The 127,675-nt window shown below is 44.6% G+C and overlaps 8 protein-coding genes and 1 non-coding gene across 13 annotated transcripts; 8 read left to right on the forward strand and 1 right to left on the reverse strand.

Moving 5' to 3' along the window:
• Nucleotides 1-9,805: 9,805 nt before the first annotated feature.
• On the forward strand, nucleotides 9,806-44,136 carry LOC133023658 (microtubule-associated serine/threonine-protein kinase 1-like). Its single transcript, XM_061090732.1, has 28 exons — nucleotides 9,806-9,907; nucleotides 10,014-10,205; nucleotides 16,594-16,625; nucleotides 25,801-25,895; nucleotides 26,909-26,984; nucleotides 28,004-28,076; nucleotides 29,168-29,328; nucleotides 29,910-29,985; nucleotides 30,732-30,941; nucleotides 31,840-31,941; nucleotides 33,619-33,751; nucleotides 33,835-33,899; nucleotides 34,325-34,401; nucleotides 34,501-34,709; nucleotides 36,327-36,465; nucleotides 36,579-36,711; nucleotides 37,957-38,122; nucleotides 38,227-38,328; nucleotides 38,573-38,695; nucleotides 39,261-39,370; nucleotides 39,472-39,632; nucleotides 39,719-39,984; nucleotides 40,044-40,262; nucleotides 40,348-40,577; nucleotides 41,149-41,271; nucleotides 41,356-41,489; nucleotides 41,581-41,768; nucleotides 42,515-44,136. The coding sequence occupies exons 1-28, from the start codon at nucleotides 9,806-9,808 to the stop codon at nucleotides 44,134-44,136; spliced, it is 5,319 nt and encodes a 1,772-aa protein (XP_060946715.1).
• A 2,607-nt stretch (nucleotides 44,137-46,743) lies between these two features.
• Nucleotides 46,744-52,401, forward strand: LOC133022882 (cysteine protease atg4da-like). The gene is made up of 11 exons (XM_061089789.1): nucleotides 46,744-46,896; nucleotides 48,504-48,756; nucleotides 49,157-49,240; nucleotides 49,344-49,517; nucleotides 49,744-50,035; nucleotides 50,126-50,190; nucleotides 50,298-50,425; nucleotides 50,685-50,763; nucleotides 50,865-50,941; nucleotides 51,445-51,564; nucleotides 51,729-52,401. The coding sequence occupies exons 2-11, from the start codon at nucleotides 48,564-48,566 to the stop codon at nucleotides 51,897-51,899; spliced, it is 1,383 nt and encodes a 460-aa protein (XP_060945772.1). The 5' UTR covers nucleotides 46,744-46,896; nucleotides 48,504-48,563; the 3' UTR covers nucleotides 51,900-52,401.
• Nucleotides 52,402-53,330: 929 nt separating this feature from the next.
• On the forward strand, nucleotides 53,331-65,695 carry smarca4a (SWI/SNF related, matrix associated, actin dependent regulator of chromatin, subfamily a, member 4a). The gene is made up of 34 exons (XM_061089907.1): nucleotides 53,331-53,425; nucleotides 55,425-55,682; nucleotides 55,860-55,992; nucleotides 56,542-57,009; nucleotides 57,180-57,278; nucleotides 57,373-57,628; nucleotides 57,923-58,049; nucleotides 58,170-58,343; nucleotides 58,504-58,677; nucleotides 58,765-58,935; nucleotides 59,020-59,070; nucleotides 59,153-59,283; nucleotides 59,387-59,450; nucleotides 59,530-59,654; nucleotides 59,777-59,924; nucleotides 60,040-60,203; nucleotides 60,344-60,410; nucleotides 60,523-60,633; nucleotides 60,745-60,987; nucleotides 61,081-61,194; nucleotides 61,344-61,451; nucleotides 61,595-61,681; nucleotides 61,773-61,819; nucleotides 61,921-62,087; nucleotides 62,174-62,337; nucleotides 62,470-62,736; nucleotides 63,127-63,204; nucleotides 63,297-63,515; nucleotides 63,604-63,863; nucleotides 63,960-64,065; nucleotides 64,163-64,264; nucleotides 64,375-64,507; nucleotides 64,598-64,737; nucleotides 65,004-65,695. The coding sequence occupies exons 2-34, from the start codon at nucleotides 55,467-55,469 to the stop codon at nucleotides 65,034-65,036; spliced, it is 4,947 nt and encodes a 1,648-aa protein (XP_060945890.1). The 5' UTR covers nucleotides 53,331-53,425; nucleotides 55,425-55,466; the 3' UTR covers nucleotides 65,037-65,695.
• Nucleotides 65,696-66,395: 700 nt separating this feature from the next.
• LOC133023659 (clusterin-associated protein 1 homolog) lies at nucleotides 66,396-70,542 on the forward strand. The gene is made up of 11 exons (XM_061090733.1): nucleotides 66,396-66,439; nucleotides 66,520-66,631; nucleotides 66,881-67,142; nucleotides 67,283-67,378; nucleotides 67,698-67,781; nucleotides 67,863-67,996; nucleotides 68,085-68,226; nucleotides 68,581-68,632; nucleotides 68,734-68,849; nucleotides 68,990-69,032; nucleotides 70,460-70,542. Exons 1-11 carry the CDS (start codon nucleotides 66,418-66,420, stop codon nucleotides 70,540-70,542), a joined length of 1,146 nt encoding a protein of 381 aa, XP_060946716.1. The 5' UTR covers nucleotides 66,396-66,417.
• Nucleotides 70,543-73,675: 3,133 nt separating this feature from the next.
• Nucleotides 73,676-83,609, forward strand: ldlra (low density lipoprotein receptor a). The gene is made up of 18 exons (XM_061090409.1): nucleotides 73,676-73,939; nucleotides 76,640-76,765; nucleotides 76,859-76,981; nucleotides 77,104-77,484; nucleotides 77,572-77,694; nucleotides 77,793-77,915; nucleotides 78,038-78,157; nucleotides 78,265-78,390; nucleotides 78,502-78,673; nucleotides 78,754-78,981; nucleotides 79,073-79,191; nucleotides 79,300-79,439; nucleotides 79,578-79,719; nucleotides 80,353-80,496; nucleotides 80,583-80,900; nucleotides 81,023-81,103; nucleotides 81,195-81,358; nucleotides 82,085-83,609. The coding sequence occupies exons 1-18, from the start codon at nucleotides 73,864-73,866 to the stop codon at nucleotides 82,139-82,141; spliced, it is 2,763 nt and encodes a 920-aa protein (XP_060946392.1). The 5' UTR covers nucleotides 73,676-73,863; the 3' UTR covers nucleotides 82,142-83,609.
• Nucleotides 83,610-86,076: 2,467 nt separating this feature from the next.
• kri1 (KRI1 homolog) lies at nucleotides 86,077-93,092 on the forward strand. Of its 3 annotated transcripts, none has more exons than XM_061090031.1 (19): nucleotides 86,077-86,348; nucleotides 86,942-87,213; nucleotides 88,251-88,327; nucleotides 88,428-88,530; nucleotides 88,610-88,709; nucleotides 88,961-89,015; nucleotides 89,098-89,147; nucleotides 89,225-89,327; nucleotides 89,413-89,490; nucleotides 89,589-89,695; nucleotides 89,778-90,006; nucleotides 90,118-90,288; nucleotides 90,746-90,818; nucleotides 91,014-91,123; nucleotides 91,208-91,370; nucleotides 91,445-91,575; nucleotides 92,003-92,067; nucleotides 92,146-92,241; nucleotides 92,320-93,092. In XM_061090031.1, exons 2-19 carry the CDS (start codon nucleotides 87,129-87,131, stop codon nucleotides 92,804-92,806), a joined length of 2,283 nt encoding a protein of 760 aa, XP_060946014.1. In that variant the 5' UTR covers nucleotides 86,077-86,348; nucleotides 86,942-87,128; the 3' UTR covers nucleotides 92,807-93,092. The 3 variants fall into 3 exon arrangements, with proteins under 3 accessions (XP_060946014.1, XP_060946015.1, XP_060946013.1); XM_061090032.1 differs by having other exon boundaries at nucleotides 87,051-87,213; XM_061090030.1 differs by lacking the exon at nucleotides 86,077-86,348 and having other exon boundaries at nucleotides 86,828-87,213.
• Nucleotides 91,774-91,872, forward strand: LOC133023862 (Z30 small nucleolar RNA). Its single transcript, XR_009683085.1, has one exon. It is a non-coding gene; the product is annotated as a Z30 small nucleolar RNA (small nucleolar RNA).
• Nucleotides 93,093-93,930: 838 nt separating the features above from the next.
• Nucleotides 93,931-97,031, forward strand: spc24 (SPC24 component of NDC80 kinetochore complex). 3 transcript variants are annotated; one of them, XM_061090315.1, is made up of 6 exons: nucleotides 93,931-93,976; nucleotides 94,939-95,139; nucleotides 95,526-95,670; nucleotides 95,796-95,900; nucleotides 96,635-96,711; nucleotides 96,811-97,031. In XM_061090315.1, the coding sequence occupies exons 2-6, from the start codon at nucleotides 94,974-94,976 to the stop codon at nucleotides 96,915-96,917; spliced, it is 600 nt and encodes a 199-aa protein (XP_060946298.1). In that variant the 5' UTR covers nucleotides 93,931-93,976; nucleotides 94,939-94,973; the 3' UTR covers nucleotides 96,918-97,031. The 3 variants fall into 3 exon arrangements, with proteins under 3 accessions (XP_060946298.1, XP_060946299.1, XP_060946300.1); XM_061090316.1 differs by lacking the exon at nucleotides 93,931-93,976 and adding an exon at nucleotides 94,031-94,061; XM_061090317.1 differs by lacking the exon at nucleotides 93,931-93,976 and adding an exon at nucleotides 94,316-94,329.
• Nucleotides 97,032-99,888: 2,857 nt separating this feature from the next.
• s1pr5a (sphingosine-1-phosphate receptor 5a) lies at nucleotides 99,889-103,249 on the reverse strand. The gene is made up of 2 exons (XM_061090228.1): nucleotides 103,150-103,249; nucleotides 99,889-102,469 (listed from the first exon to the last, which is right to left on the reverse strand). The coding sequence occupies exon 2, from the start codon at nucleotides 102,180-102,182 to the stop codon at nucleotides 100,977-100,979; it is 1,206 nt and encodes a 401-aa protein (XP_060946211.1). The 5' UTR covers nucleotides 102,183-102,469; nucleotides 103,150-103,249; the 3' UTR covers nucleotides 99,889-100,976.
• Between the last annotated feature and the right edge of the window lie 24,426 nt (nucleotides 103,250-127,675).

The raw sequence follows: 127,675 nt of genomic DNA on the forward strand, positions 1-127,675 counted from the left end.
AAAATTTTGCACAAAACATATAATTGTTATAATTCACAACATATTATAAATAAAATGCAACTTAACCAAGGCTACACGTGTGTTTTGATATTAGAGGACAATACCTGCTTTGGCAATATTTCATTTAATCCAAACTCTGACCTAAAAAGAATCAAGTTATTTTAGAGCTTGAGAAATACTTTAGTGTCTTAGTTTGTTGTTTATGGTCCAGTGATTTTTAAATCAGAATTAAATCATCTCAGTCATTTCCACTGATGACAAAGAAAAGCAGCTCATCTGTCTTCAAACAGATAAGAAATCTCACAGTTGAACAAATGTTTCCTGTGGAATCTGTCATCACCGAGTTTACGAACATTAATAATGAATCTTAATAAATGTCACACACGCGTCCTCACACAAACCACCTGTGTTGTGAGGATGTCACTCAGGACAATCAGATGTTTCCTGTCGACATGTAATCATCAGTGTTTGTATTTACCTGTCGCTGCAAAAGAAGATGCTCCGTCCTGATCTGTCTCCTCTTTGGTGAGTGACTGTTTTCCTCTCGGCGTGTTGCTGTGAATCCTCTGTGCTCCAGTCTCCTCCTCTCTCTCTCTCTCTCCCTCTCTCTCTCTCCCTCTCTCTCTCCTTCACTCCCTCTCTCTCTCTCTCTCTCTGTGTGTGCTGGCTGTGATCTCTGCTGCCCGGGGGCCGCTGCTCACTACTTTGTCATCGGTTTATCTGAAGGACATTTCACTCCCCACCACCGGGCAACTCAGCCCTCCCTCTACCCCATGCTGGGAAGACCTCTCTCTCTCTCTCTCTCCCTCCCTCCCTCTCTCCTCCCCCCCACACAGAGAGAGAGAGGCCGGTCTCCCTCCTTGTTAATCTCCCAATGAGATGTTTACCAAATCCTCCTTGGTGACAGCCTTCCCCTTCCTCTCGTCCTGAGCACTAATAACACACCGCCGACAGAAACACGGAGAAAACACATTGCGTACATTTCAACATCTCAACTCCAAGATCTCATGAGAGATGTGTTGCCCCTGATTGGAGAGGCTGGTTCACCGGGGGTGCTGAGTCACACCTGTCCTCCCCCGGCTCTCTCTCTCTCTCTCTCCATCTCTCTCTCTCACTGAGGTCAGGGCTTTTTGCAGACGACAGGGTCAGAGAAGGATATAGCTGAGATATAATTCTGCTGAGGAAACACATCTCTGTGGAACAAACTCCCCCCCCCCCCCAGGCTGCTGTACTCTGCACAACCCAAGTTTTATAGACACAGTGTTAATTTGTCACCTGTGTGCAGAGACAACACGCGGGTCATACGTGCTCTGTTGCAATTGATGCTTTCAAAAGGTGTAAAACCCTAAAAGCATGTGATCCGTTCCTTCCCTGCGACGGCAGCCGTGAAAGTCTGCCCGAGGTTAAATGGACACGTGAGAGTGAGTCAGTGTGTTTTTCCACCATATGCGTATTATTGCACACACAAGCTTTTAATCTCACCTCCTCTCGGACCCGGTGCGCCAACCTAATCCCCGGCTGGGTGCGTCTCTCTCTCTCTCTCTCTCTCTCTCTCTCTCTCAAGGCGCTTGGCATCAGAGGAACAGATGGAGAGCGTCTTGTGGCCTAGATACGTTTGCCTAAAACCAGGACTGTGAAATTGGTGATGTGCCGTAGACCTGATTGGTTGTGGCGATGGAATTCGTGCAGGGACAGAAGAGGACCAGACATATTGGCCATGCATCACAGAAACACGCAGACTAAGTGCGGTTGCAAATGGCCCCTCGGTGCAGATCGGGAGGAAATGAGGGCCGAGGGTTTCATAACCGCAGAGGGTCGTCACCACAGAGCACTTTATTTCTGGGGGTGAAAGCGGAGGAGCGAGAGGCAGACGAAGAGCTTTCCTCCTGGTAATTAGAGGAGGAATAACGATATCCTTTGTGCCAGAGCTATTCAGGGAGCAGAGAGCGGGAGGACAAAGCCGGCCGGCCCTGCTCTCTGTGTACCCTTGTTGTCGTTCTCATTTAACAGGGTTGGGTCACTGCCTGCATTCTGGGCCCTACAGCCGGACATTCGCCTGGAAAACACTGTCACCCATCCCAGTGTCCACTCACTAAATGACAAACATTTGTTTCCGCCATTTAGAGCTCCTTTGATTTGTACCACTGACCTATTTCACCGGGATGGCAGAGTCGCTGTTGCATGAAGTTTGGAAATAATAATATTAATAATTAATAATATTTAGAATAAGCATGAAATGATTAAAAGAATAAATAGTTGAAGTGTTAAAAAAGCTGATAAAACACTAGAAGGGAACTCAGCAGAGCAGATTTCATCAGATCCAGCAAAGAGATACTGATGTTGAAAAACACACTTTGTTGTGAAATATGCTCTGGATCTGCACTAAAATTAAATGGGTTCTTCTGTGACTCATATCACATCTTTCTACCAAGTTTCGTGGAAAGCCGATCTGTTGTTTTTGTGTAATCTTGTTCACAAACAAACAAACAAACAAACTACCAACAAACCAACCGGGGGTGAAAACATAACCTTCTTGGTGTAGGTGATTCAAATATATCACTAAGCAGATGTATGTATATGGTTGAGATAGAAATGAAATCAAAGCCACAATGACAATATTTACGTTTCTTCTGGATAAAAACCTGAATTGACAAACTAAATATCCACTTTAGTTTAATTAACAGCATAAAATAAGATATCAGGACACGGTTTATGTTTATGGCACAAAAACATTTTTGGGGATATTTTATTTTGTTGTGTATTTAATGATCTCTTTGCTGTTAGTAAAATTAATCTGGATTTGGTCTCTGTCAGCTGCAGTTTATCTCACCTCACAACATTTAGCCGTGAGAAGGAAGCAGGAGCTGCTCTCAGGGAAAAGGTCAAATCCAGTGACCTTTGAGTCGACACAAATGTCACTGGTCAAATTTTCGCTGTTACTAATTATGGTTTTTTGCTCGGAAGAAAGTTCCAAATGTCAGCAGGAGTCTGAGGTTGGTAGTTGGATAAGAATTTACAGAACTTCTTTATTACTCTCGCATTTCAATCTTTATTTATTTTATTTCTACTGTTTTGTCCAAATGCTTCTTCGAGGTCGGTGAACAACAAGCAAATCCAAATCCCTTGAAGTTATTTATTCATAAAATACAATCATCTCACAGACACTCAAACAATCATATTTAAAACACACATCATCTCCAACAGATCAACACTTTGAAATAATATCTGTTTCATCTCCTTTCAGTCTGAAGCAGGATGAAGAGTTTGGGTTTCATAACGTCTCTTATTCTCTGAACCTGTGGTTTGTTGTTGTCCCAGTTCTCCATCCTGTGGCCACATGGCAGCACTGCAAGTCTTTTTCATTATTATTCCTTCATGGTCAGAACTCCAGTTCAGTGCAGGAACCAGATTATGTCACTTTTATTCTGTAGGATTTACTTTCGCCACAAACCTCCACCCTCGCCTCTGCGAGCATCTGCCAGCTCCATGTCTGCAGCTCCTTCACCTCCTCCTCCTCCTGGAGGTGCTGATGTCAGAGTTCCTCTACAGATGGACTGTGACTGTGTGGAGGCTCAGAAAAGCTGCTCGTCCTTTTCCTCCAAACAGGTTGTTTATCTGCTCGGCCCTGTTCGCTCACGTCAAATCCCCGGAGTCGGCCGGGAGCCAGAGGACGTCAACAACACCTGAGAGGCAGGAGGCAGAAGGAGGAGGCCTCAGGTCTGCAGGCGTCCAGGTACCAGTCAAATATAGAAGGCGTGGGCTGACCTCAGCTGCATTTCAGAGCCAAGGTCAGCAGCACCAACAACAAACTACTGACACATGAACAAACCTATCAAACTCTTATTATTAAGGCCTTATATTTACCACTTCCTGTCTCTAAACACCCAGTTTGAATGCTTGAATTCTCTCTATAGAGATTATTTTAAGTTGAGATATGAAAAACGAGTTGCTCTTATCACTGAATGAGTCATTTTTCTCTTGAACTATGTCCAGCTCCTCCTAAATACCCAGACTGCACTGCGGTTTGGGTCCCAGCTGATAGGACCCAGAGCTCAACTGGTGAACAGGGATTTAATAAGAAAGAAGTGAGGCAACCACTTCAAGGAAACCAGGTACATTTATACAATAGTCTAAAACACACATGTAAACAGACAATCTGACAAAAACAAAGGGAGACAAACACATGCAGAGATAATTGAAACAGGAAGTAAAGCAAGGGACACACACAAAGAAAGAAGTTTCAAAATAAAACAGGACAGGGAGGCTGCAAACAGCTAAACACAACAGATATCCAAGCATAAGAAAAACAAGGGAAAGGTCCATTATATAAAAAGTAACAGGAAATCATCAAGTCCCAAGCTGCAAAACGTCACAACACTGACGAACAGCTGACTTCAATAACGTCACAAAGCACTGAACTACAGCAGGTTCATAATATTTGCATCGCGTTTCTATATTTGCATGTCTTGTGATATTTTTGCATGTGTCATCAAAGTGATGAAGATGTGTTTGCATGAGTTTGTCTCAATGTGAAGTGCGTTGAGCTTGAATAATAAATAATTATATAATTCTCATGTGATTCTCCTAAGCTTCTCTGACATTAGATCCTGTCTCTTTTCTTCTGGGATGGAGGCCGTTGTCTGTCTCACCTCATTTCCTGTAAGAAGGTGGAATAAAACCCCAGCGGCCTGCATTAGAGAGGACGAGCCTGTGACTCATGATCACTCTGACATTTTGACTGTAATCAGGGGACGTGGAGACACAAACAAGAGACAGATCTGGACGTCTGAGCCGTGAGGCTGCAGCTCCGGGCAGATTCATCTCAGGCCTCTGGACAGATTCATGTTTGCATCTCAAGCAGCTGCAGATGGATGAAGGAGGAAAGTCCAGACGAGCAGCTGTGTCTGTCCCATAACTCTGCTCCTGAGCTCACACACGTCTGACAGCAGATCGATATTAGACGACGGTGGACGAAAGAAGACAAAAGACCCATATTGAACAAACTGAGCTATTTTTTCCTGCACACGTCAAAGAAGGTTCATCAATCTGAGCTCAGAGCTGCAGATCTGAGGTTCTTCTCACCTCAGAGGTTATGATTTCATTGGTGCTTGTTTGTTTTCTTAGCAGGATTCTGCAAAATCTACTGGACACAAACCAAGAAGCTTAGTGGAGGAATGTGAGTTGTGAACGTTGACCTTTACATTTTCCTTGATTTCACAGAGAATTAGGCGTGAACCCTGATAAAATAAATAAATATAATTCAAATTTATATTGAGATGGGATGGCATCGATGAGTTTGTGCAAATCTGTGCATCTCCAAAGAAACTCAGGACCTGGCGGCGTGAGAGTAAGGGTGGAGGTGGAAGTGTGTGTGTGTGTGTGTGTGTGTGTGTGGTGGTGTCATTGTGTAGCTGTTGTGTAGTCGAGGGTCTTTTGCCAATGCTGCTTTGAATCTGGACCGAAATTAACATTTCAACCACTAAAACTCAGCAGATGATTAAAAACTGTCGTTCTGTTCTTTACTCTGATGAAACATTTATTCTTCTCTCTGTCTCCTTGTTGCTTCAGTACAAGAATGAATAATTAATCAAAGTCATTATGTCCCCAGTTTATCTTCCTCTTCCTCTGCAGATCAGCTGATTGGGTACCGAGGGACACAGCAGAAGCCCCCCCACTGGAAACATTTGCATCAATTAAACTTCTGCATCTAATTCAAACGTTTCAATATGAACATGTAACACTGAGCATTGTAGAAATGTGGAGGAGTAGAAAGTCCAGACTTCTGCTGATGCAGTGGAAAGTGTAGCTGAGAATAAATATACTTACATAAAGTAATACATGAAAAATTTACCTGTGATGATGTAAACATGTGTTTTTTTCAAATGTGTCAAAGGTCAAATTCACAGCATCATTTAGCTCAAACAAGTAAAATTTAAATTCTATTAATAATAATCCAGTTAATGATGTTTGCTCTGATTATTCACATTATATGACTTTATCTTTGAATGTGTTGACCCAGTGTGTGTCCTAGTGTGTGACCAAGCGTGTGTCCCTGTGTGAATGTCCCAGTGTGTGTCCCAGTGTGTGTCCCTGTGTTTGTCCCAGTGTGTGTCCCAGCTTGTGTCCCAGTGTGAGGAGGGTGAAGGACGTCCTGCAGGGCAGCGGCCGCTCGGCTGCCAGCGGGACAGAGCCTGTTTTTAGACCCGGGCATGGGCGGCCATCGTGATTACCTCTAATGCTTCCGTCTGGCCGTCTGATCGGTGACGTCAGGCCGGGGGCGAGTGTAAGTGAACACCGGGACACGAGGACAGGGGACAGGAATAGAACGAGAGAGAGAGAGAGAGACAGAGGAAAACAGGAAGGAGAAAAGGTTTAGGTTGAAAATAACAGTAGCATTTTATTATATGTAGCTCCCGGAAGGTCTGTGTTTAGATTTTAATTTAACATCATATATTCATTCATAGTGTGATTTAGATTTTGTGCTTGTATTGACATTTAACATTTAGAATCAACATTTGACATTTAGATTTGATATTTAGATTTAACATTTAGAGACAAAGTTTATAAATATTGCTTTAAATCTGAAATCTAAATACTGTGTGAGAAATATGTTGCTGTAATATTCCTAACACACATTGAATCTACTTCAGAGAAAGTAAAAGCAAAACAGAAAAACAATCTTTCCTCTCGTCTCTTCTCTTCTTTAAACTGGTGAAAGGAAACAGAATCTCCAGACCTCAGACCTCAGACCACATCGTCTCTTGGCACGAGTCGTGTGTGAGTTTAACTCCGACCTCATCGTGACCTTGTGCTCGTCCCACAGATTAAGACGCACCTCTCTCTAATTGATCTGATGCAGAGAACAACTTGTGCTTTGGAACAAAGTGTGAGAACAAACCGCTGCTCAGACGTCCTCTTGACTTAGGAAGTGATCCGTTCAGCACAAATTAAATCAACCAGGGAACAACATTGACCTAAATAGTTTTAAAATGCAGATTGTTCCCCCTCATTTCAACAGAAGGATTAATTTCCTCTGTTTGTTGATTGAGCAGTTGTAATATTCGATGATTGAATAAATATGAATTCTGATCTTTGCAGACAGTCAAAGAGAAACAAGTAAAAACAGTAGAGACTTCTGTGCTGGTCAGGTTCTGTGCTGCACTGCCACGTCTCACCACCAGGAGGCAGAGTGGTGATGTGTTCAGGGAAATCACAACAAACAGCAGATGAATCAAGACCGAAGAAATCAATCATGATCTCACCTGGTCCACCATCAGCCCTGATTCCTGGTTTCAGCATAAACATAAATTCAATCACTACCCTCTTTAGACACTTCTCTTCAATGTAGAAGCACAGTGTTGATTTTGTTGTACAAATGGTTGATATTGAGCTGAATAACAGAGTTTTTATTTTGAAAACATTTAAACTTATCTATAAACCAAAAACATGGGTAGTAATGAAGCAAATTCATTGCAAACAAACCAGGTAGGATGAACCCAAAGTTTTCTAACTTCCCTCTGCACCACAGACTGTTTATTAAAAAGCTCTGCACACACGACTAAAGAACACAACATCACAAAACTACCACACAATGTGATAATAGTTATACTATATAAACTTATAATACACTTAACACACACACTGTAATTAATGCACAGATGTTTTTCATTGACGCAGCAGCTGGATGAGAGAGGAGGCCGTGATCCGGAAAGCATCACTGCTCCCATCTGCTCTCTTACTGTGTGTGTGTGTGTGAGTGTGTGTTTGTGTGTGTGTGCGTGTGTGTGTGTGTGCATGTGTGTGTTGTGTGTGAGTGTTTTGCTTCCCCAGGTTCATTGGACTGGAAATGTTCTGTCATCACCCACGAACTGAATCCAAATCGTCGTGGTTGTCACATGAAAACCTGACGTCTCGACTTTACCAGAATCAACAGCGGGTTGTTTTCATTCAACTGATTAGTCTCAGAGGGATTTTTTACGTTCCAATAAAATTACACTGAACCCTTTGAGAGTTTCCCCGACAGCAGGGAGGAGTGTGTGTTGTGAGTTGTGTAACGGGACATGGAAATGGAATCAGTGTGTGTCTGAGCACTAATCCGGATATTTACGGGCATTTTGTTTTTGGGGGGGAATGAGCAGAGGCAGAAACAAATTTAAAAGCTGACCTGTGTCGTTGTCTAATGTCATGATCACGCTGAAAATCTGTAACGTTTCTATAATTCACACAAACATCTGGAGTGATGACGACGGTTTGTCCTTGAGATTCGTTTGAAGAGAAAAGCTTCAACTCCGGTTCCAAACCAAACTGAGCAGCTGTTCCTCTCCAAACTCAGAGGGATTACAAATTACATAAGAGGCTATGAGAGAGCCAGCGGGGGTGTACCACAGAGACCACAGAGACCACAGAGACCACAGAGACCACCGTGACGCCATCAGGAGGCTCAATGGAGGGAGTCGCCCCCCCCACTCTAACCTGCACTGGAAATCTATCAATAGAGTCTCCTGGCTGCAGCAAGCGTTCTATCTATGTATCTATGTATCTATGTATCTATCTATGTATCTATATGTATCTATATGTATCTATGTATCTATGTATCTATGTATCTATCTATCTATGTATCTATGTATCTATGTTTCTATGTATCTATCTATCTATGTATCTATGTATCTATGTATCTATGTATCTATGTATCTATCTATGTATCTATGTATCTATGTATCTATCTATCCTAATTCTCTACACAGGCATTATGTTATGATGGCCGCCCGCCTGTCAATCAACACAGTAACACCACTTGTAACACAGTGTCACACAATATGTGTTTTACTTTCTATCCATCAATCCCCAAAATTAAATTAAATCAAAGCTTAAAACATAATGGCGTTTTCTGATTTGACCCAACTTTAGTTGTTATAATTTTTTATTGGAATTTAGGTTATATTTTAATGTATTTTACTTGCATAATAATTATAATTATTATAATTATAATACTACTAATAATATTATTATTATTATCATTATTATTATTATTATTGTTATTATTATTATTATTATTATTATTATTTTAGTAGTAGTATTAGTAGTAGTGGTAGTATCATTTATCCAAATAATTGTAATGTGTAAAACAGTGTATTCTCCATGTACAAATTAATCTCAAATACTAAATAATTAAAGTTCCTTCCTTTATGAATAATAAACGTGTATTAATTATACAGTTAATGTTTCTCATTGTGACATTTGAACGCAGTGATGGAGTCTCCAGGTGATGTCACAGAATGGCCGCGGGTCATGTGGTCATGTGGTGAATCTCCAGGATGAGGAGGAAGAGGAGGAAGAGGAGGAGGAGGAGGAGGAGGAGGAGGAGGAGGAGGAGGAGGAGGAGGAGGAAGAGGAGGAGGAGGAGGAGGAGCGAACCCAGGAAGAAGGAGGAGACAAGTCTCGCGTTGCTGCAGCGACTGTCGCTCAGATTCACGGGAGACGCGGAGGTTTCAGGAACGGAGGTTGCGTGAAGAAGGAGAAGCGAGAAGAGACTGTGAGACATCTGAGGAGGAGACATCTGAGGAGGAGACATCTGAAGAGGAGGCTCCGGGTGGTGAGGACCGGACCGGACAGGCTCCTCCATCGGACCGAGGAGGTGCTGAAGGCACGAGCGCGTCTCCTCCGGCTGCTGTGAACGTGAGGAGAGGACCGTGTTATCTCCTGGAGGCTGTAGAAGGAGGAGGAGGCGGAGAGAGGAGGAGAGAGGAGGAGGAGAGAGGAGGAGAGAGGAGAAGAGAGGAGAAAGGAGCTGGGGTTTGATTCCTTCATGTCTGCCGTGGTCCTCCGGGCCTGGACACCAATTCCAACGCGCACGCACCTCTGGCACACAGTCAAGGATGCTCCGAGCCGCAGAGACAGCAGCGTGACCGTGGACACCCGGACACAGGACCCGGGGCCGTAGTTGAAATCGAACCACCGATGCTCTTCACACACAACGCTTCAATGGCACCGCTTGGACCGCGCGTATTCCCGAGCTCTCCATCGACGTGACACCGCAGCAGCTCCACCGGACCTCCACCCAGACCAGTCTATGGTCTCCACCCAGACCAGAGCCGGGGCCAGAGTTTGATCCAGTGCGGGGAACCCCCCTCCCCCCCACCCGGAGACCCGCAGATCCACGTCACGTCATGGATGACTCGGGGATAATCCGGCGCCGGAGGCTGCAGGTGAGGCTGAGGAGCTGGAGGAGCTTCTGCAGGAGGAGCTTCTCCTGATGGCTTCTCCATCTAGAAGCGTCTTTCTCTTTCTGCTCAGGTGTTTTCACGCTGATGCTTCACAGGTTCACTGATGACATGTTACTGGGAGTTCTCACTTTTCAGTTTCCAGTAGTAATCTCTCTCTCTCTCTGGCACCGAGTGGAACCTACTATCACACATATACAGTCTTTAATATATTATATGTCATGTTTCATGCTGACTCTAAGGTTGATTTTACATTATGAGCCACTTCACTGCCCATTAAAACCATCAGAACCAGTCTATAGGGAGAATCTAACTATATATTTGCTTAGAGGATTGTGACTTCATATTTTTTCCATTCACCAGTTAATCTTCCAGTCTCTATTCCCAAATAACCACCTGATCTAAATAGTGATGGAGTCATATCAGATGTTCAGAAATTGAGTCTATTATAAAAGTAATTATGAATTGATCTCTTTCTTCAGCTCGTGTATCAGAATATCTGTGACCACCCCCCCCACCCCCCCATCGAAAAGCTTTCCTATAGGTGTGTGTGTGCTGATGAGTGCACTGAAACAAAAGGATCCTACTGGAACACGTCTGTGTATTGTGATGGATTTGTGTTGTTCACATATCATCACTATGAAGCCTTTTTATTTTATTTTTATGCAGACTCCTGAATAGTCACTCAGACATTTACAGATTTTTGGAGGCTGATAATCAAAATTAGGCTAAAAAAATTCCTGATAACAATTTATTGTCCGTTTAAAAAAAATTGGCAATGATTCCAAAAAGGTCATCAGCAAATCCCTCTGACAAACACATTTTATTGCAGCATTTTTTACGGAATATTTTAAAGTTTAACACAAAAATCTTTGTATGAATAACTAAAGAAAATACAAATATATAAAGAGCTCAAATTAAGAGAAATGATTTTTAATGTAAACACAAATACTTTATTCTGTAAAATAAATAAAACCTCTCCCATCAGCAAACATGAATCAATACGTCAGTGTGAGGCTCACATCAGCTGATATCAGCTGAACGCTGCCCGGGCCGGGCTCTGATCTACTGAGATGACGTGTTCCAGAGACTGTTCATCCATTATGAAGCAGCCTGCTTAACCACGGGTCCCCCCCCCCCCCCACCCCCTCTATCTTTGTGTGGTTCAGTCAAGTGAACTGATCAGAGAGGAGCAGCCTGCAGGCCGGGTGGAGCGCCGCCTCCCGTGGGCCCGTGTGCACGTCACTGGGTGTAGGATTTGTTTTTTTACCACAGAAGAAGAAGAGGAGCGCTCTGAGGAACACTGACGCCCCCCCCGTTAGGAAGAGGGAGGTGTGGCTGGAGGGTGAGGGGGGGTGGAGGATGGATGAGAGTGGAGGTGTGTGGATGGTTCCATGTCTCATCCTCCACGGCTCGGTGATGTAGGACCGGAGCTGAGAGAGCATCCATCACAGAGTCCCACTCACAAAAGCATTTTATAGATACACTCAGTCCAGGTGAACGATTTAGTATTGTGTGTGTGTGTTTGTATGTCAGAGAGAGAGAGAGTGGTTAAAAAGGTGTTAAGTTTAATTACATGGAGTTTCCCCCATGTGTGTGTTTCCTCAAATTGTGTGTTGATGGGCTGAGCTCGTCTGTCCCGTGGGACTCATTCCAACCGTCACTCTCTCTGTCACACACACACACACACACACAGACACACAATCATTCTCCCAGCGCCATATGGTGACACAGCTGCCCCCCCCCCGCAGTTGGGGTCAGGGGGTCACACCCATGATGCATTGCTTCAACATGACTAACGTGAAATGAGCATCTTTGTGGGTCCGTGCCCGCGGTGACACTGCTGCTCTCTGCTAACAGGACAGTTTGTCCTGTGAGCAGAGAGCAGCAGCAAATATTTTTAATATCACTTTTTATCAGCACTCCACATTTAAAACTATATGATTTAAAGTTAAGATAATTAAATAATTGTGTTTACAGGCAGCGTCTTGTTTATGAGTATTCAGGATATCGGTGTCTGTGTAAACGCAGTCATTGTTTCCAGAGAACTGAAGTTCAGGACATCAGGAGTAAAACATGTTGTGGCTGAACGATAAATGCAAAGCACCAGACCCTCATCTCATGGTCATGAGTCATCCCCCCCCATCAGCCCCCTGCCTCTCCTCTGCTGCAGATGATGACTGGTCCACTCTCTGTCTCTTGGCAGCGCGGCGCTCTCTGATTGATCCCTGTTGTTCGTCTGCAGCTCGGCCCGGCACCACTTCTCTCTCTCTTCTCCGTTTCTCTCTCTTCTCCGCGGCGCGTCCACAGAATGATTGGACGGCTCGGCCTCATCCAGCCGGGGCAGATTCCGTTTCATTACCGCAGCAGCGTTTGATTCCTTTAGTGTAGGCAGATGAGAGCAGAGGGGTCGTCTCCCGGCTGGAACACGTGAACCCACTGGCCTCTCCAGTCTCTGTTATGGTTTAACTCCGGCAGCAAACCTTTACCGTGCAGCAATCCAGATACCAGACATGTCGTGGTATCAACATAGAGACAGAAGGTCCATTTTTTAAACAGTTAAACATCTTGACACAAGAAATAAGCATCGTCCCAATAATCATATCCTGGCTGTAATCATTGAATCATTAGTATTCTTCTTTGGTATGAAACAATCCACCTACTAGTTCCATAAATGTCTGTCTGTCGAATGGATATTTCACAACTCGTTCCTCTTAACTAATAATAATAATACATTTTATTCTTATGGACATAATATGTACAAATAATACAAATAAAAACAGACCGAACATGAATACAAACAATATTCAACAACAGACTAATAAAAGAAACAAATAAATACTAAAAAACATAGACAATGGTAATTTGGAAACCAGATGTTTTGACCTCAACCCCCCCGATATTCAACCCAGTGTTGCATTCTGGGACCAACGAGGATCACACACATTAACCTAGAAGCACCAACCTCAGCTCACCCCACCCCCCCATCCCCCCCACCAGCCGCAGCCAAACCCTGGATTAAAAAGCACAGCCGTCAGGAAGGGGAGCAGATATCCTGAGATTCAGTGATCTGTGTTGTTTTCTGATCTCTGATCGTCGGGCCTGTTTGTGACGGAGCCTCCCATCTGCTCTCCGTCACCCTCCACCAGCGCCAGACATCATCAGCCGAGCTCCGAGAGCGTTTAGCCGTGAACCCGGTGACGCGTCGGCAGACACAGTTTTGTTTCTTCTTCTCTCTGAACAATGCGACGTGTTGACGTTGGAAACGCAGCCGAGCGACCCCGGCCTTCTGACAGACTAATTATACCACAGGAGAATTAAAGTCGGCCGCAGATTGTGTCACAGGACAATTTCCTTAATGATATCTGCTTGTTTTCTGCTGTGTGGAGACGATGGGAGTGTGAGTCACAGACTGGTTTGCTCTGGTTCTGGTCCAATGACCACAGACGAGCTGGGAAATGAGTTGTCTCTTACGCACCTTCTTCCAAATGAAAGTGGAATTGAGGATTAGCAGAGAAATGCCGGCAGATGTTATGCGACAGTGTCAGACTAGGAAAATGTAGTAATGGAATTTCTGGTGGTTAATAAAGGCCATGACATTTGAGGATTTAGGAAATGAGCCATCGTATGAAAGAGATTAATCGACAGTCTGTTGATCCACTTTTTGTATTTCAGGCTATTTCATCTTATTATTATTTTTCAGGGAAACACGTCATGAGAGGAAGGAAGCTCGGTTTCATTGTCTCTGTTTATTCTTCCAGCTACAAAGAACCGTCAGCTTCTCCATTAATCAAGTTTGAATGAATTTGACATGACACCCGACTCATTTTGAAAATGTTCACAGACGTGATGTGCTTCCAGATTCTATATTTTGAATTCAAATGGGCCATTACAGGAGAGTACTCCCCCCCCACGTTCAAATGAACATTTAATTGTGAATAGAAAGCGACGGCCCTGCAGCCACACAGAGACGACTGCACTTTGTTTAATGTGCAAACGGGTTCTTTTTATTGTCCGGACATGTCTGAACTACAAAGGGCCTGAGACAGAGGGACATCAGACAGATCTGGGTTCAGACATGAAGAGCTAGAGTCTGCTCTAGTATTTTGCATACTTGTTATTCTGCCATTTTATGCTCTTTGTTTATTGCCCAGCACTTAGCAGCGCTGCACTAATGCAAGGATCATATTTTTTAATGAGTAAATAGTCTTTTATTTATGTGTTTACATGCTAACGCTTGCTGATTAGCTCCAAACACAAACTACAGCTGAACCCGGTGAGAGTGTCTCTAGTGCTGGACACATAAAGATGTTGATGGTGATGTTTAAACAGATAATTGGACCACTTACGTTAAGACAATTCATCCTGAGGTGGACGTGAAGGGTTGTAAAGACAAAGACCTAAAAATTCGGTACAAACTTCATGGTAATTTACCAGTTGTAGAGATACTGGGTGCAATGGAAAATGTAATATTAATGAATAGAATCTGAATCTATTGGAGGATCTCCAGCTGTTTCCTCAATCTGATATTTGAGCTCTCACATGCTGCCTCTCGAGAGAATATCAGGAGATTATCCGGAGTTCAGTTCAGTGGATATAGAGTCTCTATCCCAAGTCTGCATGTGTTTGGACTCTGGGAGGAAGCTGGAGTTTCTACAGAAAACCAAAGAGAACACGGGGGGAACATGCAAACTCCACACAGAAGCTGGAAAACTGAATCTGGAACCTTCTTGCCACTTGATTTCTGCATGGGGAAGATGGGGTATGAATATGAAGAGAGTTTTATTTAACACACAGTTCTGTGGTTGTGTTTGGAGTGAACAGCGTCTCTGGATCTTCGCTGTCAGATCTTGTCGGGGGTGTATTTGTACAGTTAAACCTCCTCATCACGGAGGGAGGCCTCCTCTTGTAAGTCATCTCCTCCTCTGCTCTGACGGCTCAGGGTCAATTAGCCTGATCAATGAAGGACAAAGTGAAGGGGGATCAATGGGTTGAATATTCAGTCGTCCTTGTTAAGAGGGATTTGTTTCTGTTAACACGTAAACCCTCAGGACGTGGAGTCAAGTCGCTCGGCAGCTTGTAAATGGCAAGATTATTATTTCTCCTCGTGTGCTGAGTGTTTCCCGCTCCGCTCGGTGTCGTGGCTCCTCGCCGCTCGGCTGAGGTCATCGTTATCCAACACGTAGACTTGACCTTGTGGACGGGCAGCTTGAAAACACTCCGCCGCCGCGTTGGAGGTTTGTTCTCGTGTTCTCATCGAGTATGATGCGTAGTTTGTTCTTTAGAGGAGATCAGTAGTGGCTGTTTCACACAAACACACACACAGACACTCACAGAAACACACACAAACGATGCTGAAGGCCAGAAGACTGCGAGCTCAAGGATAAGGCCTCCTCCCTCTCTCCTCCCACCCTCTGCTCCACCCTTGTTTACACCCCCCCACTCTCTATCTCGGCGTGCAGGTTTTGTAAACAGCCCGACTGTGCTGGCATGAGATCTGGCTCCGTTCACACTGTTTTCATTCTGCTGCTGCTTCAGCCCAGCGTCCCAGAGAGAGAGAGAGATTAGTTTTGGCTCGAATCAAGCCAACACGTCGACCGGCTTGAAAACAAACATTGATGCAAATATGTACTGTGGGTGCAGGCGAAGATAACCAGGATTTATTCAGGTCAGATTAATCATCACTGGTGCAGCGTCCGTTCCCAACCTGCCTATTTGGAATGGGCGGTTCCCTCTGTCTGTGGTGATGCTGGGTGGAGCTTTTCTTTTGTGAAACTGTAAAAACTGACCTGCAGAAATTGAGCCGCAGCAAATAAAGATCTGCTGCTGAACCACAAAACCCTGAAACTGAACCAGCGCTGCTCAGCGTTCGATGAAGCTCGACACAGTTCACAGAGCTTCTGAAATTATCAAAACCACCATATATCTTCCTTAGGCCTTTAAAAACACACACCAATAAGATGAAGGGTTCTCTGGGCCACCTACAGACAGAGAGAGAGACAGAGAGACAGACAGACAGACAGAGAGAGAGAGAGAGAAAGAGAGAGAGGGACAGACAGACAGAGAGACAGACAGAATCCTGTAATTACAGCAGCTTTCCTGAATCACCACCTTCTCCAGATCCCCAGAGGCCTCTCAAAGCCCCAGTAGGTGAGCTGTATAACTGAGTAACACTCACTTAGCACCACCCGGCTCAGCTGCTGTTGTCGTGGGCTACGTGTCAATCTGTCTGTTTTCAAATGAGGAATTTTCAGGATAATTTCTCCTTCCCTGGGAAATCTTTATCACGTTTTTGTGTCATAGCTATAATGTGAACGATTGTATTTTTCTGTACCTGATCTCTTTTCTTTTGTTTTCTTTGTCTTTCTTCCAGAAGGATTTGCCACTGCCTCGCAAGAACAGCAGGTGGGTGTTACCTTTATTCATCCCTCCCTCTTTCCGTCTCCCTCCCTCCCTTCCTCCCTCCCTCCCTCTTCTCCCTCCCTCCTCTGGGGAGAGTATTGGTTCCTACATGAAGAAAAACAATGACTGAAGCTTCTGTGCTTCTAGTCATTCGTCAACAACATCATACTGGCAGGATTTCTGGGATGAACGTGGTTTGGACGTTGTGTTTGAAGCTCAGAGGCTGATTGAGTGTGTTCGAGTGTGTGTGTGTGTGTGTGTGTGTGTGTGTGTGTGTGTGTGTGTGTGTGTGTGTGTGTGTGTGTGTGTATGTGTGTGTTCTTGTGTGTGATGCGCGTGTGAAGGAGGAGGAGCTGGGAGCTCTGGATGCTGTCCATGGTGCTGAAAGCCATTCTGTCCTTTCCTGTGTCTCATTTCCTTTTTCTTATCTCCTCCTCTCTTCCTCTTGCTCAGTTATTAATCCTGTTTCTGTTACAGTCTCGATTCCACCCCTCGACCTTTCAGCTCCCCTCCGCTGATCCCAATCACAATTTATACATTAGGATTCTGAATAAAAACACATGATTCATTCACAAAATATGATAATTTTTATAGATTCAGCTATTCAACAGTATGTCCAACACAGTGGAACATTAAACATTTACCTCAGAGCCACAGGAGGTGGTGGAGACCAAACAAGGAACAAAAACTACAGGGTGATTTATTAAAACCATCAGAGGGTCAAAACATGAATAATATTGCTCTGTAATAATGATGTAAAAAAAATGATATGCAGATAAATATGTTCACAGTGGTCGATATTGATAATTGTTCAGTGTTATACCTCCTCACTGGACTTGTACATTACACAACCAAAATATTTTGTATTTTGTAACGATAAGAAACATACAACGAAGATTATTGATATTGTTTTATTGCCGAGCTCTGATCTGAGGACTCGCTATATCACTACGTAGTGTTTGGATAAATGAGGATGAGGAGTCTATTAAAAAAGAGGGCGTCGTAATGGAGGCTCCTCAAGTGCTTAATCTCTTTGCACAGTAGTAAGTGTAAATATTTGTGTGTGTGTGTGTGTGTGTGTGTGTGTGTGTGTGTGTGTGTGTGTGTGTGTGTGTGTGTGTGTGTGTGTGTGTGTGTGAGTGTCGTCACAGCCCACTCCCCCCCCCATCGCACTGCCCCGTCCATCTTCTCCGCTGCCTCCTCATCCTGAGTCATCGTGTGTAATCAAACGTGAAATGAAACAGCGAAGCATCTCTGTTTGTGTTTCCATCTCGCTGCTGTTCCTCTCTCTCGCCGCCGCGTCCTAACTTCACCATCAGGCCCCGACTGCTCGCTCTCTCTCTCTCCTCAGCATCACATCCCGTCTCCCTCCTGCAGGACCTGATCGGCCCAGCATCCATTATGGATGAGCCCGGTGGAGCCGGCTTCACGTTCAATCTGCCTTTCACCAGCAAACAATCAGATTGTGTGTGTTTTCATTTTCTTCCCGTCTTTGATTCCATTCAGAATTCGTCTCATTGTTATATATCAGCTCCCAGAAGAGGTGTTGTGTCTTTCTGCTGAGATGAGGTCTCCTCCCTTGACTCTCTCTCTCTCTGCAGTGAAGGTTCTGGTTCTTTCCGTGGACGCACAATGTTAAAAAAACAAAACCACCCCACCTTCGTCCTTCCCTCCCTCCTTCTCTCTCTCTCTCTCTCTCTCTCTCTCTCTCTCTCTCTCTCTCTCTCTCTCTCTCTCTCTCTCTCTCTCTCTCTCTCTCTCTCTCTCTCTCTCTCTCTCTCTCTCTCTCTCTCTTGTTCTCGACCACACTCGCCCAGACGCACATCTCAAGGTTGTGCAGACAGAGCCACCGAACACGTTGCATTGCGATGTCATCCTCTCAGCGACCTGCTGCTTTCTGACTCCCTCACCGCTCTGCTGCTGCTGCTGCTGCTGCTTGTTGCTCAGAGCGACGCCTCCATACTCAAACTAGCAGAATGTTCCGACGCACCAAAAGGTAAGAGAGAGCAGGGCGAGATCATTCGGCCTCCGAGTGACGTGACTTCTGTTTTCCGTTCTCCTCCCTCTTGGTCTAAGATGCTCGGTGCATTTCCCTGTTCAGCTACAGGCTCAGTAAACATTACAGAGGCTCGTGAGATTTCTGCTCACTTCTGTGTGCACGATGAGACTCTTAGGTGGTTTTTAGTTGATTGCAGAATATTGTCATAGTTCATGGTTTCCAGGTTGGATTAACTTGAATGAACAAATATAAATAGGTACAAAACTCATAACACATTATCACACATCTACTCTGTAAACAGGGAAACGATTCAGTCCAGAGCTCAGGCCCTGATGGTTCCCTTCCGCTAGCTCTTCATCTCATGTTATCATTAAATCAAATTCTATCTTCGTCGTCTAATCTGACAAATTTTTTTGCAAGACTAATTACATTCCCATCAGCCTCAGCTGTAGTCTGTGTTTGATGCTGATTGGCCAACATTAACATGCTAATATGTTCACATAATGAAAGGAAATGCAAAACATCACACCTGCTGAACATCAGAATATGTTAGCGAGTCGACATTAGCATTTAGCTCAAAGCAGTTTCCTTAAGTACAGTCTGAGAATTATTCACATAGTTTCCCATTAATTATCGAAACTGTGGCAACCTGCCATATTTTAATACTCAAATTTTCTAATTATAATCTGTATAAAGTAATTTTATGTAAATAACACGTGACTAATAGGCTCATTAACCACATGTTTGAAATGGAAGTTTAGTATAAAAACCTTGAGATTGAGATTAATATCTCATTTAATAACTGTGGCTGTGGTTATGTTTTTGTTGACGTTAAAGTAATGTTAAGTTATTGTAACGGTGACTCATCATGTTGACATTTAGCCGGGCTGCAGTTTTTACTGATTCACCGTCCGATCAAACCCTGATTACATGAGTCAAAAATGAGTCACACAACATGAGATGGAATTTTTCTGATTCACCGACACGGAGAGATGTTTTTCTGAAGTTGGATTTTTTCGGCCGGTTTTATTTGAAGTTTTTATCTCGCTGAAGTTTCCTTGTGCAACTTAAGCTGCTGCTTTGAGGCATGAGCTGAACCGAGTGTGAGAATACAAATTGTCTAAATGGACTTTCTATGGAGTTTCAAGAAGAATACTAATATCTCAGGATAAAATCCCTACCCTTCTAGTCCCACAGTACCACAGTTTTGAAATGATCAGTATTTTCCTTTGTGGATTTAACCGATGCTTTCAGTCACTCTCATGTCAGGAGTCTGTAAATTTGATCTGGCATTAAAGCGCCAGGGGCTTCCTCTTCGGCGGCGGCAGTAGTGACTTCACGCTGAGTCTCGCAGAATGACTTCAGTGTCCCCTGCTGATCATGGATTAAACCAGAGACTCACCTGAGCCCAAGCACGCAGGAGAACAGATGGAAATACTGCTGAGGTTTCACCTTTTTGAATGCTCACTACCCTCCTGCAGTGCTGCTCACACCCAAGAGGAATAGTTAAAAAGAAATCTGGGGCAAACAACAGCTCACCTGGTTGGGCGGGCGGCCCACGTACGGGAGCTTGAGTCCCTGCCTTCCCCTCCGCTCTCTCTCTCTCTCCCTTCCTCACATAAATCTGTCCTATCGAATAACGGCTCAATGCTCAGAGAATAACTTTAAGAAATGTATTCAGTGCACGGAGAGTTCCCTACAGTGGCTGGAAAAAAGTTTATTTCTCAGCTGCGACGACAACGAGATCACGAAGTAAAGTCACCGCCCGGAACGAGCGAAAGGGAAAAAAGTGATTAAGGGGACGGAAGAGGAGGAAGAAGCGGGGGAGGTTGCGCAAGAGGTGAAGAGAGGAGAGGCTAAGATGGAGCGCCGGGCCCTGGGGTGATCTCTGTGTCGGCTCCTCCATTAGGGACCAGCTCGCCAAGGTTACGTGAGCACGACACGCAAACTGCTCCGAGTGCCTCTCTCTCTAATTCCTTCTCTTATCTTTTTCGTTTTGTCCTCCTTCGTTCTCCTTTCATTCATCCGTCTGTATTCCTCCGCACGTCAGGGTCGATGAAGAAAAGATAGGAACTGGCCTTGGACCCATTGTTTAAAAATGTGTTTTGATGATGAATCCGTAGCGTGCGTCAGATGTCGCATCAAAAGCAAAGTGGAAACACGTTTAGGGAATTTTGTTAATTGGTTGGAAGTTAACTGGAAGCTCCGAGTCAGCTGCTCTGTGCTGCAGGGCACACACACACACAACTCACACACACACACACACACACACACACACACACACACACACACACACACACACACACACACACACCTTCTCAGTAACTAAATAAGCCATTACACTTCACTAACCCAGTTACGTGCACACCACGGAAGGTCAGAAAGAGGATGAGGCACCTGAATCAAAGTCTTAGCTTCTAAAAGCCGCAGCTTTCCTCAGGAGGGGCCCAGGGTTCGATACTCATACTCACACACACACACACACACACACACACACACACACACACACACACACACACACTCACACACACAGGTGCCACATCCACCATTAGCTGCTGATTTCAGTAAAGGTCTCTGTCCTGTGAGAGTAATGAGACTCTTATTCTCTTTGATCCTGCTTCTCTTACAGGAAAGTGCACGTGTGAGGACACAGACTTCCCGACGGCATTAGATCCCCCCCGCTTGACAGATATTGCTGCAGTCAGCTGTTGTGTAGTTCCCTCAGACCGAGACTTTACATTTCAGACTATTACCGAAAGAATCGGGCCGAGGGGCTTTGAAGGGATGTTTGAGACCCGAGAGAAAAGAGGACATGGTGACTTTTCTCCTCATCTATGTTTCCAGCCACTTTTTGACGTTAACCGCAGTGTTCAGTGCAATCGGGTGGAGATCTGATGGAGCTAAGTGAGGACAGTGTCCCGCCTCCGGCCCTCGACACGACCGTTTAGCTTCTGCCCCCCCCTCTTACCGCTGCTGTGACCCAGGAGACACAATGGTTAGGTTTAGAGACTTATGGGAATAGGAATCAATAACCTGTTTGTTTACTGTTACCGCGCTGTTCACGGTGTAAAAGCTGAAATGACTGTTTCACTAATCACTTCATCATTAAATTCAGTGGAAGGAAGAACCCGTTGGTGCAGATCCCGGAAGTTTTTTGTGATTTTTAAAGGTCGTTTTCTGACATTTCTATTTATTTCTCAGAGGATAATTCATGTGACTTGATTTTAAAAAGAATCTTGCATATCTAGGGAACTGATATTTAGGAGTTTGTGCAATCGGGTGCAGCTTCAATGGGACTTTTTGGAAGTCTCATTTCAGTGGTGATTAAAAAGAGTCGTAACAGCAGATATTAATCTCCTCTTCTTTCCTCTGTGTAGGTTTTGTTTTCTTAAAAACTGCTTCACGTCCCTATTACCCACTTTTGTAAAATCTAGTTTCCTTTTATCCGATACCAGGTGTTTGTCTGACATTGTTCCACTCCATAAATTGTGTCCTTCCTCTTCTCTCAGATTCTCTATCTCACTCGCTTGCCCCCCCCCACCCCCATCAGTGACAGGAGTGTTTCCTGTAATAAGAGGTTCTTCTCTCTGGTCCCTGGTCGCTGTTATCACACGCCTCCCTGCTGCACGCTGCGTAGCAACGAGGCGTCATGTGACCACGACGCCTTCCACTCCCTCGCATTGTGGTGGAGGCTGACTTCAAATTTATTTTGGGCTTTGTCTCTGGAATCGTGTCCCAGTCTTTATAAAACTTCACGACAGTAAAACAAAAGAGCTGCTCTCCAAGAAAACAAAAATATCGACTATTTGATATTTCTTCTCTTCCTCCTCCTTCACCTCTTCCCTGATTTCTCCCAGTCGTCTTTTTTCCACTAACAAACTAGTGATTTATTCAGCTCTCCCTTTTCTCCGGTCACCTCTCCCCAGGCTGCAGAGGTAAACAAACTTCTCGCCAGCTTCTTTCTTCTTCTCTCTCTCTGCCTCCTCCCTTTCTTCGCTTTGAAGCGCTCTTGCTCGTAGCCGTGCTTTCTCTTTCTTCTCTCTCTCCGCTGCACCAATCTCTCCTCCTCTCCGCCTCCCATCCACTTCCATTTGACTTTGTGTATCACTGCTACATTTGTGCAGGTCTCATATGAACGGGTGCTTTGGTTCGATCAATATTAATGGTCCCCCTGCTGTGAGGTAGAGAGGGAGGAACATGCAGAGGATGAAGGCTCCTGTTTGTCTGGCTTTGTTAGAGCCATGATTTCCCCCATCGGTGTCATCTGCTCCCAGCGAACAATACTTCCCCATGTACTCCTAATGTGTGTGCACGTGTGTGTGTGTGTGCGTTTGTGTGTGTGTGTGTGTGTGTGTGCGTGAGGAAGAAACTGGGTCATGTTTGCCTTGCTCATGTGTGGGTGATGAGCACCACTGGGAGGCTTTCAACCTGCATCTCTAATTCTAGTTTTTCTCCCCTAGTATATTTCCATTCAGTTTTGCAGTCACCCTACGAGGATTCACTTACAGCTCACACACCTCTCTCTCTCTCTCTCTCTCTCTCTCTCTCTCTCTCTCTCTCTCTCTCTCTCTCTCTCTCTCTCTCTCTCTCTCTCACCTTCTTTCTCTCTCCCCACGTGCGTCTCACAATCATATCTCACCTTCCCGCCCGAAACGCAAATATTTGATTTGCTGTCTTTGCTTCCATTTTTCGTCACTAGGAGATACACAAGTTTCACACCATCTCCTAACCTATTCTCCATCTCTCCTCTCAACCCACAACAGCCAGTACAGCCCATTGCACCCCCCCTTACCCCCCCCACCCACTCCTATATTGATCTTTTCTGACCATCTCATAAGAAACAGGCCTCGGGCTTCCCCCCTGAAATCTGCCCTGTGGATGTGGAAAGTAAAAACATGTCAGCTTGTGTCTACATGGTAACATACAGCTCTGAATACTGAAAGCAGTGTGTGTGTGTGTGTGTGTGTGTGTGTGTGTGTGTGTGTGTGTGTGTGTGTGTGTGTGTGTGTGTGTGTGTGTGTGTGTGTGTGTGTGTGTGTGTGTGTGTGTGTGTGCGTGCGCGAGTGTGCGTGTGCGAGCAGTCAACCGCCATTGATTTCCTGCAGCACTGACAATCCATTAAAAGTCCTTCTGCTTGGTTTTTATTAGTTTTACACTGTCCTTCCCTTTACTAAGAAGAAGCACATACACACACACACACACACTATCATTGTACTTCTACTGCAGACACTCGTTGTTGAACCTCTTACCCTCCTTTTTGTCCATACCAAGAAATTAGGGGGGACCAGAATATTCTCACTCCTTGCATAAGTACAAGTACACACAGGTACACGCATACTGAGTGATATCAGAGTTGTGTGTGTGTGTTGCACTGAGATTTTTGCCGCCTCAGAGAAACAGGTTCACAGCTATAGAACAATGTCAGGATGTAATTGATCCAATTTAGAAAGTGTAAAATGGCACGATAGCAGTTAGTGGACCTGCATGTGAAATGCACCCCCCATTGGCATCTGTGATCATTATCCATAAGACCTGTTATAGATCGGATTGATCAGAGCGTCCTGCGACCTGTTAACATAATGAAAAGAGGCCGAGGAGAAGAGGCAACGTTTTCAGACCCTGTTGTAATATTTTAGATTTGATCCACTGAGTTTCCAGCTTTCATTGGGCTCACCAGTATGAGCGGACTGGGTTCAAACATCCTCGTGTCATTGGCTGGGATCTAGTGTCTCCTGCTGGGAAGGGAGCTCCGTGTTTATCAGCTCATCTCAGCAGCGGAAAAGAAACAGAGACGAATGCATAATTCTGTTAAAAACGTAACTTGACTTGACTGCATCTGTTTGGAGCCACAAGAGCCTTAATACGACTTTCCATACATGCAGCATTCTCCCCAACAACCGTCGTCTCTCAACAAACTGGTTTTATCCTTTGATTCATTCATGGACGCCTTATTTATATCCACAAGAGTAATATAATTGGGAAGAAAATACAGGATTTCACAGATCTCTGGTCGAGGGTCTCTGTCCGTGAGTAGAGCTGCAGAGTGTTCTGTTTTCAAACGGTCAAGACGTTGTGTGAAGATGTGGGTCAGAGAAGAACCCACAAAGTTGTTTTCACTTTCCTTAACATTGTGAGATACATTTTTTACCGTTTTCCCAAACTAATGCCTGGATTTTGATGGAACAACCCGGCACCTTAAGGGAGCTGTTATAAATGAGGACTGTGAGGTGTGAGCTCTCCTGAGTGACGTTCTATTCAGGTTCGTGTAATTGTGAAATCCCTGTGAGATCATTCATTACTTCAATCAGCGGAGACATCATTCATATCCAAATGTGTTATTTAATAAGCGCTGGAGGTGTTATCGTATTCACGTGTCGATCCGATCTCAGTCTTCTCACGTGTCTACAGCGCCAGTGAGTGTGTGTGTGTGTGTGTGTGTGTGTGTGTGTGTGTGTGTGTGTGTGTGTGTGTGTGTGTGTGTGTGTGTGTGTGTGGTGTGTGTGTGTGTGTGTGTGTGTGTGTGTGTGTGTGTGTGTGTGTGTGTGTGTGTGTGTGGTGGAGGTGGTAGTGTCTCTTCATCTGACCGTGGACACGATGGTGTCTCTGTTTGCGTTTGTTCTCTCCTCTCTGTTTTTTATTTGCATTTATTCATGCCCCTCACGTCGCCTCGGAAAACAAGAGCACCCTGTGCCGTGCATGTTTAAAAAGCCTTTGAAAATACACAACAACCGGCTGCAGAGCGAGAGTTCAAACAGAATAAGTGTGAATATAAAAAGGTTGTTTAGCTGGCGGCCTGACGGTGAGGATGTGGTACAGTAACACATCTGGACTGACTCACTGTTAAGTACCTCACACACAATTAAGCTGGTTTTCCTGCGTTATGTTTATTTTCTGCAAACACAGTCGATTCCCTTACGGCTCTAATCTTTCTCTTTCTTCTCTGCTTGTTGCCGCTAATCTCTCCAACTTCTCCGCTCTTTCATCTTGTTCCGCCCTCTCTCCCCTCGCCTCTTATCTCGGCCGAGGGGAAGCAGACAGGGATGAATGACGGAGGAAATTGAATCCTCTTTATCGCGGTGGTGCTCCCACAGCGAGCCACTCATTTGCTCGCTTCGCCTGCACATATAGATTTGCACCCTCACATAATAATCTCTCTCTTCTCTCTCTCTCTCTCTGCAGTTGTCGTGCGAGCAACAGGAAAAGCCTGATCCTGACCACTACCTCTCCCACGCTGCCTCGCCCTCACTCCCCGCTGCCGCTCCCTGGACACCTCGGTACGTACGGTCACGCATCACGTTAGCTTGAGCCTTTTCAGAAAGGTTAATAAGTTCTTGGGTTGTCCGTCCGTCTGTATGTAGCATTGTGAACACGATCACTCAAGAACATCTTCAGGAAATATCTTCAAATTGAGTACAAATCTTCACTTGGACTCAAAGATGAACTGATTAGATTTTAGTGCTTGAAGATCATCTCATGTTCTTGTGAAGGTGATATATCAGGAAATTTTATTACATGTGACACAATCACTTGTGGATGACCTGAAGTCAAAGGCTGCTGTGACCTCAAAAAACGATATCTTTGCCTTTTGACCCTAATATCTTAGGAACGCCTTGAGAGGATCCTTTCAAACATGACACACGTATTGAATTCAACTCACGGATTAATTGATTAGAGTGTGGTGGTCAAAGGTCAGAGGTCAAGGTCAAAGTGGCCTCTTGTCACTTTATCAGAATCAGAATCAGAATTCTTTTAATTGCCAAGTATATTTGCATATACAGGAAATTGCCTTGGTGTGGTTGGTGCACTGTACATAAATAACAATAAGACATTAAACAACAATATAAAACAATATAAAACAAAACAAAACAATATATTGAAAACTATTTAATCCAGAATGTGGAACTGTTCCACGTTTGACCTGGTTTAGTTTTAAGTTACCACGACTTGACTAAGGTGCTCGTTGCTCGTATTCATTCATCATTGAAATGTCCATCAATCAAAAAACCGACATTAACGTCCACAGAACAGGACACATACAAATCTCCGGCTACAGAACATTCATCAGTCTAAAAATCAATGTCAGGCCTTTATGGTCTGGAAAAACAATCAATATCACACAATTTCACCCCCTCAGACCTGATAACTGTGAAAAAGTCACATGGTTGTATTGAACTCAGAATCAGATGAGGGGGTTTTAGTTAATTAACAAAGCTTGATCTTGTGTGTGTCACATGGTCCTGTCAGTGTTTGTGTGTCTCTCACTGTGTTTCTCTGGTGGTCCTCACAGGAAGCAGCCCCCTGGACAGCCCCCGGAACTTCTCCCCCAGCAACCCGGCTCACTTCTCCTTCGCCTCCTCCAGAAGGTCGCTGCCTTTAAATCACCACATGTGTGTGTTTACTCCTGCTTGTGTTTATGACCCGGTTCCTGGCTGATCTGATCTCAAGTTATGTTTATATCAGAGAGCGGCGACATCCACACTTCTACCTTTTCATTTAAAAACACATAAAACTCTTTGGGAGTTTGGAAACGCTGCTGGTCCAGTTTCAGTTTGAAACCTCAGGGGCTGCGAGATATTTGGAAACAGTAGATGCTCCCGACCTCTTGCTGATTGGCTCTTTTTAGTCACAACTTCGCGTTCTCTGATTCGCTGACCTTCAGGAAGAAAGCTGCCGACATTAGCCTTGGCTTCCAGTGTAGAACACAACATGGAGAATCAATTACAAGCGTTTCTGATCCTGTTGTTCAGTTAAATTCTGCATTTTACTTTTCAAAAATGCTGCCTTGGTCTTTCTGCAACTAGCAAAACAACAAAAATGGTTCCTGTTGACACCCACAAGTGCCACACAGTGTACCTACTGTAAGTGGTCACATGATGTACGTTGTGAGGAGAGCATTGAGAGCAGAGGAGATGTGTTAGTGTGTGTGTTTGTGTGTGTGTGTGTGTGTGTGTGTTGCTGTTCACACGTCCTGGCGAGCGAGGAGCCTCTTGTAGCACTCGCAGGTTCTCGCAGCGTAACAGGCTGACTCACGTGGAGCCTGACGGAGCCGAGCTGTCATGTTCACGCCGCCTGTGTTTATTCAGGCTGCTCTAGTGAGGAGGCAGATTCAGGAGCTTCTCAGATATTGGTCAGGCCTTCGTATGGAGGCATCACAGCTAAAGACCCCTGCTCCTCCTCAGTCAGACACAGGGTAACTGAGGGATCCTGCTGCTCCTTTAAATCCTCCGTCCTCATTTATAAAACAACTGGTTTTAAAGTTAAAGTTTTTCTTCTGACCGCAATCTAGCTAATGCTGCATTGTAATTATGATATTGTGTTCATGGCAGAGTCTGAGAGTCGCATTTGGCTTTTAACTGAAGTAACGTTTGTGTTTCCTCTGCAGAGCGGACGGACGCCGATGGTCTTTGGCATCCCTGCCGTCTTCTGGATATGGCACCAACACTCCCAGCTCAACGGTAAATCACATCGCTGCCGTCTTGTTTCTTACATCAGCACTTTTACCAAAAGTGAAAATATCAAATGAAAGAAATATCTGCAGTTGAGTGAAGTTATTCTCAAGGTGCCGACCCTCCGTTTCACCCCAGCATCATTCGTTAGCAGCCTTCCCATCAGATTTGAGTTTTCCACTACACTCTACACTTTAACTGCAGCAGGTTGTCACTTCCTATTGTTTCCTGGATGGAGGAGTAGATGGAGGGAGGGAGGGAGGGAGGGATGGAGGGAGGGAGAGAGGGAGGAGGGGAAAGTGACGAGTGCCAGGACAGTGGGATGAGAGGGTCATTAGAGAGGAGAAGCTGGAATTAGATGAGACACATTCTGCTCCAATGTAATCTAACACATCCTTAATTTAGCACGATCCTATGATTAGAAGCAAAGAGATATTTTATTGAAACGAACGAAGATTATTCTGAACAGAAAAGTTCCTGCTCACAAATTCACTGCACAACTTAAAGTCAAACAAAATGCTGAACGACACCTTTTGGGTAATAAATGTTGTGGGTATCAAAAATCTCTTTAAAACATCATCTACTCAGCATCTGGGTTGAATTGTGACGCAATAAAAAAAGTGCTCGTCTCAGCTGAACTCCTTCAGTTCTCTGTGGAGACACTGAGGTGCAGGAGGAAGAAGGAGAACGATGGTGGAGGTTCGTCTGAGTCTCAGATTCACGGATCTGAGGCTGATCCGAACCAGTTCATTAACGTCTCGGCTCCTCCAGGACCAGCAGCTGTAACGCTGGTGATACTGTAGTAATTGAGCTTCCAGAGCATGAAGAGCTAAACTTATTATCAGCTTGATGAAGATTAATTAGGATAATGTGCTGGAGTTTTGCTTCATTAACTTTCTGGCACTTTCTCTTTTTTCTCCTTCCAACTCCTCCACCCACTCTCGAATATTCCTCCCTTCCTCGTCTGCCAACTGGTTCCTTCCTCTCCCCCGTCGTCCTAATCCTCTCCACACCCTCGTCTGCTTCCTGTTCCTCCTCCGCCCTCCCTCCATCCCCTTCATCCCCCTCTTCCTCCCCCTCTTCCTCCTCTGTCGCTGCAGTCCTCCAGCTCGTCGCAGGAGCGGCTGCACCAGCTGCCCTCCCAGCCCACCATGGACGAGCTGCACTTCTTATCCAAACACTTTGGCAGCACGGAGAGCATCACGGACGACGACGGGGGCCGCTGCTCCCCCCACATGCGGCTGCGCTCCCGCAGTCTCAGGTCAGCAGCTGCAGCAGAACCCATGAGATTAAACACTGTTCTCTTTTCTAAAGGACACTTTGGGAGCAGATTTACGGGGGTGACCCCTGGTTGATGTGGTTTTAACTGTTATACAACCTCTTGTTTTATTTTCCTGTTGTAAGCTACAGAGAATGAGCTTTTTTAAACAGAAAGAAAGCAAAATGTACAAAATAAACCCAGCAGCTTATTTTAGCCATAATACATATAAGATAAATTGTTAAACCTTTGTAGACAACAGTTTAAGAAAGTTAAGATAACAAAATGCATACAATCAACACTTAATATGTATTAAAAAAAAATAGAATAAGATATCATCTTTATATATAACTATACTTCTATAGAGATTCAGTAATGTTGGTTACATAGACTGTAGGTAAAGATTATAGAAGCCAAAACATATGAGGCTGGCTGAAGTAGAGGCCCCACCACCTCCATGTTAATGTTTGGGACATGGACCAAACTAAAAAGTCAGAGAACACGTGAAATACATTTTACTAAACATATTTTGGTTTGTTCTTATCACACAACAGTTTTCCATCATGTTCTGTTTTTCCCTGCAGCCCCGGACGCTCGTCCTCCTGCTACGACAACGAGATAGTCATGATGAACCATGTGTACAAAGAGCGCTTTCCAAAGGTAACACACACACACACAGACACACACACACAGTTTTTATGGAATATGATGTTTACCATACAACAAATCCTTAAGCCTCCAAAGCATAAACCTGATCATTCAATCCTTCATATCTGCGACTAATCCAATTACTTCAGAGCTAAAATATTAGAAAACAACAAAAAGGGGATTTAAATGTTAAGATTGAATGTGTTCGGATTGAATGTGTATGAATGTTTAATATCATTCATCCAAACCCAGTTAGACAGGAGCCATGGAAGCTGTTAAACCACCACAAACAAGATTATGTGACGGGCCCGACATGTTTCACCCTGTCAGGAGGAACATTACATTTCTCCAATGCTTTTAAAAGCTGCCACGGCTGAACGGCCAAATAAAAACGACTTTCCCTCCTTTGCTTCATTCTTCTCCCTGTCGCTGTCTCGTGGGCAGAGGGAGGTTTTAAAGGAAACAGGCTGAAAGCTTCCTCAGCGAGAGAAATCCAGCCTTAGGAAACTGTTATCATTCAGAGTTCACTTGAGGTAGATGTCCTCACACAAGTCAAATAGAAATTGAAAGACACTGTGTTGAAGTCGCTGTGAATAAGCTGCGTCACACTGTCTCAGCCACGGATGAAATTACTTCCTGAACTTTTCTGTCACGTACCTCCGGCTCCTCTTAAGAAATTCAATCCTTTCTTCAAGACGTGATCTTTGTCATTTCCTCTTCTAACATATCCTCTCTCACCTCCCTCTGTCCTCCACCAGGCCACAGCTCAGATGGAGGGGAGGCTGGCCGAGTTCATCCACGCTTTCTCTCCCGAGAGCGTCCTGCCGCTGGCTGACGGGGTCCTCAGCTTCATCCACCATCAGATAGCCGAGCTGTCCAGAGACTGCCTGACCAAAGCCCGCGAGGGCCTCATCACCTCCGTTTACTTCTTTGAGCTGCAGCAGAATCTGGAGAAGCTCTTGAATGACGTGAGTGTAGAAGGTGTAACGTCAGCTTGAGTTCAAGTACGGTCGATATCAGACTTCAACACTGTACCTTCTTATCTCAATTTCTTGGTATGTTAAAGGAAAACTGAATACTGTATTATGATATTATACGATATGATGTACCTTCATCGATACAGGTAGTTTAAAATTGACACAGCAGCACAAGGGGAAAAATAAAGAAAGAAATAAGATTAGAAACAGATTCAAGAGTAAATTTGATAACATTTTAAAACTGTATACAATATAAATGTAAGTACTATGTATAATAAAGTCAGAAACACTTCATACAATAAAAATAGAAATACTATACTGTATCTACACAGATAAAAGTTGTGTAGTTGTGCAGCCGAGTATGTGCAGCAGTGTTTCTTGCGTTGTGGATTTTTTCGGCGCTGTGGCATCGTGCCGTCTGATTGGCTGACGGAGCCCTCGAGCGCTGTGAGGCTGAATGTGCTCCAGCGTCTCCTCGGCTCAGCGGAGAGGCGATGAGTGCGATGATGGCTTTTAGTTCCCCCATCATCCTCTTCTCCGTCACTGTCCACTTCCCCCCCCCCACCCTCCACAGTCTGTGTGTGCTGTAGCTGAGGAGGTTTCTCTCTCAAGTCTTAAATCCCGATGCCTCTATTGAGAGATGAGATTGGAGCTAATTGAGCTCATGATTTAGAGGAATTCATAACAGGCATCGGGGATTTTCATCAGCAGCTGAATGTTGACGGCTCGATTAAGTCGCAATTATCAGTGTTATCGAGTCTTTCATGATCAGAAACTCTCGTATCTTTACAGCTTTGTACACATTGAACACAGTGAAATGTTATCGTATATTCATGTACTTTATTAGACTCTCTCTCTCTCACCCTCTCTCTCTCTCTCTCCCTCTCAGGCCTTTGAGCGTTCAGAGAGCACCGAGGTCGCCTTCGTCACAGAGCTGGTGAAGAAGCTCCTCATCATCATCTCACGACCGGCCCGACTTCTGGAGTGTCTGGTAAGAAGTTAAAAAACTTTGTGCTCATCCTACCTGGTTTATCTGCCATGAAGAATTTATAGTCAATATTTTGATATTAATGAAACAGAATTTGCTTTATCACTGTTCACGAGTGATGTTTATAAATAAGATTGAATGATTCTATACATTACATGTCGTCTATTTCAGAAACGTCACAATCATTACACCAAAGTTTGCAACTTTTCAAAATAAAAGATCTGTAATTCTGCCTGGAATAAAGCATCACAGCACCGAAACAAACGTTGTGCTTTTAAGTTGTAGACAAATTGCTGAAGAGGAAGTGATTCTGTGAACTGGAATTGGAGAATTGGAGATAAACCGTCCACTTACACACAAACACACATCTCCCAGTTGATGTTCCTCTTGCACCTCAAAACAAATCTATTGTTCTTGATACAAACTTGAGCATGGTAACTCAATAATCCCAACAAGCAAACACTGATCTATACGAGTTGATCCAGGTTTGTCTGGGTGGTGAATATATTTGCATTTAGATTAAAATTTGCCCTGTAGCACTTACACCAGGCGGCGGCCCCCTAATGCTCGGCTGCCATCCGGCCTGACTCACTCACACTGGAGCCGTGGTGTCACTTAAAGCTGGAGGATGCCAGCGTGTGTGTTTGTGTTTGTGTGTAACCCAGTGTGGCTGTGTCTCATAACCCGGTTTCAATCCTGTGTCCTCCGAGATGATTCATGCCACCCTGACGTGGGCTTTAATTATAAATGACAGCTGAGACGGTGACGTGGAGAATCAATTCAGCGAATCAATCCCACCCTCGTTTCCTGCATATCGCTGCGTTTGGATTATGTTCGGGATCCATTGCATGATTTTGGCGTCGTTAGTGATTCAGCTTGTCTCAGCAGTGTGAAGATGCATTAGAGACACGATGACTGACGTGTTGAAACAGACGTTATAACAGCAGAGGGATCTGAATGAGATGCTTCAGGTCTGATTGGATTAAGTTAAGTGGGTGTCGTTAAGCATCTTATGAGAAGCTGAAGAAGCTTGTTCACTTGCACCTCCTCCTCCTTCACCCGTGTTGAATCCGGAGGAAGAGGATGAGGATAGAGTTTAACTGTTGGCGCTGAAGAGCCCAAAGCCTGAGTTTCTTGTACTTTACAATTCCTTCTGGGCCCCACAGTGTTCACTTCCTGTCCTCACCCCCTGAGTACTTCCTGCTTCCATCAATATGCCTGACTCCTATTTATCCAGGGCTCCATCTTATAAGCAGGTTTTTAAAACACGTCTCAGGAGGGAACATGAGTACGAGGTGTAAACACATAAATAATTAAGTAAACAAGTAAATTCATGTAAAAAGTGTGTTTTATTTAGCTGTTCATTGAATAGTTCAGGGCGCAGGAAGACTAAGTGATAGAGGTGATTATTGTGGAAACTAGTGTAAACTATGAAGTGGACACAGACCATGAAGTGAAGCTTTAAACAGAGGAACACAAACTGCAGTGACTCTGTCATCATGAGACGAATCCTGGATCCGCTCCAGAGGCAGTGAATCATGACTCGGCTCCTTGAGGCCGACACGGAGCCTTTTAAATCAACCAGCTCCTCAATCTAAGTCAATGTTAATGGAGGAACTCAACAAACGAATTGCTGCTTGACGACATTATCGGTTCAAGTCTTGATGCTCTGGTTTCCAGGAGTTTAACCCGGAGGAGTTCTACCACCTGCTGGAGGCGGCGGAGGACCACGCCAAGGAGGGTCACCTGATGAAAACAGACATTCCTCGATACATCATCTGCCAGCTGGGACTGACCAGAGACCCCATTGAAGGTGAGGAGGACACACAGATTTAAAAAGTGTTAAGATGTTAATTTAACTGTCTGTAATTCGATCTGTCATGTGTCTGTTTCCAGAGATGGTAAACCTCGATAGTTACGACAGCGAGGAAGTAACGCCGGAGACAGACGACTCAACAGAGGTGAGATTGGTTATTCCTCAGTCAGCTCTACTTCCTTTTCCACATTCATCCATTAACTTCCTGCCTCCTGCAGAATGACAGCATCAGCTCCAGCCGGCCAGGCTCTGCTTCATCTGCTAATGACTTGGCTACAAGCTTTATCCACTTTATTCAGCTCCTTTATGCTGATGTACAAAAAGAAAACAGGATATCCCCTCTAACATTAGGCGTTCGTCCAACTGGGATGAAATTAAGGACTGAGGCAGCTTCATAGTCATAACATCTGCAACTGAGGTTATATCTTTTCACCCCTGTACATTTATTTGTTTGTTTACAATTGCATTCGTGTTTTCCGTCAGTCCGTCTGTGTTGTAGTCACCGTTTCATTTGTTGCAGCTTGTTAAGAGATGAATGTAATAATTAGTTCTGTGATGTTTGATCCTCAGGGAAAGATCAGAGCAGTGAAACCACCGGAGGAAGCCGACTTCCAGACCATCAAGCTGATCAGTAACGGAGCGTACGGGTGAGTCCTCTTCTCTCTGCGGACGAGGACGTCATCAATGATTAAGTCAGACATACGAGTTGTTAAAGTTAACGTGCACGTGCCTCCTGTGTGTGTCAGCGCCGTTTACCTGGTGCGTCACCTGGAGACGCGGCAGCGCTTCGCCATGAAGAAGATCAACAAGCAGAACCTGATCCTGAGGAACCAGATCCAGCAGGCCTTCGTGGAGAGGGACATCCTCACTTTCGCAGAGAATCCCTTTGTCGTCTCCATGTTCTGCTCGTTCGAAACCCGCCGACACCTCTGCATGGTCATGGAGTACGTGGAAGGTGAGTGTGGGTGGGGGGGCAGGCTTTACTGGACATCTTCATCCGTGTCTTCAACGTGTATGGCTTCTTTATTAGGAGTCTGGAAGGAGAAACTCTGGAGACATTTGCTTTCTCCCATACGATCCCTCTGGATAATGTCTGGAGATTATCCGGAGTTCAGTGCAGGTCTGAAAGCAGCTAAAGTCAGATCAGTATATTTAAATATTACAGAGAAACCCAACAGTCCAGATATTGAAGGACATCTTTTGTGTCAGATGTCCTTGAACAGAGCTGCCGTCACAAAGAGTTCAGTTGTGCACGTCACCTCTCGTCCTAAATGGAAATGAGAATGTTCTAGAACAAGAGGAACCCAGGAGACATTCATGTTAATCGCTGATAGATAGATAGATAGATAGATAGATAGATAGAGTACTTTATTCATCCCCGAAGGGAAATTAAGTTGTCATAGCAGCCGGTATAATTGAATACAATAAAGTACAATACAATACAATAGAATAAAATTAAAAATAAAAGGTAGAAAGAATAAAAAAACAGAAGCACAAGATAAAAATACAATAAAATAGGTAGATAAGGTGCATTGGCAAGATGATGGTAAAAGTACTGATGATATGATGGTAATGGTATTGTTAGACAGTATATAAGAATAGTACAGTATATATAGTATATAATATAACATAATATATATTTATATATGATAGTAATTATACCAATATAAAAGCAGTATATGGTAATAATGGCAGCAACAGTATATATAATAATAATAGTAAGGGTGATATAATAATAGTAATTATAACATGTACACATAAATAAATATGTGTATATAGACTTATGTAAACAAGAATATACAGAGAGTATGATATGATATATAGTAGAAGTATGAATATGAATATAAGTATTTGACTATACAATAGGTAATATAATATACTATGAGTCTAAGAATATGTATACAGAGTGTGCAAAAGACAATATTATTGTATAAAATGATATATAATATCAATATGGTTTATATGCACACATATCACATATGATGTGAAGTAAGTGTATAAGGAGCGGTTGTACAGGTACACAGTGCAAGGAGACAGGTTTAGTGCAGTTCTGTGATGGTGGCTCTGACAGAGGTAGAGGAGTTGTACAGTCTTATTCCGGTTGGGAGGAACGATTTCCTGTATCGTTCCTTAGAGCAGCGGGGTTGAATGAGTCTGTGGCTGAAGCTGCTCCTTAGCTTGTCCAGTGTTTTGTGGAGGGGGTGAGAGGGATTGTCCATGATTGCCAGCAGTTTTGCCAGCATCCTGTCCTCCACCACCTCCTCCAGGGTGACCAGCTTAGAGCCAACCACAGACTCTGCTTTCCTGATGAGTTTTTTCAGTCTGTTGGCGTCCTTTGCCTTGATGCCCACACCCCAGGACACCACAGCAAAGAAGATGGTGCTCGCCACAACAGACTGATAGAACATCTGCAGCATCTTGTTGCAGACGTGGAAGGACCTGAGCCTCCTCAGGAAGTAAAGCCGGCTCAGGCCCTTCTTGTAGACGGCCTGTGTGTTGGTGGACCAGTCCAGTTTATTGTCCAGAGTGATGTCGGCGGTTTGACTAATGCAATCACTGGTTGTGCTGTCAGGAGGAGACTGTGCCACTCTGCTGAAGAACATCGGAGCTCTGCCCGTGGAGATGGCGCGCATGTACTTCGCAGAAACCGTCCTCGCGTTGGAGTACTTACACAACTATGGCATCGTGCACCGTGACCTCAAGCCTGACAAGTAAGAAGATGGGAGTTCATGTAGTTTTACTTTGAAACCTAAACACTTTACACTGGATTCACTGTATATAAAGCTTGTGTAGCTCAGTCTGTACTTTACAATTCTGTCCCCAGCCTCTTGATCACCTCCATGGGACACATCAAGCTGACGGACTTCGGACTGTCCAAGATGGGACTGATGAGTCTCACCACCAACTTGTATGAAGGACACATAGAGAAGGATACCCGGGAGTTCCTGGATAAACAGGTATCGCAAAGACTGAGCATGAACATAATAAGGAACTATGAGGTTTTCATAGATAACAGTAGCTTTACTCAAATAATTAAAAACGCTGTAAGTTCCCTCAGGTCTGTAGTTTGGGAACAATCTATTTCGCCTTCAAAATAAGAGCACGATCTGACTTACAGATTATTTCTACTTTGTGATGATAAATGAAGTGTTAGATGATGATGGTTTTAACATTTTAACCCTTTATTAAAACCATATGAATGATGTTTCCTATCATTTATTCATGACACTCGTGAACTCATGAATGCTCTTAACTTTTTAACTTAACATATTTTAATAACGTCTCATTTCACAGATTTTAACCTCAGACTTTAGCATCATTACTGATAATGAATTTACTGTTAATATAAAATGTGACTTACTCAAAGTACATTACTTCTAAACATGAAATAAACAAGTAGGAAAACCTACGTGGGATCAGAATTATTAGAATATACCTTCACCTTTATAAAACTAAGTGTTGTGTAATTCTAAATTAGTTGAATTAAAATAACCCGATATATACTGTAAATTGCGTTTTTTTGGCAGAATTACAGTGATGCACCGAGCAGTGATACGTGTCATTGTGTGCCAGTCGTATCTGAAGCATGAATCGTTAACAGTTGGCAGAACAAAAGGACCGGGCCTTCCACTCTTATTATAATCATTTCCCTTTTAGCTTGGTCTTATTTCCTCGGGCCTTTCATTCACTGGTCCTGCTTTGAATCTCAGCCTCATTGTTTCTTGTGTGTTTTGCATCATGATGGTCCAGGAGTCTATTTGCATTCAGTGCATGTGCACATTAAAAAATCGCTCACCGGAGGCTTTCATCTTCTCTTGGCATCTGTGACGTGGATCCACTTGGCTGAAGAGCACATGCTTCAAACACGCGTGTTCCTCTCACTCACTGTCTCCGACTCAGCGCCTATTTTAAACTCATCAGTTTATTACTCTAATAGGAGGTTTAGAATAATCTTGAGTGATTTCAATAACAATAGAATTTGAAATTGAATTATCTGAGGATAAATTAAATGTGACATAAGCATTATTAGGTTGGTGGTTACCTCACAGTAGAAAGGTTCCTGGTTCCGAGCCTGGTTCTTTCTGGGTGGAGTTTGCATGTTCTCCCCGAGTCTGCAGAGGTTTTCTCCAGGTTCTGGACTGGTTAATATGTAATTCACATTAAATCTAACTGACGGCTAACCAGAAACTGTATTTGTTCAGGTGTGTGGAACCCCCGAGTACATCGCCCCTGAGGTTATTCTGCGTCAGGGCTATGGGAAGCCGGTGGACTGGTGGGCTATGGGTATCATCCTGTACGAGTTCCTGGTGGGCATGGTGCCGTTCTTCGGAGACACCACAGAGGAGCTGTTCGGACAAGTCATCACAGGTGAGAGACGTCCGAGCTGCACCAGTATGTTCAGCTGGATCCATTCAACACAAGATAAACCACACTGTAGTTCTAATTTACTTCTTCTACTTCCGGTCTTGTAGACGACATCGTTTGGCCTGAGGGCGACGAGGCTCTCCCGCTCGACGCCCAGCACCTGATCTCCTCGCTCCTGCAGACGAATCCACTGGTTCGACTGGGAACAGGTGAGTCACTTGCTGTTTCCTGCAGTCAGTAAACTCCCACACTCCTTCATCAATATTACGTGTTATGCATTCAATCTGCTTATTTATCTAAATCTGGAATGCGGTATAACTGTAACTTCTGACAAGTGGGTATTTTGATCCAGGCTGTCAGTACCTTCACTTTCTCTCAGGCTGCAGAACTCACCCGTCTGCCTTTGTCTCTCCTCCTCTTCACCCCCCCCCCCCCCCCTCCTCTTCACTGCAGGAGGCACGTTTGAAGTGAAGCAACACTCCTTCTTCACGGAGGTGGACTGGAACAGCCTGCTCAGACAGAAGGCCGAGTTCATCCCTCATCTGGAGTCCGAGGAAGACACCAGTTATTTTGACAGTAAGTCATCCCAGAAATAAAGTACAGATATTGTTTTACTGTACTGAAGTAGATTGTTCAGGTATCTGGACTTTACTTATATTTTAACACAAATATCTAAACCTCCTACTCTTCACCTTTAAGTGAACTTTTTACTTCAATACATTGAGAACAATTCAGAGCCTGTACTTTAATACCTTTACTTGTGTAAAAAGGGTGAATCAGCACTTATACTTTTGAATCAGCACTTATACTTTTGAAATTTAATTTGAAACATAAGTATCTGTACTTTTACCTGAGAAGAGAATATGTGGACTCTTTCAAACCTCTGTAGAACACACATCCTTTTAGGTTCTGACTCTCCTGTGTTACCATGAAAACCACAGTAACTGCAGAAGGGTCATTATGTGCATTTTTAGACTCGAGCACCAGCAGGGGGCCGCTCTGAGTTTGCAGCTTTTCAGACTGAGCTCTCGAACACAGTGATTCACGTATATGGGCCAGCGTTAGTATCCAGTGTGTGTTCGGGGGAGATCATCAGAGAGAAAGATAACGACCCTGTTCTCTCGTTCCCTTCCCTCCTCAGCTCGCTCTGAGCGCTACCACCACGTCCAATCCTACGACGAAGACGATACCAACGACGATGAGCCCGTGGAGATCCACCGCTTCTCCTCCTGCTCCCCCCGCTTCAGCAAGGTCAGACCCCACACCTCTCACGTCTTCATAGTAATGTTTGAGTTATTCATCAGTCTATAAAGAAGAATAAAGTGTGACTGACTGGTTGTGTGGGTGTGAAGGTCTATAGCAGCATGGAGCATCTGTCCCAGCTGGAGCACAAACCCCATGGTGTGACTCTACGGGAGCACAAGGTCCCCAGGGAGGAGCGGATGGCCAAGAGAGAAAGTCTGGGCAGCGTCACGCTCCGGGACAAGAGCTGGAGGACTGGATCACCTGAGATGTGAGTGCAGGCTGCAGCCCAATCCTCTTGTTAAAGGATTTGCTGTTGGTTTGGTTCTAATCTTTTTTTTTGTCGTGTTCCTCCAGGAAGCGTTTGTCCTGCTCTGAATCCTCCTTCACTGAGAGCGACTCCAGTCCTCCGTCCGGGACTCGGAGACGTTTCTCTGCCCTCATGGATGCTCACCGCTTGCCCTCCCCTCTGGAGCTGGACTCAGAGCTGCTGGTCTCCTGCCGGCAGTCCACAGTGAAGGCGAGGGGAACGTCCTTTGAAGGAGCCATGGGGACCATCTCCTCTCAAGGCGATCTGAGAGCCTACCTGAAGGACGGCAACGGGCTCACAGCTGGAGGTAGGAGGGGACGAGGCAGCGCAGCGTCCCTCAAACATCTGATCTCTGACCCCAAACTCAAACGTTCTTGAGACCTGCTGACGCATCGTTGTCTCTTCCAGGCAGCACTGCTGTTCTGGGGCTCCCGGACGCACAGGGGCCCCGGGGGGCCGCCACTGACCTGGTTCTGCGGAGAGTTCGCCACCACCAGCTCTCGGCCGAGGGAGATAAACGAAACTCACTGCCAGGAACCAAAGTTATCAAGTCTGCCTCTGCTACGGCTCTGTCTGTCATCATTCCTGCAGGTGAAGGAGGATGTTGTACTGTAAAACTGTGAAAACCCTTTTTAACACACTGTCATCTAACTTAACTCCGCCCCTCCGCCCACAGTGGAGCAGCACGTGGCGTCCCCTCTGGCGAGCCCCATGTCTCCTCGCTCCCTCTCGTCCAACCCCTCTTCCCGGGACTCCTCCCCCAGCAGAGACTACTCTCCGATGGTCAACGTCCAACATTCTCCGATCACCATCCATCGCTCGGGGAAGAAGTACGGCTTCACGCTCCGAGCCATCCGGGTTTACATGGGAGACAGTGACGTCTACAGCGTGCATCACATGGTCTGGGTGAGGGAGCCGAGTTTACACTACGCACAGTTCAATCAGGCTCTGCTCAGCATGAGAGAAATATGTTTACTACTACCACTACTATTACTTATAGTAATAATAATGTCTTATATACATATTGATATTTTCATATATTCATCAATGGAGCTGAATACGCTTTGGAGCAAATTTTTTACATTTCAAATGTCCAGGAATGAAAACAAAGTCCAAAACAAACTGCTAACACAAATATAAAATTTAATTTTTAGTAACCATTTGACTAAATAGAGATTTGATCTGTTAATCAGAATCTGAAATACTTTATTGCTACCAGTGTGAATTGGGTTTAATTATAGTCGCTCCAGCAATATACAGAGACAATAACAAATCATAGAAACAAAAAAATATAGGTAAGAGTATAGATTGAAGACTAGTAGACCTATATGTGCATTAAAGTATAAAATTATATAACAAATAAACAGAAGCTGAATAAGAAAATATGTAATAATACAGTATATACAATAAAAAATATGTGTGTATGTGACACTCCCATAATCGAATCGGTTTCATTAATCCTTTCTTCTGGTCGCAGCATGTGGAGGACGGAGGTCCGGCCCAGGACTCTGGACTCCGTGCTGGGGACCTGATCACTCATGTGAACGGGGAGTCAGTTCACGGTCTGGTTCACACCGAGGTGGTGGAGCTCATCCTCAAGGTGAGACCCATTCATCTGTTCATAATCTGTATATCTATATTTTAATTGTTCAGATAAATAACATACATGAGTATTTTTCCTCAGAGTGGAAATAAAGTGACGGTTACCACGACTCCCTTTGAGAACACCTCGATAAAAGTAGGTCCCGCCCGCAAGACCAGCTATAAATCCAAGATGGCGCGGCGCAGCAAGCGGACCGGGGCCAAGGAGGGACCGGAGTGGGTTATCACAAAGCTCATCATCACACTTCCTGCTTCCTGTGTGTTTCTCTTCTCCTCAACATTTCCTCTGTTTGTCTGTGTGTTTCAGAAAGAAGCGCAACTCCCTGTTCAGGAAAATCACCAAGCAGTCCAACCTGCTCCACACCAGCCGGAGCCTGTCCTCCTTGAACCGCTCGCTGTCGTCTGGAGACAGTCTCCCGGGCTCACCCACCCACAGCCTGTCCGCCCGCTCGCCCACGCAGACCTACCGCTCCACCCTGGAATCCTCTTACCCGGGTTAGTACGAGGTCACATCCACACTAATACGTCTTAGTTTGAATATTTTATAGATCAGGAGTTTTCAACCAGGGGTCCGCGGCCCCCTGGTGGTCCGCGACGGCATTGCAGGGGTTCCGTGAAATTCGCTTTGATATTTCAACACATTTCCAGATTACTCGTGAAAAATATCTAAAATAAGAAAAATAAGTCTAAAATAAAATAAAGGTGCTGGTGATCATGAGGTTAAACTTAAGTAGGCCTCAATTGTTTGTGTGATATGGTATGATTATCATTTGTTAAATATTCTGCAATACTTTGTCATCTTCCCTCTTCAGTTGTAGCCCCAGTTTCTGTTGATTGTTATTGGTCACCGTTACTTTAACGTTCTCTCAACATGTCAGCTACATGTCTGTACATTTAAGTCATGAACGTTATATATTGATGTACATATGGTTCTGAGATGCAGTGCAACTACAAACTGACTTTTAATTTTGTTTTCAATTCTTAAGCACTGAAAATCAACCGTTTTTGTTGTTTTTACACTGATTTTTCTAGATTTGTTTGTGGTTTTTCAATAAACCTAACATGGAAAACCAAATGTTAAAACTTCCTTCTATCCACATGCACGCACGCACACGTAGGCACATCAGTGGGCCGTGGATTACTTTCTAGCCAGAATGGTGGTCCCTGGGACAAAACCAGTTGAAAACCCCTGTTTTAGATGATTGAAGATGTTTGAAGTCTATTTTCTCTGCTCCCCTCAGCTAACTCCTCCCAGAGCAGCTCCCCAGCGTCCAGCACGCCCAACTCCCCGGCCGCCTCCCACCACATGAGGCCCAGCTCGCTGCACGGCCTGAGTCCCAAGCTCCACCGCCAGTACCGCTCCGCACGCTGCAAATCCGCTGGCAACATCCCTCTTTCCCCTCTGGCCCACACTCCCTCCCCGACCACCTCCTCCCCTCCTCCTCTCTCCGGCCACACGGTCGGGAGCTCCAACACCACGCAGACGTTCCCAGTCAAGCTGCACTCCTCGCCTCCCGTCGCCCGCCCTCGTCCCAAGAGCGCCGAGCCGCCCAGGTCCCCTCTGCTACAGCGGGTGCAGTCGTCAGAGAAGCTCGGAGCTCCGATGCAGCCTTCCTCCTCCTCGTCATCCTCGTCGCCTTCTCCTCTGACGGGCGGGGTGTCGTTACGCAAGCACAGCCTGGAGGTTACGCACGGGGACTACAGGAGAGAGTCTTTCCACTGTGAGCATAGTCTTCAGAGTCTGTTGGAGATGGAGGGAGAGAACGGACCTGCTCCACCTTCCCCTTCATCATCCTCCTCCCCTTCTCCTCCCATGGGAGGGGAGATCGGATGCCTGAAGCCGGGGAGGAGGCTGGGGAGACAGGAGTCACCGCTCAGCCGGGACACACTGTTCACAGCCAGAGATAAAGACACTCAAACCACAGCAACTCAGACCATCACTAAAGCTGAGTCCAAAACCAATGTTGTCGACGCCAGTAAAACTCTGTCAGCTGCTGCGGTTCTGAAGAGTAACGTCAGTGCAGCTGCTGCGGAGACCAAGTCTCGTCCAGCTCCGGTTCCATCCGCTGCAGAGACCAAACCGGGCCCTGGGGACAAACCTCCACATACAAGTGCTTCAGCTTCAATGGGACCAGTGTCCAAGAGTAAACTCAGCGAGAAAATCTCCACTCCGGGAACATTAAAGAGTTTACAACAGCAAGTGAGCAAGCAGCAGACAGACGCTGGAGCTGGAGCCAAAGCTCAGGAGAAGGCTGAGGAGAAAGTGAAGGCTGAAAAACTTCCCGTGCAGAGAGTCTCGTCTTCAGAGCCGTCGAAGACACGCAAAGGCTCCGAGACGGGAGAGAGAGGAGGCGTCAGCGGCTACGATAAAGCAACTGAGACGACTAAGGTCAAAGGTCCTGCACCCCCTGTTCCCACTTCAGCTCCAACCCACCCTCCAGCTCATGTGCCGGCTGCTGCCAGATCCAAAGCAGAGAAGCTATCGAGCCGCTACTGTGGCGCAAAGGAGGAGAGGGCACACCTGGAGGTCCTGGAGGAGAACCCCATGTCGCCCTCCTCTAACGCAGCCTCACCCTGCTCCAGCAAGTCTCGCCCCATGTCTCCGGGGGACAAAGCCAGCTTCGTCACCCAGTTGACGAGCGTGGCCAAGACAGTGCTCGGGCCCATAAAGGGGGGATCGCTGGAGGGAGCCAAGACCCGAGACGCCTCCAAGCCGGGCGAGGAGAAGCGTGGAAACACGGCAGGAAGAGCCGAGGCCGTGACCGGGGGAGGACGCCGTGGAGCTCAGGCGGGATCCTCCACCGGCGCCGGCTCGGTCCAGTCCGATCGAGGAGCCAGTCGGAGCTCCAAGCATCACTCGTGATAAGGGTCCGAACGAGTCAGACTCTCCCATGTAATGCCTTTTACTGTAGCATCCAACTGACATATCATGAAGCAACGTGACTTGGAATGAAGCGGAGACACAACCACCTGAAGAAGTAACACATGACGTGTGACATGTAGACGCACAGCAGCTGCTGGAGGAAGTTGTGTGCACGTGGGATCATAATGTCGGCCTGTGTGTGTGCACCTGTATGTCCATCCCCATGTCTTGTATATAGGTTTAAAACAAAAAAAAAAGTTTAATGTCCTAACGCATGTCTTACATATATGTGGAAAAATGAAAAGCATATTTAAAAAAGAAGGTGAAAGATATAAAGCTGACCTGGAGGTAGAGAAACACTGTGAACAACATTTCAAAACGACCACAGCGGCCAAACTGAGCAGGATTCTGTTAGAAACGGGCATTACTCATATTCCAGATCAGCTCCAGTGCCATCTGTTATTATTCTGTGTTTCCTTGAAGTTCAGAAGGGACGAGGTTGATCTTGTATCACGTGGTGAACGACTCAACAAACAAACTGGAACAAGAGATGGAACCCGAGGGGGTTTAAGGGCTGAATCTCGGTGGGATGGAAAGAGGTCGATTAGATGAACTTGCACAGGGACGCTATGCAATCTGCTTATCACGCCAGTTTCCTTTGGTGTCCCCCGATTACTCAGTTTACATTGTGTGTCCGTCAGGAGGAGGAGGAGGAGGAGGAGGAGGAGGAGGAGGAGGAGGAGAGACGTGAGGGTCGCAATAAGTCGAGCATTTTGTTTTAAACGTGTTTGTCGTAGGCTGATTGCACGAATACCTGAGTCCGATCAAAGTGTGTGAGAGAAATGCTCGTTCATCCACTCTTTTTCTATTTATGCAGTTTATTGTTACGTGTGAAGCAAAGTGCCAGTGTTTTTATTTATTAGAGATAATGTGATTTGTGTTTTTTTATTTAAACGTGTAATAATATGCAATCCATGCGTGCCCAGCTCCACAGAGACGAGCACAGTGGTGGACCGAGCACCGAGCCAGGGGCAGATTTGTGGAGAGCTTCTTCTCTTGTGTCACAAAACAAAATCCTCCTGACATGTTTGGGACAGAAGAGTCAGAGCTGGCGGAGACTGCCACCTTGTGGCCGTTATCAGAAGGCCCTGAGGAAAAACAACAGATCGGGTTACGTGTAATAAGATATCTCTGCCTGTGGATCTTTGCATTTCATATATCATGAGTCTGATGCATCGTCCTTCTGTTAACAAACACATTCTGCAGTCTTTAGTGGTTTAAACTGTCATCACCCAGTGTTCTGCACATTCAACACCAGTCATTTATTTGTGTGTGATGTGACAAACTTGCACTTTATTTTTGTGTCGGATACTTCAATTAACCTTGTGCTACATATTTATTTTATATTTTTTCTATTTTCTTTATTTATTAAACCTATTTTTTATTTATTTGAATGTTTGTACGTGTCATGACGTAGGGGAATTTCTGTTCCACGACTGGAATTAGTTATTTATGAACTTAAATCTACCAAATCTGTGTGGCTGCCCCATCCTGTGCAGTTTAGACTCTGTCATTCCATAAATCTGACATTGTGATATTGCTGTCATGTCCGTCTTTGTCCGAGTGTTTGACTTTTTTACAGCTGCAACTCTCTCCCTGACTCGTGTTGTTCATTCCGTTGCTAAAGATTTATTCGCCACCGTTGTGAAAAACCGATGCAAAAAAGCCTAAAGTGCAGAAATGTAATAAAATGCAGTGAAACCCCCAAAACCTTTGTCTGACGGTTTTTAAAGGTATATAAAAAACTGTAGAAATGTAAAATCATGCAAAAGAGATGAATCAGAAACTAGAGCAGAAGTCAGTAGAACACATTCCACCAAGGCTCAACAGGCCAATTAGATTTAATCAAATTACACAACCTCATATCATAGATCAGTTCCCTAAATATTCGTAGATCAGATCCCTTAATATTCCAGTTTTTTCCTCCAGATCCATGTCCAAGGAAACTGACAGATCTGGATCCACATCCAAACCTTTCACTTTCATTTGGATCCTCTTCTAGAAAGTAAAAGATGTCTAACAAAAATCAATGACAAAAAGGGAATGAAGTAAAATAAAATGTATTCACTCTGTTAACTTAATAATTACCTAATTAACAAATCAATAAATATATATATATATTATGATGGCCGAGAGAGCTCAAAACACTGCAAAAGAAGAAAAAAACATAATTTATTTGAGCAGCATCTGTCTGCGGCGCATTTCTGTATTTGCATGTGTTTTCTTGATTTGCAGTGCGTTAAGCTGTCAACATAATACATATATATATATAATTTTAAAAAACGAAATGTTTAAATGTTGTGGAAAAGCAGCAGATCTTATCAGTGGGAGTCTGAGTACTTCCTGTTTTCATGTGAAGCATTAATACGTCAGAGGAGTGAGGTCCCTGCTGCTCCTCTGGCTTCAATAATCAATAATCACCAAGAGGAATAAAAGTATTATTGTTATCAAGCAGGAGAACCCCAGCGCTCAATCCCATTGGTCCTCCGTCGACCAACCAGAGCAGCTCCTGCATCACCTGACGCGCATAAACAGGAAGTGCTCGCGCTGTGGTTGTCAGTTTGTCTGCGGATGTTTGAAAGTGACGGAAATTACATCAAGTTGTGCGGCTAGGTTCGTGCAGGGGGTCGGTCTACGTCCTGGAACCGCATCAGGGGGTCGGTGTCAGTCCTGGAACAGCATGACGGAACCTGAGTGGAGGTAAGAGCAGGAGGTCACATGTTTGTGATGGAGATAAGATGTTGTTATCGAGTTCTGCAGGAGGACGAGTTCTGTGGCTGGACGGTTGAAAACAAGACAACTGGAGTTAATCTGCAAAGATCTCACGACTGGGATTGAATAAGTTGCAAGAAAGAGCTCAAAACTTTATATTCTAAGCTGCTGTTTGACTGTCGTTGCAAATTACTTTAACTGTATGAAGTGTGTGTGGATCAGTGGTTGTACCATGTGTGTAACAGTTGTTTCCAAATAATGTGCAGAGGGTTGTTAGTCCTGAGTTTAGTTCAATATATTAATAATAACTTAATTAATAGAGCACAAAGTGCAAGAAAACAAAAGACTGAAATACTAATGTTTTGTGCATAAAATACACATTAAACTGTTTTCACTGTTTCCACTTTAAAGAATAATTTTCTTAATTCAGAGACTGTCCCCTCTTCTTCTTGTCACACTATCATAAGGCTGTAATTACCAGTGGTGGAAAGTAACTGTACATTACTTTAAGAACTGAAGTATGAGTTATTGATTATGATTGTTTCCATTGAGTTACACCTCTGCTGGGGAGGGTATGTTTTTGTTTTCTTTTTTTGTCAGCAGGATTACACAGAAACGTAGATAAATAATAATGATAATAATAATAAAAGACCAAGCAACCCCAGAAAACCAAAAACTAATATTCTCCTCAGAACCTCAGCAAAGTGAAAGAAGGAAAATCATCCAACATCCCACGAAAAAAAGGACATATTTAACAAATTTACATAGAAGAATTTTTTCTTTTTGTTTCTGAAATATCTCATTACCCCTCAGATTTATCTTGTGACCCTTGTGGAGCCGCGGATGCTGAGGTTTGGAGATACGCTGCTAAACTCCTGAACTGTACAAACGAGTTCCACCTCCACCAGCCACAACAGGAAGAGGCTGCGGTCACACAGATGACGATTTATGATCTGATACAAAAATAGAATTTCTCTCATAAGGGAACTTTCTGCAGAATAAACACAATTACTACTTATGCTTAAATGATATTCTAGTAAGTGCTCTTTCTGTCAAGTCACAAAAAAGTGCTTCACAAGGATAGAGTTGTTAAAATTCAACAATTAAAGAAGCTTTAGCACTAATAAAAAAGTAGGCAACTAGGAAAATGCCTGTTTGAATGAATGAATTTTCGTTTTGAAGCCATCCATAGAGACGGCAGATCTTATGGCTTCAAATGTGTGATGACCTTTTGTTTTTAATGGTGTGTGAGGGACGTCTAGTACTTCCTGGTGAGTAGACCTTAGTGACATTTATGACATGTACTATAAAAATCCTTTAACCTGTCAGTGTTACATCTGAGAAGGAGCTGACCAAGTGTTTTTGAGAATCATGGACACCAGCTTCTCCCGCGGCAGCTAAACTGACATATCTGAAATTCCTTGAGTCACAGGGTGCAGTCATGTGGTTTGAGTCTTTTCTTACTGTCATGGAGAATTATTGACTTCGCCGTGCTTAACATTAACCCATTGCTTCCGGGTTCAGACCTCGTTTGTCTCAAGAAAAAACCTCACAGCTATGTCATCTGTGTCTGCTCTTCTATTGTGTTCGTTTAGGTTTCCCTGGAGATAAGGAGCAGCTCTCCTCTCCTCTAGTCGTGGTCATCTCTCCCTGTTATGAATCCCAGCATGGCCACGGCCCACTGCGAGCGACTGCCCTCTGCAGAACACGAAATGGACGACTGGCTCTTCCTCTCCTCGGAATCTGCTGGGCCTGAGGTCCTGGAAGTGAGCCGGGACGTCCAGGAGGCCGTGGACAGAAGCAAACTCAGGTCCAAGTTGGTCTCAGCTTGGAACAGTGTCAAATATGGTCAGTTTCTATACTTCAGTGTCAGTCGTAGTGTCTGCTTTTGGACTTGAACTAATTTGATTTTGGTAATTAAAAGATATCAAGGACCCAATGTCTCCAGAACACCTTGAGGACAAATCCTCAAACTTGGTACAAACGCTCACTTGGACTCAAGGATCCTCCGATTAGAATTTGTTGGTCATAACAACAGTTCATGTGCTTATATGACAAAATACATATCATACCTTTTTATTATAATCCCTTAAAAACATCTCTACATATATTGTAAGACAGATATCTATGTATGTAAATTATGCTTTCAACCATGTGGCATGAAACCGTTTTATGTTACCGTGTAATAAGGACAGATCTGTTTGTCCTGTGAGATTAAACTGTTGCTCTTTTCCCTTTTATGTATCAGGCTGGACCTTGAAGCAGAAATCAAAATTCAGCAAGAGCTCTCCTGTGATCTTGCTTGGAAAATCCTACGAGCTCAAGGATCAAGGTGAGGCCTTGAGCATTTGGCCCTTATACCCAAATCTAAAATGATCTCCTTCTTGTGAAAATCATGGGGCAACTTTTACATTCAAGCTCTGTACCTACGTCAGGGGAGAGAGAGCTTTTCCGTGGTTCCTTCGTGTCTCTCCTGTGGTTGACGTACCGACGTGGGTTCCCTGCGCTGGCCGGCTCGTCTCTGACCACCGACAGCGGCTGGGGGTGTGTTCTACGCACGGGGCAGATGCTGTTGGCACACGGTCTCCTCTTGCATCTCATGCCACCAGGTAAAAACAAAACAAACATGATTTTAAATGATCAAAAGCTGCACAGAACATTTTGTTCCATCCAACCCTAGATGCCAGATTGTGATTTTTTTTCTTTCAGCCTGGAAAACAAGGGAGTTTTTACTGTAGCATCAAACAAAAGAATCTGTCACGGCCCCATGATAAACTATTTCAAGTAGATAGTCACATTCCAGAATACTCATGTCGCTTTCTTGTTTCATTCCAGAGTGGACGTGGTCTGTGACCCACCATGCGGTCAAAGATGACATGGACCTGGAGAGCCGCTCTCCCCACAGAGGACAGAGTTTCCAGGAAGGGCCACGTAAAAGGTGTAGAAAGCTGAGCTTGGGTTCCCTCCTGGACAGACCCATGGAGGCCACGCACAGAAGAGCCGTGTCGTGGTTTGCAGACAAACCCACTGCCCCTTTTGGAATCCACCAGCTGGTGGAGTTGGGTAAAAGTTCAGGGAAGAAAGCCGGGGACTGGTACGGTCCTTCCATCGCGGCGCACATCCTCCAGTGAGACCTGAAGAGAGAACACACCAGCACAGATACCGGAAACCTGCAGGTTTTTATCAAGATGTAACCGTGGACATCCTTTTGTTTCAGGAAAGCTGTGGCAGCATCTGCAGACCTTCCCAATCTGGTTGTGTATGTTGCACAGGATTGCACTGGTGAGTCGTTTCTTTCATCACCGTCTCTGCTGTCTGCTCTGGAGGCAAAATGTAGAGTTTGCAGTTTGGGAACGTGTGTTTGTGTCTGTCGTTCTGTATGTGTCCAGTTTACGTGGCAGATGTGAAGAGGTTGTGCGAGCGCCCCCCCCCTCAGTCCTGGAAGTCCGTCATCATCCTGGTTCCTGTGCGACTCGGAGGACAAGATCTCAACCCCGCCTACATCACCTGTGTCAAAGTATCCGAACGACATTTTCATTCATTCACTACAAAGTGCATCCTTTTGACTTTCCAGTAAAAGTAGAGAAGCTTCAAAGTGATTTACTCTCAGATTCCTCTTTTAGAGTTACAGGTTCCTTCTCCCTGGGAACTGTGTGTTAGCTCTGTTGTGGGCTGCTACATGAAAACAGAGGAACCCTCGCTCTAATGCAAAGCACAAGCAAACATCACTGTGTTGCAATGAACAAAGAACAACAAAGCTTTCTTTGTCTTCGTAGAAACTCTTGACACTTCAATGCTGCATCGGAATCATCGGGGGGAAACCAAAACACTCTTTGTTCTTCGTGGGCTTCCAAGGTACGTGCAGGGCAGCGTGCATGATCATTTCTGTGCAGAAAGAGTTTGATATCAGGCTTTACACTTTGTTTTTCCCTTCCTCCGGCCCTGCGGTGCTGAAGATGACAATCTGCTGTACCTGGACCCTCACTACTGTCAGCCCACGGTGGATATTACAAAGGAGAACTTTCCCCTGGAGGTAAAAGGAAGTGAAGTTTCTATTCTTCTTTTTACTTTCTGTGTGGTTCCTCCTGTGTTCGCACGGACATGTAAACCCAGGGCCGGCCCTGGGTTTACATGTCCACAGTTTACAGTTTACAGTAAACCAGTGGTTCCCACAACCTCTTCTTCAGATGGATTCCCACAGCGCTACACCAACAGTTGGGTTCTAAATGTGTTAGAGCTGGCTCATTGTGTTAAATATAAGAAATGCTTCACAATCAATTGCTGTTTTTTGATATGAGCACTTTAGAATATCTAGAATACTTGGACTCTAGACTTCAGTGTATTTCTGAAAGCAGTGTGTCTACCTGTACATGGGGTACAAGCTGGTTGGGAAATACTGATGTAAACTGTCTAAAAGTATAAATGCTAATGATGACATCCACACAGAACTTGGAGGTTAAAATATAGATATTATCTATGAGATTATTTCTGATGAGTATAATTTTTTTACTTTCTCTCTCTCTGCACCTCTTTCAGTCTTTTCACTGCAAATATCCCAGGAAGATGTCTGTCTCACGCATGGACCCCAGCTGCACCATTGGGTTTTATGCTAAATGTCAAAAGGACTTTGAATCACTGTGCACAATTGTTACTGAGGTACGTGACCAGGAACCTTACTCTGCTGTGTAATGATTTTGAATCATATGATAACATCTGCATCTCATTCGGATGAATTCTTGTAGTTTTTAGACGGTGATGTCTCTTAACAAAATGTCATAACATGTAGGTGTTGATGTGGATTCTACCTCTTTGTCCATCAGGCTCTCTCCACATCTACAGAGACGTACCCCATGTTCATCTTTGCAGAGGGACACAGTCAAGAACATGAGCGAAGCAACACACCCACAAACAACATCACCTACATCCAGAGGAAGGATGAGCTGAGAAGAGTCGACACCAGCAACAGCATGGACGAGTTCGTTCTGTTATGAACAGAAGAAAATTAAAACCTGCTCCAAGGGGCGTTGGATGATCAAAGATCTCACATGGATGTGAAGTTTAGACTGTGGCCACTACTGAGCATGAGAAGAATGTCCGGCTCATTAATATATATATTTATTGTTTTAAGATGAAACTGAACTTTGTGAGATAAAGGATGATAATTTTATTAGTGTTTCTTCATAAATCCACCAAGTCTTCTTCTTGTACTTAATCTATTCAAATGAATTTACCAGAGACAAAAGTAAATAACGTGTTGGGCTACAGAGCCTCCTACTGTTTCAGGTCATGTGACAGGATGTGCTGCCGTTGAATAGAGTAGAAAATTGGACACTTGTTAAAATGTGACTCACACATGAATATATATAGATTATGACTTCACTGGATAGATAGTCAAAATGCTGTGTAGGAATAAAGCTACCAAAGGTTTTCTCATGAGCTGGATTATTATTATTATTTTGTGGTATTTTATCCAAATAAACACTTTAGAAAGTACGAAGGAACCCGTGCAAAACTCATTTCTGTCTGCTGTATATATTCTATATATTATCTGCATTCATATTTTTTTTATATTTCATATAAATTCCCATATTCCCAAATCACACTTTGTCTCATAGGTCTTAACAAGGTGCAACATCCTCTGATCTTAACCATCAACTAAAACTCCCAAATAAAAACATAGAAACATCAAAATAAGAGTATTTAAACATTGATTTGAAGAAACTGTATCTTTATGGAAAAGTGTGTCAAGGATTTACAAATGTCTGTTGGAGATGAAGGGAGCAGCAACGACAAATGTATTCAGCTATTGACAGTAATATGTGTATATGAATATGTGTCTGTCCTCTGCTGCAACACAACAAATTGTGATAATATGATAAAGGATTATCTTATCATTAATAATAAAGATAACCATATTTATTGGGGGAAGAGAGAGACCAGGGACTGCTGTGTGACGTCATAGTTAAGATCTGTCATACTGGTTGTTAAAGGCATATGCAACAATAAATAATAAAAATAATAATGATTGAACTATAAACTCAGGTTTAATTCATGTCACCGTGCAATACTCGTGTCTGTGTGTACAACCCAATGTATATATTCTGTTAATAATGGGAGAGAGAGGGACCAAGAGCTGTTTATATAAAAAAGATGATTTATTATTATGAATATTATAACCACACAGAACCATGGAGCTCCTCCGGTGTGAGAGTCTCCTCCCGGGCCTCCTGTCGCCTCTCTCCCGGGCCTCCCCTCCCCCACGCCGGCGTCTCCCTCCCTCATTCCTCGCCGCTCCTCACTGGGCATGCGGGGCAGTGCGCGAGCCGACCGACAGGTGGCGCTGCAGAGTCGAGCACAGGCCGATCCCCGCGATACGATCTCCAGAGAAGAGGAGGAGGAGGAGGAGGGTGAAGGGAAAAAAACCGACTGGGTAGGTCGCTCTTTGTTTCTGCTTTGGAGGAAAAAGCGAGAGACGTCGCGACCGGCGAGGATTCAAACATCGCGTTTCACCGCCAGCGTGAGTAGAGTTCTTTCCGGCTGCACCAGGGGCTTCCTCCCCGCAGGACCCGAGGAGAAATCTGCTTTTTATTCCGCGGGGGTTATAGTGTGTCTGTGTATGTGTGTGTGTGTGTGTGTGTTTTGCGGGAGAAAGCCGAGGCATCGCTGTGGCGCGACTGGAGCAATGAATGAAACCCGGTCGTGGATCCGCATCGAGTCCCGGGTACGGGAGGCGCGACGGATCAATCCCCTCCGGCGGGGATCGACCGTGCTCTCCCGGGCCACACGGCCCCAACTCCCCGCTAACAACACCCGCTTTCCTGCCTGATTGGCCTCGGACAGCATGGCCCGGCTAGGCTAACCCCCACTAGCTCGTTAGCATCCCCCCAGCTTGTGTTGTTGTAGGCTTCGTCTTTTTCTCTAAGCTAGCTAGTCGGCGGGTCGCGAGCTCGGCTACTTCCTCTTTATAGCTTTTATTTTAAATTTCAAATTTCAAACCGGATCCGGTGAACACCTCGCAACACGCAAGGCTTCGATCGAACCGAGAAGTGAAGAAATCGGGGGTTTAATTCACGTTAAAGCGACGAGAAGTGCCGACCCCGGCTAGGCCTGGCTAGCGCTAGCCGAGCTAACTATGCTAATAATAGCTAACCCAATTGTTATTTCCTTGTAAGTGTAAACAACGCGTTCTTAAAGCTGGGATTCGAACGTGTGTCCAGATGTTGACTCATCTCTGTCCCCACACATCTGTCTGTGGCTCGTGTGGTCCAGCAGGGATCCGTCTATCACCGGGGTCTCTCGACCTCAGGTTGGATTCGATCAGTGACAGATTTGAAGCTTCTGGGATTGTGTGTTTCTGGAGTTCATATTTGGTGGAAACCGTCACATGGCTTCAGTGTGTGTCTGTGTTGTGTGGCTGTGTTGTTTTATCAGTGTTGTGAGCAGCTCCAAACCCGGTACATGCACCCAATAAAATGAGGGATCAGCGTTGGGGAGATTCATGATAATAGTGTTAATGAGAATCAACTTTATTTGTGTTCATGTTTCCAAACACAGTTATAAAGTTCTGCATCAAGAGAAAACTGTTGTAAACATTATGAAACATGTAAAAGCAGTTTGTAGCTCACACAGCATTAAGTATGATTACAAAGTGAGAATGATACTGATGAGAAAAGAGTCATAAACATGATACATGATTTTTTAAAAGCTTGTTTTTAAAGGAGGATGAATAGTTTGTTCCAAGTTGTGTGAGTCCCTGACAAAAAGTGCCATCCCCCTCATAAACTATTACCTCTTATATGAGATGTGTTGGTTGTGTTTGTTATTTAATTTGCAAAGCATGAAACACAATGTTGAAGAAACAGCGTCGCTCTACAGGCGTATGAACAGTGATCCACCCGCTGTATAGAGATTTACATCAATTAATCGTGATTGATTTGATTAATCTGCTACGGTTTTGATAATCAATTAATTGTTTTACTACATTTTTGAGCAGCACGTTAAGAAGCCACTCGAATCTGCGTCTTGACTTCTTGTAAAAGTTAATATGTTGAAGTTTTGAATTGTTGGCTGGGCTTCACAAGCAATCTGAAGACTTTTCACTGTCTTCTCATATTCACTTTACTAAAGGATTTATCAATTACTTCAAATTATTGATAGATACATTTGATGTAAATACTTGTTGCTTGCCGGCCTTGTTAAAAGTGTAGTGGAAGTAACATCTAATCGTGGCTGGTGAATTTGTGCTTAAAGAAACTGTCAAATGTATTTTAAGTTGAATTTATATTGCATGAAAGGAGAGAACATGATGTCTTTTATTTTCAACCTGCAGAATCTCTGTTGCTGTTTCAGTGACTCAACCCACTTGTTGCTATATAATCAAATTTGACTTCGTTGCCTTAGGTGTTTAAATATTTGGACCTGCACTGCACCTGTAAAGTAGATAAACATGTCCGCTCTGCTGCTCACACATATATTCCGACCATTAACGATATTCCCGGTGTCGTCTCCCTTCACAGGGGACCTTGCTGCTGCCAAACATTCCCAACTTCCCCTGAGAGATGTCCACTCCTGACCCCCCGATGGGAGGGACACCTCGGCCGGGACCCTCCCCAGGCCCAGGGCCATCTCCAGGAGGCATGATGGGCCCGAGTCCATCGCCAGGGTCAACCCACAGCATGATGGGGCCCAGTCCGGGGCCCCCTGGGTCTGGGCACCCCCACCCTCCACAGGGACCCTCAGGATATCCTCAGGAAAACATGCACCAGATGCACAAAGTACTTTAATTTCTTATTCCCTTGTTTAATGCGCTTTTATTAATCTTTCCTCTTGGATGTACACAGAATTAAATTAGCTGTTGTAATATTTTAACCTGAATATCTTCAGAGTGGACATATTTTACACTCTAGGACTGTAAAACTATAACCTTTGAATATTCTGTGTCTTTTCATCAGCCCATGGAAGCCATGCATGAGAAGGGAATGCCAGATGACCCTCGCTACGGGCAGATGAAGAACATGGGCATGAGACCAGGGGGGCACAGTGGTATGGGACCCCCTCCGAGCCCCATGGACCAACACTCTCAAGGTAAAGAGATAGTAACTGACCACCTCCTACTCGTCCCAGGAAACCTGTGTTCCTGTTGAACCGATGACTTTGTCACGTTGACCTGGAGTACGAGCAGCGAGCACCCATCCAGCCGGTTCCTCTTGTTTTGACTGCTCTTATGGCAGCATGAGCAAACAGCTGTGGGCAGGACAGTAGGAGGGGAGGAGCTAAAAGGGGGTTTACCCATCAGACAAAAAGAACAGCAGCTGCTTCTACAAAGCCGAGAAGAGAGAGGCACTCACAGGAGCACTTCAGTGACAGCAGTGTTGGAGTTGACTAGTTCCGTGTCCTACAAGAGCTTTATGTAACAATGTGAAGCAGCTACGTATATTAATCACCAATGTGTGAACAGAATGGAACGTAACTTCGAACAAGTTCTTCCCCAACGTGTTCAGTTGCGTTTGGACTGATTTCCCTGTGATGAACTCAGCAGGACATACAGAATCTTTTAAATATCAAACCTACTTAACATGATACCTGCATTATTCCTTTGCCGTACCAGTCATGGATCTGTCTTGTGCTCCCCAGGTTACCCGTCACCATTGGGGGGATCAGAGCATGCACCCAGCCCTGGCCCACCCAATGGCCCCCCCTCGGGCCCCATGATGCCCTCGGGTCCCCCTGGTCCCGCCGCGGGTCCTATGGAAGGCAGCGGTGACCCTAATCAGGGCATGGGTCAACCTAACCGTGGAGGTCCCCAGGGTCCAGTCGGACCAGGTGGACCAGGAGGCGGACCTGTCGGTGCTGGTGGGCCGGGTGGGCCCACTCCTTTCAACCAGAACCAGTTGCACCAGCTCAGGGCCCAGATCATGGCTTACAAGATGCTGGCCCGCAGTCAGCCGCTACCGGATCACCTGCAGATGGCTGTGCAGGGGAAGAGGCCCATGCCAGGGATGCAGCAGCAGCCCATGCCTAACATGCCACCATCTACCGGACCCGGAGGTGGACCTGGGCCTGGACCGGGACCAGCTCAAGCCAACTACAACCGACCACACGGTGAGTTAAAGAAGACCCTCAGCATATTCAGAATGTGTTTATTATGTTAACATGTTAATAAAGGCAGAATATGAGATAGCTCTACAGAGACCCCTGGTGGCTGAACATTTCTTAACATTTGTCAATTTCTGCATCATAGTTCATCTAAATATGTGACATTGATGTTTCAGGCATGGTTGGCCCTAATATGGTCCCCCCTGGACCTGCAGGGGTTCCCCCAGGTATGCAAGGTCAGCCGACCAATGGACCTCCCAAATCCTGGCCTGAAGGTAAACGTGGTCTCGACGCTCAGTTCAATCAACTCTGTGTGATCTTATGTGCACATGCAGCTAAACTGATCTTTTCTAAATTCCCACCTGTCAGGACCTATGGTGAACGCTGCTGCTCCATCCAATCCTCCCCAGAAGTTGATTCCCCCTCAGCCCACTGGCAGACCCTCGCCCGCTCCTCCCTCTGTGCCCCCTGCTGCCTCCCCAGTCATGCCCCCTCAGACACAGTCCCCGGGTCAGCCGGCCCAGCCTCCTCCCATGATGCTGCATCAGAAGCAGAACCGCATAACCCCCATTCAAAAACCCCGCGGGCTGGACCCAGTGGAGATCCTCCAGGAGAGAGAATACAGGTGAGTGGAAAAACACGCGTGGCATCAAATCTTATCCTATAATGAAGTATCCTCCTCTGAGTCGGTAGCTCACATCTCTGTATACAGACCAATGTCTGACATCAACCTTTTAAATGTAATATATTACCTCTGCAAAGCACATTATAGATTAATGTTGGAAATGGTTGTATTGCAGAGTGTGTAACATACAGTTCTTTCACCATATTGAGTGTTTATCTAATTTGTGATTATCAGCTAGAAGAGTTTATTTAATTTATGGTCATTATTGTAATTTTTTCTGCATACCTGTTGCAGGCTACAGGCCCGTATCGCTAACCGTATCCAGGAGCTGGAGAACCTGCCCGGCTCTTTAGCTGGTGACCTGCGCACCAAGGCCACCATTGAGCTGAAGGCCCTGAGGCTGCTGAACTTCCAGAGACAGGTAGGGATGTGTAAAGTACAGACACCTGAAGCACCTGCTCGACCTCCACGTATTCAGTACTCTTACACTAGAATGCCAGTTTTTTTAAATAATCATTTCTGACCTTCTTTGTACCTGCAGCTGCGTCAGGAGGTGGTGGTTTGCATGCGGCGTGACACCGCGTTGGAAACCGCCCTCAACGCTAAGGCCTACAAGCGCAGCAAGCGTCAGTCTCTACGTGAGGCCCGAATCACCGAGAAGCTGGAGAAGCAACAGAAGATCGAACAGGAGCGCAAACGCCGTCAGAAACACCAGGTAAACTGCTGGAAAACACCAGAGGGTTTGTTACAGGGCAAAGGGATTTACTTCACAACGAACGCCAGTGTAAAGTGGAGAGTAGGGATTTTAAAGAGCTTGATAGAGTTCACGTTATGTAGTAATTTTAATAATAGTGGTGTATTTCTTCTGTTGACAGGAATACCTCAACAGCATCCTGCAGCACGCCAAGGACTTTAAGGAGTACCACCGCTCCATCACAGCGAAGCTCCAGAAGGCCACCAAAGCTGTGGCCACCTACCATGCCAACACCGAGCGAGAGCAGAAGAAAGAGAACGAGCGCATTGAGAAGGAGCGAATGCGGAGGCTGATGGTGAGTTTCAGAAATATATCGGCGAACTGTTGTGGTTGTTTGTTAGTCCAGTGGCAGCATCTGACCCCTGAGTGACTCTGATTCCAGGCTGAAGATGAAGAGGGATATCGTAAACTTATCGACCAGAAGAAAGACAAGCGTCTGGCCTACCTGCTCCAGCAGACAGACGAGTACGTGGCCAACCTCACCGAGCTGGTGCGAGCCCACAAAGCCGTGCAAGCTCTCAAAGAGAAGAAGAAGAAGAAGAAGAAAAAGAAGGTAAGTGTTCGGAGCGAAGCAGTCGTAAAACATCTCGTTATGTTTTAAACGTTACGCAGACTCTAATTGTTTGCGTGGTTTCAGAAGCCCGAGGCCGCTGAGGGTCGTTCTTCTGGTCTGGGACCTGATGGAGAGGTGAGTTTAAAACAAGAATCGGACAGATCACCTACGTTTGAATAAGATGTCAGGATTTATCATCTCCCTGTGCTTCTCTCAGCCTTTAGATGAGACCAGTCAAATGAGTGACCTGCCTGTGAAGCTCGTCCATGTTGACAGTGGAAAGATCCTGACCGGGATTGAAGCACCTAAGGCCGGTCAGCTGGAGACCTGGCTTGAGATGAACCCAGGGTAAGAGCCACACCTGACTTTATAAAGTTCCCATGCGGAAGAAGAAGAGACAGATCCATCTGAATGTATCTGACTTTGTCAAACACATTTTGTTCCTCCGCAGATATGAAGTAGCCCCACGTTCAGACAGTGAAGAGAGTGGTTCAGAAGACGAGTATGAGGATGAGGTGCGTAACAGTGAACTCTACATCAAAGCTTGTAATTGTCCTTCCATCGTGTTTCTAACTCCATCGTTGTTTTTGTTAGGAGGAAGAGGAAGTGCTGCCTCCGCCTCCACCTCTGCCCATTGTAGCTCCGGTAGAGGAGAAGAAGAAGATTCCCAACCCTGATAGTGAGGAAGTATCTGAAGTGGATGTCCTGCACATCATCGAGTAAGATACACGTGTCTAAAATAACCATAAATATTAAAGTTAGGTCCTGATCTAGTCATTTTAAAGCACGTGTTTTCTCCGTATCCTAACTGGATTTCTGTGCTGTATCCTCCATCTTCCAGACACGCCAAGCAGGATGTAGATGATGAGTACAGTAATGCGAGTTTCGAGCGAGGCCTGCAGTCCTACTACGCTGTGGCTCATGCTGTCACCGAGAGGGTGGAGAAGCAGTCCACGCTGCTGATCAACGGGCAGCTCAAGCAATACCAGGTACACAACAGAAGAAGAGAATCACTTGTTGCTCTCATGTGAAGAGAAAACCAGACTACATGGTTTAAGGATTTTTAACAAACCCAAACCAACTCTCCATCTTCTTATTGTTCAGATCAAGGGTCTGGAGTGGCTGGTGTCACTTTACAACAACAACTTGAACGGCATCCTGGCCGACGAGATGGGTCTCGGGAAAACCATTCAGACCATCGCCCTCATCACTTACCTCATGGAGAACAAGCGCCTCAACGGCCCCTTCCTCATCATCGTACCTCTCTCGTGAGTTTAACACATCTTCCTCACTTCCCCGTGGACTCATCTGGGAAAACACAACTTAAATAGCAAATGTGTACAAACTGTGTTTTTGTGTTCGTATATTGATGAAAACCTCATAAACCAGAGTTGTTTCTCCTTCTCAGAACTTTATCGAACTGGGTCTACGAGTTTGATAAGTGGGCGCCATCAGTCCACAAGATCTCCTACAAGGTCAGTGGCACCTTCTTGGATATTTAATTTTGTTCTATTTGTCCCAAACTTTGGTTCTAAATACATGTCTGTGTTTTTGAAATAAATGGAACGCGTGCCTGTTCACTTTCAGGGGTCTCCCGCTGCTCGGCGTGCGTTCGTTCCCATCTTGCGCAGCGGCAAGTTTAACGTGCTGCTCACCACGTACGAGTACATTATCAAAGACAAACAAGTGCTAGCAAAGGTAAGGAAGCGTCCACGTGTTTAGTGTTGAGTTTCAAATTAATCCCTGAATCTCCCTCAGATGTGTTGTTTCTCTGTCTGACCTCTAAACGTCCTGTGTTTCCTCCCGAAGCTCCGTTGGAAGTACATGATTGTGGACGAGGGCCATCGAATGAAGAACCACCACTGTAAGCTCACCCAGGTCCTGAACACGCACTACCTGGCTCCACGGCGTGTGCTGCTCACCGGCACCCCGCTGCAGAACAAGCTCCCCGAGCTCTGGGCCCTGCTCAACTTCCTCCTGCCAACCATCTTCAAGAGCTGCACCACCTTTGAGCAGTGGTTCAACGCCCCCTTCGCCATGACTGGAGAGAAGGTGATAACCACAATAGACTGTAGAAAATCCACAGAACACAAGCTGCCATGATCTGATTCTGAATATGTCCTTGTTATCTCTCTTTCCACCAAGGTTGACCTTAATGAAGAAGAGACCATTCTGATCATCCGTCGTTTACACAAGGTTCTCCGACCGTTCTTACTGCGCCGACTCAAGAAAGAAGTGGAAGCCCAGCTGCCAGAGAAGGTCCGGCTGCTTTTCATTTATTTAACTTACTATTTCCTGTTCTATTCTCACTAGGCAACGTATTCTCACATTGTCCTCGACACAAATATGTGTATATATATTTAAAATCCAACTGTTTCCTTGGTTTTTCCCTCCCTGTTGTTTTCCAGGTAGAGTATGTGATCAAGTGCGACATGTCGGCCCTGCAGAGGGTTCTGTACAGACACATGCAGGCCAAGGGAGTGCTGCTCACAGACGGGTCGGAAAAAGACAAGAAGGTAGTTAGGAGATCATCATCACTTAGATTATGATTGGACAAGTAAACTCTATGTTTGAGATGCTTGAGCTGGTGCAATGATGTTCAATTAAATTTAAAAGCTCTGGAAACTAATGTCTTTTTGTTTCCTTCTGAATCCTCCAGGGTAAAGGAGGCACGAAGACCTTGATGAACACTATCATGCAGCTGAGGAAGATTTGCAACCACCCTTACATGTTCCAGCACATCGAGGTGCCAGAAGACACTAGAGTGTAACCAGTATTTTCATGCAGAATTCACAGCAGAAAGAATGAACCTAAACTCTTGTTTGTTTGCTTCACAGGAGTCTTTCTCTGAGCATCTCGGTCACTCCGGTGGAGTCGTCACTGGGTAAGTTTGACACTGTGGAGGTTTGTACAGCACCTGTGTAGGTGTGTGTATACGTCGCACACTGGTCTATTCATGCTCATCTTCTTCCTCTGCCTGCTCAGGCCTGACCTGTACCGATCCTCTGGGAAGTTTGAGCTCCTGGACCGTATCCTGCCCAAGCTCAGGGTCACCGACCACAAAGTGCTACTCTTCTGTCAAATGACAACACTCATGACCATCATGGAGGACTACTTTGCATACCGCGGCTTCAAGTACCTGCGTTTGGACGGTGGGGCGACTTTCTTTCAACATAAAGAAACACTCGTGATATTATTTTCATTTTAAGTTGATTGTAATAATTTGGTGTTCCCATAGGAACCACCAAGGCGGAGGACCGCGGCCTGCTGCTCAAGACGTTCAACGACCCAGCCTCCGATTACTTTGTGTTCCTGCTCAGTACCAGAGCCGGAGGCCTGGGCCTCAACCTGCAGTCTGCTGACACAGTCGTTATCTTTGACAGCGACTGGAACCCACATCAGGTATTCCTGTCAATATATGTTACGGGTCTCGGATATGGCAAAGGCTGTTTTGAATGAAGACTGGAATCAACAACACCTGAATCCTTGGGGAGGATTAACTAGAGATATCGTGTGTGTGTGTGTGTCCTACAGGACTTGCAGGCGCAGGACAGAGCCCATCGTATCGGGCAGACCAACGAAGTGCGCGTCCTCCGCCTCTGCACCGTCAACAGCGTGGAGGAGAAGATTCTGGCTGCGGCAAAGTATAAACTGAACGTGGACCAGAAGGTCATCCAGGCTGGCATGTTCGACCAGAAGTCCTCGGGCTGTGAGCGACGGGCTTTCCTCCAGGCCATCCTGGAGCACGAGGAGCAGGACGAAGGGGGGGCTCGAGGTGGCTGCCGCACAAGGGGGGCGTGGGTGGGTGTGAACTGAACCTTGCCGCACATCGCCCACCAAATCACATTCACAATCACCTGTTCGCTGCTTCACCTCTTCATTTTCTTTTTTTCCTCCTCCTCTCTCCATCTCTTTTCCTGACTTCCCCTATTTTCTCAGGATTTTTGAGCTTTCATCAATCCAGACTTTTCTCCCTTTTTTTTTTCTGCTTCTACACAAACCTTTGATGGTTAATATGAAACTTTATCTCCTACAAAACATTTCCCCTTTCTACTGATTTTTTTTTTAAATACATTTTTATTAATGTTAAAATGTACTTCCAATGATATTTCAGCTCAGAGTCTTGGCTCTGAGGCGCCACACTAATCTCCTCGAGCCTTTTCTCACTCCCTCTGTCTCGTGTGTGTTTAGGAGGAGGATGAGGTTCCTGATGATGAGACTGTCAACCAGATGATTGCCAGAAGTGAAGAGGAGTTTGAGCTGTTCATGGTCGGTACCATTTCCTTTGCAGTTGTTGCAGAGACTTTTTCAATCTGAACCCACTAACCTCCTGCTGTGTCCTTTTTCTTTTTTTATCTCAGCGCATGGATCTAGACCGACGCCGGGAGGATGCTCGCAATCCCAAGAGGAAACCTCGTCTGATGGAGGAAGACGATATGCCCAGCTGGATTCTGAAAGACGACGCTGAGGTGGAGAGGCTCACTTGTGAAGAAGAGGAGGAGAAGATGTTCGGCAGAGGTTCCCGAGCACGGAAGGAGGTGGACTACAGTGACTCGCTCACTGAAAAGCAGTGGCTCAAGGTGGGTTGTCATCATGTTAGGCTGTTAGAAAAAATTATGTTGGCTGCGTTAAATCCAGAGTTTCTGACCTGATTTCTTCTCGACACAGGCCATAGAAGAAGGTAATCTCGAGGACATTGAAGAGGAAGTGCGTACCAAAAAGACAACAAGAAAGCGAAAGAGAGACCGCGACCACGACGGCCCGGCCACGCCCAGCTCCAGCAGCGGGCGTGTGCGGGACAAGGACGAGGAGGTGAAGAAAGCAAAGAAACGTGGTCGCCCTCCAGCAGAGAAACTGTCTCCTAACCCTCTCTCCCTCACTAAGAAGATGAAGAAGACCGTTGACGCTGTGATCAAATACAAGGATGGGTGAGAACAGAACTGCATCTCATTAACACAAGTTCTAGTACAGCATATCTAACCCATCGAGCGGTGCATCCTAACACAGCTTCTCTGTCTCCGCAGCAACGGGCGACAGCTGAGTGAAGTCTTCGTCCAGCTGCCGTCTCGCAAGGAGCTGCCCGAGTACTACGAGCTCATCCGCAAACCTGTGGACTTCAGGAAGATCAAGGTGAGGAACTTTCCACTTCCTGTTTGTGTGATTTCTCTCATCTCGCTATCGAACATGTGTTTAACTGCTGCTTCCTCTCGTTGCCTCACTCCATCAGGAGAGGATCAGGAGCCACAAGTATCGCGGCCTGAACGACCTGGAGAAGGACGTGATGCTGCTGTGTCAAAACGCCCAGACCTTCAACCTGGAGGGGTCTTTGGTGAGTCCAGTCATGTAGTGTGAACTCTGCTTAACACAAATGAGAGAGCCTTTGTTTGATTCTTAGCTTTTATAATAATTTAACAATCTCTCTCACTGTCTCTGTTTCAGATCTACGAGGATTCCATTGTGCTTCAGTCTGTCTTCACCAGTGTGAGGCAGAAGATCGAGAAGGAGGACGAGAGCGAAGGAGAGGACAGTGAGGAAGAGGAGGAGGATCTGGATGAAGGCTCGGAGTCTGAATGTTAGTATGAGAAACGCAGCGTTTCTGCACAGAGCAGTGAGGCAGGAGCTGGTGTGGTGATGTTTATATGATCTTTGTTTTTCCCGTCAGCTCGTTCAGTGAAAGTGAAGATCAAGCTCAGCCGGAAAGAGAAGGGCGATCGTTCAGGAAAAGGACAACGACGAAGGGGCCGCGGCGCTCGGGCCAAGCCGGTGGTGAGCGACGATGACAGTGAGGAGGAGCAGGAGGAGGTGAGAGAATTCAAGAACAAAGTCCCAATGACAGTTAATAAACTGTTCATGCGTAGGAAGGCTCTCAGTTAATTCATCACATTACTGTTAATGCATGTGCACAGTAGATTCAGGCATACAGAATATTAATTAAAGGGTAATTAATAGGTCTTTACTCTCTGAGACTTTTACAGCTGTTAATGTGTGATCATCTCTGTGTGGTCGTTGTGTACTTTGCGTTGAATAGCGTCATTAACACTGTGCTTCCGTTGTGTGTTTTCCCTCAGGAGCATTCGGCCAGTGGCAGCGATGAGGACTGAAGCGATCCCCTCTTATCGGACCAAGGCCCACTGAGCCCCTTACTGGACTTAATATATTTTACTTAGACACAGCAGGGAGACAGTCAGTGGACAGGGCCTAGTTTTACCTAGATGAGCTGATTTTTAGTGAGACAATTGTATTCTCATTAAAGTATACAATTAATTAAAAACCAATTAAAAACAAAAAAAATATGAAAGATATGAGCTCTCCACTTCCATATTTAAACCATTTTCCCTGTATGAGTAGTAGTGTGTCTCTTTGCCTTTTTGTTTTCTCCTGTAAATGGAAAATTGACAGAGCCTGAACTATAGACTGATCGTGGGCCATTAAGACAGCTAACTGTTTTTTAAAACTGATATTAATTTTGTCATCTTTTACTTTGGGACAACACGTACATGTGAAGCAGGAGTCACTGCGTTCCTCCTTTTCCCTTTTTGAATGCATGTCGTGCGTGTCTGTGGAAATGCACCTGGATGTGTCTTTGCTATTATCTCTGTGTTTAATTTAAGACTACAAGCGGGATTGCGGTACATCCCACCCTGCAAGCCCCTCCCCCTCTCAGGTTGTGTATGTAAAGAGGGGGGGGAAGGATAGGACCATTTTCTCGTGTCGGTGTCACTGGATTCCAAAAACTACAATAAAGGCATCTCATAATAAACCTGCTGTGTTCTGTTATTTGTATGACTGCTTTTTAATAATTCTTACTTCAACCATTCAATCGTCAAAATGTTCCTCTCAACCACATTTCTTCTACTATACAACTTACTTTCAAATATTTATACTTTTTGAAATATTCAGCTTATTCTGCAATTATTTGGAATATATAATTGTTTTCTATGGGAGTGGTTTCTTAGTGGCAGTGTGACACATTCAGAGATGCAGCAGGTGGCAGTAGTGCACCTTGACGTGGGTTGCCAGCCGCCAATATACACAATAAACAAGCACTTGCACTCCTTTGATCTTTGCAAACTTACCGTAGACTATAGGAAAGAAGTATCTGTGATGACATCACATTCCTTTGATCAAGTTTTGAAGTATTCATCAGGTTTACTGAAGAAGCATCAGAAGCTTTCAGACTGTTTACAAGCAGCAGCTTAACATTCCTAAAGCAATTTCATAAGGTTTGTTAAAGACCATCATATTCAGATTGATTCCGTGTGTTCTGGAAACAGAACTTTAAAAAAGATTGTTGCTTTTACCAGATAACCTAATATTAACCCTCCATGACACCAAGCAGGAGCTTTTAACTGTGACTAAAGTTGACTTAGATGCTAAAACATTTGATCAAAGGTTCAATAGGCTGCACTGTCAATAAATCCTGTGTTAAAGTGGATACCTTACTTGTGTTGCCAGTTGAAGGAACCAGTCAAACCAGCCGATATGTCCTTCAGAGAAATAAGAAGTAAGTAATGCCATTGTGTTAGATGAACTGAGAGTTGTTGAGTGTGTTGTCAGTCACTGGAGTTCCATCTTCTCTGGCAGACTTCATCGAACAGATGAGGGCGTTGGAATACCCCAGGTCCATCTCCATGGAGAGCTTCAGGCGGCCGAACTTCTATCTGCTGGCCGACATCCTCCGATTCCTTGTGAAGAGGTGTGACTGAACTTTACACGTCCTGCATTCTTCAAGTTTACAAAGTCCTAAAACCTGTGATGGTTTGTTTCTGACACTCTGGAGTGGACCAGAGGTTATCACTCACAAGTCTTTCCTTCTTATGGCCTGGACAAAATGGTTGTGAGCCTAGAGTTGCCCTCTTGTGGTTATTTTCCTTTTATGTGTGAAACAGAGAATAATGGGATAATTCCCTTTGTCTTATTTCTCCCCCCCCCCCCCCCCACGTAGCATTGAGCCTCACATGAACATTCCCACCGACGTGGCCACGGAGGCCTCCAGGGTGACCTTCATCCGAGCCGTGGTCCAGTTCATGGTGACGAAGGCTCAGGTGAAGCTCAACCTGAAGCATCTGTACCAGGCCGACGGCTACGCGGTGAGAGAGATGCTGAAGATCACCTCGCAGCTGTACGATAACTTGGAGGAGCGCGTGACCCCGGACGACCGAGACACGGTGGACGACAGCGAGTTCAAGTTCGACCGCGGCTCGTGGGTGAGATGCAGCTTCGAGTCATGTTAACGACCACGTTTCTTTATCTTCAGTTTAAAAAGTTTAGATCAGTTCACGATTTAGTTCTTCGGTGGAAGAGAAGTGTGTGCTGCTGACTGTGTCTCACTCTGTCTTCTCTGTAGATGTCTGATCTGAAAGCAGCTCGACAGCTGACGTCCGAGGTCACGGCCTCAGGAGCATCTCTGTGTGGTTTACTGGGAGAAGAGGTGGCCCTCAGGGTGAGGAAGCACACACACACAACAACAACTGACACACTGGTTTCCACTTTCCTTCGTCTGGACTCCACACAGTCAACATTTGGCTATTTTCAGATCGATCACTTTACTGTTTGAAGTGTTATAGAAGCAGTCGTGTCTCACAAGTTATGAAACAACCGATGACCAATGATTTTACCTTTTTATGATTTATACCTTTCCTAAAAACCTACCACCAACAGTCATCTGGCCTTTGAAGCTTGATGATGAAGTCATTGTGAAAACACACCAGTGTCGGTGCTGCAGGAGACGACTCTGTCCTTGTTTCCACTTTGCCCAACAGGAAAAGAGAACTGCTGCGATTTCCAGACCTCTGGACATCAACGAGACGGAAAAGGCCTTCGAAGACGCCCTCAAGGAGGTTTTGGTTCGTATTGATCCAGAAAATCACACATAATCCATGAAATGGCACAAAATCTGACATCTCATCTTTGTGTTTATTTTCCAGTTGAGTGCAGAGAAGACTGGAGAACTGCTGCGTATTATTGAGTCTGACGTGGCCATCCTGGACGATAAGATCGAGCAGAAGATGAAGGAGGTGGAGATGACTCAGACCAGACTCCAGACATGTCGGGGGATCAGGTCAGTTTATGACAGGACAGGAAGCAGAGAGGCAAACGTCTATGTTCCACAGCTTGTCATTTTTTTTTATTCCTGGTAATTCCCTCAGGCCGGTGTACATGGACGAATACGAGAAGATCGAGGCGGAGCTGGAGAAATCTCATGAGGACTATGTGGTGAAGTTCAGATGCCTCACTCACCTGGATGCTCTGATGGATCAGTGCAGCAAAGTGGAGAAGCAGAAGCTGAAGGTGTGAGAGTTTGTCATGCTCATCAGAGACCTGTTTGCTAGAATGGATATGAAAACATAAACAAGAATAGAAAATCTGGAAGGTAGTCAGTTACTCTATGAACCAGTCTGTAGTAATTTATCCTTCTCCTGTGTTGTGACCTGGCTTCAAACATTATTATTATGTTACAACATATGTTACATCGATCTCTAGACGTGCAACCGACCATGTGAACTGACTGGCCCTCTTATAATCTGCAGGCTGAGAAAAGTATATAGCACAAGTGACAATTTTAAATTCAGATTCAGACTACAGACACTAAGGCTGAAAGAACATATACTGACGGATGTGTGAATGTCGTTGTCGCCCCTGCAGGAGGCTGAGAACGCCCGGAAGACGATCCAGAGATATAGCATGTGGGGCGCCAGTAAGTCCAACACACACACACACACACACAAAGCAGAAAGTCCTGACGTGACCTCATCCCTTGTTTTCCAAACCCTTTCTTCCTTGTTATGATCCGTGCAGGAGCTGATGAGGATTCGGACTCCGAGAACTCGGGGGACGAAGGCCCTGGCAACCACAGAGAAGAGTGTCGCCTAGCAACAGGAGACAGTTTCATCAAGGCCCTACTGGGTAACAAGGTGAGTGTCACCTGATGTGTCATTTTGTGTCTTATTGTCGATCGGACACACACACATCAAGCTTCTGGATTAGCTGCAGTTGCTTTGGCTTATTCTCTGTTTTCACTCGTTATAACACATTTCAATGTGCTTCTTATCAGCGTTTTCACAATGATGATGATGGTGGTGATGAAGATGAGGAGGAGGAGGAAGAGGAAGAAGAGGAAGAGGAGGAGGAGGAGGAAGAGGAGGAGGAAGAGGAGGATTTTGAGTGTGGACCCCCCAGGAGGGGTCAAACCTCCACGAGGGCCACGAGTGTCTGTCTGTCGTCCATCAGTGACGAGTTCTGAAGGAAACAAACAGTTTAACATTTTGAAAGATTCTTTCCTTATAAAAGCGTAAAAATATTAATTTCATGCATTTGTGTTTTCACTGTATTATTTAAAATATTTTTTAATAACATTATTGAACAGAAACATTTGTTTGTGTCCTTAGAATAAATTCAAAAGTATTGAGAAACATACTCCACAATTTTCCATCCGAACTGGTAGAACTAGATCTTTATTATCCCGTAGAGCTTTTAAAAACAAATTAAAAAAATAAAATAACTAAAACATGAAGACAGCAATTCCTTCTTTATTGGTGTTTTACTGCACGCGACTCACGTGCACACTAGGGGGCCTCGGACTCATGCATCTGCAGACGTCTCCACTGTCCTCATCTGACTTTGTGCTGTTTGAGCCGCAGCCTGGAGTTCATGACTCAGTTCCAGTGATTCTTCTCCTTTATTCCTCGTTTCTTGTTGCTTCTTTTCACCGAATCCTCTCTCTGCAGGTGACTTCATCCCCCTGCTTGCTCTTTGTTGTAGAACACTGTGGGTTTATTGCAGATTTATTGTTTCTGGGACTCAGATTCGCTGAAAACACAATTTAATATCAAAGTGTTTCAAATTCAAAGTGTTTGTATAAGTGGCCAGTCCCATGGAGATCACCCATGGAGACAGTTTACTAGGAGGTGTTATGAATATCCTCAATTTAAAGAAAAGCAGCTCAGAGCAGCTGTAAATCCTCCTGGAGGCGACCTTCCTCACATATTTGAGTGAGTGTGTAGGAAGGAGGCGAGTGGGGGGGGGGGGCGAGGCTGAGAGGGGAGGCACGGTGCTCAGAGAGTCTCAGAGAAAAATCCACGTGAGGTCCCAGCTCCTGACGCTCCCACATCCTCTCAACACCTAAACAAACACCAGGGGAACACGTCTGCTACGAATCTGCAGGGTGGGTGATTCCAGGAGGAGTCTCCCTGCAGAAACATCTCACTACAGGAGTGAGTTTTGTCATTAATTCATTGCTACTCACTCATATCTGAGCAGATAAACCTCGCCCGCCCTTCACTTGATAGTGAACCATTTCCCCCACACGGCCTTTTATTGTTTCATCCCCTTTCATCACCGCGACAACCTTATCTTCTCCACCAGGGCCAAGGTGATGCCTGCAGATCTGACCCTTCCCGAGAAGTCGGTTATTTATTGAGCTGCACGTGCACGAGAGCCGGGCGGTCCAGGAATCTGTCCCGAGCCGACACAGAGGAGTGAACCCAATCTCTCTGTTCTCTGGTGGTTCTGCGGCCTGAGCGAGAACCCCCCCGCCTGGCTGTGCTGTGCGAGGCGAACAGGAGCCAAAAACTGCATCTGGGAGATCCTGATCTGACCTCCAGTTGAAGACAGAGACAAAGTGGATCAGTTGCAGCCAACACACAGCCGCCGATTGTTTTGTCAGGCGAAGCAGCAACTGTGAAAGGGATTGTGTGGGCGAGCATACTGGAAGAACCAGAAAGTGTTTACAGAGGCCGAGATGGGGGGGGGGGGGGTGGGGGGGGGGTTGAGATTGTGCCAACATGAGAGAGAAGTTGTAGGAGAGGGGTGTGTTCTCGGCTCTCGTGAAGAAAAGACATTCACAGGAATTGAACCTCATCTGCACCCTGGTTTCTATTAATGCCGCTCTCCGACCCATCTGCTGGGTCAGCGATTCATAACAGGGTGGATGAGAGGAGGAAGAGGAGGAGGAGGAAGAGGAGGAAGAGGAGGAAGAGGAGGCAGGCATCAGAGTGCATCTCATCGGGAGGTCAGAGGTCAAGCCCGACGCCGCCGCCGAGCAAACGTTTCATGCTTCACAGCCGCTCGCCAAGTTCTAGCAGGAGGCCGGAAAGTTCCCTGTCACTTCTTATCAAACGCAGCTCGATGTACATGCGGGTCGGGGGGGCGGCGGGTTCCCCCACTGAGAGAACATGTCATGTACAGGACCAGGCTTTGTGGATGAGGATGGTGGTTTGATGTGTAGAATGTTTTAATGGTTTGATCATGATTTGAGTTTTAATTGAGGGAGAAAACGACTCTGAACGACTCGATCGCAGAACGACACTTTAATGATTCCTGAGAGGATAAATAAAGGATTAAAAATTACTTTGTTGAAGTTTAATCTGCAGCAGCCGCGCATTAATCTCTTATCAATACCATGAATAAGTTTAGTCGAGCAAAAGGTGAAAATGAAAAGTACAGCAGTACATCAGTAGCCTGACATACAATGGAAGTAGAACTTGTAGGACTTGTAATGTATTTGGCTTTAACTTGATACTGAAAAATTTGATAAAATTAACTAATTCTATTCCCACATCAGATAACTTTAATTTGAAAAAACTTGATTGACTGTTCATGACCGTGAGATGTTTCTTATGACTAAGTGCCCTTTGGACTGGGAACATCTGGACTAACCTGCCTGTTCAGTAAAGTAGTTTAAACCACAGTAGCTGTTATTCCAGCAACCACACAATACATTGATGCCTCAGTATAAACGGTCATGTATGTTCAGTCAGGGAGCATTTAATCATTTGTAGTTTGGATGTCAGACTTTCTACATTAGCATTTCGGTACCATAAGGTGAATAATCTCTGTGTTGTACCCATGCTATGTCCTGAGCAGCAGGACAACCTTGGCCTTGCTCTTTCACTTCCATTTCGCAGCCTGTGTGAAGTTGAGCTTCAGCTTTGACGTGAAGCAGCAGGTTAACAGACTCAATAATCACAGACACAGACCCAGTGTCTACGTTTCCTCTGTGGATCTCTCACGTGCCTCAGAGTGTTTCTCTGACATAAAATGGACTTGGTCAGTAAAGGGCATGCAAGGTGGGGGTTATCTGAATCCCTAACCCTCCTTGTGATAGGCACAGGGTCAATGTATTCACTCGTCAGTACATTTCCTCTGATGTGCTTCAGCTTCTTGTTGTTTTGAACCTGTGTCCACGTTCGAGTGATTTTCCTCCCAAGTATGTTCACAGAAACATCTAGATTAATCTGAACGGTTCCCAAAGAAAGTGTCTGTGACGCTGAACGCTCTGGGCTCGGTTCAAGGTTGTTGTTCTTCAGCTTTATCTCCTCTGATGGGCTTTATCTGCAGCTCTGTGAATGTAAATCTCGTAGTAAACTCTCCATATAGACTCACTGGAACTGAGACTTTGAACCTGGTTGAACCTGGGCAGGTTTTTCTTGTTTGTTTTGTTGCATGCGAGGTGACAAACTTGGGTTTGGGAAGTGGTGATACGAAGATAAAAGCCGTGCTGATGACTTTACAGCCTCGGTTTAGATTTTATTAGGATGTTAAACTCACTGGTTCGACCGCGACTCTGTGTAAACCACATGATCCGAAACTGCTGCAGTTACTCAACGAAGGTCGGCTGCAGATCAGCGGCTGATGGTCTCTTAGACTTTGTGTTTACTTTATGAAACAGCTAGTTTTGAAAGAGTTAGATTGAACACGAGCTGAAGGGATGAGAGGTCACACGTCACCAGAGGGGTCGCGTGATGATGAAACATCAAAAAACACACAGAACACAGAACACACTCATTTCCAGGATCCATTGATATTAAGCTGCCAATTTTTTCATGTTTGATCTGTGAAAACACAGAAAATGTGTAAATATATAGATATTTATCACTTAAGATGGAGTAAATATATACATTCATACGTAAATTCAAGAAAATACGTTGTCAACAAGTCCAGAAAAAAATATATTTTACTAATATGAGGAATTAAATATTTACAATTTCTAGAAAAAAAGTAATGTTAAATAATTTTGGGGAAAACCGTAAAAACAGATTAATTATTCAACATTTCTCTTCAAATTTGAATGCTTGATTTGACTTACATGGTTTATTGATCATATATTTTAAGGTTAAGAAAGAAATAGTGAAATAAAGTGATGATGATGATGATGATGATGATGATGATGATTATCTTAAAGAGCCAGTGTAGTCAAATACATCTAGTGTCTTCCCACTCAGCATATTTCATATATGAATATTTGAGATATGAAGACGTGTACAGTGTTCTGGTTTCATTATTTATTCTTGAAGTATTTCATATTTTCATTTGAATATCTAGAACTTATTCAGATACATGTTGCCCCCCCCACCTCTTCCTTCTCCTTCTGTATTACAGGGGCCCCTGAGATAATCACATCCAGGTCGTCAGAATTCCTGTCCACACCCCTGCCATGAGGCTTGTGTGTGCCCGGTGCTGGTCGGGTCAGGCTTTGCCTCCAGGGACTGAAAACACCAAACAGTGCGTGTGTGTACGTGCACGCGTGTCTCTGAAAGGGTTAAATAAAACTCATAGTAAAAAATCCAATCTCCGCAGAGCTCCGCCTCCCAATTGTTGAGTGTGTTCGCCTCAGGAATCACACCACTCCAGGGCCCGCCTCCCCCCCCCACCACCTCCTCCTCCAGGGCCCGCCTCCCCCCCCCCCCACCACCACCTCCTCCGGGGGCCCCTCTCGGTCCCACCCACCGCTGGACCACATTGAAAGGGGTCTGATGTTGTCAAACAGTGCAGAGCATCTCCTCCTCCTCCGAGCATCTGTGAGCCCAAGAGCACGTCCTTAAGTATTATTATAGAGCTTTAACACACACACACACACACACAGAGACAGACACACACAGAGAGAGACACAAACACACAGACACACACACTGACAGGGTGAATCTATAGATGCGTCTTCCAGTGCGTCTGAAAGCCATGGCACGGCCGTTCCTGCTGCTCCTCTTCTGCTGCCTGCTCCAAACCGGTAAGTTTCCAACTCCTTGTATTTTTAAATGAGTAATTATGTTATAATTAATAATCTATATTCTGCTCAGCTTCAACGTGATAGAAAACGTTTCTGCTCTTGTTTGAGTGTCTGGTTATAATCGTTGGCCATGTGTTCAGGGGTGTTTGGGTTTGAACTCCTGTGACAGCACCGGATGCAAGGTGATGGGGGGGTGGAGGGGTGGGGGGGTTCACAGTTATCCCCAGAATGTAGGTCATATCTCCTCTATGCCCCCCCCCCCCTCTCACTATGGAAGAATAAAGCAGAGCAGCTCTCAGCAGAGTGAACACAGGCTGTGCGTAAAAAAGCCAGAAAATGGAAATTAGTGCCACTTGCAGTTCACTCATTGAACAAAAAAACCACACAGCAGCCTGTGTGTGATTGTGTGTTTTACAGTTGTGTGTATTGTTGCCTATATGATGCAACCGCCTGTGTGTCTTTTACCTCAGACGCCCCTGCGCTGTGGGAAAGGAGCGCGCAACTTTATCCTCCAATACAAACACTGACATTGTCCCAGGGCTGCATTCCTTCACTTTTTGGATTGCACACTGGGTTGGTTGGGAGGTGACTGTCAGACCAGTTTGTGGGTCATGGGAGCTGGTGTGTGTGTGGTGAAACATGCTGGGACTGGTTGTCGCCTATTTCTTCAACGACACATGTGTCATCTTTGTTTCCCAATGTTGAGAAATAGTTGTGTCTCACTCCTGATTGCACAGAGGAGGAATCCGTCCTTTTCAAGGTGATTTCTTTTATTGTAATTGTTTAATTTTGTGATAGTTTCAAGTTCAAGTTCAAGTCCAAATCCGTAAAAGATTCAGTGGAGCGAAGTTTGTGCACAAACAAACAGAAGACAATACAAACAAGTAGTTTTAAAAGACACTGAAAGTACAACTTCTCAGTAAAAATGAGTTTGAATGATAAAAGAGAGACGGTAGGCACATAAAAAAATAGTGTTTTTATTGTAAAGCACTTAAAAGAGTTGTAGCAGCGTCCCTCATCTGTCTCTCATCCCATAAAACACAGCAGACAGATCCTCAGAGAAATAACCAGTGAACCCGATGATTGTTATTCTCCCAGCACAAATCAATAATGTTGCCATTTAGTCCAGTTTGTCCTTCAAGGGCTGAACTTTAAGCCCATTGAGTAAACAGTCAGCGTGAACTTGGATTCTGTGTCATCAGTTCCAGGGAATAAGAGCCGTTCAATGAAAAGGGAAAGTTTGAGATCCACCTCCAAGTTCAACCCTCTGAGATCTTTTGTGTGTGTGTGACTCACAAGGATTTCTGTGTGATAAGCTCTCGTTTGTCAACATGAAACTGATCATTATCTTTACGGTGAAGGCAACAATGCACAACTTCTCACTTGGAGTCGTAAAGAAAAGATTTATGTTCAACCGAGTGACTGCTGGGAATTACTGACTCATTTAGAAATACTACAACACTGGCGTGAAGCTTTTCTTCAGGCCGGCGCTGCTCAAACGTCGGCGCCAGATGTTTGACTTCACCCAGAAGCTGTTATGATTGACTGTGCTGTAAAAACTTTATGACACACACATTACTGGATGTGTAACTGGTTTCCATCCATTCATGTAGGACACAAGCTTCAATTATGAATATTTAAAGACACAGATTTAAATGTTTAATAGCAGTAACACATGCTACATGCTCGCGGTGGTGTAACGGTCAAACACCTCTCTGTGGCCCCTGTCAGAAACAGGTGGTCCTACGAGGTATTGAACCCACGTGTCCAGCTGGAGGAACGACCTCGAGTACCCCCTGGTACACACTGCCCCCCCCCCCCCCTCTCCGTGTTGATGTACAGTCTAATGGTTTCTTCCAGTTCACTGGTCTCAGTGGGTTCAGTGAAGATGGGGGTTGGGAGAGCGACACTGTCTTGAGTGTTTCTGCTGGCCGGCACATTAAATGGCGGATAATGAGATTTCTATTGTGATCATCTACTTGTGAGCATCAGCATCTCTCTGCCGGTGATGAGAGCGGCAGCTTGTTTACGTAGCTGCGGTGAGGATCTGTGTTTGAGTTATAGTTTAACCCTTTATCTGCCTTATTTAAACAAGCAGCAACATGCGTGTGTGTATGTGGGTGTTTGATCGTGTGTGTGTCATGCTGGAGTGCACACTCCCCCGCCCCTCACTCCTGTGCCAGCGTGTCCAACACCATAACACATAGTTTTCCCCCAAGTAGGGGGGTGAAAAGTGGGAACAAGGAAAATTACACCAAATGTTGATTTTTAAATATCTGCTCTATAGAATATTACTGCATAAAATGGAAAAAAATAATTAAAAGCTTGTTTTTATTGGACAGGACATTCATCATTTATCACTTTTCATTGTTATCATTATTTTCATTGGGTGGATGAGTAAATCAAGTTTCATGATTAGAGCTTGTTGACTTTGGTGTGTTGGTTCAAACACTGATCCTCTGCACCCGAATTAATCTTGATAACGTTCATGATTCTTTAACTTTTCCAGATTGTACAATCATCAGATGAACATTTTATCGAATACTTTGGTTTATGACCAAAAAGCTGCTAAAATCAGTGTGTGAACATTGTCGTTGAGATTCTTTCGTCATCTCACAATCTGGTGATAGAGATTGTTTGAGCCTCTTCAGCAGAATCTCTGACAGTTGAACTGACACTATGTGTTGATGTGTGTCACAGATGCACTGACGACATGTGGAACCCAGCAGTTCCAGTGTGGGAATGGGAAATGCATCACGTCCCGATGGGTGTGCGACGCCTCCGATGACTGCGGAGACGGAACCGATGAACTTCCTGCTACCTGTTGTGAGTATCATGACTGAAATGGTTTTCAACACGAACCACAATCCCCACAATCCTTTGGTCTCATTATATTTTCCCTGCGTGTTTCACTCTCAGTGGCTAGAACGTGCCGGCCGACGGAGTTCAGCTGCCAGGACCGTCTGAACCAGTGTGTACCACGCAACTGGCTCTGTGATGGAAAAGCTGACTGTGAGAACGGAGCGGACGAGGAGAGCTGTGGTGAGTTTATCCATCTCAAAGGGTCAAGACCTCTAACTCACCCTACTCACTACTTCTTCTACTAGTGCTCCAAAGTTCTCCAGGTGGTTCTTTCCTCTGATCTGTCACATTCACCTTCTCAGCCCCCAAGCAGTGCACCAACACTGAGTTCCAGTGCCGGAGCGGCCAGTGTGTGTCGGCCTCCTTCAAGTGCGACGACGAGGCGGACTGCGAGGACGGCAGCGACGAGGCGTCCTGTCCGGCCACCACCTGCAGCCCCAGGGCCTTCCAGTGCAATGACACCGTGTGCGTGCCGCAGCTGTGGGCCTGCGACGGCGACTCCGACTGCCCCGACGGCTCGGACGAGTGGCCTCAGAACTGCGGCACCAAGCTACCTGCCACTCCGAGCCCTCACCAGTGCACCTCCCTGGAGTTCCACTGTGGCAGCGGCGAGTGCATCCACGGCAGCTGGAAGTGTGACGGAGGAGCCGACTGCCACGATCGATCGGACGAAGCCAACTGTGGTGAGTACGGTTACATCATCCTTTACCCGTGAATCCCACCCTGTCACTAGTTCCAATCCTTAACTCCTGCCCCTTGGCTCCCTGCAGATCGCCGGACCTGTCGTCCTGATGAGTTTGAATGCGGGGATGGAACCTGCATCCATGGGAGCCGTCAGTGCAACCATCAGTACGACTGCAGGGACCGGAGCGATGAAACCGGCTGCGTCAATGGTAAGAACCAACTTTCCTACGTCAGATCTCAAGCCTGTGTCTGTGGTAGGTGACCTCATGTTATAAACTCATGTTGTATTCTCATGCGTCCCGCACAGCGACCCACTGTGACGGCCCAACCAGGTTCAAGTGCCGCACCGGGGAGTGTATCCTCATGGAGAAGGTGTGCGACAAGAACCGGGATTGCAGGGATTGGTCAGATGAGCCTCTGAGGGAATGTGGTGAGTCCAGAGGCCCCTCATTCATTAGCGTCACCGTTAATCACTACCTCTGTGTATTTAATGAGGGTGCAGCTCAAGAATGTTAGACACCAAACCTTCTCTTCTTCTTCTTCCCTCTGCAGGCCTTAACGAGTGCCTGTTCAGCAACGGTGGATGCTCTCACATCTGCAAAGACCTGAGAATCGGCTTTGAGTGCCGGTGTCCTGCTGGATTCAGCCTGGTGGACCAAAAACTCTGTGAAGGTAACGGCCTACCGCCCAGCTACCATCAGTAACAATCAAATATCCACGTGCACAATTATTAGATACACTGCTGCATGTTTTAAGTTCCTCTCTCCTCATTGAATCAGATATTGATGAGTGTGCCAACCCGGACACCTGCAGCCAGATCTGCATCAACCAGATCGGCAGTTACAAATGCGATTGCGAGGATGGTTACCAAGTCGACCCAGCAAGCAAAGCATGCAAGGCCATCGGTAAATAAACGTTTTTTCCTATAAATAAGAGGGTGTCGATCAAGTGCTGTTTTTTTTATTTTTATACTTTTAGTTCTATCAACTAACCCGGCTTCTACTCTTATTTTGTAGGAACGATAGCCTACCTTTTCTTTACCAACCGCCACGAGGTCAGAAAAATGACCCTGGACAAAAGTGAGTACACCCGAGTGATCCCCCGGCTCAAGAACGTCGTCGCACTGGACATGAACATCGCCACCAAAGAAATCTACTGGTCGGACATCTCCCAGAAGAAAATCTACAGGTGAGTAAACGACACGATCAGAATGAAACAGAGCCTGTTTCTTGTTTTCCGTGTTTAATGCTTGTCATCACTTTCACCAGAACCCAGATGGACGTGGCCGAAGACGCCGCCCACCACAGCACGGTCATCGGCAGCGACATCGATGCTCCTGAAGGCCTCGCCTTCGACTGGATCCATGGGAACCTGTACTGGACCGACAGCATCCGCAGCACCATCTCCGTGGCAACGGCGGACGGGAGCCGGCGCAAAACTCTGTTCCGGCGCGACCTGTTGAAGCCCCGGGCCATCGTGGTGGACCCCCACAGCAAGTGAGTCTGAGAGCATCGATAAATACACATTTCCATAACGTGCTTACGAACCAAAACACTCATTGTGTTTATTTGTTTTTACGCCTCTCAGCTTCATCTACTGGACGGACTGGGGAACTCCTGCTAAGATAGAGAAGGGGGGGCTGAACGGAGGAGACCGCTCGGCGCTGGTCACTGACAACATCGAGTGGCCCAACGGCATCACGCTGGGTAAACTTCAGCATTCACGTTTTTCTGGTTTCAAGTCTTTTATTAAAAAATCTACTCTGTGGTCAGTCCTGTGCGACTTGCTGACCCCCCCGCCTGCTTCCTCCACAGACCTGTTGAGCCAGCGGCTGTACTGGGTGGACTCCAAGCTGCACACCCTCTCCAGTATCGACGTACAGGGCGGCGGCCGACACACCCTCATCATTGACGAACTCAAGCTGGCTCACCCACTGGGACTCACTGTGTTTGAGGTAGTTATTTACCATCTGATAAACTTCACTCGCCAGTTAGCACAAGGATGTGGCTCACTTCAGGCAAAGATGCAGGACTTCTGGCCTCTGTCCATAATCTCTTGAATGTTCAACTTCTGTCGTTTGTTGTGTTTCCAGGAGAAAGTTTTCTGGACCGACGTCAGTAACAACGCCATCCTCAGTGCAAACAGACTGACGGGCGCCGACATTGTACCGGTGGCCGAGAACCTTGCATCACCAGAAGACATTATTCTTTACCACAACCTCAAACAACCTGCTGGTAAGAGACATCACTAGATTATATCTTTATCATCTTGATTTGGTGACTGAGGTAAAAGTGGAGACAGTGAATAATACTTGTGAAAAACTCCTAACCTAAGTGTTTTATCTTTGCACATAAGATGAATCATGATTTTTTATTTTTCTGGTTCATCAAACCCAAAGGTTCTTTATACCCGACTGGTACAAACACAGAATATTTACCTGTTTCCAACTAGTTATTCAGCTTTAGAAAAGCTACTTGGCAAATTCTTTAGCTGTGGTCAGATCTGACCCACATAGCAAATCTTTGTTGTCCCAGATTTGGCCCAAACTGTCAAACTGTCATCCGCCCTACATGCCACGTGACATGTTGGCACTCGAGTGGTCTGCTCCGGTTTTGCCAGATCTGGGCCACAAGTGAACCATATCCACACCGCATGTCCACCATGCCATATTCACCATTTACCACATGGGCCACTTTAGGTTCACGTCCAGATTTCACCTTTCCTAAAGCGCTGCATGTTTGCCAAATCCCCTATACTTGCTTTTTGATATTTGGGCCACAATTGCTAGATAAGTCCATTTTGATTGATTATATATATTTAACAGGGCTTAACTCATCAAAAGTCTTAAATCGGTGTCTTTGTTCCAGGGAGGAATTGGTGCCAGGTTTCCAACGGCGGCTGTGAATTCATGTGCCTGGCCGCTCCTCAGGTGGGACGCCATCCGCCCAAGTACACCTGCGTCTGTCCGGATAACATGATGCTCGCCAGAGATATGAGGACGTGTGTGCCTGGTGCGTGAAGCAGCAAAAAGAGAAATTATGATGAAGAAGAAAAGAGATAATCAGACTCTCACCTTTTACCTTTTGTTCTCCACCAGCTGTTCCTACACCGGCAGCTCCTGTGCAGCCTCAGGTTCCAGCTACCAGTCCTCCTCGTCTGCCACCAGCGCCCCCCCCAGCCACACCTCGACCCACAACCAGAGCCACACCCAAGCCCCAGGTCCCCACCACCACTCCAGTGCCTGTCGTAATCACCAGCTCTGCAGCCAAGGCAGCACCACGCACCACCAAGCCGTTGGTCAGGACCACCACAGCCCAGCCAAGGACCACCACACCCCAACCAGGGACCACCACTCCCCAGCCAGTGAAGCCTAAAATCCCCCAGACCACCACAGAGGTTCCGGCCACCTCTCCAGGTAAGAGCCCATCATGGTGTTTGCATCCTTTGAAACATGATTTATCCCGGTGCTAGTTGGTATTCACGTAGCACCGGCCCTGGTGTGAAGTGAATCATTCACTGTGTTCCCTTCTCCTTCAGATGCGCGACCTGAGTTTGCTGCAGCCGCCCCAGAGACTGCCTCCCCCACCCGGATAGTTCTGTACATCGTCCTGCCTCTGGGTGAGCAGCTCAGTCCTCATGTATAATTACAAATATTTCCAACACCACCTCTCATGTCTCACCTCTCTCTGGATTTCTCTCCCTGGTGCAGCGGTCGTTTGCCTCGTGGCCATCGGTGCCGTGCTGCTGTGGAGGAACTACCGGCTGAAGAACACCAACACCATTCACTTCGACAACCCCGTGTACCAGAAAACCACCGAGGACCAAGTGCACATCTGGAGGAGCAACAGCCCCGATGGTTACTCCTACCCAAAGGTGAGTGTGATAGGAGTCACTGAAGATCTACTGCTCGACTTTAGCCCAAGTTTTACAAGTTGTCGACAGCAAAAAGCCCAAAATCTGAGCCAAACCATGTAAAAATCAGTTTCTAATCACTTAGTTTTCAAATGAAAGGGTATTTGATTGTGAATTCTGAATTCATTAATCTGTTTTACGACGTTCTCACACCTGTGTGGTTTGATCTGGTCTCAATCAGTTCATCTGTTTTTCCCTCTTGGTTCTTTTTCTTTTCACACTGAGCACAATCCCGTCAAAACAAAACATCCCTGCAAACCACGTGACAAAGTTCACTATCGGTCAAATGGGTCTGGGGGCGCGGTAGTAAAATAGTAAATACAGGAGGAAGGTCCTTCTGGTCTGGTGCATATTTCTGTGACAGAAACATCACTCAGCAATTTAACATGGAGCCGCCTACTAATATTACACAGGCCACCGCGGTGCGTCCGCTCTGCTGCCCACAGGGGACCTGTCACTCAAATTAGCACCAGGTGCATTGGGTCGGATCGAGGTCAGATCCCGATCCCACCACAAAACAAAAACAGAACCCAGAGTCCGATTGAAACCAGATTAAAACCAGAAGGTGTTAAAACGCCCTTGTAGATTTATAAATATTTGAAAATTATATATTTTGTTGTTGTCAACACATGCAGGCAACACTTTATTCTCTGTCTGACATTGTTTTTTTATTTGTTCTACCCTCAGAGACAAGTTGTGAGCTTGAATGAAGAGGCAGACAATCCAACCTTCACAGAAAACTGAGCCTCGTGGAGAGAAGACGATAAGCTACCTTGGACGTCCTTTTGTGTATTTCAGTTTTTTTACCTCACTCAGCACAACTATATGGAAGTCGAAGCCAGAACCAGACAAGCTTGAACCACTAACTCCTCCCAGAGGAACCAGTGCTCGTCAGTGGAGAAACACTTTGACCAAACTGTGATGATTTACCTGGAGAACTGTGAGATTGTTGAATCTGCGTCAGTTTAACTGAACTCATCGGACCCAAGCCTCGAACTCACGTTACATGGATTTCACAAATGAGTGTTGTAAATATCACATATTGTTATTTTTGTATTCCACTGGTTTTGAACAATCACATCTTGAACTATTTATAGTTTAAAGCAGCAGTTGACATTTTGGGGGAATTATGCATAAGTGCTTACTTGGCTTAGAATGAAGGCACCGGCTCCACCAGCAGAGTTTGGCACCAGGAACAGAAACTGCAGACAAGTCTTGTCGAGTCTTGTCCCAGAACCTGCAGAACCACAAAAGTCATTTTTACTTGATGTTTTTGTACATTTTAAATGATGAAATGTTTAATAATTGAGCTTTTGAGTTGGTGAAAGGCAGATTCTGTTATTTCTATTTTAATGTTTGGGCAGAGCCAGGTCGCCTGATAATGGTCGTTATGCACAATCTTCCAATGTCTGACTTTCCCCCCCGTTAATGTCAAACTCTTCCACTTGTTGTTTTTATTCCCGAGACAAACACAGACATTGTGTTGAGACTCTCAGAGAAAACAGGTCACAGTGACCGTTAGTAGCTGTCTGTGATTTCACACTTTCTCCTGCTCGTTCTAATGATTTGTGGGTCGGCCGTTAATACACAGGAGAGACGTCTTTAAACCCCCCCCCTCGGTGCCCCTCAGGAGGAACCAGAGAATTCCTCGAAGTCGGAGAAGCTTTTGATGGAGTCACGTGCGCTTCGCCTCGTGTCCAGCACCCGGCCACGTGTGTGTGTGTGTATTTACATCCTGCCTTAAAAACAGAACCTCAGTTTGCCTTATCCCAGCCTCTCCTGACAAAACAAAGCCAGGGGCCCATCGTGGCTTTTCCCTTTTTGATTTGATTCGTGTGTGTTGATAAATGTGTGCCTTTTTGAATGACTGTATTTGTTCGCGTGTTGTTAAACTCAGTGGATGTGTGTACAATCAACGTGTCTGCCTGTTTACAAAGGACTGTGTGAGGGATGTGGCAGCGTCTCGTGCTCCGGACAAACACGTCATTGTGTTGTGAGCTGGTGGCTTTTTTCTCAGAGACATAATTCACGAGTGCGAGTGACTGTACGAAAAAAATCTAATTCACTGACCAACGAGCAGATTAAGTGTGTAAATATCATGTTCATAAATGTAAATATTTGTTTTTGGTTATAATGTCAGTGGTTTAGCATTTGTTGTAAACTTCAAACATCAGCTGTACATAAATAAATGCTTCTATTTATTAGAGAATCACTTCTTTCTGGGTTGGGTTTCTGTGCCTGAATTTACACAGATGCACTAAAAGTTATTTCACCCATTTCACTTCTGCCTTCATGTGATCCAGTGGAAAATAATGAATATATATGATAAATGTATGAATATGAACACAAACGTATACAGAGAAAAACTGTTTCAACAATAGTTTTTAGTATTTCAACTATTTATTCATGCCATTTTTTATTAAATCATTCAGTGAACTTTGTCCATCAGCTACTGTTTAATGTTGTAAATACTTTTTAAAAAATGAAAACACAATGTTACTTTAACAGTTTATCTATTATATTCAGCCAATAGCTCAATTGCTTATCTACCAGTTTTAGCTTATTTCAATGGTTTATCCTTAACTTTTTTTTTCTTTCATCCGTTGCTGTTTCAACAATTTCAAATAGTTTTAATTATGTATCATTACTTTTCGCTGATAAAACACAACGGCTACACAATAATATTTTCCAAGTAGCTTTATGGTAGTTGATGGTTTCAGTTTCTTTAATCTATTTAAATTTGTATCAGTTGAACTTAAGCTAACAAACTCAAGGTTGTATTAATCAGTTTTCAGTAACAGTTTGAACTGTTATGATTTCTTATCACTAACTAAATGCAATGGATTCATATTGTTCCGACGGTTTTGACTTATTTCAATTGTTAATTCATAAATGAACTATTTCAACAGTTATTCCTTAATGGATAACTATATAACTATTTATCCATTATCTTTATCAAACAGTTTCAACTGTTCATAAACCAGTTTTAGTTCATTTCAACTTTTTATCCTCTTGAGTTCAGTTCAGTTATTTTTACTGTCTGTGTTTGGGAACCACTTCCTGTACGACACTCGGCCACAACATGAACTTTTCCATTTTTCTTGATCTAGTTTTTTCTGCCTGTTTCGCCGTCTCTGGTGTAAAACCTTCTCCACTGTACATCTCCTCCACGTTACTTTCCATCTCCGTGTTGTTGCTGGCTGAGCTGAACCTGAGCTACGTGGCAGATGATAAGGTTTGAAAAATGTACATGTTTGACTGTTTAATAGCTCTGGTATGCACACATGGCGGAGAACACAGGGGGGCGGGGGGCTTTACATCTCTCCCCCTCCTCCCCCTCTCTCTCTCGGGGGGCCTGCCTGTGTTATTGTGTAGTTCCTTTTTGTGGAATGCGAGAGTTTCCTGGAAAGTCCAGACGTCACAGAGAAGCAGAGAGCCACGGTTTCTTGGAATCTTCAAACGCTGTGAGAGCACATGTCGGAAAAGTAACACAACTCCTTGTGGGAAAGTCTCTGCAACATAGTTTCCTCATGACATAAAAAAGACATGATTACATGAAAGATGGAACGTCTGGATACAGTCTGGATACATTTATAATCTAGTCCTTTTCCACTTCACAAGGTCTTCTCGAACCATCAGTGAAGTTTATTGATCTGATTTGTGTTTGCTCAAGCAGGGCGAGCGGTTTGTGGACATCATCATGATGCGTTGGTGATGCATCTATTTGTTTTTGAGCTTTAGGACGACCTGACAACTACCAGAGAAGAGAATGTGTGGAAACAACCATCTGTGTGACCCCCAAACATCTGCATCTCTAGACCGGTCACGTGCAGAGCTCAAGGTTTTAAGGAAGTTATGAGCTGATAGTGCAAAACATGCAGATAAGAAACAAACCGGTTGATGCTGACTTTCAGTCTATACTCTCCAGGGAAAACATAAACTGTAGACAAACATTAACACAGATACATTCATCCTCAGATCCTCGGTCAGATCAATAACTCGGACTCCCTCTACTTTGATACCATTTGTTTTTGTTTGCACGTCCAACAGAAAACGTCTGGTTTTCGGAGAAAGGATAAATCTGAATCTTTTTACATCAGCAATCATTCATTTGAACATGAAAAGGTTGAGCGTGACCAGCTGGATCATTTCAGGTTTGACCACAGATTGGAATAAATTCATCTGAGGTCACTGAGGCTTTTTCTACCTCTACATGTTTATGTTTGTACAAAGTCCTTAATGTCGACTTTTAGCTTCTATCTCAGGTTTATTATAAACAGCCAAACAAGTTGGTTTTTCAATGTGATCACATTTACATTTTGGTTTGGATGAAACATTAAACGCCTCTTTTAGTTCCTTCCCTGTTTCCACTTATGGACATCACACCACCGGACGACATTTCTGTACCAGTTCCAGCGAATCACCAGATATTGAGACACGATCGCTGAGTGGGTGGAAATACAACATTAGCGCTCGCCTACATAAACAAATAGACCCAGCTGGAGGCTCCGTCCCTGGTCAATCTCTGACCTTTGCTCAGGCCATGTTTTGCTGGAGAGAGAGAGAGAGAGAGAGAGAGAGAGAGAGAGAGAGAGAGAGAGAGAGAGAGAGAGAGAGAGAGAGAGAGAGAGAGAGAGAGAGAGAGAGAGAGAGAGAGAGAGAGAGAGAGAGAGAGAGAGAGAGAGAGAGACTGCTCAGACAGTGGCTGGTTCCTTTAATCATATTTAATCCAACTTGTTCAGAGAGAATATGAGAGACAGGAAACAAATATTAGGATTTGCTGATTTACCTTCATGATGCACAACACTGGCAAATACACAGTACAAGAGATATGGGACAACTGTGTTGTAACTTATTGTTTTTCATCATGTGCCACTTGTGTGAGTTGTGTGTCTGTGATCAACATCCAGTGTCATACGTCTGCTTCTGCTCGCTGACGTCCCAGAACCAGGTCGGGTGTCACATCACACAATGTTTTGTTTCATAGAGTCCTCTCATGTTCAGTAAATATCCGCCGTCATCACTGGTCATGATTCTCCCCACAGAATTGATCACTGACTCAGCTTTAGTTGAAGATGTTGTTTACTAGCGGAGGTGATTCGCTGACACAGACAGTACCATCACTCAGAGTCAGAATTATATTAATATTGACTGATTGAGTCATTGAATGAAAGTTATTAAAGTAATTTTACTGAAATATTTTAAATGTAAAGCTGAAGTAAACACAGGGGCTGATATACAAAACATTTAAAAGCAACGTCTGCATGTTTATAGACAACTATAGACAAACAGTTTGGATCTTTAGATGTGAAGCTTTAACATTCAAAACATTTATTCTCCCCTGCATCATATTGTTTATATTATATTTGAATATATATGTATGTATATTGTCTTTGTAAATCATTATTATCGACACGTGATTTGAGGATGATACATAATATCTTTGTTTCCTGTTATTTTTAATTAAAAGAAAACGTTTAAAGTAGTTTTCACATGAAATAAAATTACACAACATTTCCTAAAATCTAAATGATGTCACCAAAGGAGGTGAAACTGTCCCGAGCGCGCCCTCTACAGGTCAACATGTGTAACCTCCTCCTGCCTCTTGCACCGGAAGCCACGTCATATCCCTGTCGCACATGTGTTCCTGCAGCTGACATGGCTGCTCGTCGCTAGCTCTTCCTGATCCAGCTTCACGTGGTTTCTCTCTCTCTCCTCCCGGGATTCCAACATGTCGGGGAAGCCGGAGCTGAAGATCAACCCGAGGTTTGCGCAGAACTACGATAAATACCGACAGAGAGAAGAACTCCAGCGGCGTAAGTTCGCGATGCTAACAGAGAAGCTAACAGAGCAACGTGGGGGGAGCGAGGCTAGCCTGGTTGTTTATCTCTTGTGTGTTTGTTAATAAACAGGAAGTGAGCAAGTTAACAAACAGGAGGAGGATGATGTGAATGTAAGCAAGGCGAAGTTCGTAGCTCGGATTTAAAGAACGTGTCGTTAAGTTAAAGTTAAAGAAACAATAACAAACACAGACGTTAGTAAACAAATCCATCATTAGGAATCAAACACATTCAAATATATAATAAAAAGTTCTGTTCTTCCATCAGTCATTGTGTTAAACAGGGATTTGTTTTCCACTTGTTTTAGATTTTAAAACCCAAACTGATTTCAGCTGCTCAAATATTCACATGTGGTCACTTTCTCTGACACATGATCATCAACTGAATATGTCTTAGTTTGTGTTAACATTTAAAATAAGTAATACTAATAGTAAAAGTACTATTATATGTACATTGTCTTTGTGTATTGTCTTTTCTTTTTTACATTTGTATATCCCCTTGCAGTCATATTGCATTTTTAAATCAATCAAATCAAATCTCCCCATTGTGCGACCAATAGAGGATTATTTTATTCTATCTTATTTCATAATCCCTGCTGATCCCTGTTAAGCTACAAATATTAAAAGGATATTAAACATACGCTTGTACACATAGGAAACAATGTTATTGTCTATAACAGCGTTGTTTAATTGTCGTACCTTATATACAGTCGAAGTTAGTCTTTGCCCATGAATGTGATTATTTAATCTCTACTCAAACATGTACTTTTATCCGTTTCCAGCAAACAATCACTTTCTGGCTCAAAACTGAGGCTGTGATATGTATTTATTTTAACAGGTTGTTTATTGTTAGTTTGTCAAGTATGTTGAATTAAAAGTCCACATCTCTATAACAAAATTAGGCAAAAGGAAAAACAAATGACAACAAATGCACATTCAGCAAAGAAAGAAGAGAGAAAGGAAATAAAACTGTTGTTACTTGACATCATCTTTCTGTCCTGTGGTGTTTTGCAGTGAAGGATCGATATGGAGACCGAGCAGATGAAAGTGACTCTGAGTCGTCAGAGTCCAGCTCCGACGACAGTGAAGTGGTCGGTATCCATTCCTCCTCCCTCTCTGTCTGTAGGTAAAACTTTCTCACTGAGGTTTTCTGACTGTTATTTACCCCCCCGCCCTCTCTCTCCCTCTCAGGAGCTGGACCCTGCAGTCGAAAGAGACTTTTACAGAACGTTGTCGCTGCTGAAGAAGAAAGATCCAAAGATCTACGAGAAAGATGCCACGTTCTACTCAGAAGGTGACAGACCATCAGGGGTGTTGCCTTCACATTTAGATTTTTCTTTTAAAGAGATGATGAGACTATCTCTTGGTTTCAGGAGCGTCCACCACTGACGAGAAGCCCTCGACTTCACAGAAAGTCGCGAAGCCCATGTACCTGAAGGACTACGAGCGTAAAGTCATACTAGAAAGAGAAGGGTGAGCGTCAGGACCTCAACAAGACGACTGGGTCAGATTCATCAAGTCTCTCAGATTCTGATGTCTGTCCTAACTTGGCTAAAATCGTCAGAGTAACTAATTCTGGCTCTGATCTACAGGAGTTAAAGCACTTTTTTAATTGTAGGAAATCCCTCAGATCTGTGTTGATGGTCAGGAGACTTGGAAACTTTACGTCTTGAAAAACAATATATTGATGAATTTCTAAAACAAGTAATAATATTGTTTTGCAGAAAATATGAAGATGAGGACGACAGCGATGATGAAGAGGCCGCCATTAGAAGAGAGGTAGTGAAACCTATATGATCATTTTGCTGCATCTTGATCCTCGTGTGAGTCACATATTTTAAACGTGTTTTTTCCTCGACAGAGAGCCGCCTCTCCGAGCTACATCCAAGAGCAGAAGCAGCTGAAGGAAAGGTGAGACTCAAACCATCTAGAAAGTGTGCTGCAGTATCACTCGCAGGCTATTCACAGAAACCTAAACCTCTCATCAGCTTCCGGAAGTTCATCCAGGACAGTGACGAGGAGGAAGAGGCAGTGGAGGAGGAAGAAAAAGCCCAGCTGCTGACGAGGAGGGTCAAATCGCAGGAGGAGAAGGTCAGACACTGGAAGCTGCTGCTCCTCCTTGAAATAATACAAAAGCATCAGAGCTCTGGTTGAACTTGTTTGTATCTGTTGGTAGGATAAAGAAGAGGCCGACTACATGGATTGGATGAAAGGTCAGGGTGAGGTGGACGGTCCAGAGGAGGTGAAGGACATGGTGAGTGTCTGCGTTTAGATGAGAGAGAGAGAAAGAGACGGTGTAAGAAATCCTGTTGGAACATGTAAACATTGAATTGTTTGTTTGTGTTGGGACAGAAATACCTGAGGGACTACTGGAACGACCCAGAGCTGGATGAGAAGGAGTGCTTCCTGAGAGACTATGTCTTGAACAAGGGATACAAGGAAGGGGACGGCGAGGACCGGTACGTCTCTGTCTGGATTTGAGCTTTTCTGTCTTGGGCCTTGAATTGAAGGTGTATTTATAAATTATCCTGGTACGTTCAGGATCCCAACTTACGAGGAGCTGATCCAGGATGATCCGAGTGATTCTGAAGAGGAAGGGGAATCCTTCTTGCAGCGGCAGGAAGACTTTGAGAAAAACTACAACTTCCGCTTCGAAGAGCCGGACGCTACGCAGATCAAGACCTACCCCCGAACCATCGCCACCTCCGTGCGCACCAAGGACGAGCGCAGGAAACTCAAAAGGGATGAAGTGAAAGAAAGAAAAGACAAGGTCTCTCATCCAATCAAGCTCCTGATCTCTAAATATAAACATTAGCTTCTTAGCAGTAAATAATAATCTGCCCTCAGACGTTCCTAAACCTCTGTCTCTCAACTCTCTCAGGAAAAAGAGCAGAAGCAGGAGCAGCTGAAGCAGCTGAAGAACCTGAAGCGTAACGAGATTGTGGAGAAGCTGAAGAAGCTGAAGGAGCTGACGGGCAACGAGCAGCTGGCCTTCAGTCAGGTGGACCTGGAGGGAGACTTCAACCCAGACCAGCACGACCAGCTCATGCAGGTAGGGGGGCACAAACACTCCAGTGTATTTATTGACTAATTAGACGTCTGTGTGTTTTTAACACATTAAAATCGTCTACATGAAGCAACCAAGGTCAGAATACTCCACTTTATTGCTGATTCTGACAATCAAGGTTTAATGTTATTTAAAAGTGATGTTTACATGACATAGTCTCAATCTGGTTAACATCAGTATATTGGTGTCCATGTCTGTGGGCTGATCTTCGCTCAGATGACACCGCCCACTGAGGAGGCACAGATGCATCATGGGAGTAATTAAACCCAGGTGTGTGCTACCCAGCTCCCACAGGTGATTTGTGTTTGGTTAATTGGACTGAGAACATGTGCAGCTGCCTCCGGACTCAGAGATTCACTGTTTAAAACCCACTGCTCCCAGTAACCACTCCGCTCCCACTGCCCTTTATCAAGAGATCACCCTTCAACCTTCTTCCTTTCAGAAATTCTTTGGAGATGAATATTACGGAGGAGAAGAAGATGAAAAGCCTCAGTTTGATGATGAAGATGATGAAGGTAGGCCTGTGATTTCTTCACACTAGTTTGTGCAGCGTTGTTCAGCTGTGCATGTTTTATTTGCGTGGAAAGAATCTATTTTTCTTGACATTTACAACCTATTATCATAAATGTTTTTTTTGTAGCTTTGCTCAGAACGTTGGAACAGGTAATTGTATTCGTGTCATGCTGACCTGTGGCGTCTTGTGTGTTCAGAGCACTGGAACTGGGACACGTGGACCGGAGAGGGACAAGAGGAAGTCTACGGGGGAGAAGGAGAGGGGCATGAGGCCACTGAGCCACACTGCGACGATCAAGACTTCATCGTGAGTCTTCTATCATTTTACCTGAAGGCATCATTTAATCCTCCTCTGCTTGAATCGCTCACTCAGCTCATTTTGTTGCAATAGATGGATGCCGACTTCGACCCGAGTCAGCAGACTGCCTCGAAGAAGAAGAAGAAAAAGGAGAGGAAGAAGATGAAGAAAGAGGATTTACCGCAGATGGGCAAAAAGAGAAAGAAGTCCCACTTTGCCGAGGCCATCACCCAAAACAAGCCTGTGTTCGATCCTCGTAAGTGTCTTGGGTCTCCTCACGTAGAATCTGTGGTGTGGTTGTTATCTTACTGAAGGCTGTTTGTGTTTCAGAGGAGAAGAGCTTCGAGCAGTACCTGGACGAGTACTATAAGCTGGATTATGAGGACATTATAGACGACCTCCCCTGCAGGTTTCGCTACAGACAAGTCCTCGCCAACGACTTCGGTCTCTCCACAGAGGAGGTGAGGACACTGGACATAAAACCTGAGTGTTCACAAAGACCTGTGTCTCTTCAGCTGCTTCCAGACATGAATTTTCAAACTAGTTTCCAAGCTGATAGCTGCTCTGGAGTTCTGTGGACACCAGACATGGGGATTTGTGTACAGTCGGTTGTTTTAGGGTAAAAAATATAACTTGTAGGGACTGGATGTTGGTGAATGCTGCAGTGATGAGTCATGAGGTGAATGAACTGGTATTGCTTCCCTCCGGGGAAAGCTCTGACCTGGATATGATCTCACATTAATCTTCTCTCTGAGCAGGACACACACTGATGAGATAAAGCAGCAAAAAATAGTTTCTAAAAGTTCTGATTATACAACAAACAACTGTGTTGCATGAAGATGTAAATTATTGATCTGTACTATTGAATAAATCTGGTTCTTTCTTCAGATTTTACATGCAAATGACATGGAGCTGAACCGGTGGTGCTCTCTGAAGAAGACCTGCATGTTCAGGTAGTGATGCCGTCCTCACAGGTTTTACACTTGCTCTGTTCTCATGTAATTTACTACACGTGAATCCTTTTCTTTCAGGACTGACCGGGAGGAGGTGAGTGATTTGAAAAACTACAAGATCAAGGCCCTGAATGAGAAGAAGAGGAAAGAAATCCTGAGCTCCGTTTATGCTGAGTGAGTAAAACACAATTTGTAAACTGATCAGAAATGATCAATCCTTTACTGGGATACTTATATGAATTTTATCTACAGGAAAGACGAGGAGTCGGCTAAAACCAAGGGGGGGAAGAACAGGAGGGATCGTCAGAACAACGCTGAGAAGCAAAGCACATCAGCAGAGAACGGTGACGCCGGCCCAGCCATGGACTCGACTGATGAGACGGTTGCTCTTGGAGACGGCGGCGACGGCATGGAGCAAGAAGAGGAGGAAGAGTTCCTGATACCCAAGAAAGAGACGGAACAGGAAGAGGAACCACAGGCTGCTGCTGTCGACGCGGCAGGTAAAGTCGTTGAGGTGAAAAACAGGACTGAGAAGCCAAACTTGCCCAAGAAGAAGTTGAAGCGCCCTGGTGGGCGTGTCCTCTCTGCTCGCCGCGGCCTGACGATCGGCGGCCGAGAGTTCAGTCGACAGAGACTGAAGGCTTACGGTCTGAACCCCAAGAGACTGTACTTCAAACAGCTCGGCAGACAGAGACGGAAAGAGAGGGAGAAGATGGAGAAGCAGAAAAACAAGGAGTAATATCTGCCCATGATGAGCCAACACATTTTATGATTTAACAGCTAAATACCTTATGGTTCACTTTTTGTTTCATATTGACCTTTTAGATTTCAACTAAATTTGTACCTACAAAAGAACATTTCTACAAATTCTGGGACCAAATCTGGAATCAGCTTGTTTCTTTCATATTGTGAACATTGAGATTTCAGAATCTGTAATAAACATGCAGGAGAACTGTGATTTTCTGGTGATTATTGATTAAAAACACTGAGCCTGATGAAGGCAATAAAATGCGTTCTTGCCAACATTGTGTGTTTTACAGTGGAGTTGTGTTGAAAAAATTAATGTTTAGAGGACCTACAAAATCCTTGTCTTTTACATTATTCCTTTGATTGCATTCTGCTTCATACTTTATTTTGTGGTGTTTTGCATTTATAATAATTCAATAGTTTACCTTTTGGCTTAATATTCACAATCTTAGGGGTCCAATTGTACATTTAAAGATAATTACACAAATGCATTCACTACAACCACTCATTTATTTTTGTTTTAGTTCAAATTAATTTACTTGGTTGCACCACCTGACAATTACAATGGTAGTATGACAGGAAATGTGTTGCATGATAAGCCAAAAGTAAATAAATACAAACATGGAGTTAGGTCAACATACTCTTAAAGTTTTGAGAATAAAATGCACCTTAATGCTAGGATAAATTAGTCCTTATTGAGACTTTAGAACAACTGATAAAACAATAGCTCAATAGTTTGATGCACTAAAAACAAAAAAGCATGTGAGAGGAGATGATGGAATCGAAAGGGGACATAAGCTAACAGTTGTTTAAAGAAAAAACATACATACATATGTAAATGTTTATAGATAAACCAGACCTTAGAGTAAAGTCCTTAAAATCCAAAAGGTCATACAAGCTCCCGGCCTGTTATAGAATGTATTATGTCCCTGACGTCCATTATACTAGTTGAGAAAAAGAAAAGTGAATTTATAAAACAGAGGAAACTTCACAATAGATATAAATTAGATCAATAGACTGTATATACGGATAAGAATACTTTCCGTGCATAACAGCAGGGGGCGCTGTAACGCCAGAGACTGCCGGGAATCCACCAACGAAGAAGAGAGAATAAAACAGGCGCGCACCGGACTGACGTTTGAATCCCGGAAGTCGCTGCTTGGTAACTAGTTCTCTTCTTCTTCACTTTGTCAACAACAGATTTATTTATCGTGTAAAAGTTGTTTTAGTTACTTTAGGTGAAAAGAGTAAGTTTGAAAGTTAAACACGCGGCAGTAACTTACATGCTATGTGTTTTAATTCACGTTAGCTCCGCACGTTACGTTTATTCTGATCGTCGTTAGCGTAAAGAAACAGCGGTGCTAACGTGTTCGCTGTTCTGTTCTATATTTAATAATAATACAAATAATTCACCGTTAATTCACTTTATCATTCAGCTCCGTGTGGATTTAACTGAAGCTCAGTGGCGTTAGTATTAAAGTTCTCGCACCAGAAACCAGAAGTACTCACAGAAAGGTACATTTTAGAATAACGAGTAATAAAATGAATACTTCACTAGTTCAGTAAACAACAATATCCTGAATACGTTGTTATCATAGTGTTAATTCACCAGGTCTAGGCCATAAAACTACACCAGTAGCTTTAGTATTATTATTTTTATCAGCAGTAATATGGCAGAACTTCAATGTGTTGTTTATTTTTTTAGATGAAGTTGCGGAAAGACCTAAATCTTTAAATCTATTCATTCAAGAACCAGTTTTAAAACTATTTGAACAGGTGATGTATGTACCTGGTTTGTTTTATTCTTCTAAGTGTGTGTGTGCTTTCTGTTTTTACATTTATACGTTGAATCCCTGTATTTAAGGACTTAAAACATATACTTTACTACCACTTATTTACAAATGTACATGAATATCCTGCTCCTGCATTGTGCAAGGGTTAGGGTTACACAGTTTAAAACCACATCCTAGACTTTAAACTTATTTAAAATGTATCATGGGAAATATCCGTCTGACTTGAATGACATTTTTTAATCTCTAACCAAATCTTTCACTGCTATCTTCTCCACTTTGCACTTATTTTTTTACGAACATGTAACATTTCCTCTTCCATGTCTCACGTTAGCTTCCAGTCTCCCGTTAGCTTCCAGTCTCCCCACGATGGCGAAGGCTCAGAAGTTCCACGACCTGGAGGAGATGGGCGAGACGCTGCTGGAGTACATCAGCAGCTCCCAGTCTGACCGGCTGAAGCGGCTGAAGTCCGGACCTCAGGCCTTGTTCGACCAGCACCTGGCGACTAAAAAGATCGTGACGCAGATTTTAACAGGCGGGTTAACAGACATTTGATGACCTGTTGTTTCTGGTTCACTGTCATTGTTGTATCTAGTAGAGTGTCTCCTCATGTCAGCAGTAGTTAGCTTGTTTCCGCCGTTTTCATCTGTTTGTCTGTTAGCATGATTATGCAAAAATTACTCAGAAAATCAGGGTGTCATGTTCAGGGGGCTGTTATTTATGAGTGTGTGCAGTTTAGTGCACATCCAAATAAAAATCTGGATCTACTGAATTAAAATGTGAAGGTATTGGCTCTACTGAGTGCAATTCTAGTTTACATTTAATATGCATCTATTGTACCACCTCAGTCTTTCAGACCCATATAGTTGTTAACTTCCCGATTTCTCTATATCTCTTTATATCACCGTCCTTCGCCTACAGAAGAGGCTCAGATCGAGGAGAGTGTGAGTCAGAGGCTGCTGGACATGGAGGAGGAGAAGCAGCAAAGAGACCAGGAGCTGCAGAATCTGGAGGAGCAGCTGAGGCAGTGCATCGCCAAGAGCCAGATCACCGACTCGGAATTGCAGTATCCTTTAGTTTTTTGTGTGTTCGTGTTTGGAGTGTAAAAAGTCTTTTTTTAAGTGTGCTTTCTAAATTCTGTCGGGCTGCATTCCACTGTTTTCTGTGTGAGCGTCCTTAACCCGCGTCCAGGTTTCTGAAGGGAGAGCTGGAGAGCGTGAGAAGCACCGAGCACCAGCTGGAGACTCTTCAGAGCGAAGTGGACGAGGACACCACAGAGGTCATCCCCTCAGCAGTGTGAGTAGAAGTAATGTCAGGCAGAGAGAAGAGGAAATAAATTAATCTCATTGAACTGTTCATTCATAATCATGGGGATTATTTAACAATGTGGATCATTTTCTAATAAAAAAAGATCAGAGGCTTTAGTTTTTATTTTAATATATAGTGACACTGTCTCCTTGTGTTATTCTGAGCTGTGTTGATAGAATTAGAGAGTAAAAGCATCTACAGAAATCCTGTCAAGAATCGTATTAAATAAAGTGAAATCTGTTTATTGTATTTATTTATTTCATGTGATCAACTCTCCCTACATTTGTCAGAAGATCGTTTTTTTTTTAAATCATATATTTATTGGTTTTATACATTTAAATCAGTTTACATACATACAAGAACCTTCTCCAACCTGAACATATGGCAGTATAAAATAACAGTAAATAATACAAATATCACCGAAATGGCTAAGTTATGAATAAAACATAAATTCAAGAAGGAAGAAGATTTGTTTTAAACCCAGAGTGAACAAATGGAAACTCTGAAACAGTAAAAACCGTAATTTTGACCCTGTCAGGATCCTGTGGTTTTCCAGTGATCTGATTGGTCGGTAGTTCTGCCGTTGACGGGTTTTTGATCTCTTATAGATTAGCAGTTCAGCATAAATTAAGAAAGTTATTTACCCCGGTAAGTGTTTAACCTGATATCCACACAAGTTCTGAGTATTGTTTGATATATTTTTAATATTCCATCCACTACAGGTATGTGGCTCAGGTTTACTACCATATAACCAAGATCAAGTGGGAATACGACGCTCCACCCAACACGCTAAAAGGAGGTATGGTTCTTCTTTGTGTGGTCATGTGTGTAGTCACAGTCTCTTGTGTGTGGTGTCTAACAATACGACTTCACGTTGTGTGTTGTCTCCTCTTTGCAGTTCACTACGGTGCCGACCTGGCAACTCCCGTCAACATCGACACCTCCGTGCAGAGTCGCAGTAACGTGAGCGATCGGCTCTGGGACTTCGTCAGCACCAAGTGGTAGACGGAGGAGGGTTGTGTAGTCGAGCCCGTTGTGTATATTTATGTGTTTGTTGTATTCTTATCTTCACCGTAACATGTATATGGTTTTAAAAGATTAAATCCTTCTGATAAATGGTTTAGTAGTTCAGCTATTTTTTTTATGTTTCCGTGTTGTAGTTCTTCCTCGATGATACAGACATGAGCACTTTGTAATAAAACTACAAACATGGAGCTGAGCCGACAAACACCTTGATCAGAATTCATCTTGGTTCGCTCGACTCGTCTGTGGGAAGATTACAGATAGAAACTGTCTCCGTCTGTGGTTTCCTTGTTTCGAGTGTTGCTCTCTACTTTTCTACTTCGCCTAATCTTCAATTTTGTGCAAAGTGTGAGTGATTCTCGGACTCTGATATATCCTCATATCTGACTAAATTTCCTCCCTTATAGTCTTTAAAAGCCTTAATTTGAACTTGTTGAAACCTGCTGTTCTGTGGTTTTTCAGACAAGGCTGAGTGCCGGTCCATCACTAGGTGGCGCTGCAGATCTTTTCAGTGCTGAGGTGTGATCATGCAATGTTTAAATGCCAGTGTGGTTTCCTCAGATCAAAACAAACTCAGATGAGACCAGTTCCAAACTGATGTCACCTGTCAACTAACTGGGGGAGACAGGGGGAAGCTGTTAAAGGCTCAGCTCGGGTTTGTTGGGCTTTAGTCCGATGATTGTTTAAGAAAACTTATTTTCTGTTCATCCACATTGGTCCAGTATCAAATGTGTTGTTATTAATGATTTTAAATGATCTCTACTAATTATATTAATGTGGATATCTTAATAATAACATGAGCTGTAAAACCCATGTGAGCTGTGATTAGCTCCAGTCCCACGAGACCCTCAAAGTAGAAGAGGAACAGAAAACGCATGGATTGATTTACAATATTTGTTTTGTTTGCATCGACCTTTACTTTCTCTCTGCTACAGGCAGAAGTTCATTATTATAAATAACATGTTTATTCAGCTATTTTACCTGAATATTCCTCGCCTATAGTTCAGCTGTTTATCCTTTATAACAAACTTTAAACATTAAGTTTTGATTATTTAGTTATTGTTTTTATCCAGCCATATTAAATGTTTAATTTTATTCCAGTAGTTTATTGATTTCTTTTTTTCAAAGTAATCATTCCAACTGTTTACAAAGGCCTGGAAGATATGGTCAAAAATATTGTTGACATTAAAATGTTCGTATCAGTCGACATCGATAATTATCAGGATAAATGTTGTATTATTATTTATTTTCACTTTAAAGACTGATTATTGCTCCTGAGAGAAAGTTGTGGTTTTAAACTCATATTCATGAGAAACACTTGATAAACAAGACATTTAATAAATCGGAGGCTGATCAATTTTGTGTTAAACTTCCTCACTGAATTTTCACAAGGCAAAAGCAATATATCGATATGTATTGCTGCTATATTGTTGTTGAAGAAAATACTGTTTCAATTATTCATATTGTTTTATTGCCGAGCCCTGTGTTGTTCACACTGTTCCAACAATTCATGCTCATTGTTGACTGTCTTTCTTTGGTTCATCTCTGACTGAAAACTAGTTTGCCTCCACGATGTCGATAAGTTGAGCTTCTGAATCATCAGTGTAGTTCACACGAGAAGAAGAGACTTGAGACATTTTACTGTTCAAAACTAATATAATTGATTATTGGTTGACACTTTAAGGATGAAAATCTGACACTGGTGTATTTATTAACCACCTTGAACCAGTACGTTTCCACCATAGATGCCCGTAAGCAAAGCTGTTTCCATCTCAGACGTCATAATTCCGACATGATAGCAGGGAACTATCATGTAAAGTGATGTATCAGTAATGAGACAAAGATCCCATGAGACAAACTTGTTTCTAGACGATGCCCACAGACTGTTTCTGCAATGCACATCACATTATTTGATCTGCTCATGATTTGCCCACAGGCCTCCTCTGCTGAGAAGTGAAACTGTCTGGTCCTCTTGAGAAGCCGGTGCAGCACGCCGCTGCACGGTGGGCAGGATGAGAGAGGCAGGGAGGCTCAGAGTCACACGTACCATCACATGTGAGAACCACACACCCACGAGTGGTTTCCTTACGATAAACAGGGCATCGAGGTTTCTGCATCTTCACCGGCTCCTCAGCGCGTCGAATTCAGTGGTTTAACAGGTGGTTTGCAAGGAGGCGGCGGGTTTGTCATTTAGCACCAAGCATGTTGCAACTGAGGCTTGGACTGTTTATTTAAACACAATGTTTAAATATTCCATTACCATCATCTGAATTTTAGATTCACTCTTACTGCTCAATGTGGAACTTGCATAGTTTGAATCCCTCATTATATAATTTAGAGTTGGTAACTTGTTGTTGAACTTTAAGTTTAGAAAGTTCTGGTGTTGTATTTAATTCCCTTTTAACTTCAGTTGTGTTGAATCAAGCCTTTTGTGATACAGAGTCCAAAATAACCTCTGAAGTATATATTTATAATTTATCACAGGGTCACTGGAGTGCATTTGATTTGCAATTTTATCAAAACTAATTTGTAAAAACTAGTTAACAGAAAACCAGTTTAACCATTGACTATAAGTTATAGAAATTGGTAAAAGATTTCCTTGGGATGACCGACTATGAAGTGGTTCAACTAATTTCTGGGAAAAAATAGATGATTCAAACTGAGACATAGTAAACTTAGAATTTGTAATAAAAATGTAATAAGTTAATATGACAAATTGAATTTAGTCACTTAATTGCAATGTGTGGAGATCAAGGTCTTTATGTTTTTAATATGATTCACATAGAGAGTTTTACTGCAGAATAGATGATGAGTGTCATCTGTACAGTATAATTCAAATCGTGTGTTTGCTCTGTTGAGAAACGAGAAAGACATCGTCCGGTGAGAAAAGTGAAATAATCCACAAACCTCGATTTCAACAGAATTCACATATATTTATTCAGTGCACATATAAAACTGACATAACTTAAATGTTTTTTTGTTTTTTTTTACAGTACAAAATGCAGCTCAGACAAATTTTAAGATATTTACAATGTGTACTAAAAAAAAACCTCAGTGAAAATATATTTCATTTCTTTACATTTATATACAGGTGGATAATTAGGAAAGTGTCCAGACAATGGAAACCAGCCGCTCACTGATCTGAAAGACGAGAGTATTTTTATCCTCCCTTCTCGTCTTTCTGGATAAAAATAGGTGAATCACATCATTTCCTGGTGAGGTGAAGTTTCTCCCAACAACAAAGCTCTGGAGACTTTTTCCTCCACAAGCTGGAGCACGAAACTGCAATATTGTAGTTTGTTAAACCGAGAAAAGGCGTCAACAAACCTCCACTTGTCAGCTTTTACTGCTCCTACTCATTCATCATGTGTCGCTACATATGTTCAGGGACCTCCAGAGCTGCAAACCACCCAGAGCCAGCTCGCCATATGACGTCATCAGAAGCGTCTCCAGCCCACGGAGCCTGTGATGTCGGTGGAGGAGGAGGGGGGGGGGACCTCTCCCCAGCACCGGCGCTGACCAACACTCACATGGTAGAAATTACATGGGTTTGGCTGCAGAGTTTGGGTGTGGATGCTCCGTGTTTGTAACAACGTGTGATTACTCGCTGCACGCCGGGCGGAGATAAGGATAAATCTGCTTCCTGGGCTCTGGCCCTCGTCTATCAGATGCTCAGCACGCTGGGCTGCACTCATCCACACGCAGGCTCTAACTTCACGGGGTGAAAGGACATTGTGCCAGATGGAACTTCCTCTGACAAATACTGGCCTTGTTTTGTCCGAAGAGACAAATTTAATACTAGTTTTTCACGAGATTAATGTGTTTTTCATGATCAAACTATCATAGAAACTGTTTAAGAAGCTATTTCTTTCTCCCAATTTGGACATTTATCACATATGTCGAGCTTATGTTTCCTTGTGAAGACAAAAAGAAATAACCGAAACTGTGACGCAGTGCAACTCAATACCTCGGCCCTTCTCGGCACATGTTAGTGGCCCCAGTTCTTAGTCTGAGTGTTTGCTCTCAGGGCAAAGCCGTGTGTCATGTCTTGCTCATCCTGGGGTAAATGGCCTTGATCGTTGAAGGTGTAAAGTTCCCGGAGGACACGGTCGTCTCCAGCCCTTCCAGCCGGTGCTGAGAGGCCGCGTCCGTCTTACTGGTGCTGCACTCCAGGAAGGGAATCCCGATCTTCTTCACGTGTCCGTCCTTCGTCAGGAGGCAGGGCCGGCACAGCAGCCGGATGATGGCCTTCCTCATGTCCTTGCTGGTCAGCGTGTAGATGATGGGGTTGAGGAGCGAGTTGAACATGGCGATGCCCAGGAAGTAGTCGGCCTTGAAGAGCACCTCGCAGCTTTTGGCCGGACAGCAGAAGTCCAGCAGCAGGAAGATGAAGAGGGGCGACCAGCACGCGATGAAGACCCCCAGGACGATGGTGACCGTCTTCAGGAGGGCCATGTACTTCTGGGACTTGCGGTAGAGGCCCTTGCGCTGGGGAACCGACGCCAGGTGCTGAGTGTTGGACTTGACGATGCGGAAGATGCGGACGTACAGCACCACGATGGACATGAGGATGGCGCTGAAGACGGTGATGCAGAAGAGGATGTAGCTTTTGGCGAAGAGCGGCAGGACGGTGGAGCACTGGTCCAACTGGCCCATGCAGTTCCAGCCCAGGACGGGCAGGACCCCCAGGAACACGGACAACACCCAGCTCGCCCCAATCAGGGCGAACATGCGGCCCTGCTTGTCCCCCTGGTACGGCTTCATCCTCACCATGGTCACGTGGCGCTCGATGGCGATGGCCAGCAGGCTGATGACAGAGGCGGCCAGCATGATGAACACCCCCCCCTCCCTCAGGAACCACAGCACTGGGGTCAGGTTCAGCGTGTTGGAGCCGGATGCTATGAGGTTCACCATGTAGGTGAAGCCGGCGAGCAGGTCGGAAAGGGTCAAGTTGCCCAGTAGGTAATACATGGGAACATGGAACTTCTTGTTCTTCCAGATGGCGATTAGCACCACGGCGTTCTCCACCACGATGAACACGCAGACCAGCAGGAAGGCGATGGCCTCGGGTTTGAGTCCCTCCTTGTACTTGTTCTCATTCAGCTTGCCTGTGTAGTTGTAGTGCTCTAAGATCACCGAGTTGCTCTGGTACTCACGGAACATCCTCAGCAGGTTTCCTGAGGACGGCGCCACCGGCATCTCAGACGACGCCACGGCAGCGTAGGCAGCATGGGTCATATCTGTCATTTCTTTAATATTTCCCACAAGTCAGCGCCTTGTTCGTTCTTTTCTTGTTTCTTGAATCAGATCCACAGACGGTTTCTCATATAGTCCTCAGGTTGAGCATTCTTTCTTCCTTCTCTGGATGTGAAAGTTAACAAACAGACTCACACAGCTGCTGCAGGGGAAAGTTCCTTTTGAAGCTAGAAAATAGGATTTCCTGTGGTTTGAGAATTCTCCTCCTTTTAAAAAAAAAGAAGAAAATCAGACTTTTCGATGCCCGGGCTGCTCACTAGGAGGCGATGAGAGTCAGTCTGCGTGAAACCAAAGGAGAAGAAAGTTAGTGGCAGGAAACAAACACGCCAGGAAACAGAGAATTTAAATAAAAGCAGCAACGGTCTCTAACAGCCAGAGAGCAAAGAGGTAATTAACACATAATTGCGATCTTATCAATTAGAATAATGAGGTGGGGGTAGGGGTATGGGGGGGGGGGGGCCCGTGATAAGGGAAGTGGCGACTCCCAGAAATAACGTTTTTTTCTTTTACGAGGAAAAACGAAAAGCTGAAACATTTAAGCCTGAAAGTTTAAACTTTAAGAGTAAAACGAGGAACGTTTCAAATCGGGGTTTAAATCGAATATTTTCTTTACTCCACTGACTTGAATGTTTTCCTGCCTCTTGAGACTCAAAACAAGAAATTCACCCGCAGCTTAGTACTTATCATTCATGCGTAACTATGCGTAAATACGCATTACGCATTCCAAACCGGGAATTAAGAATTATAAAGAGTAACCAGACAGATATATGGATCATAAGAAACAGAGAAATGTTTCAGTAAATGTGTGACTATGAAGTTTAACATCACATTCATCCATACTCGTGCGTAAAAGTCTCCCCTGGCACCGCTGGCACGTCTCTAAGCGGCTCAGCCTCACTCCACGACATGCTAACCCTAACCCTAACCCAACATGATATAAAGAACATTCATCACGCACCTGTAAAACTTTGTAAATATCCAGAGAGGCTTCCCAGCAGCGGAGGAGAGAACAGCATGCGAGGCTGCGTGGTGTGATGTGCGAGAGGAGCAGGGCAGGACTCGACACGCAGAGGGTTGGTCCTCAGTGATTGTGCCCTTCAACGACTCCTCTCTCTCCCTCCTTCTCCTGCATGACCCCCTTCAACACTGTGCCCCCCCCCCCCCCTCAGGAGGATCTGGCTCCATGACAGATTATGAGATTCTGTTTTGTTTCTTTGGAAGTAAGTGAGATTTGCTTTGCTCCTTATCAGTTTGCCCTCAGGTGCTTGATCCTTCCAGGAGTAATAACATTTGCAGGTCGTTGCACGGCTGGCTCGTGGATCAGGTTTTGTCAGATTAGTTGGAAATCTGTCTCTCCTAAACCGGTTGATATAAGAGAGAGAAACGTTCACACTCTCACAAGTGAGCTAAAAAAAAAGTTCATTTGCCAGTGGAAAAATAGTAATTTGTGAGTGTGTGGTGCGGTCGGGCCTGTTGAGCAGAAACCCCACGATTCAGAAAATAGCTTCACTCCTATAGGCCCCATCTGTAATTATCTTAAAGCTGAAACATGAAAACAGAAAAAACACTTTTATTTGAAGACATACATGGGATTTATTCAGTTTCCGAGAACATGTGAAGTAACAAACCATTGGTTCTGTTTCTCCTCCTCCGGAATCATTGTGTATGCGAGTGGTTAAAGGTGTTAAATAAATTAGGATAACTAATGTTTCTCCCGACTGTTTCTCAATGAGTTTAACGACATCTCCGTCTAATTCACTATCTCATTAGCAAACACAACTGGAGAGAGAGATGGAGATCACAGCAAGAGTCTCATCATTAACCCCCCACCACACACACACACTTCCTTGGACTGATTATCCTTAATCGATTCGTTGATCAACAGAATCTGTTTTGATTTATATGTTGATACAAATCTCCACCAAGGCTCAAGAGTCTCCTTATGAAAACACATTTAACTTCACTAGATGCAGATGTTTTATTTGAATTGGCATCAAATCAAATAATAACTTATAAATATCAGTGGTTTAAATCTGCCTGATTGTTTTTTTTATTATCTAGATCCATGAATTGTTCGCTGAGAAATCAAGGAAAAAGCTGAAAATCAAACAAACAGATAAAAACATAATCTGCAATATTTTTAAATGTTCGTAGACTTTTGTTTTTTTCCACTAGTTTTACCCATAATGCCGCACTTTTGAAGTTGAAACCAAAAAAATTCCACCTGTAAAGATAAATGACTCAAACTTCCTTTTGTTCAGTTCAGTTTTTTTAACTCTAGTAGAAACATGTCCAGGCTTTTCTCCCTAAACAGGGACAACAACAGGGATCATCTCGAACTGTTACGGTGACATTTCTGGAGCCAGAACAACGGGGAAATGACGTAAAGGCGAGGGCGGCTGAACGCAGCCTGGACGTGGCCTTCTCCAAACAGGAAGCTGCCTTATTGTGCCTCGAGAGGAGAGGGATATCCTTCAGAGAAACACAGATGAAGTCATCGGTGGGAATGGACTCGGGGACGAGGGAGAACTGAGTCAACACGGTGACTTGCAACCAAATCCTAACCTGACTCATTCCCACACCTCGTGTTAATGGGGCAGAGTATGTACTGGGATCTGTTTAATGGAGAGAGACTCGTTCCTGTGTGGTCTCGGCGGCGGCGTCCTGCAGGTGGAACGTTTAAAGTCTATTTCTCAGAAATAACTTTTTATCTCTTACAAGGAAAAACCGAAAAGCTGAAACATTTAAGCCTGAAAGTTTAAACTTGAGCTTAGTTTAAACTTTAAGAGTAAAACGAGGAAAGTTTAAAATAAAATCTTTTCCTTAATCTTTTGACTTTCCTGCCTCTTCAGACTCAAAACAAGAAGTTCACCCGCAGCTTATTACTTATCATTCATGCTTAAATACGCATTCCAAATTGGTAATTTGGTTATATAAAGCTTAACCGGACAGATGTATGGATCATAGTCAACCGAGAAATGTTTCAGTAAATGTGTGACTATGAAGTTTAACATCACATTCATCCATACTCTTGCGTAAAAGTCGCCCCTGTCACCGCTGTGACGTCTCTGATCGACACGGTGACGTGCAACCAAAACCTAAACTGACTCATTCCCTCACCTCGTGTTAATGGGGCAGAGTATGTAGTGGGTTCTGTTTTATGGAGTGAGACTTGCTTCTGTGTGGTCTCAGGTGGAACGTTTAAAGTCTATTTCTCTCTCCTTGCATCAACAGAATTTGACTTATTTTAGCTGCACACCTGCTGCTCTGGGGTCAGTGTCTCAGTCGGTGATTTGCAGTTGGTGTCCCAGCAGCAGCAGCGTCCCCTGACTCGTCCCTCGCTCCGTCCTCCCTCTCCTCTCTGACGCCCACCCATGTCCCGACTGCTCTTCTCTCTGTCGGCCAAGTGGCAGTTACCCCCCCGCTGTGAGCAGCTCTCAGTGTGCAGCCTCTGATTAGTTAACACACAAAGACATGACAGCAGGTCTCTCCTCCGTCACTGCTCCATCCCCCTCAGGCCGCCAGCAACAAAACCGAGACCAGTCCGGACCCACCCAGTCGGGGGAGGGAGGGTCCTGGTGCATGTTCAGTATGTTCAGTCCAACACTCCTCTCTCTGGCTCGGGGGGGTTTCTGTTCCTGTGACGTCGATGTGCCGACAGAAAGGAAGTCAGTCGACTGACTCCCGTTTGTGTCGACTCTGTTTTCCTCTGCTCTACTCGTCTGGCTGCTGCTTGTCAGTGACGGATGAGATGTTATTATAATCCTTTAAGAACAGGTCCGTCCGTGTACTTCTTGTTTCCGACGTTGCTTCATTTTCCAAAATCCATGTAAACGCCCAAACACCTGAGGCTACGTCCATATGTCCCAGTTTGGAACGTGAGGTTTAATCGTTCTCTTCTCTGATTTAGCTTCTCTTAAACTCCAGAGTAGCGAGGACACCGGAAGCATCCGTAGCAGAGTTTGTGTTTTTCAAAAGCGTACGAGCGTGACTGTGGCCTGGAACCTGTTGCATTCTGGGGGTGTTAGTCGAGGCCCCATATGCTGCAAAAATCACACCTGGATCTGTGAGTCTCACCTTTTGCTTACAGTTAAATATCACACACGGCCTCCCAGCGTAGTTCTACTTCACACACGCAGCAGAGAAGCAGTCACACCTTTTTTAATTCAAACGACCAGTTGTGTTTGGACATTGTGTGTAGAGTGTAGAACCGGGGTCACACACTGCGGCAGCTCGCTGAGCAGAGCCGGTCGTCTTTTTGTGAAATGAATCATCAGCGTTTTGAGAACTACAAAGTTTATTTGCTTTCTTGTCGAGAGTTTGAGGAGAATGAAGATTCACTGGGACTGGAAACAGAAGAGAAATCCACACACTGACTTCTCTACGGCTCCATATGTCTTAAAAATGCTTATGGTGGTATTACATTTCGGAAGAAAGGGATTTGGCTTCAGGAAAGCTCACTTTACTTGTTTATTCATTTTTGACGTGCTTTTATTGTGAATTTCCAACCTCCCCCTCCGTTCTCCTGCTACTGTTGCAGTCTAAGGCTTTTATTTTGAAAATCCAGCTTCCAAACCCTCCAAATGACTTCAGACTCAGACTGGTCACATATTAGAGATTAACACCAGTCCATGTATATGTTGCATGTAGGGTGTAGTGGTACAGTATGTAGCGGCGGGGGGGGTTTAATCTCAATCAGCTGCAGTTAAAGGTTCCCCAGGGTGAAGCTAGCTGCTCTCAAATCTGGCTCATAACTCGAAGCCTGCGGTGAAAAAGACCCAGATGTTTCTGCTGTGATGGGAGGAAACACCTGATGTCAAATATGTGTCAGTGACGTGAGTTAGAAACGTAGAAAATTCACTTTGCACCTGAAAATCCAGGTTTTGGGTGATATCAGAGTGGATGAAGGATTCTCATGATACAACCGACTCTGGCCACTAATTATTCATTCTATTAGTTAAGAAACAACACAGAAGAAGAAGAATAAATATTAATCTGTTAATGGTATCTAAACATTTAGTAGAACTGCATGTTGCCTTTCTGCGTCTCTCTTGACAATTTCTGTTGTTTTCTTTTCAAGAAGCGGATCCACGTGATTTAGAGAAAAGACGAGAGAAACCTGTCGTGCATATAAACTGACGTAGTGTCCAGCACGACATCGGCCGCCAGAGATTTATGGGAAACCCCAGGAATAGCTCGTCTTAGTGAAAGTCCAGCTTCTCAGGCCTCGGTGTTCCTGGTGCAGCTGTGCAGGGCAGCAACCTCCCTCTCAGCTTCTAACTCAGCGGAAACCAGGAGAACATGTGTAAATGCTGGAGCTGCTCTCTCTCTCTTTCCGTCCAGGCTCCTCTGCAGTCTCCAGTCTCCAGCTGCTCCGTCTGCCCCCCCGGTTGCTGTCCCCGTCTTTTCTTATCCAACACGACTTAATGCCATTCCGCTTCAGATTGGACAAAAACCCGAGCGCGGCCGTTTCGAGCCGTTTCTCCTGCTCCTCATTTGTCGTCTCTGTCATGCAAACAGATGCAAATCTTTAACGGCTGTAAAAAAGTGACATTTACATACTTTGCTTTATGTTGCGGTTCTTTGGAATGCGTCGAGCCTTTCAACCGAGCCGTCTCATAGCGTTCAGCTCGGATCCAGGCCTCGGGTTTTACGAGCAGAACACACACTTGGAGTTTTTTTCTTTTGTGTCGAAGCCAGAGAGCAATAAAAAAATACCCTGAAGTTTGATTTTTTTCCCAATCTATTTCCCAAGTAAATGTTTTTGTTTTGAGGCGGATGAAGATTTGTTGTCTAAAGCTGCTAGGGGGGATTTTCTGGTGCAAATAAACACAGGAAGAAGCTGCCATTCAGGACAAATTTAATCAGACGTACACCCAGTGTGCGTGAATGTGAGTTGTGTCTATACGCAAACACAAACATCCTCATTTCCTATGTAAACCTCCATCGGTTCTCACCCTCGCGAGCTGGCACGCTGCAGCTCCGGCTCTTTCCAAACGGCACAGAAATGATTTGTCTGGTCATTTTCTGCTTATTCCTGAATTTGTCTCGGCTCACTTTACAGCTGTGTTTATTAAAATCCACCGTGGCATCGCTGAAACCGAAACCCGCAAACTCGCCCGAGCTGCGTTCAGGTTCCGAGCGCCAAGATTCTTTTGGCCTGAAAAGAGAGGAAATCAACATGTTATTTATTATTAAAGGAAGAGAGCTCAGTGATCCACTTGACAAGGAGTGTTTGACCCATTAGTCAGGAAGCCACTGGTTCTCCTGGTGAAATTAGCCGTGGTCACATTCAGTGGTTCGACGTGTGTTTGTGTTTGTGGTAATTTTTAAAAAGGCCTCGAGCAGCTTCTCTTTCCTAAAGACGCCGGTTTAATATCCTTGGAAATGCTGATTTCCATGAGAGTTACACGAGGAGATTATGATCACCCTTTAATTAAATAAATATGAAGCCATCCAGCTGCTTAGATGAGCACATGATAAAGAGTGGAAACTGCCTGAAGTTCGAAATACAATCCTCAAACACATATGAAGCTAAATGGAGACATGAACTCTGGGAAACGTCCAGAAAACTGTGTCCGAACAGTTCGTGAAATTGAGATTCTTCGGTTCAGACTCGTTCACATCAATACGAAAATGTGGGAACATTCAGGCGAGGGGGCGGAGCCTGTAGAGCAGCAGGAGGAGGAGGCCTGACATGACGCATAAATTCTGTAAATAAGTTTGTTTATGGCACATCAACATCGGCCCTTATCACCAAAGGCTCTGGAATCCTAATGTCTTTCCGAGTTGACGTCAACGTCTCCTGAGATATTTGTCTTCTTTAGTTTCTTTATTTTCTTTCCCAGTTTTGTGTCACGTGTTGGAAACGTCATCAACTCGCCCACTCGGTCGAATCTCCGCACTTTTTCCGGTTGTTTCCTCACACAAGCTCATTCGGACATTTTCCAGGTATTCGACAAGGGGCCAGTGGGAAAAGTTCGGGAAAACGTCTGGAACAGAAGCAACCCTACAAGTGGAATTGACTTTCTAATCTTAACCTGATGTTAAGATGAAGTTGTCTGCGGAGACCCCCCAAAAAATCACTGGCCTCATCCAAGTCCACCACAACCTTTCCATAAATCTGTAATATGTTTTACACATTGGTTTTGTATGTACTAAAGATGTCCTGAGCTTTAGAGGTGTATTTTATGACCCAGGCTGGTTCCCAGTGTTTCCAGTCTCAACAGTATTTAATGTACGTGACACGAGAGCGGAATCAATCCTCTCATCTCCCGCTCGGTAAAAAGTGAGTCAGTGTGTAAAATCTTTAAACTATTCCTTTCAGCCGTGCTCCTGTTTTCCTCTGCAAACCATGGAAGGCTTTGTTTCCCTTCCTGGTTTTTCCCTCATTCCCACATTCGACCCCCCCCACCCTTTAACCCTCGTGCTGCCCCACATTCTCTGATAAGCCCCCCGAAGAGGCACAGGGTCAGTTTGATAAAGAAGCTTTCTCTCCTAATAGGGCGTCTTTGTGAGACTCCACTTTTGTTGGGTTTTAAATTATTCTTTTCTCGATCCAAAGCCTAAACTGGAAAAGCCACAAATGTACGATCATCTGAAAACATTTCCTTATTCCTAAAATATTTGATCCTTCACAGAGTTTGTCGTTTACGATTCTCTGGCTCTCCGGCAGCGGTCACTCATAGCGTAACACAGATGTATTTTTTTCCACTTTCGTTTTTTTCAAGTGAGGTTGAGACGTGAATGGGCAGTTTCATGAAAGCTGTTTTTTGTTCGTGAAGCGGCGGTTTGGGATGAGTTCATCTTGGAGGACATAGTGGAAGAAAGAGCGAGAGAGCATTCCCACATGGGGAGGGGGGGAGTGGGCGGGCGTGGGATGCATGACGGGCTGCATGGTGGGGGTGAGTCATGAGAATTAGTACCCGGGCCTCTGTGAGATTTATTCAAACTTCTTCAATTACAGACACACCAGCAGCGGCCCAGCAGCCCCAGTCAGGGGTCAGATTCTGGGAAGAGAGAGAGAGCGGAGGTGCACGCGCTTCTTTTGTGCGATGACGATGTCAAGGGGGAAAATCCACGATCACTCTCAGGGAACGATACTCGGCCTTTGTCTGAGTTTCGGGGGCTGAAGAAGTCCTGTGTGTGTCTGTCGTTGTTTAGTAAAACACCAGAAAAGCTCATTCACAGGGTTTTATTTGCAGCTTTTCCCAGGACAAAGTCGTAAATGACTCCCACCAGTGTGTTAGTCACTGGATAAAAACCTGGATATATGTTTATAAAGGAAGCCAGGCTGCAAACGGGTTGGGGCAGATTAGTAATACAATAGCTAATCTAATACCGATGCAGGAAATGTCACATATTAGCCAAAAGGAAGGATAATAAATGGAGTCTGTCACTGCCACAGTCAAAGAGTTAGAAGTCATTTTACGGTGCCTAGCGTGATGGTTAAAAATACCACATTACAACACTCCATTGTCCACGGTCAATAGCTGTGCCTCTCGCCGGCCAATCAACACACACACATTTCTGTTGTCGGAGCTTTTTACTTCCTAATGAAAATACGTCTGTGAGGTTCACAGACTCAGGAGCAGAACTCACAGTCCAGAAGGATTTCTGTGTGAGAGGAGGTTGACAATAAAGTGAAATATGAGGCTGTGTTGGGTAGATTGTCGTCATCGACTGATTACGCTCATTATTTTTCTCGAGTGCAATTGAACACAATGGCTTCCTGAATTCTTTGGCTCGTGACCTCTTAAAACAAAGCTTTTGTTTTTCTTTGTTTGATTAGATTGCATTTATCTACAGGTTTTGCAATTATTCAGCAATTCACCAAATGCAAGTAAGAAGCCGTTAGAAATATCGCACAGCGTTTGCATGCCTCCACATACCAGTGCAGATTCAATCAGCATACATTTTTATCCAGATCCCTTTTAGGTCGCTGTGACCTTTGACCTTTGACCACCAGACTCAAATCAGTTCTTCTTTGACTGCAGGTGAACATGTTTCACACATTTGAAGAAACACCCTCATGGTGTTCGTGAGTTATTATGTTCAAAAGGCCAAAAGAAGGTGCTTTGTGAGGTCACAGCAACCCTTACCTTAAACCTTTTATCACGAAATTCTAATCAGTTCTTCAGTGAGTCAAACTGAATATTTGAACCAAATTTGAAGAAATTCCCTGTAGGTAATCTAGAGATATCATGTTCACAAGGCTGAGACATCAAAGGACAAAAGACAAAAGACATCAAACCTGAAATAATGATTATTATGATTAGTAGACTGAATAATGATTCTGGCATCTGGTGCATTATGATGCATGTTAAACGTCTGGGTTTTGGTGCATAAAAAAACCTTAATGTTTGTTATCATTGTTACGTGTGTTCCGTTCTGTACGTGAACAGATAGTCTGAGTGACGGCACGAAAGGACGAGCGGAGGACGAGTGGAGGTCAGCGAGCGGTCAGCTGATCTTCTCTCATCCTGGAGCGGTGATGGATGGATTTGCGGCTCCGGGCTCAAACCACCGGCTTGTTTATATCACAGTCAGAGCATCTTTCACGGGTTTGTATTAAATTTGGCTTCTCGAGCGGATCAGGGGAATTTAATTCCTCGTGGCCTTTTACATAACGTAGCAGAGATTCTTCAGAGTACAACCCTGTGAATAAACACAGATAATCTGAGCCGCAACATTTCCCTTCAACAATCCCAGTTATTGAATTACTTTATATTTGTTTAACAAACTTGAGTTTATTAAGTAAACCTGTGGAAAATAAAACAGACTTTCTGTGATACGACAAAAACAACAAACTTCATAGATTCGTCCCGACGCTGTGACGTCCCAACATCTCTCCTCTTCGTCGTCTCTCTGCTTTTATATGAGACGCGTTTTCTTAAAAGTAAATATAATACATTGTTCCGTAGTGGCTCCAAAAAAAGGCAGAGCAGAACCCCTTCATTACGAGCTGCTCTGTGAGTGCGGTGTGGGCCCATGGGGGGGGGGGGGGGACCAGGCTCCCTGGCTCACCCTGACCATCAGAGGCCAGGCCGGGGACGGCTCACTGATCCTGTACTTAACTGACACCAAAAGTATTGTTGTTCCCTCTCTGGTTTCATGTGAGTCGGTCGTAAAAAGCCCCAAAGAGAAAGGGAGGCTCTGTGGATGGGTTTTAAAAGTCTGTGGGCGTCAGACTTTCACTTCAAGCATGTGGAGTGTGTTGTATCAGATAAGTCGCTGTAATAAGCAGAAGATAAGGATGATTGTTTTTAAATGACCGGGTTGTAGAGGAGCTCTCTCTCTCTGGTTGCAGGGTTTGTATATCAGGGATACGTTTTAGGACTTTATCCACACTATTACGTTTTAGTTTGAAAACAACAAAATGCTGCAAAATGATTTCTGTCCCAGAGTTTTCAAACTGAAACAGGACCAGGAGCGTTTCCTGAACCTCTTGTCCTGCGTCATGCGTGTTGTGTTGCTCTGACTCTCCTTCCTATGTCGTATCCTGTGGCTGCAGCAAGGTATAATCGCAATAAGCCTGTGCACGTAACTCACAGAACAGGTCATCTCTCTCTGGCACTCGTTGGGCCAATAAACCTTTTGCTGCAGGAAGTGAATTGCACAACATTTTGTGGGTTCTCGTGTTTTTATTGGCTGACACAGCTCAACCTCTGGAACCTATTAAAACCAGCTCGGCAGGCGCACACACACACTCGCACCTACTTGTAAAGCGTGCTCGCAAACACAGTGTGAGCACGCACATGTTGTATAGCGTGTGTGATTATCACACATACAGTACACACACCTAGACACACCCTGTGGCACTGTGTGAAACTCGGGTTATTGAACTTGTCTGCAGGCTGCACGCTTGATTCATATGTCAGAGTGATGTAGTTAAACAATCACACTTCATCTTCACTTTTATCTTCACAGCACGAGTCACACTCTCACACACACACTCACACACACACTCACACACACACACTCGCACACACGCACTCACACACTCACATGCACACGGCTGATCTCATGTCATTTCTCAGTAATTTGTACGAAAAGGAAATAAAACATTATTCCAACGCGATGTGAATTCAACTGTGCCGAATTGACAATATTTATAAAGTTGCTTTCAGACACGCTCTGATCTCTGGACGTTTCCCCGAGGGACTTCAGGTGAGGACACGAAGGTCTGAGTCAGCTGCTTCAGACTGTTTTGCAGAAATTGTCCTGCAGGATAGTGAAAATGTCCAAGTTCTTGTGAGAATCCAGCAGGAAAATGTCCAGAAAACTCAAAGTGGACGTGTTGATGAAGTTTTAAACTGAAAAAAACGTCTGTGGGGTGTTATTGAAATATCGGTGTCTTCTGATATGGAAGAGACAGTTGTGGGACCCTAACTCTTATTGATTGATGGTTTTCTCTGTGACTCCGGTCGGTATCAATGACGGGGGCCGACCACATGGGGCCAGAGGAACCCGGCCCCCCGCTGGTTTGAGTCCCAGCTGTGTTACAGTGAGCTGTGAAGGTATGTGAGGTATTCCACTGTAAAACCCGACCAGGAAACAAGACGTTTATTGTCCCCAGCCTCATGTCTGTCCCTCTGGGCTGAGAAACCGTGACCTCTCTGAAGAAGACACCGATCGGTTCCCAGACACGAGAGGAATGCATCTCGTGTCTGGACACTTTCACTGAAGGGACTCGCGGCTCGTGTGTGTTTCTGATATTGCTTGGAAACCGACGGTCTCCTGCCGCTTCCCTGTTTGTTATGATGAGCCGTCCCAAAGGGAAAGAGGAGCTGTGTCATCACCGCAGAAGGTAATTTATTTCAACACATGGTTGCTGTTACTAGGACCATGATTAGCCCACGAGATCCAGAATGTTCTTTGGTCGGATCTCAAGCCGTCCTCGTCTTGTATCAATTCAAACCAATTATCCCTCCCGATCTCTTCCCCACTGTCCTCGCTCTGAGTCACATGTTTATCCATTGTTCCCGCACCAGGTTCCGAGCCGGAGCCAAAACCTAATCACCACAAACGGATCATCGCAGCGCTGCAAGCCGAGTGCGGCTATGAGATCAGATGGGAAGGTTTGGTTTCAGGTTTTATTGGAAAGCTTGTGAGGGGAGATGATTGAGCACGAGGGGATTCCAGCTCTTGTTTGGATACCAGTGGTTTTAATGAGATGATCCGGCCTCCAGCTATCTCCGTCAGTCAGAGGCCCAGCCGCCATGTGTGTGTTGTTAGGACTTAACTCTTCTGAGGGCGTCTGCTCGGCACATGTGGCGTCTCCTGGAGAAAACTCTCCCTCTCTGTCTGAGCCAGGCATCGATCAGGATTCCCCCCGTATCAGGAGTGACCTCCTCTCCTCCGTCCAGCTCCTTGAAGACTTGAACCATTAACTGTGCAAGATTACCCCCCTCCCCAGTCACTTCCCTTGGTGTGTGTGGTTGGAAACGAGCGGCTCGGTAATTAATGTTGTACACTGTGGTTTGTCGGAGGAGTCGTTAAATCCATAAATCAGAGAGACTGAGTGAGTGCAGGTGAGGAAGGAGCTGGATTCATTTATAAAATTGTAAATACACAGAAATCTGCAGATGCTTTTATTCTTATGTCCAATCACAGCACAAGTTCTGATCTATATATAAATCTGAAAATAAAACTCAGGTTAAATGTGCACGTATAAGTTGCTTTCATCCTACGTCAAGTACACTAATTAATCAATTAACGCTAATGACCCACACTAAGTTCACTTGTTTATAGTCTGGTTCAAGACTTGTTATTTTTGTGTGTGTGTGTGTGTGTGTGTGTGTGTGCGTGTGCGTGTGCGTGTGCGTGTGCGTGTGCGTGTGCGTGTGCGTGTGCGTGTGCGTGTGTGTGTGTGTGTGTGTGATGCCGTGAGGAAGCCGTGAACCTTCTGGTCTCAGACCTGTGAAACATGTTGGGCAGTTTTCAGGCTGTGGGTATTTCCTCAGGAAGCTGTGGCAGAGGGGTTGAGGGTGGTTTGTCGCCAGTTTGTTGGAAACGAGAGGAAATGCAGAGAATGTTGATGCACCACAGGTTTAAAAGAAAAAGTTGTTTTTCACACCTTCCACAGAAACACCACAGACGGTTCTCCATTTCTTTTCCTCCTTCTACACAACTACCAATTGCACACACACAAATTCGCACAAATTCGCACACTAGCCCCAGACAGACTAATTGCAGCTGAGTCACAAACAGCCCAGTGACAAATATTGGGCTGACATGTCTGACGGAGCCACACCTGTGAAATGAAAAGGCAGAGGCCGCCGACAGGAAACAAAGAGAGGATTTGGTTCTTTTTCAGACTTGCAGCACGTCTTTGTGCCGGTTGTAAAGACCAGGGGAGCATTTCGATGACGGGGGAAATAGTTGCAGTGTCCAGCTGCTGGTGCACGAGCGGATCAGACCCAGGGTTGATTCCTCTCATACAGCAGTAATGTGTCCACCCAGCAAGAGATCTGTGTCAGGCTGGTGTCGGACTCCTGCTCAGTTAGAAGCATCTCACTGTCCTCGTAGATTTAAAACTCCTGCAGGGTTTCTACATGTTGTGTTGATGCTCTGCAGAATTATTCCTTGTCATTAAAGAGTCGTCCGCAAACTCTTTTTATTGTTTGTGTGCAGAACTTCTTATAAACATTCTCTGGAGCAGAATGAAGTTAGACAACTTGGTGTTCATCCTACCTGGTTTATCTGCACTGAAAATATTTATAGTCAATGTTTTTCAGCACATTAAACTGTTCAAGTGTGATTTACTGAGCTGCTGTAATCTTTCATACATTGCATCTCGGCTACTTCAGAGTCTGTTGATTAATCTTCACAACATTTCAAAATAAAAGCCCTGTGATTCAGCTCGTTATAAACCATTTCAGCAACAGAACAAAGAATTGCGCTTTTACTTTGAAGACAAATTGCCAAAAACAGGAATCGATTCTATGAATGCTGCTTTAAAGAAGGTAAATTATCCGACAACATAGAAGAAGACATGTATTCTATACTATAAACTATGCATGTGAATCCTTTGAGATTTCTCCTCCTCATGTTGTATAATCATCTCTACAGTCTTTGTTTTGTGTACATGACCTGATGCTTTCTGCTGCAGGCGGAGGCCGGTGGCTCTGAGTGACTCTGGGTGGAGCAGGTGATTCACCACAGAACATCACACTTCGTCCTTCTCTTCTCTTCCGGCTCTTGCTTCTAAAAACGTGTGAACGTCTTGTCCCTGCAGCGCTCGAGGCCTCAGACTCAGACACAGTCTGATAACGCAGCTCTCATTTTGAGTTACTGCTGTTTAAGATGCTGGAATCTCTTAAATAATGAGCCTTGTCATGTGTTTGTTTTAGTAAAGCTGCAAGTGGGTGAAGCTAAATAACCAGTTTGTTACGCAACCTGAACTTTGAGCCGTGAGAACTTTTTAAAAAGTGGAAAACAACCTCTTTTCCCTCCGGATCTCTTGATATCTCAGATAAGATAATATCACAGTGTAATCGGACCAGAGGGTCAAGGAATCAAATCTTTCCTGACCTGTGAATCTTTATGTGTGCAGGTCACTAAACACTCGGCATTATCACGTCAAGGTTTCCTGTGTTTTTTTGCTTTATTTCCTCTTTTGTTCATCATGTTCAGAGCTTTTCACATGAAATCCAGTTTCCTGCCGTTCAGCAGTAAAACGTACTGAATGTTCCCAGTTCAGCTGTTTTGTCTTCGGGAACATGGACTGGACCACTCCTCTTGTTTTCACTCTTCTCCCGCTGTCATTAGAGAAGTTTGCTTTTCTGTTACATCATGTTTTTAAGTCACGAACGCACCAAGACGCTCTCTCACCTCGTTGTCTCGCCAAATTCACCCGGGTGTCGCGTTTCCATCGCAGCTGATCGGCGCCGATAAAACCCAGCGTCTGCCGAGGAGTCTTTTGACCTCGGAGAGAACGATGATCGAACCCGTTCACAATGCAGACGAACTCCAGATGTTTGTGGGTTTTATGACCAGTGGAAAAGTGTCTTTACAGTGTCACTCTTACATTTCACCAGGCAACTCGTCCAGGCTTTCTAGATGTGAACAAACAATATAGATCCAACGATGATAAAACAGTAAGAACTGTCATTTCAAGAGGTCTGTGATGCTCAAACACACATTCACCAGTTGACAGTACCTCATTTCACCTTGGTCATGTGTGTGGAAAAATCATTTTCAGAGCCAGTTTGCTTCATGTAATAAACACAGATATTATATTACGCTGTTATTACATCAAAATCCCTTCACAGCCCCTGGTTCTCCAGAGATCTCAGCTGGAAATAGTGACTGTGCTCATGTGAAGGAACCAAAGATGTGAACTGTCAAAGAGTCAGTTACTGATAATGTCAAAATCTCTTTGACAAAATGGAACTTGGCACAAAGGTATTTGTTCCAACACGCCACAAAAAAGAGGAATTTGCCAAAACAAATACTAAAACACTATTTATAACAAATCTCGAATATCTCAGACGTTAAAAAGAAGGTGCTCTCTGTTCCCTCCTCCATGTCTGTCAGGTTGTCTCACACACACACACACACACACCCACCCACACACACTCACACCGAACACACACACACACACACACACCATATGACTCTGGCCTTCTTTGGCCATTTTAAACATGCTTTTTCCTTTTTCCTCTGTTGTTTTTATAGCTTGGCAGGTTTATAAAAAGGTCGTAATCGTGCTGTCCAACCAGTCTCACAGTTTGACAGCGAAGGGGGGGGGGTGTCAACCTTTTCATTTTTCCCTTTGCTGAACATGACATTTAATAAACGCAGCTGGAAGCCAGCAGGGTGCTTGAACCTCTTTTTATAGAACATGTCTCCGCCTCCCTCAATCGCTTCCTTAATCCTTAATGAAGCTTTAATGTACATGTAATAAAAATGTTAAAGTGAGTAAACCCCTCGGCCCTAAACCCCTTGGTGTGTGTGTGTGTGTGTGTGTGTGTTTTGTTTCCCATGACTTCACTGTTTTCAGGTCGTTGTTGTTCTGGTCCACATGTGGACGGCACATTGCATCACAGAGGGAATGTGTCTGCTCTCCACGGCTATATATAGCATGAGCATGATTGATGATTGATACATTTATCGTTTATATACATAAGATCTACTGTGTAGGAGGCATGACAGTAAATATAGAATCCCAGTGGAGGCGTGCTGGGATGTTGAAGGGGGGGGGGGGTCACTGGTTTCACTGCAGGAAACTTCCTCTTTTAATGCAGTGACCGTTCTCAACCTGTCTTCCTCTGTTGATGCTCCGCAGCTGCTTCAGATTTATTCCTTGTTTTCCTCAAACTCTTCTACAATATTCGTTCACTTTGTTTTGTTTGTTTGCAGAGCATTTTATAAACAGAACATGCAGAATGAAGGTGAAGTTTGTGTTCATCCTGCCTGGTTTATCTGCAATGAAGTCGTTGTGCGTCCGGATCTTTAATATATTTGTTTCAGATATTCGTTCCACAAACAGACAGATTTAGAAGGTAGATGCAAAGAACATCCAGATTTACTGTATCTTTGTATTTTGAGTTGTCTCCGCTTCTTAGTAGATGTTATTAAAAGCTAAAATCCAAACAAGAAGATATGAACTTTTGCCTAAATTCCACACTTTTTCTTCCCTGTCCTATCGGCTGGTTTGTGTCAAGAGCAGCAGCAGTAGACGTTATGTGTGGTGAACCACATGAGGGTTCTCCCTTTGCACAAGATTCTAGTAAACCACAGGACCTCAGAATTACCCAGCCGGCACAACACGACTGGAAAATACCCCTTCGTCACCAAGGGCCCACTTTGAAACCTCTTCGCTCCAAAGTGCTCAGCCAATTATGACTCAAGAAACCGCTGGTGGGCCTGGGACTTTGCACATTGTCCTCTGGGATCCTCACAAGTCCAACATGAAAGATGAGACGGGAAATGGAGGGAAGTGGTAACAGTTCTTGCGATGCATTTTTCACAGGAAGTCATTACTTACTAGTTTCGCTCTCCCTGCGAAGGTCTGGAATGTCGTGGGTGTCTCTTGACCCGCCAGATTCTGGTGCTGATACTAAAAATCCCCTTCATGAAGGAAGCTGGCATCAAGAATAGGGGTTTTTGTGTTTCTCTTTCTCTCCTACATCCTCTGCATTAGAATATGTAAACGTTCTACCTCCGACAAACACACGTGGGTTCTCATCTCCGAGCAAACACCGGCAATCAGAGGGTCAATCTGCAAATTCTCTGAAACAATGTTCGAATTCCCCGTGTCTGCTCGGTGTTTGTTGTGTTGCCCAGGGTCACTCTAATAGCAATTAACACGGCATTGTTTCAGCGAGTGATACCAGCGCCATGTCCCGTGTGTCTAGACACAGAGATACAGTTATCTAAATGACTTGGAGAGCGGAGAGAGGGATTCCTGAGCCCATTGTCCCGAGGACAGACCCAGGCCTTGATGTGGGCTCAGGGAGCAGATAAACGCTTGCAGGAGGAAGCGTGTTTGCTAATTATTGAAAGCAGGTCAGGAAACACGCGGCCTCGCTGACCACGGATGAGTCCGCTTCCCTTCCTGTGATCGCACGGGAAACAGGTAGATTACCGTAAACCCTGTCGTCGTCGTCCCTGCGGATTGAGTCACAGTCGTGGCAGCGATGCACACGACTTGGATTCATGGCGTTTGGGTTCAGAAACCCCACATCCAGTGAGTTCACAAACCTGTGGGCTGAGGTCAACCAGGAGAAAGAGAAACTCCCTCTAACTGCCAGTATACGGCTGTGTTTTCAGTTTGTGTCCAAACAACAGATTATGCTGTGACTGTGAAAGCCATTTTCTCCGTTGTATGACGCAGTCCTGTCCCTCATCACAGGGAGGGGGGGGGTCTTTATTTTCAATGTGAGCAAGGCACAAAGAGAAGGAGCCCATCAAAACAGGAAACAGTTGATTCTCTCACGTTCAGCTGTGCAGCCGGAGCTATTTCTGTCTCCTGTTGTTGCCTCTGACCCCGGAGGTCAGTGTGGCAGGACCAGGATCAACCAGGCTCTGGGTTTAGGAATGTTCTGAGCTGTGAGTCTCTGGAGGGTCACACAGGATCCAGCTGATCTGTAGGAACTTCAATCATTGGTGTGTTTCTGGTAAAACAACGTTCATCCTTGTGATCGCTGAAATCTGAAAACCATAACAGTCTTAATCCGTCCTGTGGAGCAGCAGAGGAAACATAGACAAACTGTAAACTCACCTTTTCATTGTCATCATTCCACGCTGACTTCCTGGTTCAGCTACGACTCACGGAATCGTCCTTGAGAGATTTGTACATTCATGAGTAGTGACAATGTGCAATACTCATTTTCTATCTGTGCATTAAACATCGTATGTGATATCCTGTTATACTGTCTTTATTTCTATTTCCTTGCATTTCTATTATAGTTTCACCTATTTATTACTTTTATTTACATTTCTATTCTTACTTTCATATCAAAGTAAGACTAATAAAGGATTTGATTTGATTTTGATTTGTTATTGCAAAGTTTTTTCAGGCCAAAAGATAAATATACTCAAATGAATCAAAATTAATGCACCTTTTTAGAGCGATATTATTTATATATATATATTCATGTCTGTATACATTGATTATGTTTTAAGATGTATTAAGAAATATACAATTGACTTAGAAGGTGATCAGTGGTGTGAGTGCAACAAGTTTATAACAGAGAACAGCAGTTGAGTATCAGCTGAACAATAAAAAGATGATTCAATTATTTATTAAACAAAAGAAAGATGATTAGAAATAAAATCCCAAGGCCTGAAAGACGGTGGCAGTGTTCTTGAGAGTGAAAGAACGTCTGGCTGCCCTTGTACCCGACACCCCCCCCCCCCCCCCCCAACCCTCCTACACACAACACACACACGGAGCTCCTTATCGTGAGCTGTCATCAAACACTCATATCCTCACATTGTCCCAGAGGGAAGCCGACCTCCCAGCTGCAGATACAGACTCCATCCAGCCCCCCCGACGGTGATAAGACTGAAACACTGAAGTTAGAGGCAAATGAAGGATTCTGAAGATCCTCCCGGTAAAGAAGAGCCGTCCTCGGCCTTCGTCCTCTCTCTCCCTTCAGACTCTGGGATGCAGCTGTGGTCTTGTGTGACATCTGGGGGGTTAGTGGAAGGGTTGAGGGGTCCTGGGGAGTCACGGTCGGGGGGGGGTTGTTTGCGTAGGCACGGGTCCAGGTCCGGTGAAAACACTCTGCATCACCATGGAGACGGAACAAGACGCAGCGACTCTCTTCTCGTACAAACTGTACTTTCACTCCCGACTTTCCTTTGTCCTCTGCACCGGCTGCTCGGCTTCTTTCTGGAAAATAATGAAACATGTCTTTGTTCACCGGCCGGAGTCGGAGCCCTGAGGAATCCCTCAACACGCTGCTTATTGGTCTTATTCTGATATCAACCCGAGCTGATTCACTTTAACCTGGAACAAGCAATAACTAAGACATAAAGAAAAAGAAGTGTCACGGTTAGATGAGGGAGAGATGGACCCAGGATGCAGAGGTATCAAAATAAAGGTAATTTAATATAACAAAAGTCAAACAAAACACAGGAACACTGGCAGTAAAGCACCGGCGACAAGGCGCAGAGAGAACAAGGGAACAAGCAGGGGAAGCTGGACCAAACAGCAGACAAGAACTAACCATTGAATGACGACGTGTAAAAACGAGTACAACCCGACAAGGGCCCAAGGGGAACACAGAGGCTTAAATACAAAGGGTAAAGGCAGGGGCAATTAGACACAGGTGAAACACATGAGGACTGAGGAAGATAATCACCGACAGGAAGTGAAGACAGAGACAACACACAAGGAGCACAAGACTACAAAATAAAACAGTAAACAGAAAACCCAAAGAGAGTGAAAATTAACAAACTAAAAATGACAGAACATCACACTTAGTCTCATTATAGAAAGATAGAGAGATAGATGGATACTTTATTAACCCCGAGGGAAATTTAAATAATCCAGTAGTTTATACACGTAAACACCTCACTGACATACATACATAAATCACATACGGAGAACATTTTTACAGATACAGGAATGGAATGCAATGATGTGATTGTGTCAGTGTCCAGTAGGGAAGTGTTCTTGTGCTGCTGGAGTGGATAGTACAATAAAATATGTATATGAATAAAACAAAACAATCCTGCTTGTGAGGATGAAACCTGCAGAGACACACACACATTGAGCAGAAGCCTGCGGTGACTGTGGTTCTCAGCTTGACTGGAAGTGACGTCAGACCTTGTGTCACTGAGGTCATTAATCGCAGCTGATGTTTCTACCACAGACAGGTGTCATTGTTTGACTGAACAAAACCTCAAACGCTCATCTGCTCCATCACTTTCGGCTTTTTGTCACCGTTTCCATTGCCTGGGGGTAGCGACACTTTTCTACTGGGGGGAAAACCAGTGTTTCTGTTTTGGTTTCACTGTGGAAGACACTTTTCCTTTGTGCATCATTTCCCCAGGATATTCTTCACCTAGTGTCTGACAGAATGATGAAGTGAAAGGAGGCTTGTACCTCGATGGTGTCATCGTTTCTATAACCATTACTATGTGTTATCCATTGTTGATGATATAATAAGTTTCACTAAAGTAATACAAGTTGTTTGGATCAAATAAGAAGCAAAAAATGGTCTTTTGCCACTTGGAGGCCTTGTCCCCAGCATTTTTAAAAAGTTTTACAAAATATCTAGGTTCAAACATGTGATGTAAACTAAACTAACTTTTAAAATCTGCCCTCCCCTTCTCTACTCTTCTCATCTCATCTCATTATAACATACCAACCCACTGTCCATCCCTTTACTGGCTTAACTAGCCCCATGCACGGACTTTACCACTACATATTCTTATATATTTATATATTTATATATGTATATATTTTTATTGTTTTATATATATATATTTTATTGTACTTTCCACTCCAGCAGCACAAGAACACTTCCCTACTGGACACTGACACAATCACATCATTCCATTCCTGTATCTGTAAATATGTTCTCCGTATGTGATTTATGTATGTATGTCAGTGAGGTGTTTACGTGTATAAACTACTGGATTATTTAAATTTCCCTCGGGATTAATAAAGTATCTATCTATCTATCTATCTTCAGAAAGCATCTATAAAGAAATTCCACTTTCAGGACAAGAGGCTCAACACGCAGGAAGAAGTTAGTTTGGTTAAAAATACCTGTTTATTGTTTGTCCGTTACTTTTAGTGACTCTCTCAAATTGAGCCACTCATCACTCTCTCTCACCTGAGGCACCAGCGGCTCAGATTTGGAATCACTGTGTTCAGATCCCATTAGAACAAACAGGTATGAGCCTGCAGAGCTGTGGGCTTCCACCTCTCACTGTAAACCGGTTCCCTGCATCTCTCTGGACGGAGACACTAAACAGAGCGTGTGATTCCTGATAAGATAAAGTCAGCCATCTACAAACAAGTCGTGTTTCTCCTGGTGAACAGAGCCGCTGCCCCCCCGCTATCACCTCTTCTGTCTTATGTCACAGTTAATCACGGCTTGTATAACACGGCGGGAGGAGAGCGGCCCTCCCTCCGGCTCCTTTTAAATAAGCTAAGCTTGATTAATACCGGGAGATACAGGGGAGGGGGGGTCTTTATTTGAGGGAACAGCCAGGGTTCAGAGACATGTTGGATGAGAAACAGAACACGGGTCTGAACGGCATCAAAACATGTAAAGTGCTCACTGGCTCTGTGAAGTTCTTCTTTGTTGAGGTGATGTAACCGGGTTCTGGTTCCCAGCGTCTATGCTCAGGATGTGAACAGCCCCCCCCCCATGGTTCCTCCTTTAAAAAAACATCCCATAAATACCTCAAGCTCAACCTCGACTGACTGCATTCTGAGCTGCTGCCTGCAGGGGGCCGGACAGGACACCGAGGGACAGTAGAAACCCGGCTGATGGATTCCTGACGGCTCAGATAAATCCCTGTGATAAAAGGGTTTGTACCCAAACAGTGACAGTAACGACCTCCAGCTGCTGTTTGTTAACCAGGATTTTCTTGTTTAATCGAGATTTGTTTTTAACTTTCTTTACCATTGTGAGATTAAGAAAAAAATCCCCTTTTCCACTGTTCAAAAAACCCCACTGACATCTGTGAACATCTGGCTTCTCTCTGCAAAAGACTGAATTGTTAATCATTCAAATGGACTAAGGTTTTTAATCAGCTCCAATCGGCTCTGATGGAAATGTGAACTTTGAGCTAATTAGGAAAGACATGGAGGATATTTGTGTTATTACACTTTTGCGTCAGTCTTTTGTTACAAGCGTCATAAACCCCCCCACTCAAGGTCGTGGTGAATCTGAGGGTTTGGCTTAAATGGATAAGGGTTAACAGAACCCTCTGCTTTCTTTTCACTTCAGATTCTCCTGGAGTTCTTCTGATATCACACTCGGAGTTCCGGGTGGAGAAAGTCCGTAGACTGCAGAGTTCGGTGCTTGTCTGGAAGCTGCTGTGATGGCATGAATCCCCCCCCACCCACCCCCTGGTGTTCAGGGCTGGTTTGGGGACGCGAGCAGCGAGCGGAGGTTTGACCCAGATGAGTGTTCTCAGCTCGAGTCACGAACCAACCTTCAACCACAATTCTCCTTGGCAGCAGACAGGCGTGTGTCTCTCTCTGTGGTTTTGTATTTGAAGCCTGACGCCAAATCTTGTTTCATTTTGTTTTAGTATCAGTCTTTCTCTTCTCTTTGTCTACTGTCATGTGTGTGTGTGTCTGTGTGTGTTTGTACCTACCAGAAGAAGAAACTCAGGCTTCATGCAGGACGCCTCTTTGAAAGAATAAACATTCTCATGTGTCATCCTCATTTCCCCATAAGCTCGTTTATTGTCTCCCTCAGACGGACGAGTGGGAAGATGATTTTTTCAAGTGTTGGTGTTTTCTGGCTCGGAGTTTCTTTTCCTGTGAAGTTTTACAGTTGCAGAGGGAGTCTGGGAACCGCTGGGTCAGGAATGTGTGGTCGGCCTGTGGGGTCCACGTCTGAACTCATGTTGGATGGAATCAGAGCTGACTCGGCTTTTTATCACTTTACAGGAAATAAAGAAGTGGGTCATATTTTCCTAAACCACATTTAGATTGAATTGGGAAAAAAAACCTCTTCTTTATTAAAATATGTAATTTTAATATGAAGTGATGGAAAAGGTTGTTTTTATGCCAACGATACTATAAGAGACTGTTTTTTATTTTAATTGTAGGTTTTATAGCAAGGAAGCAACATTACACTACAATGATAAAACCTGCAAACTACTGTATATGTTTAAATCTTTATAACGTCCTGTGTGTTGTTTTGTTTCGGTCTGAACTCGTTCTCCTGACGGTCCGGACTCTGTGGTTCTAGTTTCCGTGGAGGCATCAGACTGCCAAGTGCAGACAGCAGAACTCCAGCCAGTCATTGTGCTGCTGTTGAGCTTGAGTCCCTCCACTGTCCAGTTTGTTCCTCCGACTCCATTTAAAGCTCGATGAACCCAAACTCTAAACTGGGTCGACTGTGAGCATCACAATGGCCTTTTTATTACTGTTGTTTTTCTCCCTGCTCCCTACGTCAGAGAGGCTCCCTGAGTCTGTAGAGGGCAACCCGGCTGAACACGGCTCTACGCTGGGGCCGGCCTTTCAGAGAGGGAGGGAGGGAGGGAGGGAGGGAGGGAGGGAGGGAGGGAGGGAGGGAGGGAGGGAGGGAGGGAGGGAGGGAGGGAGGGAGGGAGGGAGAGACAGAAGTGGGAACAAGGAGAAGCAAGGTCGCCCAAAGAAAGATCTCAACACTTCGGGGGGCAGCATGTAGGAGACAGGAAGTGATGTATTAATTTGGCCCGTATCCCCCAAAGTTCTCTTACTGAGTTACTTGTTTATCGTGTGTTAGAAACAACGTGAACACGCCCACTCGCTTGTGAGGAATCCTCTGGAGAAACAATTGTGTTTTCACATGCATCCTTTACATTACATTACATTTCATTTAGCTGACGCTTTAATCCAAAGCGACTTGCAATAAGTTAGTGCCATTTAAGTGCTGCTAAATTGTAAGTTTCAATTGTTTTTATTCAAGGTTTAGTCGGAAGAGGTGTGTTTTTAGTTTGCAGTGGAAAATGTGTAAACTTTCTGATGTCCGGATGTCGAAGGGGAACTCATTCCACCGTTTAGGAGCCGGGACAGAAAACAGTCGGGATTGTGATGAGTCCCTTGATGTCAGGAGATTCTCCGGAGTTCAGTGCATGTCTGAAAGCAGCTAGAGTTTCTATGCTACTGGTTTGAATTTCTTCTGGTGCAAGGAACTGCAGCGAAGCAAAGAAAGACATCGGAGGAGATAAGAAAAATAAGGCGGAATTTCCTAAACTGCAAAAACATGATTTGGTGAGAAAGAAGAGGAGCTGAGCTAGAAAATACAAATGTGCGGACAAACAGAAATAAAGCACAAGCTGCAAAACATGGTAAAATTTGTGCTTTTTTTTAGGAGATTCCGTAAAGTTCGCCGTGACCTCGGCGTCGCTGCATCACTCCCGACGCCTCCCATGAGTCCAGATGGAGCTGGAGTCTGTTGGAGGAGAGAGAGTGGAGGATGCAGCTCGGTGATAAACTCTTCTCTACGACCTCTGAGGAGTTCTACCCTGGGGGGGTGGGGAGTCCTGTGAACTCTCCTGTGGTCACTTAAGAGGCTCGTGTGAAGCGGGCGCCTCCCTCTCCCGTGGTCGTGCGTGGGAGGGAGGTCACGGACCCACCCCCACCCCCCCGCCCTCCCAGTTCAGAGCACGGGCTGACGAGGGGAAAATAACAGGGTGAAGTGGCCTGAAGGGAACAGTGCAGTGCCACCCTCTAATCACAGCCACTCACATGTGGACAGAGAGAGGCATGTGCAGACCCACACAATGACACACAACATGTGCAGACTCACACAATGATACACAACATGTGCAGCTCCTTCCTTTACCCACATGATTTTTCTAGAATTTTGAGGCCGACTCAAACCCTGAAGTTTTTGAGGAAAAGTTGTGCCAATTTTCTTTAGTTCGGAAAATTTATATCTTGACAAGTTGGGACCTTTGAAAAGACAAGTGGGATTTAAAAAGTCACTGATCTGAGGTCAGAGTAAAACACTGTGCATTGACAAACTGTAGGTGATTTATAGACTTCAAGCAGATTTGGTTTATTTGAACTTAGAGCCTGTTTTGTTTCCCTTTCACATGACTCTGCTTAGCACTGTTCTTCACAAAGCTGGAGTTGCACAAAAGAAAGAATTCAGTGCAGATCATGGCGCTTGTTCAACTTGTGAGGGATTTTTGTATCGTGCGATTGAAGCTTTGCTGCCGAGCCTGTGTGTCTGTGTGTGTGTAGTCTGGATTGATTTGTGACTTTCACCACTTAAGAGCTGTATTACTCCGTGACCCTTTGAGTGAAGTGGACAGCTTCACACAGTGTGAACTTCATCATGTCC

Source organism: Limanda limanda, chromosome 17, assembly GCF_963576545.1.
Source record: "Limanda limanda chromosome 17, fLimLim1.1, whole genome shotgun sequence".
Taxonomy (NCBI): Eukaryota; Metazoa; Chordata; class Actinopteri; order Pleuronectiformes; family Pleuronectidae; genus Limanda; species Limanda limanda.

What these genes read in the sequence shown, in the direction of transcription:
- LOC133023658 (XM_061090732.1), top strand. Translation starts at nt 9,806, where the DNA reads ATGTCTGCCGTGGTCCTCCGGGCCTGGACACCAATTCCAACGCGCACG. An exon ending in CGTGACCTCAAGCCTGACAA is followed by an intron (nt 36,466 to 36,578) that starts GTAAGAAGATGG and finishes TTCTGTCCCCAG; the next exon opens with CCTCTTGATCACCTCCATGG. An exon ending in TGGTGGAGCTCATCCTCAAG is followed by an intron (nt 41,272 to 41,355) that starts GTGAGACCCATT and finishes ATTTTTCCTCAG; the next exon opens with AGTGGAAATAAAGTGACGGT.
- LOC133022882 (XM_061089789.1), top strand. Translation starts at nt 48,564, where the DNA reads ATGAATCCCAGCATGGCCACGGCCCACTGCGAGCGACTGCCCTCTGCA. An exon ending in CTACGAGCTCAAGGATCAAG is followed by an intron (nt 49,241 to 49,343) that starts GTGAGGCCTTGA and finishes TACCTACGTCAG; the next exon opens with GGGAGAGAGAGCTTTTCCGT. An exon ending in TGTTGCACAGGATTGCACTG is followed by an intron (nt 50,191 to 50,297) that starts GTGAGTCGTTTC and finishes GTATGTGTCCAG; the next exon opens with TTTACGTGGCAGATGTGAAG.
- smarca4a (XM_061089907.1), top strand. Translation starts at nt 55,467, where the DNA reads ATGTCCACTCCTGACCCCCCGATGGGAGGGACACCTCGGCCGGGACCC. An exon ending in TGGACTTCAGGAAGATCAAG is followed by an intron (nt 64,066 to 64,162) that starts GTGAGGAACTTT and finishes TCACTCCATCAG; the next exon opens with GAGAGGATCAGGAGCCACAA. An exon ending in TGAAGGCTCGGAGTCTGAAT is followed by an intron (nt 64,508 to 64,597) that starts GTTAGTATGAGA and finishes TTTTCCCGTCAG; the next exon opens with CTCGTTCAGTGAAAGTGAAG.
- LOC133023659 (XM_061090733.1), top strand. Translation starts at nt 66,418, where the DNA reads ATGTCCTTCAGAGAAATAAGAA. An exon ending in TGGAGAAGCAGAAGCTGAAG is followed by an intron (nt 68,227 to 68,580) that starts GTGTGAGAGTTT and finishes TCGCCCCTGCAG; the next exon opens with GAGGCTGAGAACGCCCGGAA. An exon ending in ATATAGCATGTGGGGCGCCA is followed by an intron (nt 68,633 to 68,733) that starts GTAAGTCCAACA and finishes TGATCCGTGCAG; the next exon opens with GAGCTGATGAGGATTCGGAC.
- ldlra (XM_061090409.1), top strand. Translation starts at nt 73,864, where the DNA reads ATGCGTCTTCCAGTGCGTCTGAAAGCCATGGCACGGCCGTTCCTGCTG. An exon ending in TGAAACCGGCTGCGTCAATG is followed by an intron (nt 77,695 to 77,792) that starts GTAAGAACCAAC and finishes CGTCCCGCACAG; the next exon opens with CGACCCACTGTGACGGCCCA. An exon ending in GTACATCGTCCTGCCTCTGG is followed by an intron (nt 81,104 to 81,194) that starts GTGAGCAGCTCA and finishes TCCCTGGTGCAG; the next exon opens with CGGTCGTTTGCCTCGTGGCC.
- kri1 (XM_061090031.1), top strand. Translation starts at nt 87,129, where the DNA reads ATGTCGGGGAAGCCGGAGCTGAAGATCAACCCGAGGTTTGCGCAGAAC. An exon ending in CAAGCCTGTGTTCGATCCTC is followed by an intron (nt 91,371 to 91,444) that starts GTAAGTGTCTTG and finishes TTTGTGTTTCAG; the next exon opens with AGGAGAAGAGCTTCGAGCAG. An exon ending in AAGAAGACCTGCATGTTCAG is followed by an intron (nt 92,068 to 92,145) that starts GTAGTGATGCCG and finishes CTTTTCTTTCAG; the next exon opens with GACTGACCGGGAGGAGGTGA.
- spc24 (XM_061090315.1), top strand. Translation starts at nt 94,974, where the DNA reads ATGGCGAAGGCTCAGAAGTTCCACGACCTGGAGGAGATGGGCGAGACG. An exon ending in CGTGACGCAGATTTTAACAG is followed by an intron (nt 95,140 to 95,525) that starts GCGGGTTAACAG and finishes CTTCGCCTACAG; the next exon opens with AAGAGGCTCAGATCGAGGAG. An exon ending in GAGGTCATCCCCTCAGCAGT is followed by an intron (nt 95,901 to 96,634) that starts GTGAGTAGAAGT and finishes CATCCACTACAG; the next exon opens with GTATGTGGCTCAGGTTTACT.
- s1pr5a (XM_061090228.1), bottom strand. Translation starts at nt 102,182, where the DNA reads ATGACAGATATGACCCATGCTGCCTACGCTGCCGTGGCGTCGTCTGAG.